At 41.1% G+C, this 144,179-nt stretch overlaps 1 protein-coding gene, 1 long non-coding RNA gene, 1 other non-coding gene and 3 pseudogenes across 8 annotated transcripts; 1 reads left to right on the forward strand and 5 right to left on the reverse strand.

Annotated features, from left to right (window-relative positions):
• Positions 1 to 18,638: 18,638 nt before the first annotated feature.
• Positions 18,639 to 18,742, reverse strand: LOC147363480 (U6 spliceosomal RNA). The gene has a single exon (XR_015137541.1). It is a non-coding gene; the product is annotated as a U6 spliceosomal RNA (small nuclear RNA).
• An 8,493-nt stretch (positions 18,743 to 27,235) lies between these two features.
• Positions 27,236 to 28,331, reverse strand: LOC147363481 (uncharacterized; annotated as a pseudogene). The gene has a single exon (XR_015137205.1). The product of XR_015137205.1 is annotated as an uncharacterized LOC147363481 (transcript).
• Positions 28,062 to 66,282, forward strand: HNRNPLL (heterogeneous nuclear ribonucleoprotein L like). Of its 4 annotated transcripts, XM_086327396.1 has the most exons (14): positions 28,062 to 28,515; positions 40,526 to 40,644; positions 44,549 to 44,786; positions 46,192 to 46,277; positions 48,278 to 48,374; positions 48,464 to 48,536; positions 52,327 to 52,408; positions 52,796 to 52,863; positions 57,441 to 57,658; positions 60,379 to 60,500; positions 60,978 to 61,179; positions 61,863 to 61,920; positions 62,011 to 62,109; positions 64,598 to 66,282. In XM_086327396.1, the coding sequence occupies exons 1-14, from the start codon at positions 28,330 to 28,332 to the stop codon at positions 64,651 to 64,653; spliced, it is 1,704 nt and encodes a 567-aa protein (XP_086183522.1). In that variant the 5' UTR covers positions 28,062 to 28,329; the 3' UTR covers positions 64,654 to 66,282. The 4 variants fall into 4 exon arrangements, with proteins under 4 accessions (XP_086183522.1, XP_086183518.1, XP_086183519.1 ...); XM_086327392.1 differs by lacking the exon at positions 52,327 to 52,408 and having other exon boundaries at positions 52,792 to 52,863; XM_086327393.1 differs by lacking the exons at positions 52,327 to 52,408; positions 64,598 to 66,282 and adding an exon at positions 62,465 to 63,145 and having other exon boundaries at positions 28,062 to 29,053; positions 52,792 to 52,863.
• A 31,107-nt stretch (positions 66,283 to 97,389) lies between these two features.
• Positions 97,390 to 99,461, reverse strand: LOC147363483 (tyrosine--tRNA ligase, mitochondrial pseudogene; annotated as a pseudogene).
• A 21,394-nt stretch (positions 99,462 to 120,855) lies between these two features.
• LOC147363484 (uncharacterized) lies at positions 120,856 to 129,804 on the reverse strand. 2 transcript variants are annotated; one of them, XR_015137208.1, is made up of 4 exons: positions 129,636 to 129,804; positions 129,249 to 129,364; positions 126,159 to 126,353; positions 120,856 to 124,024 (listed from the first exon to the last, which is right to left on the reverse strand). It is a non-coding gene; the product is annotated as an uncharacterized LOC147363484 (long non-coding RNA). The 2 variants fall into 2 exon arrangements; XR_015137206.1 differs by having other exon boundaries at positions 129,623 to 129,804.
• A 13,047-nt stretch (positions 129,805 to 142,851) lies between these two features.
• Positions 142,852 to 143,569, reverse strand: LOC147363485 (large ribosomal subunit protein uL6 pseudogene; annotated as a pseudogene).
• Positions 143,570 to 144,179: the final 610 nt, after the last annotated feature.

Genomic DNA, 144,179 nt, shown 5'->3' on the forward strand with positions numbered 1-144,179 from the left:
AATTCAGAGATGAACTGGGCTACTTGGGAATCAGTCTCTGGAGTTAGGTTGTTGACAACAATTTTTAGCCTTTTTCCTTTAAACCTGGGATTCTCAACCTCCAGGCCATGGACAGATACCTCCTATCAGATAAGCAGTGGCATTAGATTAGAAATAAGTATGCAATAAATATAATGCACTTGAATCATCCCCAAACCATCTCTTCCACCCTCCTTTTGTGGAAGAATTTTCTTCTATGAAACCAGTCCCTGGTGCCAAAAAGGTTGGGGACCACTGCTTTAAACATAAAAAATTCATAAACCTCATGGTAATGCAAGTCAAAACGGTTGGGGAAAAGTCACTCATAATTTCATCACCCTAACAAATGAACTGGCAACCCACTCCAGTACTCTTGCCTGGACAACCCCATGGATGGAGGAGCATGATAGGCTACTGTCCATGGGGTCGCAAAGAGTCAGACACAACGGAGCGCCTTCACTCACTCACTCACTCAACAAATGAACCATATTCATTTTTACATGTTTAGTCCATATGTCTTTTAATGGTTTGATGCATACCCTTGAAATTACAAATTGGCAACACAAATATAGATTGCTTTTGAGCTGTGAGAGATGCTTGCATAGCATTTGAAGGGTAACACCACACAAGCGGTTTCATTGTCTTTAAAAACTCTTCTGACACTTATAAAAACATTAAAAAAAAACCATAATCTGGAGCTTCCCTGGTGGCTCAGTAGTAAAGACTCCACCTGCCAATGCAGAAAATGCAGGTTCCATCCCTGGTCCGGGAAGATTCCACACGCTGTGGGGCAAATAACCCCGTGTGCCACAATTATTGAGCCTGTGCTCTAGAGCTTGGGAGCTGCAGCTACTGAGCCTATATGCCTCAACTCCTGAGGCCACACACCCTAGCGTCATTCTCTGCAACATGAAAAGCCACTCCAATGAGAAGTCTGTGCACTCATTGCACTTCAACTAGAGTATAGGTCCTGTTGCCCGCAACTAGAGAAAAGCCTGAACAGCAATGAAGACCCACCACAGCTAAAATGAATAAATAATTTTTAAAATGTGCTTATTAAAAGAAACATAATCTGTATACACATCTCCTGTTGGAGATTACAGTCTCAGAGAACAAATGAAGATCATGGTTTGTTCACTACTGTATACCTTGTACGTAAAGGACAATCTCTGTTGGAAAAGTGAATGAGATTGATAAAGATGGGCGTCTGACTACTGGACACTGAGACCAAGAGGGAAAGGAAAGTAAACTATTCTCCAAGCTTCTCTCTGACTTGACTAGTGACAGTCTTGCATGAGAAGGTGTATAAAGGGGTAGATAGAGGACACCACCAGGAATTTACTCAGTGTAACTCTCTGGAGTCCTTGTCCACTTTTGGCCACCTAAGGCTCTCATCTCCACTTATCTAGAGACCAGAGGGGAAAAGCACTGTGAGAGTTTTGAGAAGCCCTATTCTTTCACAGTAGCCAGAGATTCAAGAAGGTCTATAGCAGACCACAGTAACAGGCAGGTCCACAAGAGGTGCCCTACGGAGCACCCCGTGCAGTTAGGAGTCTGAGGACATGAGGTAATTTGGAGACAGCCAGCTGTTAAATATTAGCAGCACACCACTGAATAGAGGCCTGCGCTGGGACAAAGAGCCCTGTGGAGACATCATGACTGAAAGCAAATGGACAAAACCATCAACTCCACCGGTGGTGACAGCGCAATACCTTAAATTGCCAGAGAGGAAGGAAACATGAGCTGAAGCTCATCACCAAGCAATAAGACCAAACTAGTCCTTCCAGAACAGTGACTAAGAAGGATCCTGGACACCCCCTAGACTTCAGGCTCTTCCCCTTACTGCCCCAGCATTCTACAGTTCCTATCACTGAGCCACTATCCTCCCGAAGTCACTGAGCATCTGCCTACCCTCATTACTGAGTCATTCAAGAGACTTTAAAAGCCAGGACTGAGAGACTTTTGATCATTTAATTCATTTTTCATACTATAATTAAAGAACATAGAGCTTGACAAAATCTCCTTGGAAAGTAGGAACATGAATTTACTTATTTAGGCTTAGCTGCAGGGCATGTGGGGAAGAAAGGGGAGGGGTATCTTAATTCCTCTACCAGGGATTGAACCCATGTCCCCCTGTAGCGAAAGCGCTGAGTCTCAACCATCAGATGGCTAGGGAAATTCCAGGAAAATAAGTTTGTTAGAGCTGGCATTTTTGTATCAATATTTACCAAAAAAGGAGAAACGTTTTTTAAAAATGGTGAGAAACACTGTTTTACACTAGAGTATAGATACTTCTATTTTCTGTCCACCTCATAATTATGCTATTCTTGATCTTGATCTGGTATATATTAGACTCTGATTGAGGTGGGATTATATAAATAAACAAATTAACAAAAAATAAATAAGCAGGATGTTATTCTCAGTTCCAAAAAAGTCATCATTAAATTTGGAAATGGTATCTTAGTAATAGTTCTGATAGGGGTGGGCCAAAGTTAAGTGTGTCTATTGCATCCATACTTGGAGTTTTTTAAAATAGTGATTTCACATTTATATAGGGCAATTCTGACCTGGTTACATCAAAGTGACTTTAAAATGTAGCGCTTCAGACCTGTGTCCTAAATGATCTTCTATCTTCACCATTCTACTCCCTCCTCCTTAAAACTTCAGCATAAAGAAGACAGGAGCTTTGCCAATGACAGTGGTCACTAATGTCATTCATAAACAACCATGACCACATGCTTTATACAGGTAGTAGGAGGTAAATAAAGTCTATGCAAATTCTTTTTCTTCATCATATTTTTGGGGGTATGGTAAAAAAAATTCTACCTCTTTATGGTTGAAAATACCCTTTTGCCGGCTGCACAATGTGAAAATACTATAGCATAGAATAGGAACCAGGCAGCAGTTCTACCGTTTGCAGTCAAGTTCCTCATATGCCTGACATGTGGTGGTTTTCTTCTGCAAAAGTAGTAGGTGGTAGAGTAGAAAAACAAGAAGAAAAGAGGGAAGTCAAGAGAGTCATTCATTCAGTTAATATTTATTGAGCCGTACTATATTCCAATTGTTGTTCTAGGCGCTGTTGATAGAAACAAAGCCGGGATCCTTGCAAAGATCCTGCTTTGAGCTTGAGTTCTAACGAGATAGAAATGAATTAAGTTTTATCACAGAGTATGTTGCACATGAGTATGGGGGCTATTGATGCACGATGACAGGCTCACATTGAAGCCTACTGTATGCTTTTTATAGGCATGTTTGGAATTTATTGTAGATATTAATTACATATACCCACCAATGAGAATTCTAATAGCAATTGTGATGTTATGTTAAAATTATTTATTTATTTTTGGGTGTGCTGGGTCTTTGTTGCTGTTCAGGCTTTTCTCTAGCTGTGGAGAATTGAGGTGTGCACTCTCTAGTCGAGGTGTGCGGGCTTCTCGCTGTGGTGGCTTCTCTTGTTGCAGAGTACCAGCCACGTAGCTGTGGCTCCCAGGTCACAGGCTCAGTAGTTGTAGTGCATGGGCTTAGTTGCTCTGCTGCATGTGGGATCTTTCTGGACCAGGGATGGAACCCATGTCTCCTGCATTGGTAGGCAGATTCTTTAGGTATATGTTTGGTTGCTGGCATTCTGGGAGCAGGAAAGGGACATGGCTAGGGCTTCTGTAGTTCAGCATATAGCTTGTTATACAATATACCAGTTTTCAACTCAATGACTTGTCCTTGCCCTGTGTGTGGCTTGGTCTCCCAAGTTCAGAGCCTTTTGGGTTAATTTCTCCAGAGTACGAACTTCCATTCTCCTGTGCAGTAGTGAGTAGAGAGGGGAATATCTATCTGGCTGCTTAGAGTTGGAAGGGGACCTGGGACTAGGGATCCAACCATTTCCCACACTTGTCCACCAATCCCACTAATTTTAAAGTCACATCTTCACTTCTCCTTTTGTGGTACTTGCTACCTCCAAACACTGAGACTTTCAATTTTTAGCTCATTCATCGGAATTCCCCTCTGAAATGCTTAGATTTCAACTCCCTCTGCTCTATTAAGTTAGTTATTACTACATTCACTTTCCATCTTCTGTAAGTTTGTTGAATATTTTTGGTTTCTGTTTCCCCTCCAACTTGTTGTATTTCTTTACTGTTATATTATTGGTGCTTGAGAGGAGGAATAGACGTGTGGTCACTCTGCCATGTCTTTCTTCCTTTATCTAGTTAACTTGATCTTTAATCCCAGGCTTTATGACAGTTAGCATCCCAATAATTGGATGTAGGAATAAAAACTCCCAAGAAAGGTTTAACAGTTGAGCAGGTTGTTGAAGGAGCTTGAGTCATTTTTCAACTGTTTTAATTATTCATTTATTTGGCCGTGCCAAGTCTTAGTTGTGGCACGTAGGATCTCTGACCTTCACTGCTGCTTGTGAGATCCTTAGTTGCGGCATGTGAACTTCTTAGTCGAAGGATGTGGGATCTATTTCCCTGACCAGGGATTGAACCCAGAACTCCTGCACCGGGAGCACGGAGTATAGACCCTGACCACCAGGGAAGTCCTTGAGTCACTTTTTTTCTTCAGTCACTTTTTAGTGAAAGAAACCCTGTGCACACAGGCTCAAGCAAAAGAAGAACTGATTGGCTCATGCCAGTTGGGAGATTCAGGGGGCTGAAAGAACAATTTTGGTCTAAAATAGAAATTCAGAGAAATAATGTATTATATAGAAGGAACATAAGCTCTCTATATCAATTAGTATAAATAAAATAAGTTAATAAATTCAAGAAAAGCAAACATGTCAGCTAGAAGTTTTGGAAGGAGACAAACAAGAAGAGAAACAAGTAGGAACTGCAGAATGTCTATATTTTTGTGAACACAAAGCAAGGGCAGTGAAGAACACAGTGGAAATAAGTCTGGTGTATTTCAAGCTTCACTCAAATTGTGATATGTACGCTCTTTCCCCACAGTAGTTCTAGCAATAGAACGTCCTCTTTATCATAATGACAAAGACCACTTGCACATTAAATAACTAACTGTAGGGCAAAGTCATAGGCAGTCTTGCTAGCTGAACCTTGGGCAACTATCTAGAGAGGAGTTTGGGGAATGATTTGGAGAGAAGTTTCAGAAGTGTTTGACCACAGATACAAGAGTAGTATCATGAAGAAAATAATTTGCTTGTGAAAAGGATTATCTAGACTTGAGAGAGCTTTTGGTACTTCCAACCTGTTATCTTTCTCCCTGACTTTGGTCAAAGTTAATGAAGACAATACATCATGTGCTTGCATGTTCTAATTGTCTCAACAGTTGTTTCATTCACACAAATGAGCTTGAAGGAAATTCAAGGAATCCAGGATTGGGAAATAGTGAGACTTTTTACTCCTGGTGAGCTGGGCAAGGGTGTCCCTGGTGGCTCCGACAGTAAAGAATCTGCCTGCAATGCAGGTGACCCAGGTAAATAAGTCTGGGACTGGAGCAATTGAGCCTACTGCTTCAGAGCAGATGGTAGGACAAAAAAGGAGTTAACATGGAGTGGGCTTTAGATATTACTGGATCCAGGGGCTCAAATGATGTCATCAGGGCTGTTTCCCTACCTCCTAGTTCTGCTTATCTCTTGCAGTTTCATTCTGGGTTTCTCAAGTTCCAGATGTTTATGCTTCCAGCTTAGCAAATCCAGAAAAGAGAGAAGCCTTTCCCAATAGCTCTGATGAAAAATTCCTGAAGGTGATTCTGATGTTCTGCTGGGTTACCTGTACATCTCTGAAACAAGAAATGACACTCAGGAAATGGGGAACTCTGGTTGGCCTCATCTGGCCACTTGTGCTCTCTTGTGATGATGATCATGTGGCCCTGAAAGTTCAGCCCCAACTAAGATACCTGGATTGAGTTCCTAACAGGAAAGAAGAGCTCTAGTCTAAAGGGAAGGAATCAGACTATTAAAATAAATGACGTCCATTACAGATTCATTCAGTATTTATGGAGTAGAATCTTATCCTGTGTGCTAGCAAGCATGGTCCCCAACAGAGATTATATCATTTGATATAAAACATTCCAAGCTTTTAGAATAAACATGGAATTGACTTGTAAAGCAATGCTTAAAATTCTCCAAGCCAGGCTTCAGCAGTATGTGAACTGTGAACTTCCAGATGTTCAAGCTGGTTTTAGAAAAGGCAGAGGAACCAGAGATCAAATTGCCAACAACTGCTGGATCATGGAAAAAGCAAGAGAGTTTCAGAAAAACATCTATTTCTGCTTTAGTGACTATGCCAAAGCCTCTGACTGTGTGGATCACAATAAACTGTGGAAAATTCTGAAAGAGATGGGAATACCAGACCACCTGACCTGCCTCTTGAGAAACGTGTATGCAGGTCAGGAAGCAACAGTTAGAACTGGACATGGAACAGCAGACTGGTTCCAAATCGGGAAAGGAGTACATTAAGGCTGTATATTGTCACCCTGCTTATTTAACTTATATGCAGAGTACATCATGAGAAACGATGGGCTGGAGGAAGCACAAGCTGGAATCAAGATTGCTGGGAGAAATATCAATAACCTCAGATATGCAGATGACACCACCCTTATGGCAGAAAGTGAAGAGGAACTTAAAAGCCTCTTGATGAAAGTGAAAGTGGAGAGTGAAAAAGTTGGCTTAAAGCTCAACATTCAGAAAATGAAGATCATGGCATCTGGTCCCATCACTTCATGGGAAATAGATGGGGAAACAGTGGAAACAGTGGCTGACTTTATTTTTTTGGGCTCCAAAATCACTGCAGATGGTGATTGCAGCCATGAAATTAAAAGACGCTTACTCCTTGGAAGGAAAGTTATGACCAACCTACATAGCATATTCAAAAGCAGAGACATTACTTTGCCAACAAAGGTCCATCTAGTCAAGGCTATGGTTTTTCCAGTGGTCATGTATGGATGTGAGAGTTGGATTATAAAGAAAGCTGGGCACCGAAGAATTGATGTTTTGAACTGTGGTGTTGGAGAAGACTCTTGAGAGTCCCTTGGACTGCAAGGACATCCAACCACTCCATCCTAAAGATCAGTCCTGGGTGTTCATTGGAAGGACTGATGTTGAAGCTGAAACTCCAGTACTTTGGCCACCTGATGTGAAGAGTTGAGTCATTTGAAAAGACCCTGATGCTGGGAAAGACTGAGGACAGGAGAGGAAGGGGACGACAGAGGATGAGATGTTGGATGGCATCATCAACTCGATGGACATGGATTTGGGTGGACTCTGGAAGTTGGTGATGGACAGGGAGGCCTGGCATGCTGTGGTTCATGGCGTTGCAAAGAGTTGGACATGACTGAGCAACTGAACTGAACTGAAGAAATAATTAAGTAAAATTTAATTTAGTGTACATAGTGTACATAGTACCTGTAGAAAGGTTGCTATTACAGCCTCATTTATTAGGCTTCATAAATATGAGCTTAAAAAATTGGTAGCTGTGAACATGGAGCCATGGCAGTGGTTAACAGAGGAGGAATAATTTTAGAGTAGATGATATGCCCCTATTGACTTCTTAACACCCAGCCTTCTCCAACCTAGTCTTCATCTCAATGCTCTTCTTATCAAGTTTTTAATCCAATTTTTTCCTGCCTGAAAAAGAATATAATGGTTCCATGTATGTAAATTATACCTAAAAATGCTTACTTACAAGAAAAAAAGAATTTTACCTATGAGAAAATAGTCAACTTTTTGAAATATCTATTTTATAAAGTGAGGAATACCTAACAAATATAAAACTGGAACTGCAAGATATTTTTTGTTAATCAGATATAGTCTGAATGTTCTCACACCTATTAGCCTATGGGAACCAAAAGAGTCACATCAATAATAAACACATACCCAAAAGACTTCAATAACTTCCTCTCTCAAAATCTTCACCAGTTAATCTGGGAGTTTTGACTGGGTATTTTGCACGCACTTAGGAACAAACTTGCTCATGTTCCTGTCTTGGTCTAATCTCCTGGTGGAAGTCCCTTGTTCAAAATCTGTTTGAAGGAGTCACCAACCCTGTTACTGGAACTCACCAGATAAATTCTGCTTTTTGTCTGCTGAATTCCACACAGCACTTACTGTACTTGCTTTGCTCCACTCATTCAGAAATGAAGACGATATCCCCAGCCCACTCTGTTCTTTGTTACTTGGGTCTGACAGATTCTTGTTCACAATCTGCTCTCTTTTCCTTTCTTCCTCAGTTTTCAAATCACTCAAACCGCCAGTCAACACCTATGTTTGTTTACAGATTCAAATATATGCCCCAGAACCATCATTCTCTTTGCCAAAGCGGAGGTCCACTGGATCACCTGCTTTTCAGATAGAGTGATTTTCAGAATAATGTCATTGAGACTTCCAAAATTAGCTTTTAATCATCCCGTACTAATGGAGCAGGGAACAGAATGGCTATGTACATGATGACAATGGTTTTATTCTTTCCTAATCCTACAGTGGCTGAATAGCCTACACTCTTTGTTCTGTCTTCTATACTGGCCGTGCTGCTCAGCACATATTCATAAACAGAAGTTCTATTTCTTATGCTCATTTCCATTAAATGACAGAATGAACGCTGTAAGTTCGGTTCATTTCAGGTGCTCAGTCATGTCCAACTCTTTGCAATCTCATGGACTGCATCATGCCAGGCTTCTCTGTCCATCACCAACTACCGGAGCTTGCTCAAACTCATGTCCATCAAACTCATGACCATCAAGTCGGTGATGCCATCTATCATTGATGGTGAGTCGGTGATGCCACCCATCTCATCCTCTTCTCCTCCTGCCTTCAATCTTTCCCAGCATCAGGGTTTTTTCAAATGAGTCAGCTCTTCACATCAGGTGGCCAAAGTATTGGAGTTTCAGCTTTAGCATCAGTCCTTCCAATGAATATTCAGGACTGATTTCCTTTAGGATTGAATGGTTGCATCTCCTTGCAGTCCAAGGGACTCTCAAGAGTCTTCTCCAACACCACAGTTCAAAAGCATCAATTCTTGGGCACTCAGCCTTCTTTATGGTCCAACTCTCACATCCATATGTGACTACTTGAAAAACCATAGCTTTGACTATATAGATCTTTGGCAGCAGGGTGACGTCTCTGCTTTTTAATATGTTGTCTATGTTTGTCATAGCTTTTCTTCCAAGGAGCAAGCATCTTTTATTTTCATGACTGCAGTCACCATCTGCAATAATTTCAGAGCCCAAGAAAATAAAGTCTGTTATTGTTTCCATTGTTTCCCCATTTATTCTGCAACTGTTAAATGCTATAACTCCTAATACTTTTTTTTTTTTAACAAAATTGGGCATTGTCAAAATGTTTTCAGTAACTTTCTCATTGAAGTCAAACATACATTAAGTTCTTACTCAAATCCAGTGATGGAGATTGGTGATGGAATAATTCTGAATTCACTTTTTTATTGTATGAAGTTCCTTTCCTTTGAAATTGTGGCAACTCTGAATGCCGACTAAGTCAAGAAGCATTCTGCAGAGTAAGAATCACATCCAGTATTAATGAGTCATTCTGTCCTTCTTCCTCATCTGAATCACATATCAATTTGGTTTTATGAGTTTTTAAAAAATGATTTTGTAACCATCTAAATAAAGTTTCTTTTGATGATATGCTTATAGGGGGGAGATAAACATTATTTCTAATAGTGAAATGTATCAATATAATAATCTTTAAAGATTTAAATTCCTTAGAAGATTTTATAAATCATAACAGTCCTTAATTTTAACACTCAATATTTTCATTTCAAAAATATTAAAGAGAATGTTTAAAAGCTTCAAAAACTTCATCATCCTATTAAAAATGTCTTTAAAAATCTTCCAAATTTCCTTCCAGCTTTGTCTCTATGTGCATATATTTTACATAACTGTGATCACAGAAATATGTACTATATATGTTGTTCATCTAATAAGGATTCTCAACAAGAGGTGATTCCCACTCCCCCTGGGAGACAGTTGGGAATGTCTGGAGACAGTTTTGATTGTCTTTACTAGGGGCAGGAGTGCACTACTGGCATCTCATGGGTAGAAGCCAGGGATGCTGCTAAACATACTACAAAGTATAGGCCCCTCTCAAAAGAATGAACAAGCCAGGCCAAAATGTCAATAGTCCCAAGATTAAGAAACCCTTGTACATACATGCACATTTGTATTATGCATTTCAAAACTGTTAAATAATACACCCTTTTTTGTAACAAGATTCTTAGTTATTCCTCATTTTATCTATTTGACAATCATAATTTATGTAAATGATTCCCCACTCTCAGATATAGATAATGTGAGCACCTTCATGTACATAGCTTTTAAATTTGTTTGGATTAAACTTAAATTATTATGAGTAAAATTACTTTGATAAATGGTATTATTTTATGGCTCAAACTTGGTATAGGGACCTTATAAACATTAACTTAGCAAAACACATTCATTATTAATAGCTTATTAAAGAGAATTAAAGTTTGCCTTTAATTACAATTTCTAATGCTCTGATTTTGTAAGTGGGATGTAATGGTGCTGGGTGAGGATTTTATCTGACAGTTTTAGCTTTTGAATAGGCAATGTGATTTCAGAAGCAGAGGATTTCTCTTTCCCCATATTATCTTCCTCACTGTTTTATGAAATATCACTTAAGTCCATGGGAGTAAAAGATAACCATGTGCCTTAGCCTTCTCTAAAATATAAGTACTAGGACTTCTCTCATGGTTCAGTGGTTAATACTCCACGCTTCCAATGCAGGGTTTCAATCCTTGGTCAGGGATCTAAGATCCCACATGCCACATGTTGGTCAAAAAAAAAAGAAACACACACCTATATATATACATGGATCCAGAGAGAGCTGTGATGGGGTCTTATTCATCTTCGTATCTTTAGTGCCCACCACAACATCAGGTTGAAAATGTACATTATTATAAACATTCGTTGAATGGACAGAGAGGGGTAACAGTAGTAACACACGAAGTGATTAACTGAATATGTCTGACTTTATTGGGGCTGATGATAGCATAGAAAGGTTGGTGTTCCCATAAAACCATTAGCATTCATGTTATGATTAGTTCTTATAGTTATCATTATACTTAATGATTTAAGAATTGTTGCCCTTGCTATCAGACTCTGCTAGAAATATCTGCTAAGGTTGGTGGTAGAAGCCAACATATTAAAGATCTGGGAACAAATACATTCCTCCTCCTCTTGGCCAGGATGAAAAAGCACTCTCTAGCAAGATAACATTGGTTTTTGTTTAGCAGGGACACAAAGGCATTAAAAATTAATTAACTGATTGATGAATTTTTAATAACTAGGGAATACATATACACAGCACAGAAGCTGAAAAGTATAAAAGAATGTATAAAATATTTTTTCAAACTGGGATTTCCAGCAATCCAGTTTCCCTCCCTGGAGGGTTTAACATGGATATGCTAGGTTTAGTCTAGAAACTGCCATAAACAACAGGTCACCAAATAAAGCACACAAGCAAAATAGGAGTTTGCCTCTGTAATGTAACAGTCTGTAAGTACACGGGGGTGGCGCTGCTCTACAAAAACCATTCCAGGACAAGGTGCCTTTAATTTGCTATTCTGCTTTTTTAGTGTTGTGCATGGCTAAAGCTAACTTGGCAGCACATCTGTACTCCAGCCATATAGGAAAAAGAAAGAAAGGTCATGAAAGTCAAACAATTTCTTTTTAAACCAATGGTGCAGAAGTTGCACCATCATTTCTACTTATATTCCACTGTAAGAATTTTCTCATGTGGCCATGTTTAGCTACAAGGGAGGCTGGGAAATGAAGTCTTTAGCTGGGTGGCTGTATGCCTAGCTGAAAATGCAGAAGAGAACTGAATTTGTAGTTATGAGTGTCTATAAATAAGCATTCTTTCCAAATGTGGCAATGATATCAACTGGATTATGAATCACTGAATCTGTCCCACTAGTGAACTATGAAGTCTGGCATGTCAGAACTTGATCCCTCTAAAATACTAGGAGATAAACAGCAATCAATAAATACTTGATGATTCAATCCATTTCATTTGTAGATTGTTTTCTTTAACCCATTCTTCTCTTTCTTGTTTGAATCTCTAAGACTGTTGTTCAGTTGCCCAGTCAGGTCCGACTCTTTGCAACCCCATGCACTGCAGCACGCCAGGCTTCCCTGTCCTTCACTATTTCCCAGAGTTTGCTCAAACTCACGTCCATTGAGTCAGTGATGCCATCCAATCATCTCATCCTCTGTTGTCCCTTCTCCTCCTACTTTCAGTCTTTCCCAGCATCAGGGGCTTTTCCAGTGAGTCAGCTCTTTACATAAGGTGGCTGAAGTATTAGACCTTCAAGGGCATGATAATCTAGAGGTCACTGGCAAGCCAACATTCCTTCTCCACTACAACACCTGGCAGAGTTAGTCTTTTCAAGTTGTGAAGTAGGGGAAATTTGTCTTTGGCAATCTTAGCTTTCTTTGCCCTTCTTCCCTGGGCATACAACACCCAAGGTGCCCTGACCATTCAGAACCCCACACCATGGTACATACAAGACAGCTTTCCATGTAAGGTCATGATTATAAAATTCCCTCCTTTGCTCACCCAGAAATTACCCCTTTATTACTCCATCTCTAGCTGGTTGATAGGTTTGAGAAATGGGGTATAAAAGGGTTGTTTAAGGAGTAGTTGAAATGTTACCACTTTTGAAAAGAACTCAATCTGATTAGGTAGAATGGTTGCCTTACCTAGTTTAAAATGACTAGAGTTTGTCTTACTGTTTGCAGGACAAAACCAAAAAAAAAAAAAAAATAAAAACCTCAAACAACCTCCCCCCAAAACCACAAAGACAAAATCCCCAAACATATAAAATGTTTTAGTTATAGATTACACATTGGAATTTGTGGAGAAACCATTTTTGAAAATTTTCACTTCTTTTCTGCAAAAAGCATTGTACTATGGAAATAGTCAAGCAGATTGATTTTCTTCTCCCTTCCTATGGTCATTTTGGTGTCATTGGCAGAACAGCTGAGACCATCTTAAAACTGGTTTTGGACAAAGATAACTTGCTATATTAATATATTCTTTTCTCACTGTAAACATTACAAAATGTAAATCAACTATACTTCAATAAAAAAGAAAAATCTTTATTATAAGAGTTGATCTGGTGATACATAAGTTGATTATTGTTATTTTTAGTTTTATTAATTTGTTGAAAGAATATTTAATATTTAAAAAATTACCTGTGACTCAGGTTCCAAAATGAGCATACATATTGGTCAATAATTGACCAAGATTCAATAATGGAAATGTTTATTCAAGCATTTATCCAAATGCTTCCCACATCACAGTATCAGTTCAGTTGCTCAGTCGTGTCTGACTCTGAGACCCCATGAATCGCAGCACACCAGGCCTCCCTGTCCATCACCAACTCCCGGAGTTCACTCAAACTCATGTCCATCGAGTCGGTGATGCCATCCAGCCATCTCATCCTCTGTCGTCCCCTTCTCCTCCTGCCCCCAATCCCTCCCAGCATCAGGGTCTTTTCAAATGAGTCAACTCTTCGCATGAGGTGGCCAAAGTATTGGAGTTTCAGCTTCAGCATCAGTCCTTCCAATGAACACCCAGGACTGATCTCCTTTAGAATGGACTGGTTGGATCTCCTTGCAGTCCAAGGGACTCTCAAGAGTCTTCTCCAACACCACAGTTCAAAAGCATCAATTCTTCAGCACTCAGCTTTCTTCCCAGTCCAACTCTCACATCCATACATGACCACTGGAAAAACCATAGCCTTGACTAGATGGACCTTTGCTGGCATACTAATGTCTCTGCTTTTGAATATGCTATCTAGGTTGGTCATAACTTTCCTTCCAAGGAGTAAGCATCTTTAATTTCATGGCTGCAGTCACCATCTTCAGTGATTTTGGAGCCCAAAAAATAAAGTCTGACACTGTTTCCACTGTTTCCCCATCTATTTCCCATGAAGTGATGGGACCAGATGCCATGATCTTCGTTTTCTGAATGTTGAGCTTTAAGCCAACTTTTTCACTCTTCACTTTCACTTTCATCAAGAGGCTTTTTAGTTCCTCTTCACTTTCTGCCATAAGGGTGGTATCATCTGCATATCTGAGGTTATTGATATTTCTCCCAGCAATCTTGATTCCAGCTTGTGCTTCTTCCAGCCCATCGTTTCTCATGATGTACTCTGCATATAAGTTAAATAAGCAGGGTGACAATATACAGCCTTGACGTACTCCTTTTCCTATTTGGAACCAGTCTGTTGTTCCATGTCCAGTTCTAACTGTTGCTTCCTGACCTGCACACAAATTTCTCAAGAGGCAGGTCAGGTGGTCTGGTATTCCCATCTCTTTCAGAATTTCCCACAGTTGATTGTGATCCACACAGTCAAAGGCTTTGGCATAGTCACTAAAGCAGACATAGATGTTTTTCTGGAACTCTCTTGCTTTTTCGATGATCCAGCAGATGTTGGCAATTTGAATTCTGGTTCCTCTGCCTTTTCTAAAACCAGCTTGAACATCTGGAAGTTCACGGTTCACATACTGCTGAAGCCTGGCTTGGAGAATTTTGAACATTATAGGTAGAAAGTATTAATATGTGTATTGCACAGTGATGTAAAGTAGAGCCATCTAACCTGGAGGCTCTGCCTGCACATAGCCTAACCTAACTGCCCCAGGGATTGAAGGGAATCATCTCAGCATACTCCATTCAATGGGCAACCTGGTTGGAGAGGGCTGATAAAATGCTATTCAAAATGCAGTCTTCACATCAGCAACAGCAGCATCACCTGGGAGCTTGTTAGAAATGCAGAATCACAGCGCTATCGAAATTTACTGAATCAGAATCTGCATTATTATAAGATTCCCAGGTGATTTACGTGTACATTAAACTTTGAGAGCACTGATCTAGAAAACAGTGGATAATATTACTAGACAGCTGGGAGGCAAAATAGATAATCATTAACATGCTTTTTACCTTTCAAGAAGTTGTGCTAAAATGGCCTGCCTGGGATCTGAGATTTGATCTTGTAACTTTTCTGGCAGCATGGAGCTCTCTCTGTGCTACTGCTACTGCTAAGTCACGTCAGTCGTGTCCGACTCTGTGCGACCCCATAGATGGCAGCCCACCAGGCTCCTCCGTCCCTGGGATTCTCCAGGCAAGAACACTGGAGTGGGTTGCCATTTCCTTCTCCAATGCATGAAAGTGGAAAGTGAAAGAGAAGTCACTCAGTCGTGTCCAACTCCTAGTGACCCCATGGACTGCAGCCTATCAGGCTCCTCCATCCATGGGGTTTTCCAGGCAAGAGTACTGGAGTGGGGTGCCATTGCCTTCTCTGAGCTCTCTCTCTATATACAAAGTATATATAGAGAGAGAGTATTATTTATATATATATATATATATATATATATATATATTCCGTATTCTGTGAAATGTGCAGCACAAAATGTATGGTCTACTTAAACCAAATATTCATTTGAGTATGGAAGATAAACAGGCTTGCACCTAACAGTCATCTCCTTCAAGCTTCAAGTATGCTTCCTGTATGGCAGAGGACTGTTAGGCCAGGATCACATTCTCTAGACTCTGTTGCAGCGCTTATATTATGGAAGTATGTAGGTTTCAACAAACGCTTCTATGTAAGATTTGGAAAGCTGTTTCTCTGATAGGTACAGATGTGGAGGCAACTTTTTCTTCTGTAGCAGAGTTACAGAGGTGTCATTGTTCAGTCATTAGTTTTGTGAACGTCAGGAAGCATGGGTGGTGCGTCCATTTTGCTGGTTCAGATTGCAGGTGGTATAGTGTGATTCTGGAGCTCACTGAGGAAGTGGCAGCTTCTTGATTCTGGTAGCTTCCAGACAGTGGCCGCAGTCCCGTAGTTCTGAAGATGTCAAGCTTCTCAAAAAGGAGGAGCATAGCTCTTTTGGTGTTAGCTCTGAGGTGTAGTTTTGAGAATTGGTCCCTAATATGAAGTCTCTGGGGTTGCAGAGAGTCGGAGACGACTGAAGTGACTTAGCAGCATGACCAATTATTCTTTTCAAGTGTATTACTAACTGGAGTGTATTCTGTTCTCTGCAGCCTAACTTTGACTGATATAATCTGCTCAATTTGTTTTTAGGACCAAGCATTTTTCATTGATTTAGCAAATATTTATTGAACGCCTTCTCTGAAACAAGTGTTGAGACATATTTTTCAGATGTGTCAAACAATAGTTTTAGATCACACAAATTATATGTTGTTTTATTTTTTTATATGTTTTTATATGTTGTTTTAAAAATTATATTTCCAGCAAAGTAGGTCCATCTAAATAGAACAGAAAAATTAAAAGTTCCACTTCCAATCTAATCACCACAGATAGTTCATTTGTCCTCATTGGTATAATGAAAAGATTATGGGAATTTACAGACAAAAGATTAGTCTTTCTGAACTTCATCTGACAAATGGAGGCAGTAAGGACCTGTCCTACCTCATAAGGTTTCCGTGAGAATCAAATGATGCCAAGTATGTGAAACTGCTTTATACACAGTAAAGTGCTACACAGTGCTGGTTATTTATAATTAGTTATAATAATTTTATCCTACAAAGTTTTCAACATTGGATGCTTATGATAGCACCTTTAAAGAAAACTTTTTTTGTTTGCCTAATTCTCAATTCAGTACAAATCCTGATTTTCATATAAAGGTATTCTGAAAGATAAATCATAGAGTGACTACTCATTTTGGGAGAGGAATTTTCTACTTTTGAAAAATATCCACAAGAGGAAACCTTTTACTAAATATGCCTCTCTCACATTTAATAAAATTGTTGCTTTACATATTTAAATAATACACATCTTGGTACATTCAATGCACACAATAAGCTAATTATTTAGTTGTTTGAAAAACAATTATATCTTACAAATGATCTCATTTCAAATATGGGTGAGGAGCACACCAAATTATAAATCAGTCTTTAAGACACCTGCATAGTCAAGTTCACATGCTTTATGTTTTTTTTTTCATGAGTTATGTGAAAGAGAAGCTTGATTTAGATCAAGAAATGTCTAGTTAGTGCCTCCTACATACCAGGTAACGTTTTAGGTTTTAAAGACACAAAGATGAAAAAGACACAGTCATCTTCTATGTTATACTTCAGTCCAGTATTATCCAAAGCTGCAGCCAATTGTACTTGTGGCCATTGATCATTTAAGTATGGCTGGTATGACTCAGAAACTGAACTTTACATTTTATCTATTTAAATTAAATAGCCGTTTGTCACTAGTGACCACTGTATTGGACAGCACAGGTCTAGGCCAAACCCAACAGCTGACCTGTGGTTCTTGAGGATGTGGTGCTGGGAGGATGAAGTATGGGCAAGATCCCTTTCTTTTGTCTTAAAATAAAGGTGGTTTATTAATTTTCTGGTCTTATAGGTGGCGGTGGGGAAAGTGATGCAACGGTTTGGAAGAATAAACAGCAACAAGAGAAGTAGTTATACAATTCTGTTTAAAATCTGTTCTTTTGATTAAAATGTCCCCTAACATGTGACTGCAGCCATGAAATTAAAAGACGCTTACTCCTTGGAAAAAAAGCTATGACAAACCTAGATGGCATATTATAAAGCAGAAACATCACTTTGGTGACAAAGGTCTGTATAGTCAAAGCTATGGTTTTTCCAGTAGTCATGTTTGGATGTAAGAGCTGGACATTAAAGAAGGCTTAGCGCCAAAGAACTGATGCTTTTGAATTGTGGTGCTGGAGAAGACTCCTGAGAGTCCCTTGGCCAGCAAGGAGATCAAACCAGTCGATTCTAAAAGAAATCAACCCTGAATATTCACTGGAAGTGCTGATGCTGAAGCTCCAATACTTTGGCCACCTGATATAAAGAGCTGATACACTGGAAAAGATTCTGATGCTGGGCAAGATTGACGGCAGGAGGAGAAGAGGGCAACAGAGGATGAGATGGTTGGGTGGCATCACTGACTCAATGGACATGACTTTGAGCAAATTCCAGGAGATAGTGAAGGACAGGAAAGCCTGGCGTGCTGCAGTCTATCACGGTCACATAAGAGTCAGACACTACTTAGCGACTGAACAATGTTTAGAATGAAAGACGTTGCCAGGCCAAGAAAGCTAGACAGCAAAGGTCAAAACACTGAGGTCTAAAAAGTCTAGGGACATCCCTGGTGGTCACATGCTTAAGACTTCGAGCTACCATTGCAGGGTGCATGGATTCAATCCCTGGTTGGGGAACTAAAGTCCCACGTGCCACACGGGGAGGTCAAAAACAATTAAACAAACAAACAAACCCTAGTTTATGTGTTATTGTTAGCATTCCTTGTCATTTTACATTGGCCATCAAAGATCAGAAAAGGATGAGGTTAATAGCAAATTCCTTATGAAAAACTTCCTTGATGGGGTGGGGTGGGCCATATCCAAGATAATTTTTCACTCAAATTTAAAAAGAACCGAGAGCTCATATTTAACAAAAAGGTATTGCATGCTACGGATCACTAATTATTGGGGTGATCTGTAGCACTTAATACCATTTTGTTAAATGTTAACAGCTACTGGTTAAATTTTTAAAAATTCATTTAAATTGAAGAATAATTGCTTTACCATATTGTGTGGTTTTCTGCCATACATCAACATGAATCAGTCATAGGTATACATATGTCCACTCTCTCAAAAATATGGAATGCTTCATGAATTTGCATGTTGTCCTTGCATAGGGCTCTTAATCTTCTCTGTATGGTTCCAATTTTAGTGTATGTGCTGCCGAAGTGAGCACCTGGTTAATTTTGCTTTACCTCTATTTTCATATGCAAGATGAATTTATTTTGATAAATTCTATTTATTCTAAACAGTGAACAGATGTTATGATTTTACTCTATTTATTACAGTTATTTTAAAAGATATCTAAACACTATCAATTCACATGAGTCAGACAGGAAGGTAAAAATAATGTCAATATTGTTGCTAAGACTAGGGGTAAGTGGCTATAACTGATAACAAGAATATGACCTGTCACTGGTCGTATACCACATATCCTTCTAGGGTCAATGTATTCATTTTGCAGATTTGTCCCAAATTACTGGATTTTTTTTTTTTTTTTAAGAGACCAAACACAGTGGCAGCTCCAGCCCAAAGCAGATGTGCCAGGTGAGAGCATCTGAAATAGAATACCATTGTGGTTACACTTGACTGCACAGTTAGGTAATAGTGCTTTGATGCACTTCCTGCAGGGTGCATACTCTTGGAACGGTGGCTTCTTTTTCACCAAAACTAACCAAATGTGGACTGAATTAAAGGGGTTGCTGCTGCTGCTGCTGCTGCTGCTAAGTCGCTTCAGTCGTGTCCAACTCTGTGCGACCCCATAGATGGCAGCCCACCAGGCTCCCCCGTCCCTGGGATTCTCCAGGCAAGAACAATGGAGTGGGTTGCTATTTCCTTCTCCAGAATTAAAGGGGTTAGTTTTGGTAATAGCACCATAGTGCTCATTCTTGGTGATCTTTTACAAGGAAAATAGTATCACAAACAGTATACTCTGGATTTGACAAACTTTCATAGGAACTATTAATAATTGAAATATCTCTGAATGGACTTTGTTTGAAGCTGGATTTCATGTTAACGTGAAAGTGAAAGTCGCTCAGTTGTGTCTGACTCTTTGCGACCCCATGGACTATACAGTCCACGGAATTCTCCACGCCAGAATACTGGAGTGGGTAGCTCTTCCCTTCTCCAGGGGATCTTCCTGACCCAGGAATTGAACTGGGGTCCCCTGCATTGCAGGCAGATTCTTTACTAGCTGAGCTAGTAAATCCCTTCATGTTAAATATGTCTTATTTAAAACACATCCCTAGGGTTCCAATCCTTTGGAAATATTGTTCACAGGTAAGATGAAGGCTTTGATTTTTGCAGAAGCTAAGGCAGGAAACAAAATTTTGTGTATTCAGCAAAACAGCAATATTGGAAATTGAGTTTGGGCATAAAATCTTATCATTTGCATCTCTAGCTGTTCAAAATGATGCATCCATCAGAAAATGGTGAGACTTTATGATTTCTGGGCCTTGTCTATAGAAATTACATTTTAAAATGAACACTAAAACAGTATATTTGTAATTTCCTACAGACGCTAATTGAATTTCCTTATACCAGTGAAAAAAGTGATAATCTATTTATGCCTTCCCAGAATTAGAGGTATAAGCCCTGTTAGAAATTAGTGACTGAATATCATGATAAGTGACTCTAAATTTGATCTGTATGTCTTTGGCAGTAAATAACACTTAAATAATCATTCTTCTTGATGAAAAGTACTGGCTCTGGAATCAGATTCTTGGGTTCCAGTCCTGGCTTTCCAGTTTACTAACTGTGGCTCTAGGGCAGGTCTCTTAACTTCTCCTAGACTTTCTTTAAATGTACCATGGCCACAGTAATAATAATGCCTGTGTTAGGGGGTTTCTGTCAGAATTTACTGACATGACCCTTGTAGTGGTTAGCACAGTATACAGCACGTTATTTAAGTGGCTGCTGTTATTACATGTATGTTAGATGTGCTTTGTGGGGCTTCCCTGGTGACTCAGATGGTAAAGAATCTGCCCGCAATGCTGGAGACCCAGGTTTGATCCTTGGGTCAGGAAAATCCCCTGGAGAAACGAATGGCAACCCACTCCAGTGGGTTTTTGCCCAGAGAATTTCATGGACAGAGGAGCCTGGAGGGCTACAGGCCATGAGGCCACAAAGAGTTAGATACGACTGAGTAATGCTTTAGATGTGCCTTGTAGTCTCTCCTGGGTATGTGCCTTGTTTCCTCAACTTAACTGCAAGCTTTGAGAAGACAAAAACCAGCTCATATAGTTTTCTAGTCTCTTCATCATCCAGCAAAATATCTTATAAATTATATTATACAGGTCAGCAATGAGATTTAAAACTAAAAGGCAATTTGGGGCTAAAGGACCTTGACTATCAGTTTCCTGAGACTGTCCGTGAATCTGTCTCCCACTCTAGGATAACCCTGTAGTTCCCTGTGAGTTGTGTCAATGGGAATTCATGACTGCTGCCTACACCAATCACCAACAGTCAATCCAATCAAGCAATTTGTCAAAGGCCTGAGGCTGTATGCACAAAGTAGTGCAAAAGAAATTGCAGTTGAGTTAAATAACTGATTATTTGCATGAATTACAAACTGTTTCTGAGTTTTAAAGGCATTTCTGGCTAACCGGGAAGTGTGTAATTTCTTTATCTCACCTAAGTTAAATTATGCAGAATATAATTTATGCCTTCCTTCTTTAGCTCTTCTCATGTTTTAGTGACAGGCTAATTAGCATTTTCTGTATCTAAGAACTTACTGTCGCTGAACAACTTATCTGCAATAAGCTCAAAGGTCACTCACAGTGACCTTAAAAACCTACTTCTTTTAAACATGCCTCCTGAATTTTACTTCTCAATCTTTTTAAAAATATTTATTTGGCTGCACCAGATCTTAGTTGTAGCACATGGGATCTTCAATCTTCGTTGTTCATATGTGGGATCTTACAGTTGTGGCATGTGGAATCTAGTTCCCTGACTAGATAGCGAACCCAGGACCCCTACATTGGGAGCGCTGAACCTCAGTCATTGGACCATCAGGGAAATCCCTACCTCTTAAGTCATTTAAATTAACAGTTTGATTTGAGCTGTCCAAAGAAAGAATTAAGTTTAATTCTAGTACATATTGACTCTAACCTACTATAAGTTAAGTAAACCCTGAGTATAATAGCAATGTTCAGCAAGCCTGGGTTTCCTTACCAACTGAGGGGTGTGAGAACTGCATTTTAACCTGGTATAATCCATAGGTGGATTTCCCGGTGGCTCAGACGGTAAAACGTCTACCTACAATGCAGAAGACGCGGGTTCAATCCCTGAGTCAGGAAGATCTCCTGGAGAAGGAAATGGCAACCCACTCCAGTATTCTTGCCTGGAAAATCCCCTGGATGGAGGAACCTGGTAGGCTACAGTCCATGGGGTCCCATCACAGAAAACTAACCAATCTAATCACATGGACTGCAGCCTTGTCTACCTCAATGAAACTATGAGCCATGTCATGTAGGGCCACCCAAGATGGATGGGTTATGGTGGAGAGTTCTGACAAAATGTGGTCCACTGGAGAAGGGAATGGCAAACCACTTCAGTATTCCTGCCTTGAGAACCCCATGAACAGTATGAAAAGGCACAAAGATAGGACACTGAAAGATGAACTCTCCAGGTCAGTAGGTGCCCAATATGCTACTGGAGATCAGTGGAGAAATAACTTCAGAAAGAACGAAGACACGGACCCAAAGCAAAAACAACACCCAGTTGTGGATGTGACTGGTGATAGAGGCAAGGTCCGATGCTGTAAAGAGCAATATTGCATAGGAACCTGGAATGTTAGGTCCATGAATCAAGGCAAATTGAAAGTGATCAAACAGGAGATGGCAAGAGTGAATGTCGACATTTTAGGAATAAGCAAACTAAAATGGACTGAAACGGGTGAATGTAACTCAGATGACCATTATATCTACTAATGTGGGCAAGAATCCCTTAGAAGAAATGGAGTAGCCATCACAGTCAACAAAAGAGTCCAAAACGCAGTACTTGGATGCAGTCTCAAAAACGACAGAATGATCTCTGTTTGTCTCCAAGGCAAACCATTCAATATCACAGTAATCCAAGTCTATGCTCTGACCAGTAATGCTGAAGAAGCTGAAGTTGAACGGTTCTATGAAGACCTACAAGACCTTCTAGAATTAACACCCCAAAAGATGTCCTTTTCATTATAGGGGACTGGAATGCAAAAGTAGGAAGTCAAGAAACATTTGGAGTAACAGGCAAATTTGGCCTTGGAGTACAAAATTAAGCAGGGCAAAGGCTCATAGAAATCTGCCAAGAGAACGCACTGGTCATAGCAAACACCCTCAATACAAGAGAAGACTCTACACATAGACATCACCAGATGGTCAACACCGAAATCAGATTGATTATATTCTTTGCATCCAAAGATGGAGAAGCTCAATACAGTCAGCAAAAACAAGACTGGGAGCTGACTGTGGCTCAGATCACGAACTCCTTATTGCCAAATTCAAACTTAAATTGAAGAAAAGTAGTGAAAGCCACTAGACCATTCAGGTATGACCTAAATCAAATCCCTTACGATAATACAGTGGAAGTGAGAAATAGATTTAAGGGACTAGATCTGATAGAGTGCCTGATGAACTATGGATGGAGATTCGTGACATTGTACAGGAGACAGGAAGCAAGACCATCCCCAAGAAAAAGACATGCAAAAAAGCAAAATGGCTGTCTGAGGAGGCCTTACAAATAGCTGTAAAAAGAAGAGAAGCCCAAACCAAAGGAGAAAAGGAAAGATATATTCATTTGAATGCAGAGTTCCCAAGAATAACAAGAAGAGATAAGAAAGCCTTCCTCAGCGATCAATGCAAAGAAATAGAGGAAAACAATAGAACAGGAAAGACTAGAGATCTCGTCAAGAAAATTAGAGCTACCAAGGGAACATTTCATGCAAAGATGGGCTCGATAACGGACAGAAATGGTATGGACCTAACAGAAGCAGAAGATATTAAGAAGAGGTGGCAAGAATACACAGAAGAACTGTACAAAAAAGATCTTCATGACCCAGATAATCACAGTGGTGTGATCACTCACCCAGAGCCAGACATCCTGGAATGTGAAGTCAAAGGGGCCTTAGGAAGCATCACTACAAACAAAGCTAGAGGAGGTGATGGAATTTGAGCTGAGCTATTTCAAATCTTAAAAGATGATGCTGTGAAAGTGCTGCACTCAATATGCCAGAAAATTTGGAAAACTCAGCAGTGGCCGCAGGACTGGAAAAAGTCAGTTTTCATTCCAATCCCAAAGAAAGGCAATGCCAAAGAATGCTCAAACTACTACACAATTGCACTCATCTCACACACTAGCAAAGTAATGCTCAAAATTCTCCAAGCTGATTAAAAGACGCTTACTCCTTGGAAGGAAAGTTATGACCAACCTAGACAGCATATTCAAAAACAGAGACATTACTTTGCCAACAAATGTCCGTCTAGTCAAGGCTATGGTTTTTTCAGTAGTCATGTATGGATATGAGAGTTGGACTGTGAAGAAAGCTGAGCGCCGAAGAATTGATGCTTTTGAACTGTGGTGTTGGAGAAGACACTTGAGAGTTCCTTGGACTGCAAGGAGATCCAACCAGTCCATTCTAAAGGAGATCGGTCCTGGGTGTTCTTTGGAAGTAATGATGCTAAAGCTGAAACTCCAGTACTTTGGCCACATCATGTGAAGAGTTGACTCATTGGAAAAGACCCTGATGCTGGGAGGGATTGGGGGCAGGAGGAAAAGGGGACGACAGAGGATGAGATGGCTGGATGGCATCACCGACTCAATGGACATGAGTTTGAGTGAACTCCCGGAGATGGCGATCGACAGGGAGGCCTGGCGTGCTGCAATTCATGGGGTTGCAAAGAGTCAGACACGACTGAGTGACTGAAGTGAACTAACTGAACTGAGGCTTCAACAATACGTGAACCGTGAACTTCCAGATGTTCAAGCTGGTTTTAGAAAAGGCAAACAAACCAGAGATCAAATTGCCAACATCTGCTGGATCATTAAAAAAGCAAGAGAGTTCCAGAAAAACATCTATTTCTGCTTTAGTGACTATGCCAAAGCCTTTGACTGTGTGGATCACAATCAACTGTGGGAAATTCTGAAAGAGATGGGAATACCAGACCACCTGACCTGCCTCCTGAGAAATCTGTATGCAGGCCACGAAGCAACAGTTAGAACTGGACATGGAACAACAGACTGGTTCCAAATAGGAAAAGGAGTATGTCAAGGCTGTATATTGTCACCCTGCTTATTTAACTTACATGCAGAGTACATCATGAGAAACACTGGGCTGGATGAAGCACAAGCTGGAATCAAGATTGCTGGGAGAAATATCAATAACCTCAGATATGCAACGGAGAAGGCAATGGCACCCCACTCCAGTACTCTTGCCTGGAAAATCCCATGGACAGCAGAGCCTGGTAGGCTGCAGTCCATGGGGTTGCTAAGAGTCAGACACGGCTGATCGACTTCACTTTCACTTTCATGCACTGGAGAAGGAAAAGGCAACCCGCTCCAGTGTTCTTGCTTGGAGAATCCCAGAGATGGGGGAGCCTGGTTGGCTTCCATCCATGGGGTCGCACAGAGTCAGACAGAACTGAAGCAACTTAGCAGCAGCAGCAGATATGCAGATGACACCACCCTTACGGCAGAAAGTGAAGAGCTAAAGAGCCTCTTGATGAAAGTGAAAGAGGAGAGTGAAGAAGCTGGCTTAAAACTCAACATTCAGAAAACAAAGATCATGGCATCCAGTCCTATCATTTCATGGCAAATAGATGGAGAAACAGTAGGCTCCAAAATCACTAGAGATGGTGACTGCAGCCATGAAATAAAAAGACGCTTACTCCTTGCAAGTAAAGTTATGACCAATCTAGACAGCATATTAAAAAGCAGAGACATTACTTTGCCAACAAAGGTCTGTCTAGTTAAGGCTATGGTTTTTCCAGTGGTCATGTATGGATGCGAGGGTTGGACTGTAAAGAAAGCTGACCGCCGAAGAATTGACGCTTTTGGAGAAGACTCTTGAGAGTCCCTTGGACTGCAAGGAGATCCAACCAGTCCATCCTAAAGGAAATCAGTCCTGCGTACTCATTGGAAGGACTGATGTTGAAGCTGAAACTCCAATACTTTGGCCACCTCATGCGAAGAGCTGACTACTTTGAAAAGACCCTGATGCTGGAAAAGATTGAAGGCAGGAGAAGGGGACGACAGAAGATAAAATGGTTGGATGGCATCACTGACCTAATGGACATGAATTTGAGTAAACTCCAGGAGTTGGTGATGGACAGGGAGGCTTGGCGTGCTGCAGTCCATGGGGTCGCAGAGTCAGACACAACTGAGCGACTGAAGTGAACTGAATCCATAGGTTGGATGTAGGCTTTGAGAACTTAAATATGTTCACTATCACACAAGATATTTGGAAAGTTTGTACAAGGCCACTGGGCTCTGCTCATTGTTCTCAGTGTTTTATCAACGTTTCTTCATCTGAGATTCCTCTTTGATACGTCTACTTTCATTTTATTGTAGTAATTAAAAAAATAAATTCTAATTGTTTTTTGGTTTATCAGTGTATACCTGCAGGCGCACACGAATTTTGAGTCTAGCTGTACTGTGTTGTGAAAAAACTTGCAATTGGATCCTAAAATGACAGCAGTGTAAATTATAAAGTACCAAACACTGTAGGTGAAAGCACTGTCAGCAATAAATAAAAATGGCTTTCTTTGGGAGGAAATAACTGGAAAGAGAGAGAATAGGCTGGGGGAGGAAATGATCCACACCATTAGGAAAGGAAGAGCCATATTTAGGAAAGCATCTGAGGGACAAGGATATCTGAAACAAGTGAATTTTGGTCTTAGGCACTCCTCTAAGGGTTCAAGTCACAGAGGCAGTTAGGTTGCCTGAGCTTTGCCATTTCCTGTCCTGAAAAGACACTGGACTTTTATTTCCCAAAGACCGCTCATTCCGTTTTGCTGAGAGCATAACTTGTGTGCAGGGGCCTGTTCAGGAACTGGCTTTGCAAAGATGAAAAGAGCCCAGTTCCTGTCTCCAAGCGCTTCTCGGCCTTAAAACAGAACATCCTAATAGGTAGGTATGTGTGCAGGGGCCTGTTCAGGAACTGGCTTTGCAAAGATGAAAAGAGCCCAGTTCCTGTCTCCAAGCGCTTCTCGGCCTTAAAACAGAACATCCTAATAGGTAGGTATGCTGCTGCTGCTAAGTCGCTTCAGTCGTATCCGACTCTGTGCGACCCCATAGACAGCAGCCCACCAGGCTCCTCTGTCCATGGGATTCTCCAGGCAAGAACACTGGAGTGGGTTGCCATTTCCTACTCCAGTGCATGAAAGTGAAAAGTCAAAGTGAAGTCGCTCAGTCGTGTTCGACTCCTAGCGACCCCATGGACTGCAGCCCACCAGGCTCCTCCGTCCATGGGGTTTTCCAGGCAAGAGTACTGGAGTGGGGTGCCATTGCCTTCTCCAGGTAGGTAGGTATAAAGGGCCCTATTATAAGATGAGAAAAAGCTTGCGGAGGCCTGTTGCCAGAGGAAATGAGCTCTGTGTGGTCCAAAAGGCAGGCACTTTTGATAGGCTTTCTTATCTTCCAAAAAGAATGATCATGTGAAATATGAAACAAATAGATCGCCCAGAAAGGAAAGGATTGGGATGAAACTTTATATGGAAGTTTGAAATAAGTCCTCAGTATCTTCAGGAAAGAAGGCTCTAGAAGACCCAGGAGTGCTAACTGATCAAACGGACAGTACCCCCAGTGGAGCGTCTTCCTCAGACTTGCACCTCAGGAAATGTTGACTGTTCTGGAATATCTACTTAGGGGAGGGGAGAGAGTCCACCCACTTGTATCAGATTTGAACATAACATGGGGAGAAGGCTACTTTCACGATTCTAAGCTCTTTTCTCTCTTCACCCCCTGTAGTTTCAGGGCTGTGTGAGGTGTATCGACAGGAATGTTCTCTTTTGAAGAGAATAAAAGCATTTAAATTAGCGGGAGGGTGGTTAACACCCGCAGCTCTGGCCCCACAGCACGCCACCTCGTCCGCTGGGGTTCACTCCGCACCTCCCCTAGGGTTGGCGCAATAGCGCTAACGGCCGCGGGGTAGCAACGGTTCCCGCGCAGCGCGCGGCAGGCGTTACGCGGCCAGGACTTGCAGGCCAGCCGCAAGTTCAAGAAGGGGCTGGGAGGGGGTGGGGGGACGAGGCCGGTCCGGGGGCAGCTTTTGACGAACAGTCCTTACAGCCAATTGGAAGCCTGGTCGACTTTTCCCTCTGCCAATAGGGAGCGAGGCCCGGACTGGGGAGGGGGGCGCTTCCCGAGGGCTGCGGCTGGATTCGATCCCGGGCGGCTGCCTTGAAGGCGGGGGCGGAGGCTCGGCCTGGGCGGCGAGGAGCGGATTAGGGGAGGAGGGAAGACCGGAAGCCACGGTCGCGTCCCCATCCTTAGATTCGCTCCTCCGGGCTGGGAGCGGAGACGCAGGAGGAGGGAGAGGCTGGATGTCGGCCCCGTGATAAAGAGGAGCGGCTGCTCCGGAGCCTCTTCCCGGGGCGCCTCCTCATCCCGCCAGTCCTCCACAGCCACCCGGCTCCTGGGCGCGGGGCCCCCGCGGACGCTTCGTCCGCCCAGATCTTTGCTGGAGAGGCGGTTGCCGGTGACGGGGACTGGCCGGCGGCGTCCGAGGCCCGCGCCCCGCCGCCACCCCCACCGGCCTGCCGGCCGGTCCCTCTGGCCGCCGCCATGTCCTCCTCCTCATCCTCCCCCAGGGAGACGTACGAGGAGGACCGGGATTACGAGAGCCAGGCCAAGCGCCTCAAGACCGAGGAAGGGGAGATCGATTACTCGGCCGAGGAAGGCGAGAACCGCCGGGAAGCGACGCCCCGGGGCGGGGGCGATGGCGGCGGCGGCCGGAGCTTCTCACAGCCGGTAACAAAGCGTGGCGCCCCGTCAGCTGAGTCTGGCGGCTCCCTGGGAAGCAGGGCTCCGCGGCTGGGACTCGGCCTCGGGGCCTCTCGCCCTCCTCGTTTTCCCTTTTTGCGGCGCTGACCAGGTCGGGAAGCGCCGACTCTTCTCTTTCGGGCTTTTATTCTTCGTCCTACCTGTTTCCAGCATCCCGAACGCGAGTCCGCCCCGGCCTGGCCGCAGGCCCCGCTGCGAGTCCACTGCCGGCCCTGAACTTAGGGAGGGTCGCGAGCAGGGGGGTGGCGCGAGGCGTTGCTTCCGCTCCGGGGGGCTCTGGTGCGTGATTAGCCCTTTGTTAGTTTAACTCCTCAGGCGGTTGACGGGCGTTGGACAACCGGTTCCCTTCAGCCCCTAGCCCCCAGCCTGCAGCATCCGCGCGCTGGTCTAGATCGCAGGATGGTGGCGTCGGTTCCGCCCAGGGATCTCTAAGCCTAGATGCTGAGAAGAGCCTCGGCTCACTGACAGATTACGCTGAGGAGCTCACAACCCAGTTCCCCTCAAGGTTTAATTAAATTTTTTTTATTCCTGCTAGGTCTGGTGCGCATGCTTTGCTCCCCAGTTTCATGGTTATTGCTCAGTACAGTTTTCGGCTCTTCGATTAAAAATAAAATGTGTTGGCAGGTGTTCGCATACCGCTACTTTAAAGTAAAGGAATCTTAAATCTCAGTTTTTCCTGGGCAGTTTGTTCCCAATTTGTTCCATAAACCTGAACTCAGAACTGCATCAGACACACGTTCCGAGATTCTTGTTTTTCGCATCAAAAAGCTTAGATAGAGGCAGAAGGAATGTGAAAATTGTTTCATCCGGAGCAAGTGGTAACTCAACTTCAGTTGAATGGAAACTTTAAGGACGCGAAGCAAAGCAAAAGTTTTTTTTTGCCATTTTTGGTGCACTTAAGCTGTCTTTATGACTTAGGTGTTCCTTAAACATGTAACACATTCTAACTGATTTAAAAAAAACTATACCTGAAATTTTCGGAATTGTGCACATATGTTCTAATATCAGATTAAAATGTTTTTCACCTTTTATAAGAGGCAAATTAGAAGTCAGAAGTCTTTCAGCTCTTGTTTGCATTTTAACGTAAAAAATTCTGGTCAGTAGAATTTAGAGTTTACAAAGAGGATTATGTTGCAAGACATTTAAAAAAGGAACTTTTTCTTCCTCTAAATAGTTTTCTTATGGCTAGATACAGCTTTCAACGTCTGTACCTAGCTATTTGGAATATTCAGAGTGTAACTTGGAAGTGTGAATAAAAGAAGTGCATTTCCTCTTAGGAAGTTTTAGTTCAAAATCAACTCCATCGTGGAAACTGAAAACAGGAATGTTGGAATATTATAGCTGATATTTAGATGCATTGAATCAGCATATTTCTTTTGCCAGAAGTCTTGGTTGAGTTTTTGTGCGGTGGCGTGAAATGTCTTCCATTGAGTGTCTTGGAAAGATACTTTAACCAGTTTTACGAAAAATTGTTTTTGAAAACAGATTAAATATTAAGCCAATACTATTATTTTAGCTGTTGGGAAGAAAATAAAGTATAATTAATACATTCAAAGTGAATTGTATTTAGTAGTGGAAGTAGCTCTGGGCAGGGCTTGGGGAGTCAAAGCTAGTATACAATGTGTGACCTTGGTAAAGTCAGTTAACTACTTTTCTGAGTTCTCTTTGTAAAATGTGAAAGTTGAACTTCGTGCTTTCCTACACTGAATTACAACCTGAAATTGTAATTCAAGTGGTTGATCTAATGCAGCTTTTAAATTACCCAGGCAGGAAAAATTCAGATTTTAACTGCTTTTTTTTTTCTTAGGAGAGTGTGAATTGCTTTTATTTAATAGTAGAGCCAATATTGCACTGTTGAATCTAATGTCGGATTATTTTTCCTGTTTTTAAACATTTTTCTTCATGTAATGTTGGATACTATTTTGAAATCATTGTGGTTGTGGAAACCTGTACATAATAAAATTTTACTAGGACAGGAATGCCCTGAATAGAAATTTATTGTCTAGTGCATCATCATTCAGAAATACGGTAATTCATCTAACTGAGAAGGGTTTGACTCCACCTCAGCCTAGCCCCAGAAGACTTCGTGATCAAACTGTTTAGGTAAATGTATGTTAGGTACAATGATGGGTAACCTCTTCAACACTAGCTGGAAGATTGTAAAAGTGTGCAGTAAGACTTCAGAGATTTACATTATTTGGCTTTTCATGGGTTTTCTTGATTCTTTTATAATAACTAGGTTTAAAGAGGATGTATTTAAGAAAAAGTTTATACAAATGCTCCTGATTTAAAGATGAATTAGTCATCGTAAATGATGTTTTTAAGGTGTAAAGAGAAATAAGTTTGTAGTTTGGGTATGAGAAATTAAGACACTTCAAATTTGTGTCTTGTTGCTTTGAAGAGCGAAAACTCCCAGAGTGTTTTGCATTCTTTGGGCTACATTTTGAATAAAGCTTATGGAGGTTCATGCTGTGTATTATACAATTACTTTATTCTTGTGGAGTAAATTGTGTTCTTAAATTTAGCAGGTATGGCCTTCAAGATCATATTAATAGTAAATATCTTTATCTGCTTCAGTTCACTTCAGTTGCTCAGTCGTGTCCAACTCTTTGCGACCCCATGAACTGCAGCACGCCAGGCCTCCCTGTCCATCACCAACTCCCGGAGTTTACTCAGGCTCATGTCCATTGAGCCGGTGATGCCATCCAACCATCTAATCCTCTGTTGTCCCCTTTTCTTCCCGCCCTCAGTCTTTCCCAGCATCAGGGTCTTTTCAAATGAGTCAGTTCTTTGCATCTGGTGGCCAAAGTATTGGAGTTCCAGCTTTAGCATCAGTCCCTCCAATGAATATTCAGGACTGATTTCCTTTAGGATGGACTGGTTGGATTCCTTTGCAGTCCAAGGAACTCTAAGAGTCTCTCCAATACCACAGTTCAAAAGCATCAATTCTTCAGTGCTCAGCTTTCTTTATAGTCCAACTCTCACATCCATACATGACCACTGGAAAAACCATAGCTTTGACTAGACGGACTTTTGTTGGCAAAGTAATGTCTCTGCTTTTTAATATGCTGTCTAGGGTGGTCATGACTTTTCTTCCAAGAAGAAGAGTTAATTTCATGGCTGTAGTCACCATCTCTAGTGATTTTGGAGCCCCCAAAAAACTTTGCAGAAAGCAGCTTGATTTCAGAATGTTAGCTCTTCACTTGGCAAAACCAGTTGAAGAATTGAATTGGGAGGTTACTTAGAAAAAATTCTGTCTTTATAAAGATTGATATCAATAAAAATTTATGGAGTACTAATTCACTTTAGAGACTTCTAAGTTCTTCTTTTACTCTATTTTGCTAGTGACTAAAAAGACAAATCAAAAATTGTTAAAGTGATTAGTGATAGGTGAAAGTTAAAAGTTTCTCAACTTTTAATAAATAGACCTGTAAGATGGCAAAATGCCAAGATCAAAATAAGAATCCAGGATTTCCAAACAGAATATTCTGTCTGCCATACATAAAGAATCTCATTTGAATTTAAGACACACTATTACCTTAAGCTTTAATGATCTGAATTACAGTGATGATAGGACTACTGTGATGGCTTATTGGGATGAATATAGAATGGGAGATGGGTTGAAGTCACTTCGTTAGCTCCCAAAGGAAGAGTTTAGACTGTGACAGTAAGCATAGTAATTACACTCTGGAGAATAAAAAAGTTCAAGGATGTGTACCTCAGAGGAAAGTGCCAGAGCCTTGAGGCTTCTGTAACAGTAATGTCCTGTGTCTTATTTAGCTAAGCTGCTGCAGTAGAGTGAGAATTTTAGGTTTAGTTTTGGGAAGTAAATGAAAAGTAGTAGGTTCTGGGACTTCCCTGGCGGTCCAGTGGCTTGTACTTCCACTGTAGGGAGCTGGGGTTCAGTCCTTGGTCAGGGAACTAAAATCCTGTGTGTCAGGCAGCAGAGCCAAAAAAAAAAAGGTAGGTTTTACTGCCCTTTGGTTTTAACAAGTGACTTTTTTTTCGTGTTAGTACATAAAAGTGAAAAGTGTTGTTAAGAGAGCCGTAAGCCCAACCAAAGCAGGTGTCTTGGCTCTGCTACCAGCATGCTTTGTGACTTAATCTCTTTGGAACTCAACTTGCTACCTGTCACATGAGATGGTTGGATTAGATGATCACTGTGATCTCTTAGCTCATTAAAAAAATAATACTTGAGCCCTATCATGTGCTAGGTGCTGTTCTTGGTGATGGGGATATAATAGTTAAAAAAATTCCATACTTAAAAATGTGTGATTCTGCATGATTCAGCACTTTATTTTCCCTCTGTGAAATTGAATACAACTTTAAAGCTTGCAGTTGCAGCCACATCACCAACTCAGGTGAGCTTGAAACAAAAAGGGGTATAGGGAGTTTATCGGTTCATATAACTATGAATGCCAAGTTGTGCCATAGTTTTAGGCATTTCGTGATCTAGGGATTTAGATGAAGTCATAGGGACTAGATTCTGTCTCTTTCCATGTTTCACCTTTGTGACTCTGCGATCCCATAGACTGTAGCCTACCAGGCTCCTCTGTCCGTGGCATTTTCCAGGCAAGAGTACTGGAGTGGGTTGCCATTTCCTTCTCTAGGGGATCTTCCTGACCTGGGAATCAAACCCAGGTCTCCCGCATTGCGGGCAGACACTTTACCCTCTGAGCCACCAGGGAAGCCCCTATTTCCTCTATGTAATGATAAAGTTAGGCCTACATTGTTTTTGCTAGCAAATAAAGAGAACACAGTCTGTCCCTCAATGTCTGTAACTATCCCCTCGGATAAGCCATTTAAAAAAAATATCTACCTACTCCTGACGAGTCACTGGACTACTTCTAAAGTTGGGAAGTTACAACTGTGTGAGTGAGAATACCAGTGGAATAATTTGGGACTGGGGTGTTTTTGTTTGCTTGTTTTTGTGTTTAACCAAAAGGAGGAGGAGAGAGTTTTGGGTAGACAAAACCATAGGATTTCTACCACATGAGCAAAAAGATAGATTATTTTTTAAAAAGTTGTTTGAATCATATGACTCTTCATTTTTAATCTTAGTTATATGATCAAATGTACCTTAAAACTTTGAATAGGAAAATTAAAAGACTTCCTGTATTTGGGATCTGCTCTATTGTAAGGAAAGAAAAGACCAAGCTATGTGATTGTTTGACTTGAAGACCATGTACTAGTTAACTCTAAGCATAACGTAAGTTAAAAAAAAATACTTGCATCTGTCCCTTGAAACTAGTTGGTCCTTCACCTATGTGAAGTATCCAGAGTAAAAGGGGGGGAATAATCTTAAATATCTAGACATCTGCACTCATTTCTTGGTACTACTTTGATAAATTCTAATGTATCCAGAAAACAATTACCAGAATAGAGAAGGTACACAAGATCATAATCATAAGAGGAATGACAAGAATCTGGGGGATATTTGGCCTGAAAGGTAAACTTCAGTGTGATTTCAGAAATCATTACAAATAGAAAGGTTATGTAAAAGAGGGAAATGAAGATAAGGATGGGGGTGGCAATGATTAATATTTATTGAGCTTTTGTTCAGTAACTACATCTGGCACCGTGCTCAACATTTTGTACTTGTCCTTTTTATTTGTTGTAATTTTAAGTGATGAGGATTTCGTTTTCTTATTTTTTTACAAGTGAAACTGAGCTTCAGAAGGGTTAAGTAAGTAGTGTAAGATCACAAAGCCTATAAATGTCCAAAGATTCAAACACTGATCTGACTTCACAGGCCATTTTGTATAGGAAGCTACAGGGAGACAAATTTAGATGCATATTATGAAGAACTTTCTAAAAATGTAATAGTCTCTCAAGGTTTTTCCCTGTCATTGAGGGTGTTTAAGGAGAGGCTTATAATCATCAGTTGCAGTGGTTCTGTGCACATTGGGTTTTGGAGGATGAGTTACTCAATTTGAGGTTGTTCACTTTTAATCCTATATAGGAGGACAGAGAATGTTGTTTGGTGTTGCACATGTGTTATGCATGGAAATGTTGGGAAAAGCAAAAAAAGCCTGAAGACATTGTACATTGCCTTTATGAGTTTAGTTTCACTGTGTCGAGAAATGTTAGTGGACCCTTCTCATTTCTCTCATTGTGGAAGCTTCATTTGTACTCTATACAGCTTCCCTTCTCTTTAGTTGAGCCTGGTTTTCAATCAGCAGTAGTCAAAATTAGCACTCAACGTTGATATTATTGGAGTTTGTCTTTGAGGTAGCCTTTGAAGAGGGGCTGGGTGTTTGTAACTGGTCTGTAGCTTGCCGAGAGGATCAAAAAATGCCTCCATTACAGTTCACACAGTTTACCTAAAGAAGGGATTGAGTGATTAAAAAAGAAAACAAGCACATGTAAATTGAAGGCATGCCTCCATTTGCTTGGTTCTTATTTAGAATCTCGTTTCTAGTCTGATAAATAGTAGATATAAATAGACTAGGAGAGAGCCTAGATAACTAAACATTTGAAGTGGACAGAATAAACTTCTATATGAGAAACTCTTTAAGCCTTAGAAGACATAGTCAAAATTTTAATACGTGGATGGGGTAAACAGTGCTGACTTACCAATTTAAGATTGAGATGCATAGTATGATGCTTAAAGGAAGTATTTTTAGGGTAGCAAAAGAAGGTCTGAAGATGATTTCAGATTTCTTATCACCAGTATATAGTATAAAGAGTTGATTTAAGAAAATGTTAGTATTTGGGGGGAAAATGAGGGGTATAGTGAAAATATAGTTTGAAAAGATATCTTTAATACATCAGTTTTATTTTTGGAAACAACCGTAGGGTTTGTTTTTTTTCTTTTCTTTTTTAAATAAACTACAGAAAGGATGAGAAAATTTTAAGTTCAAGAAAAGGTACTAATTTAGAGAAATGTCAAGGTAGGTAAACTCATGAAAGGCAGAGTCATTGAGTGGGAATAAGGGACATATATAGGGGTTATGGGATATGTTCTCAGCCTTGACGTGAGATATCTCAGATATGATCATATCTGAGATCATATGATACAATATCATATGATCATATCAGATATCTTAGAGATGATTATCATATCTGCCTCTAAGTACCATACTGATTGCATTTAACATCTTTCATAAAGAATGACTTAAATTTTGATGTTTCACTTAGGAAATATAAAATCAGATCTTCAGAGAGATTTAAAAAGTGGTCCTATAGTCCATTTCTTTGTAAGACCAGTTTGAAAAATACTCTTTTTTTATGAGTTTATTTTCCAGATACTCGTTATCTATGTTGGGAAGGGAGGTAGGAAGAAAGAAGTGTCAACTGATTTGGCAGTATTATTAAAGTAGGTGTTGAGTTCATGAACATTTTTTATATTGTTCTTCATACTTTTTTGTAGGTCTTAAATGTTGTTCAGTCACTCAGTCATGTCTGACTCTTGCAACCCCTTGGACTGGAGCCTAGCAGGCTCCTCTGTCCATGGGATTTCCTAGGTAATAACATTGGAGTGGGCTGCCATTTTTTTGTCCAGGGGATCTTTCCCACCTAGGGATCGAACCCATGTCTCCTGCAATAGCAGGTGGATTCTTTACCACTGAGCCACCTGGGAATACAAGAATTTCCCAACTTTTAAAAATGTGTAAAATGTTTAATTACGTATGTCCTTCCTCTAGATTCAGCAGTTTTTAACATTTTACCCTTTGAGATTTTATCTCTATATACATACTTTTTCCCCCTATACTATTTGAAAGTAAATTGCAGATATCATGATCAGTTCAGTCGCTCAGTTGTGTCCTACTCTGCGACCCCATGAACTGTAGCATGCCAGGCCTCCCTGTCCATCACCAACTCCCAGAGTCCACCCAAACCCATGTCCATTGAGTCGGTGATGCCATCCAACCATCTTATCCTCTGTTGTCTTTCCCAGCATCAGGGTCTTTTCCAATGAGTCAACTCTTTGCATCAGGTGGCCAAAGTATTGGAGTTTCAGCTTCAACATCAGCCCTTCCAATGAATACCCAGGACTGATCTCCTTTAGGATGGACTGGTTGGATCTCCTTGCAGTCCAAGGGACTCTCAAGAGTCTTCTCCAACACCACAGTTCAAAAGCATCAATTCTTCAGTGCTCAGCTTTCTTTATAGTCCAACTCGCACATCCATACATGACCACTGGAAAAACCATAGCCTTGACTAGACGGACCTTTGTTGAGAAAGTAATGTCTCTGCTTTTTAATATGCTGTCTAGGTTGGTCATAGCTTTGTTTCCAAGGAGTAAGCGTTTTTTAATTTCATGGCTGCAATCACCATCTGCAGTGATTTTGGAGCCCAGAAAAATAAATTCAGCCACTGTTTCCACTGTTTCCCCATCTATTTCCCATGAAGTGATGGGACCAGATGCCATGATCTTCATTTTCTGAATGTTGAGCTTTAAGCCAACTTTTTCACTCCTCTTTCACTTTCATCAAGAGACTCTTCAGTTCTTCACTTTCTGCCATAAGGGTGGTGTCATCTGCATATCTGAGGTTACTGATATTTCTCCCAGCAGTCTTGATTCCAGCTTGTGCTTCCTCCAGCCCAGCGTTTCTCATGATGTACTCTGCATATGTTAAATAAGCAGGGTGACAAAATACAGCCTTGACATGCTGCTTTTCCTATTTGGAACCAGTCTATTGTTTCATGTCCACTTCTAACTGTTGCTTCCTGACCTGCATATAGGTTTCTCAAGAGGCAGGTCAGGTGGTCTGGTATGCCCATCTCTTTCAGAATTTTCCACAGTTTATTGTGATCCACACAGTCAAAGGCTTTGGCATAGTCAATAAAGCAGAAATAGATGTTTTTCTGGAACTCTCTAGCTTTTTCGATGATCCAGCAGATATTGGCAATTTGATCTCTGGTTCCTCTGCCTTTTCTAAAATCAGCTTGAACATCTGGAAGTTCACAGTTCACATATTGCTGAAGCCTGGGTTGGAGAATTTTATGATAGTTCATCCTTAAATACCACAGCTTTCCTAAGAATAAGGATATGCTTTTCATATAGCCATTACCATCATAATGGTACCTTAGACAATCAGTGGCTTCCCTGATAGCTCGGTTGGTAAAGAATCCTTCTGCAATGCAGGAGACCCCTGTTTGATTCTTGGGTTGGGAAGATCCACTGGAGAAGGGATAGGCTACACACTCCAGTGTTCTTGGGCTTCCCTTGTGGGTCAGCTGGTAAAGAATCCTCCTGCATTGCAGGAGACCTGGGTTCGATCCCTGGGTTGGGATGATCCCGTGGAGAAGGGAAAGGCTACCCACTCCAGTATTCTGGCCTGGAGAATTCCATGGACTGTATAGTCCGTGGGGTCAGAGAGTTGGACACGACTGAGCAACTTTCGCTTTTACTTTTCAGACAGTCAGTACTTCTATTATTTAATATCCTGTCTATAATTCAGTTTCTCCAGTTTTTCCTAAGATGACTTTTATAGCAATTTTTATCTATTATAAAATGAAACTTCACATATTGCATTTGGTTGTCTGTCTTCAATCTGAAGTCTTCCTTCCACTAATTTTTGATACTTTTTGAAGAGCCCAGACCAGTAGAGTTTTATTTTACACTTTCACCTTGGCCAGCTCATTCTAAGGATCAAAGGAGATAGCTATCTTATTTCTTGTAGTTTATTATTGTCTAATTATTTTTAGAATAAAACTTGTTATTTGTATTTTGTGTTGTCTTTAAATTAGGTTTTTAGGTATTATTTAGAGCTTTCTTCCTGAATTATTGTCATCCAGTAGTATTTAAGAGCTTGATGATGATAGTGTCCATTTGGTTGTTGAGTTTCACCAAGACAGTCTCATTTGTTTAGGCTGCTAATAGAATATTGGTATACATAGGGTACAATTAAAATGATTCATTTCAGACTTGGTGGCATGTAATGAATATCGGGTTTACCTTAGAAAAGACTCAGCATAAGCAATTCAAATGAAATTCCCTGGACTGAATTAATATTTTCAAAGGACTCAATTTTGACAAGAGTGTCAGAGTAGTCTCATGGTTACTTATATACTTAAATTAGATCTTTAGATTCTGACATTTTTAATTAGCTGGGCACAAGACTGTTACAGTATTTTCTAACAGCGTTTATAATAAAGCAAAGTTGGTAGGTCTTTAAAAATAGCCATAAAGGGATTTAATTTTCTTAAAATGATTCTTAAGTTTTAATGGTAAAACGTGCTCTTTTAGATTAGAAGGAAAAACCTTTCTTGTCGTTTGTAGGAGAAAACCTTTTCCTTTAATAGATTTTTTGGTTATATATACGAATTGTACATGGGTTTCATTCCTTTCATTTTAAAAACTTTTTAATTGGAATATAGTTTATGTATAATATTATGTTAGCTTCAGGTGTACTACATAGTGAATTGACTTTGCATACATTGTGAAATGATCACCATAATAAATCTAGTAACCATCAGTCCCTTACAAAGTTATTATAATATTACTGACCATATTTTTTTATGCTGTGTATTACGTCCCATGGCTTATTTACTTTATACCTGAAGGTTTGTACCCTTTAATCCCCTTCACCTATTTCACACTCCTCCCCTCCCAACGTCCATTTGTTCTCTGTAACTGTGAGTCTATTTTTGTTTTGTTTTGCTTGTAGGTTTGTATTGTTTTTTTAAATTCCACGTAATACCCTTGAGCTCCATTCATGTTGTCTCAAACAGCAAGATACTTTTTTTTTGCTGAGCCTTGGGGCACGTGGAATCTTAGTTCCCCGACCATGGATCCAACCTGTACCCCTTACAGTGGAATTACTGAGTCTTAACCACTGAATTGGCAGGGAAGTCCCCAGATTTCATTTTTATGGCTGAATAATATTCTTTATCCATTCATCTGTTGATGGACAATTACATTGCTTCATTTCCGGAGTGAGGTCATTTCTGAAGCGATGTAAGAGTGGTGCCCAGTGGCTATTTGTATATATAAATCTTTGACTTACTAGAGATTCAGTAAGTAAATGAGAGCTATTTTCATTTTCAAGCTAATTCTCCTACATGGTCCCTTTTAAAATAAAGTATAAGACTGTATATTTTAAAGCTTCTTGCTGGGCATACTCAAAGATACGCAGTATTTCACAGAAGCCCAGGGAGGCTTGTGTTTTTTGTTTATTTGTTTTTGGCTGTGCCTGTGCTGCTTGTAGGATCTTAATTCCCTGACCAGGCCCTGGCAGCGAAAGCACCCAGTTCTAACTACTGGACCAACAGGGAATTTCCAAGGCTTGTATTTTTGAGTACTCCTTGTTCAGCAGGAGATGGTTGTTGTTGTTATTCAGTTGCTGAGTCGTATCCGATTCTTTGTGACCCCATGGACTGCAGCCCACCAGGCTTCCCTGTCCTTTACCATCTTCCAGAGCTTGGTCAAACTCATGTCCATTGAGTCGGTGATACCATCCAACCATCTCATCCATTGTCGTCTCCTTCTCCTGCCTTCAGTCTTTCCCAGCATCAGGGTCTTTTGTTACGTGTAGGCTCTTCGCATCAGGTAGCCCAAGTATTGAAGCTTCAACTTCAGCATCAGTCCTTCCAATGAATATTCAGGGTCAATTTCCTTAGGATTGACTGGTTTGATCTTGCACTCGAAGGAACTCTCAAGAGTCTTCTCCAACACTACAGTTCAAAAGCATCAATTCCTGGGTGATCAGCCTTTTTTATGGTCCAGTTCTCACATCCATACTGGTACTTCAGCAAAGATGGTACCTTGTATAAATTTGTCAAGTGTACTGAGTAACATCAAATTATGGTGGAACTAGATAATCAGTTAAACAAGGTCAAAAGATGATACTCATCTATATCGAAGAAAAATAGAGTGTATACCCTTATATTAATTGGGACTTTTTGTTCACTTTTTGTGATTTCAGTTTGATTTGGGATTTTTATATAAGTGTTTGCTTTTTAATGCAGAATCAGATTTACTAAAAGATGCAATTTAGACTTTTAAGTAGAAATTATTTTATCTTGCTAGGAGGCTGGTGGAAGTCATCATAAAGTTTCTGTTTCACCCGTTGTCCATGTTCGAGGACTCTGTGAATCTGTGGTGGAAGCAGACCTTGTGGAGGCCCTGGAAAAATTTGGGACAATATGGTAAGGCCAACAGGGACTCGATATAGATTGTGGAAACAGTGCAGAGAGCAGACTTCGTTTTCTTGCTACAAGCCTTTATGCTTAGCCATACAATATATTGTTTGCCTATAACTGTATTTCTTTGAAACCTGAGTCTTTCTGAGATTAATTTTTAATTTTAATTTTTCTGAGGTGAATTTTTGTGGATCATGATCCCATCTCCCTCCTCAACCAGATTGTGTGTAACACCGATTATTGCATCTTTCATCTGATTTTCAAATGAATCCATGATTCCTTCTTAAATACTGTTTTAAGCCATTGAGTTAATTAATTATGCCCTTTATCTTCAGAGTTTCAAGTAGTGGTACTTAAATACTGGGGGTTTTTGGTTTGTTTTAGTTTGTTTTGAACTATTTATTAATTGGCAATGAAAAGGGGGTAGACTAAAGGGTAGGCATTATTTGCTTAGTGTGAGTTGCTGTGATATCATGAGTGGTCAGTGTTTTATCCTAGCTTATTTTCCTTTTGTGTTTTGTATTCACTCATGCTCTTCCTTTACAGCTGGTGTATACTAAGAATACTGACTTACATGAAAAACGTGATTTGAAAAATGAATCTGCTGCCCAAAATAGACACTTAAAAAAATTCTTTCTAAATTGAAATATGCTTGGCTGTTCTTTTCTTACTATGGATAATATAGAATTTATTACCTTTTTTTCCATTGATGAATACATTTGGGGTTTTTGTTATAGGCAACAGAGACTATACAGACTAAGTCATAATATATAACAGGAGAGAAATTTCAATATATTTGCTGAGATCATTTGACTGCTTCAATTTTATAAAAATTTATGTGGAGTTTTGAGTATTGAAAGAAGATGGTGAGGGAGGGATCAGAGATTCCAGAAGAGAGGAATCATTTCTTCAAAGGAGCATCAGTAGTGTTAGGTGATACCTTCCATCATGGCATCTTGTTAATTTCTTGGTGACCTCAATGAGAGGTGGATGACTTAGCAAACTTATTACCCTTAACTTATGGACCTCAGAAACCGCTGTTAACATTTTGTTTATGGTTGGAGGTACAAATTGGAAAACCACATGGACATAAATAAAAGTCCATTTCTTGAAATATCACTAATGACTGTATCACTTCTTAGTCATTTGGAATGGATATTGAAAGTTAAGTTTGTCTGGAGAGTTACACTGTATTGGAGCAGACTCCTTAGACGATACTTAGACTTGCATGTTGACATTGATTCACCCAGTCACCACTTCCAGGTGGTGTGTTGTCTCATGGAGTTAATAAAGAGACTCCATGAGACAATGAGGTTATCTCTGGATTTTTATTTTCTTCTGTTCTTATGTATTTAGGGCTTTTTAAGTTATTTTTTTACAGCCAAGAAATACTGAATATTGTCAGGAAACAAGTTGGTGAACAAATGAAGTTGGAAACTTTAGGGAAATAATAACTATATTGATATTTTGATGTCAATTATTACCATGAACTGGATGTTGGGGATTAAAGAAATAGAACTGTTTGTTTAAGGTTGTGATTAATTTGAATTACTTTTGAGTGGCTCGTCAATTTTTGGACTCTATACTGTTTGATATTTAGTCTTATGGTAATGTGTTCCATATGAATTTTATTTAGTTAATTTGCATAGTACATCATTCTGCCCTCAAGATTTGTAGTTATGTGGATAGAAAAATCGTGAAATAATTTGAACAAATTAGTGTGTAATTAAAAGTTTAATTGGCATAAATATGTACAATAGGAGTTTCAGTTGTGTGAAATGATCTTGAATAAGATATTTGCTACCAAAGCTGAAAGAAGTTTGAATAGCCTCCTATGAGGGGTAGGTGTTTGCTTCAAAATGTTACATTTATAGAAACTTTCCATATTTTTTTGTTTGTTGATTTATTTGGTGGTATATGTGAGGGCAAATATAAAGATTATACAGAAACTGCTTGTATTAAAAAGATGAGTCACCAAGTTCAATATATAGTAAGTTTATACTTAAAAACTAGATGTATAGGAAAGAAGTTCAGAAGAAACCGTAAGATGTTAAAAATAAGTCAGGATAATTGCTATTTTTTGTCTTTATTTAATCAAAAGAATATTTAAAAATATATCCTTATAAGTCTCTTCTCCTCCCTTCTTTCTTTCATTAAAGGAAAAAATACTAGGTAGTGATTAGCTATTCCAGTTTGAATTTTAAAACAAAACTTTTGAGACCTGATTTATGTAGTAAATCTCTTGCTTCCTTTTGTTATTATTTAAAAATCAGTAAGCATGTTTAAGCTATAAGTTGAACATACCTACTCTACCATATTTCTTGTACTTTTTATTTTTTCTCTCTTTGGTCTTCCAGTGTTTCTCATATTGTACTTTGAACTTTTTTTTTTAAATTATGTACCCCAGAATTTAAGTGAATTATAAAATGCCTGTGACATTCTAATTTTCCATTCCCTGTCTTTGTATGATGCTACTTTTCCTGGGTAACCTGTGTAACATTTAACTCTGTGCTTCTAACTTACTGCTTATTGTAGCTATAGAAAGCATTTTTTTTTCAACTACAAACAGATAAGTCTATTATAATAGGCCAATAAAGAATTTATTTTTTTGAACCTTTTTGATTTTTCTGTGTTTCCAAAGACCCAAAGGACATTATTAACATATTTACTTGGTGATACCACTTAGCTTTAAACCAACTTAGATTTATGAGAGGGAGAATATTTATTATTCTTAAATTTCTTTAGCATAGACCGAATTCTGGTGTTTTCTATTTTTTTGTATACAAAACTTTAGAACCTCAACTAGGAGTTTGAGTTTCTAAAAGGAATGTTTCTCTCCTGAAATTTATATCTTGCATTTATAGTTGGTAAAACTAATCCCAGGTGTTACTGTTTCTGTTTTATTCTTCAGTTTTGAATGATGTGGGCTGAAAGCTAATAAACCTCCTAGACTAACAAGTATTGATTGAATACCTGTCATGTGCCAGGCTCTTTGTTTCTAGATGCTGAGGATGTAAAGATGAATGAGGCAAGGCAAACAATTTGTATGCAGGAACTGTAATCTTGACAGCCGTGTTCCCAGTTGTATAAACAAGGAAGCTGAAATTCTTAAGAAATTACATAATTTGCTAGGCTACAGAGTGGTCTGTTTCTTACTAAGAAATGGCTTGCCAGTTTTTGAAGTGTGGTTAGTTCTGGATGCCTGATTGAGAAGCAGTGCTGTCACTGAGTACCTGACCTCATGTTATTTCTCTGGCCTTCTGCTCTTATAAAAAGCACATTGACTGTATTTAAAAATATTTTTAACACCCTTGTTTCTGTGAATAGAGGACATGGTTCCCTGTTCTTATCCACGTGTTCTGATTTCTTGCTAACCTCCCTTCATCTCTAGTTTTTTTTTGACACGTACACACTGCTTTATTTGTTTTCGACTGCATTGGATCTTCATTGCTGCACAGGCTGTCTCTAGTTGCAGTGAGTGGGGACTGTTCTCTAGTTGCAGTACACGGGCTTCTCATTGCAGTGGCTTCTCTTGTTATGGAGCACAGGCTCCAGGTCCCCAGGCTTCAATAGTTGTGACTGCTAGATATTTTCTAATGCTGCTTATAAGTGGCAGCCTGAGGAATAAAGTGCATGGGATTATCAGTAACTGATAACAGAATTGTGCTTGAGGAGGGCATGAGGTACATAAAAGCTTTTAATCACAAGAGGACCTTTCAAACATATACCATCTACCCGGTATACCACAATTTATTTGGATAATTTAAGAGTTTACTAACATTGGGTGTAGGTAGTGAAGACTACTAGCCTGTATGATTTGAGACATTTTAAATTAAAGTCTGCTTTTACTTGAGAAAAATGTTAATTAAACTTGCTATATTAAGGTATTCGTTCCCTATCTTCCTTTCAGCTATGTGATGATGATGCCATTTAAACGGCAGGCTCTGGTAGAATTTGAGAACATAGATAGTGCCAAAGAATGTGTGACGTTTGCTGCAGATGAACCTGTGTACATAGCTGGTCAGCAGGCTTTTTTCAACTATTCTACAAGCAAAAGGATCACTCGGCCAGGAAATACTGATGATCCATCAGGAGGCAACAAAGTTCTTCTGCTGTCGATTCAGAATCCTCTTTATCCAATTACAGTGGTATGTATTTTAGTAAGACAGACTAAATTAAAAGTGATTTTGGAATTTGCCTTGGGTGACTAACCTGTAGTTTTCTTCACTGCCATATAAATATTTGAAAATAGTGGGTTTAAAAAAAAAAGAATTATTAAAAGTAACCTTAGTTTTGACTATCACGTTTAATGAACAAAGACATGGTGAGCACTGAAGTTGTAGAAAGGTCAGAAGCACAGTTGTCATAATTAAATAGGCACATTACTTTTATTTACTACTCTCACTGTTAACTCTCTTTCTGATGATAAAGTATAGACAGACTTGTTGGAAATGATTCAAGAAATCTGTCACTCACACGCCAGCACATACACTAAGAGCATCTACTAGGTAGTGACAGAATCCCGTGGTCTAGTAAGATGTACTTATCATTATAAACTGTTTAGAGATAGCTTGTTAAAAACTTCTTTTCTTCACTCTTAAAAAAAATAATGTTAGAATTTTAAAAGGATTCATGTCCTGAACCAGTTGAGTTTTCTACTTTATAATAATAACATGCTGTTTAATAATAAACTAGTGATAAGGACACTTGATTTTTGTAATGAATAAAATGTCATAATAAGAGGAGCTTCATTTAGTATGATTTCTAGTAATAGTATATGATATTTGAACATAAACTTAAAACATTAGGTACTATTTAAATTTAAATAGATATTATGTATCTATTTTTGTGATCTGTATAGACTTATTAATAAACACCATTAATATATTTACAGTATTTGGTGTTTTGGGAAAAAGAATATAACTAGTACAAGTACTCTGATTTGTTTATTATATCCTTAGTTACCTAATGGTGTTGCTCTGTAATGTAGGTACTCAAAAAATTTGAATGTTGAAGATTTGTTTCTAAGTGGGTATTTAGGGTTCTCTCTTAGATTCATGCATCTTGTTTGGTGAAATTTAACTCTTCATAAATGATCTTCCCTGGGTCTTTTATCTATAGCCATTGTCCTTGAAAAATAAATACTGAGTTGTACTACTCCTACTCTTTAATAAATATTTTTTATTGTAATTTAAGTGATTATAATATTAAACATTTCAGAGTCACATTTGGGAAAAAATGTAATTGGTTACAGCTTTGGTTTATTAATTGTATTATCAGAGATTCTTTTAGGTACTTGAAAATTTAAGGATTCATTTAGGAGATTATAAGTAATAATGCTTTTCAAATTTTACATTGGAAGTTCTCTAATGTGAGTATATTGTGTAAGTGAAGAAATAGCTTTAGATTTATCAAAGTTTAACAGTTTTTAAAAGTTTAATGCTTAATAGAAATGACATCATGACAGGTTTTTTTTTGTTGTTAAACAGAGTTTAGCTTTATTATATTTCTGAATATAAGATGTGATGAAGTCTTGTTTTCTTTCCTTCCTAGGATGTTTTATATACTGTATGTAATCCTGTTGGAAAAGTGCAGCGTATTGTTATATTCAAGAGAAATGGGATACAAGCAATGGTTGAATATCCTTTATTTGTAAATTTTTTATTGATGTGTATGAATGCTGTGTAATATAGATCTTACTTTTTCCTGCTTAATAATTTTGAGAACAAGTAGTATTTATTATCCCCCACCATCTAATTGTCTTAGGTTTAAAAACAAAACTGCAGTACCCACAGAGAATTTTACTATTTTTGATAACTTCTACTATAAAGTAATCCAGTGCTTCATCTTACAGTTTGCTTGCTTTTTTAATGGGGAAAAAAAAATAACACTGTTTGATTATATGTATACTTGTACCTTTTTGGAATTTATCTCAAATGGACTTTTTTGAATCTCTTTAAAATAGTTTGGAAGTATCAAAACGTTGGAATCAGTAGAATGTTTCTTTCCTTTTTTCATTGAATCTTTTAAATGATCATGGTTTATGTAAGACCTACTCTTCTATATTAAATTTGTTATACAGTGAGTAAAATAAGCAAGCTGTACATATAGTACAATCCCATTAAAAAATAATTAAAAAAAAACCCAAAAAACCCTAACCTATGTGTACATGTATATGCATAGAAAAAAGTAGGGATATATAATGGTAATATATATTATATATATTACTCTGGCAAGATATTTTTGCTTTTTTTTATTACCACTTTTGTGGTTTGATTTTTTTTTTTTTTAAAAGAAACTTAAAGTAAATTTTTAAAGGCCAGTAAAATGAGGATAAAGGTTATAAACTCAGCCTTCTCAGAAATATATAAAAATCAAGTATTTCTTTTGTTATTATATTGATTCTTTGTAATATTCTTCCTACTTAATTTTTTTGGCCTTGCCGTGTGGCTTGCAGGATCTTAGTTCTTGAACCAGGAATTGAACTTTCGCCCTTGGCAGTAAAAGTGTGGATTCCTAATCACTGGACTGCCTAACAGAAAATTATCTGTTCTTCCTACTTTGAGAGTACAATATTTCCTATTTCAAGATAGCAAGCTGTAAAAAGAGAGAAAGAAGTGTTCTTGGCTCTTGCCCAGTCGGCTCAGACCAGCATGGAGAAGGAAATGGCACCCCACTCCAGTATTCTTGCCTGGAGAATCCTGTGGACAGAGGAGCCTAGAGGGCTGCTGTCCATGGGGTCGCAGAGTCGGTCACGACTGAAGTGACTTAGCATGCATGCATGCATGCATGCTTTGGAGAAGGAAGTGGCAACCCACTCCAGTATTCTTGTCTGGAGAATCCTGTAGACAGAGGAGCCTGGAGGGCTGCTGTCCATAGGGTCACACAGACTTAGCAGCAGCAGCAGCAGCAGCAACAGCACGGTCTGATCTGGAAATACGGCCTCTATATGTGCTGTCAGTGTTTCCACCAGTATGCAAAAGATGTTGGCTTCATTAAGTTGACTAAGTGAACTTCCTTGAATGGATCATCCAGCACATCTAACTTCAGTTCAGTCGTTCAGTTGTGTCTGATTCTTTGCGACCCCATGGACTGCAGCATGCAAGGCTTCCCTGTCCATCACCAGTTCCTGGAGCTTGCTCAAACTCACGTGCATCGAGTCAGTGATGCCATCCAACCAACCATCTCATCCTCTGTTGTCCCCTTCTCCTCCTGCCTTCAGTCTTTCCCAGCATCAGGGTCTTTTCCAATGAGTCAGACATCTAACTTAGGCAGAAATAATACTAGCTCTTTGTATATAAAATAAAAGTTTAAAAGCTTCAAAAATCGAAACAAAAAGATAGCAAGCTGGCCTTTGATAGGGAATGAGACCATGCTCCATTTTCCCCCTCCCACTCCCCAATTTATAAAGTATTTCTGATGACCTAGAAGGATTAATGTAGATACTTTGGTTGCATTATGTTTTCTTTGGTACCCTTGATCTTAAAAATAAATTCTCATACTAAAAATTGTTAGAAATTTTATTTCATAAAGCATTTTCAGAAGTAAGTTATTTCTGACTTTTTTCAGTCCACTTCTTAGGGAGTGAATAATGATAAATTTTGGACACTTTAAACCAAATTTCCTTAATAGAGCTTATGTTTGAATCAGTCCTATGTGCCCAGAAAGCTAAAGCAGCTCTCAATGGAGCAGATATATATGCTGGATGTTGCACACTAAAAATTGAATATGCAAGGGTAAATATTTTTTTTCCAACACTTTGCCAAAGAAGTTATTTATGCTTCGGATACACAGTTTGAACTTCCTTTCTTTTTAATCTTAACAGCCAACTCGTCTAAATGTTATCAGGAATGACAATGACAGTTGGGACTACACTAAACCATATTTGGGAAGACGAGGTAAGTATTTTATGCATTTTAGATGTACTTGACATCTGCTGTCAAATTTTTACATGCAGTTAGATTCCTTTTTCCTGACATGAGCTAGTTCATTCAAATGAAAACCTTGTTGGTGAAGCTTTTGTTGCAAAAGGCCTTGTAATGCTGGAAAAGAACCTTGAACATTAGTGCCCCCTTCTGGTATGTACTGAGTTAACGTATATTTAGTTCAACAAGGAGCCCACACATACAGGCACGCCCGCAGTTCAAGGACTTGCATTTCTCCAAGCAGCTCTCTCTCTTTGGAGGAGAGGAAACTGATTCAGAATATTCCTTACAAACTTCAAACTTGCACACTGCTTCTCTATGGAAAGGACTTTCCCCCCAAGCTGGACGAGGCATTAAGAAGGATAGAGGACTCCAGCAGGCTGACTCTACACTTCATCATGCACAACATCGGCATCAGCAAAAAGCCCTCTGAAAAACTCAGACTTGCAATTCACCTTGACTGCATACTGCATGCACCATCACCCCAAGTTTTTAAAGGAGGACACTTAACAGTACTTCAGACTTGCATGGGATGAATACCATGATAGACTGTGCCCATTTATTCAAGTTGTATGTATATATTGGTTTGATTTCCCTTAAGGTTTCAGTTGTAGAATTTAAAACTTTTCACTGACGGATACTACATTTTATCTACAATGTTGTAAATCTTAATGCCCATTGCTGTAACTGTTAGCAGCTTAGATTCAAATTGTTAATTGAATCCTTAATAGAGGATATAATCCTTAATAGAGCTATCTACAGGTCTTGGGAATTATAATGCTCAACCAATCCACACAGATATTAAAGATAAAAGAAATAGATACATACTTGCTGCACCTAAGATTACTTTTTTGTTTTTGTTTTCCTCAATTGTGGACATTGAATAACATAATAATGAAAAGATGCATTATATGTAAAAGATTTTCTGTGTGGTTTGATTTTTGTAAAGTGGCTGTTTATAAGTTGTCACTTTTTGTAACAATTTAAGGTTATCATTCATGTTAATTTGTGTAACTAGAAACTTTGACCTTTCAAATGTAGGTGAAAGTACCATGTCTGTTCAAGGTAGAATATATTTAAACTTTATAAATCTGAAAATAGGAGCATTTCATTTGAGATACATTTTCACCTATAACTTATAAATGCTAGATCTCATGAGCATAGATTTGAATGATAAAATTGTTCAACTGACTGTGTGGCAATTCTGGAATATACAAATCAAAATGTGGATCTTGTAAAAACAAGGGGGCTGCAGTATTGGCTACATCTCAACTACAATATCAGTGTTTGAACCATGTGTTGGGAAACGTCACCAAGATGAGTGTATCCGTAGAAGTCAGTAAACTAGGAAAAATTTTTATGCATCCAAAATATCTTGGTTAGTAGGAACTCCATAGTGCATGTACTGTTGCCAAAAAAAAAAAAAAGAGACAGTGTGGTGATCCTTTGCATGTTCAAATATTTAGGACTTTTGGGTGATTGACCCCTTTAATTCTTAGTTCTCAGGAAATCATCTTGCCTTATGCATGGGGTTGCAAACAAGTTTGTTTGATAATGCAGCTTAGGCTGGACCCCACATTTTTTACTACTCACAGAAATCTGCTTGGCCTGGGCTTGGTACAGTTGAATACAGTATTGAAAAACAAAGCCTTGGTCCTCAAACAAAAGGACAAGTGGTTGATGAGAAATCTCTCACTTCTGTCAAGTTACAGTTACTGAACATTCAGTTTTGGTTTTTTCTAAACTCATTTGAAGTAGTAAGTTTGGTTATTTTTCTCTTAATATTTCTTAAAATATTTATGGACATCCTTCTTATTTTAATAGTGTTTATTTCTGTTCTTTTAAAAGAACTGAGTTTTGCAAAAGCCAGCTTGGATTAGATTTTTATACAAGAAATTATAGTCAGGAAAGTTTAGAAATGTAAGATAGAAATTTAAATAGGGAAATATAATTAAAGGAGGTAAAACAGTTAGCTGTTTATACTTTCAAAGGGAAAACATTCTTGTTTTCTGATTCCTTACAGATAGATATTTGTCTGTGCAGCAAATATCATATAGCAGTTTATTTTTGGTTTTGTAGTGACTTCAGCTTCCATTCAAGTTGATATTGAATTGTAATTTTTTCTACCAAAAACAAGAGTGACTTTATAAATATAACCACATTTCAAAAAGTTCTTTTCAGGTCAATTTACATTTTAGTGCGAAGAATTCTTAGCCTAGACTCCAGAGAATCCCTCCAGAAATGTTAAGCAAAACTTGTGTGTGTGTACATCTTTTGGGGGAGAAAAGGTCCACAGCTTCCATCAGATTTCAGACTGAATCCATGAAAGTTTACAAACCACTGTTTATACATTGATAAATTCAGTGTTTGACTCTTCCTCATACTTCTTTATATGACCTTATGTTAGTGCATTCTTCCAGTTATTGAAGAGAAATCATTAAAGAGAAGTAATGACAATGTTTGGCTGAAAGATACCTTAGAGATCATCTATTCTAACTCCTTCATTTTATACATAAAGATTGTTTCTGTGATTATATAGCAAATTAGTGGTTAAGTTGAAATCTTAATTGATTCCCAATTCAGTGCTCTTTCTTGTATAGCACACAGTTAACTGTCAGTAAAACTAAGCCATGAAGACTTTATGACGGTTTTCGTTTAAGATTCTTAGATCAGATAAGCACTTATATTTAGCATTTGGTTGCATTCTTGAGCAGAGGAATGTTAGCAGAGTAGAATAGCAGACTGCATTGATAGAGTGAGACTTAAATGATAATACTGGGAAGAAGGAACTGTGAGTGTTTAGACTGGAGGAGAAATAAATGACTTTGGGAATATGGGGAGGATCATAATAACTTCTAAGCATTTGAAAGAGTTTTTGGAAAAAGACTTAAGTATTGAGTAAGGCTTGTGAGGCCCTAAATGGAGTAGAATATATTTAGAGGACAAATTTCTATACAATATAGAAATTAATTTTTTCATGATTTAAGACTAACTGAAAATGTAAGGGAAAATAATGAGTACCTTGTTACCAGAGTTGGGTCAGCAGAGGCTAGGTGGTCCCAGTTGATAGTCTCAGGGATGATATAAAGAGAATTTATACACTGAATAAAAGTTGAACTAGATGACCTCCTAGGTCCTTTTCAATGCTGTGATAACTTGAAATAGGTAATTAAAACAATACTTCTGTAGCGTGAAGTGAAAATTAAAGTATTTCTCATCTCCCATTAACCTCATTTGTTTAGGTGACTAAGGATATGTAGAAAGCCTTTCTCTTTGAATTTTCAAAGAATGACCAGACTCTTAATATTCATTAAAAATAAAAGAAAGAAAATCTTACTGAACACCATAATTTGATCAGCAAACTTTCTCAAAATATTACACAATGATTTTTAAAGTTTACTAACATAGGAAGTACTATTTTAGAAACTTAGAATAATTTTTTTATTGTTACCTTAGATTTGAGGAAATTGGCATGCCTCCCCTAAAGATGTAGTTAGCATAAAAATTATCCTTTAGGAGTATTGTAGTACTCTCGTCCAATAATGTAGCCCCCTTGGTTAGCTTTAACTTGGCATATTTAAGCTTTGGGGGTGTTCCTAGTTCTGCCTGGTGTTAAGGTCTATAGACAATGGCCAATCCATGATACACAGTATGGGCCAGTGATGTGAAAATTTCCAGCTCTCAAGTCAGTAGGTGTTTGTAAATATGTGTATATACATACAAAATACTCTGTGTTTACTGATTGTGAAACCATGTAATACAGGTTGTTGTTGGCTTATGCTGAACTTCTTGAAAGAAGCCCACTTTGAAAATGTGTTGCTGTTGAAGCTAATAGTATGCATCAGGTACTGTCTTTCAAAAGTACTGCACTTAAAGCTTGTTTTAAAGACATGTATTGGTAAAAAACTTCTGTACAGTGTCAAGCTTTAGCATTGTGTACCTCACTTTCTGAAAAGTATCCATTCTTTCCTTAAATTTGAAAGTGTGATTGTATTTGGCGTTTGCCAAAAAGATATTTTCAAGTTAAGTGGAATTTGTTAGATAGAATTACTTTCTTAAACTTCTGGTGTTTGTATTTAAATTGGATATGAATGGATGTTTAACATTAACCAGGAATCACATTTCTCATGAATTGTAATGGATGTTTTGAATGGGTGTTTCCCATGTGAGAACTCTGTTAAGTACTTGAGTCAAAATTGTTAAAACCATGTTTCTACTTTTGTGTCAGATAGAGGAAAGGGTCGCCAGAGACAAGCCATTTTGGGAGAACACCCTTCTTCGTTTAGACATGATGGCTATGGTAAGTTTGTCAAGGCAGAAGGAAGGTAGTATAGACAAACTCTTAGAATTTTTGCATTTCTGATGAAGAATGGCACAATTCTTGTCTCTCTTTTTTTTCCTGCTCCCTTGATTTGGTTTATGGGATCAGTCCCTTATTAATATACTCCAAAGGAGTTGTCCAGAGTTCTTTGTTTTCTTAGGCTGTTGTACATCACATAATCTTTGGGATAAATGAGAGCTCTTATTTGGGATTGAAAGCTTTTTCACTGTTACATTTTGTTTTGTTTTGGTTTTGATTAGTTATGAGCTCCAGACTGTTAGAAGACCAAAAAGAAGTATAGCTCAGTAAGTGTATTTTCTTCCATTCCAGCAGTTTATGAGCAAAGAGGAATTTAGAGTAATAAAAGGCAGAGCGAATGGGGTATTTGTTGAAAAGGAAACATGATTTTGGTTAGATCTCGTAATTCTTTTAGTTCTACACTTGGCTACACTTCGTACTTCACCTTTGGTTAAATTTGTATTTAGTTCTCTTTTTTTTAAACTTCTTAGTTTTAATGTTTGCTATGTTGATAAATTAAGATTATGAAACCTAGATTGACAATCTTCAAGTTAGGAATCTTCAAAGTTAGGTATCTGGCTGTTGTCTTTATAAGCAGATGTTGAGAATTGTTGATAAAAGTTTAAACTGGTTCCAAGTTCTGTGTTTTTAAGTATTTTTTTAGTTTTTAGCAGTAGTTATTGACCCCACCTATTCTGTGGTTTAAAGTTGAAGTACAATTAGCGTTACTATTAGAAGTGGTAGAAAAATTGCTATGTTGTGTTCTTGGGATTTATTATTGAAAAGCCACCAGTGTTTCCTGTTGTTTGAAATGTTTTTAAATAGTGTACATATTTGATGACCATTCTTTGCTGTGAGTTTTAGCTTAATCCCTAGTATCTTTTTTTGAACTCCAGGAATTAATTACGTGTATGTATGTGTGTCTAATTGTCCAAGTAGTCTGTATTGCAGAAGAGATTTTGAAACAATATGTTATATCAAAACAGTAAGTGTAGTATAAAGTGAAAATCTTACTACAGTCATTATACTGTGTTCCTTGATCATTTTTCTTAGTTTCTTTAACAGTAAATATTAATGTGGTCATACAAGTAGTTCTGATCCTTCAGTAAAGAAACCCTTATTAGGAATTTACTGTGCATTGTATAGTGGAGGGTTTCAAAAGAATGGCTCATCAAAGTTTGTAGTATAGTTGTAGATTATATAAATGTGTCATGGCAGTCAGCTTAAGGCCAAAAATTGGTTAAATATTCTGCCAAAGGGAGTTAGAAAAAAATCTGTGAGCATATAAATGGACAGAGTACTACAGTAATGGTGACACAAACCATTTTCTTAGTGTGGCTTTTCAGGTTTGTCTTCACTTAATAAAATACATGAAAATTACATTAATAAGAATATGTTATATGCCCTAGAAGAACTTTGTATTTTCTGAAAGCCTGTTGTGAAATTCTCTGTTGGTTTCCTGCCCTAAGAGTGTGTGTGTATAAATTTTAAGATGTAAGCTTAAAGAGAGATGCAGAACTCTTTGGAATGATTGTTAAATAGGGGTCATTCCGGTTCTGGAGAGTCCTGCTGAAGAAGGATGGTTGTGGTGGGTTTGTGTAGGGGCACCTGCTCTGAGCTATGTTTATTGAAACATTTGTCTCAGAGGAGAGTTCGCTCTATTTTCCTAGGGAAGTAAGCAGGAGAGGGGATAGGAGATAATGACGAATCAAGATTGAAGAGAGAAGTAGCATAAAGAAACTGGGGTAAAAGCAAAGATGGGAGTCAGTGCTCGTGATATTGAGCCTTTTTTACAAATGCTTCAAATCATAACTGTTCCTTCAGATCAGCAGTTCAGCAAAGCAGGTTCATTTGCATTTTGGTGTCATATCATAGATGACTTTTCCTTTATAATAGTATGTGAAAAAATAAAGGAAAGGTTTATTTAACAGATGAAACTTGTTCACTAGTGTATTATAGCAGTATAAATCTGTGCTTTAAGAATTCTTTATCTTTATTTGAAAGTCTAGCCATGTGAGATGAACTGATAGAAGCCCTCGTACTTGAAAAGTGGCAAAAAATAATGTACAGATTTTAAAGTGTTGAAGATGGGGAAGGCCTTCAAAGTGTTCAAAATGCCATTTATGTAGCATTTTCCCATATAAATGAATTTTTTAAAAACAGAAGCAGCAATACTTTTTGCATGAGTTATTTAGAAAGCTTTTAAGAGACTTGTTTTTAATCTTCTTGATATAGGTAATGATTTAAATAGTGTATATAGCATAATTTAATCCTGATGGCTTAGTGTCATTACAAACATCAGATAATCTTTTGCACTGAAATTGTTACCTGTGACATTAGATCTAGAGTTTTTGGACCTTGGTCAACTTCAGCAGAGTGGAAATTTCCATTAGCCATCTAATGTACATTTTCCCACTGTCTGTGAAAAAATTTAGTTATAATAGTGTAGTGTCATTACTGTACAAGCAAATGGTAGTATTAGGGGAAGGGCTGGGTGGAGTATAATATATATGTGCATTTTTGCAGTAGGGGTAAGAATAATTGATATTTAATGCCACTGTATATATAATAGTCTAAATTAGAGGCTGAAATACAGATAATTACTTAACAAGTAACACACCATGAGCTATATTGATTGTTTTGATAAACTAGATTATCGACAATAAGAGCAGTTGAAAACCTTGACCAATTTAAGGCAACACTGATGATGATATATTGATAAAGTATGCCTCCATAACGGAGAAGGCAATGGCACCCACTCCAGTGCTTTTGCCTGGAAAATCCCATGGATGGAGGAGCCTGGTAGGCTGCAGTCCATGAGGTTGCTAGAGTCGGACACGACTGAGCGGCTTCACTTTCACTTTTCACTTTCATGCATTGGAGAAGGAAATGGCAACCCACTCCAGTGTTCTTGCCTGGAGAATCTCAGGGACGGGGTAGTCTGGTGGGCTGCCATCTCTGCGGTCGCACAGAGTTGGACACGACTGAAGTGACTTAGCAGTAGCAGCATGCCTCCATAAAATTGTAGGAATTCACAGTATATTTACATGTGCTCAGTGATAGTATTTCTGTGTTGTTATGAATGGCAGCTATATTTAGAATATTGAATATTGAATCCACATAAGCTGTAATAATGTGCTATGATACCAAAATATAGTAGTTCTTAGTAACTCGCTCTACATGACTAGTGTTCCTTAGTCTTACATAAAAGTGAAAGCCAGTAGCATTACATATTCTTTATTTCTTGAAAAATGAGGGAAGGACTTGGGTTTTTGGATTGGTTTCTTGCACAGTAGGAAAATCTTTATATGCACCCCAGAGTATGCTTCTGTAATCACTGACTCAGCCCAGTTGGTAGAGAATCTGCCTGCAGTGCAGGAGACCCAGGTTCAATCCCTGGATCGGGAAGATCCCCTGGAGAAGGAAATGGCTACCCACTCCAATATCTTGCCTGGAAAATCCCATGGACAGGGGTGGGCTGCAGTCCATGGGGTTGCAAAGAGTCGGGCACGACTGAGTGACTAACACTTGACTTCACTTCAGGAGCACTAAGATGTGTGGGTTTACATTTTTGAGTTACATCTCTCCGTCTTAGTTGCTTGTTCTCAGTTCTTATGCCTCTCTTCTTCCTGCTGTAAATGTGCCCTCTGCCAACTTTTAGTATCAGTTTCTCTGAACTCCTTCATTCCCATCTATTCCATTCACTCTTTGTTTTTCCTGTTGCTTCTAATCTTTTATGGATGGGAAAACTGAGTAAATTGAAGTTACTTAGAGCTAGAGTACTCTAGAGTTAGCTAGTCACTCTAGAGTTAGCTAGTTGATTCTTAGTAAAGATTCTCAGAATGAGAGACATGGTTTTGTGTGTTTCTGTGACAGCAGATTCAGATATTCAAGCATTATCTTTTTTTTTTTCCAAGCATTATCTTCTTTTGGATTCTTGATGTTTCAAAAAATGGAAGTTGCTGAATAATGATTACCTCTGAGTGTGTTTATGGGTGGTTATTAACTAAATCTAGGCTTTTTATTTCCTAAATTATAATCAGGAGAATACAATTCTAGCCTGAAAGTACATTAATAGTAAAATATATTCAAGGGGACAACTTCTTAGTGGAACTAAAGGTGTTATCTGTATATAGATTTCACTGAAGATTTTATTGTATTATTCCATCCTCCAAAAGATGTTGGCAGGTTTTTTTGAGTTTGATGTATGATTTATATATAGTGGCCCAAAGTTTTACACTGATTCCTTTTCGTCCATCCATAGCCTGATCTTTTTCATCCATCCATAGCCTGATTTTTGTTAAAATCACTTTTTAAAAATAAGAACTTAAATCCTGGTGTATGCAGGTGTGTGCAGGTCAGTGTATATTGGATCTGGTGCAAATAAATACAGATTTTTGTTAATTCCCACAGGTTATATTTGAATATTCATACATTTGAGTTTTCCTTGGATATGCATCAACCTAGCTAATAAGAGTTTGTTTTTGTGTATGGTGAAGTGTGTCTGCTAAAGTTTTATTTTGTTTTGTTTTTAATAGGATCCCATGGTCCATTATTACCTTTACCGAGTCGTTACAGAATGGGCTCTCGAGATACACCTGAGCTTGTTGCCTATCCATTACCACAGGCCTCTTCCTCTTACATGCATGGGGGAAATCCCTCTGGTTCAGTTGTAATGGTTAGTGGATTACATCAACTAAAAATGAATTGTTCAAGAGTCTTCAACCTATTCTGCTTATATGGAAATATTGAAAAGGTAAGTTTCATTTTTTTAAGAAATTATTTTTTAAAGGTTCATTTTATATTAACTTCTTTTGCTAGGACATATAATAGGAAAATCTGAAAAGGCTGCCAGATATATGTGTTTTCTCGTATTTAAGAACATGCAGGTTCTTTCAGTAGTGATCCACATAAGTTAAAAATTCATTAGGTAGAAATTTAGAAATTGTTTTCTGTTGGTTAGTGATCAGAGTAGATTGTTGGTAGTAAAAATATTTTTCTATTTTTATTGAAGTATAGTTGCTTTACAATGTTGTATTAGTTTCTGCTGAATAGCAGAGTAAATTAGTAATAGAAATAGAAGTCTAAAATGGTAAGTAGTTTAATCAATTACTATCATATTATAGGCTTTATGCCTATAAAATTACTTTAAATATATTCTCGTATTTAACATATTGAACTGTGGAATTTTGAAAGAGCAGTTACTTTCTTGGAGCTTGGTCTACGTAAACATGTCTCAGGACTTGGCTGTCTATGAATTTTAGGAGAGTTCTAAATTGATACATCTGCCTCCCAAATGCTAGAGTTCTAGTATATTCTGCAGGGACAACATGCTTTTACCTCACATCAGTATTTAAAACTGACCCACTTTGATAGACTGTGTCCAAAACTTTCTGTCTGGAGGCTTTACACTCAAAAAGTGGTGAAACATTTAAATTTCACATATTTTGAAGATCTTTAAAACTTCATTGAACTTTATTTTCACCAGATAACTCTATGCTTTCCCCAGATCTGTGATGTTTTATTGATATCTCACACTTAGAAAAGTCCCTGTCACAAACTATGTTCTAAACTTTTTTGAAAGAATCATGGAAAATTTAACTGGGGAAATGATTGGTAGTCTTCTTACCACTTGTTGGATACATTTGCTAATTTGAGTTTTAGTACTGTAGTATGTTGTTTTTTCCTGTTGTTTTAAGTGATTTTAGTATTGTTTTCACAGCAATAAAAGAAAGTACAGTGTGTGAGTCATAAGTGTGTGTGGCGGGGCGGGGGCATGGAATTGCTACTCTTGAGTTCTTAGTTCATTAATTCTAAAGCCTCCTTGATCTGAGACAGCAACTTGGAACATCTCTGAAAAAAAGTTTCCACTACCTATTTGACCATGTGAAAGAGAAAAAGAAAAAAGAAAGTCCGTATTTGGTTTAGGGGATAACATAAGGAATATTTCTCCTTGTATAACTAGCCAAGAATGCATGGAACAGATTCAGCAGCATTGAGAAAAGTAGTTCAGAGTTTTTCATATACACATTTATCTTACACATCATCTGTTAAGGTCCAGAAACTGCATAATTTATAACTGATATGCTTTAATGTGTATGTTAACCTTCTTTACATAGTGTTACTTTTCTGTTTGTGCTTTTCACATTTGTAGACAACTGGAATCAGGCAATTCAATCAACATTTTTAGAGCGTTGTTTTTTGTGTCGTGAACTGTTGTCTCATTTAGAAATCCAAATCACTTTCTAATAAAAACAAAATTTTTGTATGTTATTTGAACAATTCTGGTCTCTCCACATCTCAAAAAATAAAAAATTTTAAATGATACATTTTAAGTCATCATAGTCCTTTAAAGATCTATTTATGGTCAGTTTCTTTTTTTTTTTTGAGATTTATCAGTTGGACTACATACTTCACATACATATTTGGTCACTATTACATTTGTAAAAATGTTATTGGATTAAATCAAGGGAGAGAAATTTTGCCCGCAGGAAGGCAATTGATTTCAAATAAAACTGAAAAGTCCCACTACAACTGAGTTTTGTTCAAGTACAGGTGTAGTATAAAAATACTAGGATAACCTATTAAAATTGATAATTGCAGTGATAGATATAAATGCTACATTACAATTTGTTATGTAAGTACTCTCACTGTTCCTTGAGGTTAACAGGTTAGAACTGTGTTTAATACGTTATTAACATTAGTAATACTTAATAGATATTTAAGGACTTTCCAAGGCATAGGCACTATGCTGAAAGATAGTCATACTGTATCCCGTCTAACCCTTATAGCATTATATACTAAAACTGGAATAATTTAAGAGGACAAATATGGCTTCTCTCAACGATGTCATGAAAACGTGTATTTCCTATTTTTTAAACTGCTCCTACCTTGCCCGAGCCTTCCCACTGGAAATGCTATCTCAAGGTCATTTTGTATTATTTCTCATATAGTATCTTGTTTGTTGCTTGTTTGTTACTAAGGCAATAAACAGCACGCTGAATAGTTGGTAATTATTATTTACTTAAACATTTCAAAAAAGACCATGTCTGTTATGTTTGCCATTAAATCCCCAGTACATAGTACAGTGCATAATTATTAAAACATATTAGGTACTTAATAAATATTTATTGGATTAATAAATATTGATGAGTTCTGCCAAATGTTATCATTATCTCCATTTTAGAAGGAAATCTGTGGCTCAGAGAAGTGAATTGCCCTACATCACACGGTTAATAAATAACAGAGTCAGGGTAAGCTTGTGCTCTTCTTTAGGGTGTTATACAATAGAATTGCAGTCTTCTGTTTTAAACTATTGCATTTTGATAAGAGTTAAGAGTGTCTAATAGAAGAGCAGAATAAAGTTAAGATTCCAGGTATTCTTTACTTGACATCAACCACTTACAATGTCTTTAGAAATTCTGTTACTGTTAAAGGGAATTAAATGTTCACCTTTTGGGAATTTTGTACTTACAGGTAAAATTTATGAAGACCATTCCTGGTACAGCACTGGTAGAAATGGGCGATGAGTATGCTGTAGAAAGAGCTGTCACACATCTTAACAATGTCAAATTGTTTGGAAAAAGACTTAATGTTTGGTAATTATTTATCTTAAGTGGTAAATTTAAAAAACATTTATCCTTTTTATTGGAGACATTAATTTCCATTTCAGAATATTTTAATGTAACTGAGGGCACATTTGAAACCAGCAGCTATAATGGTGTCATTTTAAACACTTCAGATCATATAATTTATATTGTGTATATTACTTATACACAGTTTTATAATCAAAGCAAAATGTTAAAATGAGCAATTTTTTATTTGTTTTCTAGTATGAAATATTCAGTAGGTTTTTCTAAGTGTAAGAGCAATTGATTATAACTCAAACTAAATATAAATATTAAATAAATGTTTAAAATAGTGAATAGTAAATATTTAAATTGTATTTAAATAGCTGCATATGCCTTTTTTATTAGGATCAGTGCAGGCATATATGTTAACAGTTTGAGACTGCCAACTTGCTGCTTTTATCTAACAAAGGTATGTTCTATACCTCTTTGATTTCTAATTTTTAGTGTGTCTAAACAACATTCAGTTGTTCCAAGTCAAATATTTGAGCTGGAGGATGGTACAAGTAGCTACAAGGATTTTGCAATGAGCAAAAATAATCGTTTTACAAGTGCTGGCCAAGCATCCAAGAATATCATCCAACCACCCTCCTGTGTGCTGCACTACTATAATGTTCCATTGTGTGTCACGGAAGAGACCTTCACAAAGGTAGGCACTGAAATGTACATTGTGTAAAATGTTCCTGTTTCTTATTTTAAAATATGTGATGTTTTAACATCATTTTAAAGTCTCTCACTGTTCATCTTCTGCTTTTGATATTATTGGGTTTTTTTTTTTTTTTTTTTTTTTACTTATTTGGTACTTAATACAGTTCATTCTTTGACCATTATACTTTTCTGGCCTCCATCCTTCATTGGTCTTCTGTTGTTTTGTGGCTCAGTATTTTTGAGAATTGGAATTAGAATGAGGTATGCTTAGTCCTGCATTTATAAAGTTCTTTTACCATGTCCTTAAATCTCACCCATAACAGAACTGTATATATCCCTGCATTTTCCCCTAACTGCAGAAATGCTTCAGAAAAGAATTGATTTTTCCAGAACACCACTACCCACCTTAGGTACTCAATTAAACCTTGGTCAGCTGTGAGAATATATGTTTCGGTCTTGGCTTTATTGTATAGCACTAAAATTATGTACGTAGTTTATAGGATATCACCATTTTTATTGATTTTCTCATGTAGCTTATTAATCTAAAAACATTTGGTTTAATTCATTCATGCCATACTCAAAACTTTAAATGCTACCGTAAAGTTTACTTTCTGGGGGAGGGGGCAAAAAAGGTAGGAATATTATTTGGGCCTTTTTTAATGGAGTTTTACATTTCTTTGACAGTTGTGTAATGACCATGAAGTTCTTACATTCATCAAATATAAAGTGTTTGATGCAAAACGTAAGTGTACATTCCCTCTTTTTAAGTTTCCTGGTTAATTTGATGATAAGCAAATAACAAGTGGATTTGTGTTTCTTTGTTTTGTTTTAGCTTCTGCCAAAACACTTTCTGGGCTTTTAGAATGGGAATGCAAAACTGATGCAGTAGAAGCCCTCACAGCACTAAATCACTATCAGATAAGAGTTCCAAGTAAGTAAAATTGTGTCATAGTTATTCAGTGGGAGTTACTGTCCGAACATTGATGATCATTTAAAGATAGCATTTCTTATTTTTTTAATATAGTATAATATAGAAGTTCGAATTTTAGAAAGGCATATAAATTCCACAACCCCTCATAATTCTTATATTAGTGACCTTTTGCTATGTAACAGATTATCACAACATTTAGCAGCTTAAAACAGCAAATCTTTATTTATCTTACTGTTTCTGAAGATCAATAGCTGTGTGGGTCTGGCTCTGGTCTCGTAAGGCTGCAATCATTTTAAGTCTTATGACTGGGGACTGGATAATCCAGTTGCATGCTCACTCGTGTGTTTCTTTGTAGGGACAGTCAAACCACGTTGGCCATTTCATGGTAGCTCTTTTGCCTTTTTTGAAGGAGTGAAAGAGAGATGAAAGCAAAAGACCAACAAAACAGAAGGCACAGTGCCTTTCGTAACCTATTACTGGAAGTGCCATGATATCACTTATGCTGTAATCTGGTGGTCACACCGACCAACTGTGATACAGTGTAGGCGGAGGCTATATAGGGCTGTGAATGCAAGGAGGTACAGAGCGTTGGGGCCCGCTTGGAGACTGACTTGCATAAATCCTGTTGATCTTTTTAGAAGAAAGCAATAAATATATACAGTTAAAAAACTCAAATGGTACATACTGGTACAAAATGAAAGTTAAAGCTTTCTATAACTCCTAATCTTTCTGTCTTTTCCTTTTATTCCTCCTCCCCAGTATATACATCTACCTTTTTAAAACTTACACAAAATGGGTCTTCTATACATACTATTATGTGCCTTGCTATTTTCACTTAATATGTCTTGGAACTGTTCCTGTATCAGCACCTGTAAAACTACCTCCCCCCCCTTTATTTTCACCACAGAGTAACTGTTTTTAGTAGTGATGTACCACAATTTACTTGATTTACCCATTTCCCCTGTGATGAATACTGTTTGTTTCTAATTGTTTTTTTCTGTTACTATAATAAACATCCTAATAGTTGCATGTTTTATATTTGTAGGGCATTTTTCTTGTAGAGAGCATAAAGGTTTATATTTTGGTAAATGTTGCTAGATTGTCCTTGGAAAAGGTTACACGAGTTTACTACCTGTGGTGTATGAAAATGCCTGCTGCCCAACACTCTTACCAATGCTGAGTGTTGTCAGACTTTGGATTTTTACCAAAATGATAGATGAAAAATGGTATCCCACATTATTTTAATTTGTATCAAATGAAGTGTCGCTCTCTTTATGATGGTAAATGGCCTCTTTTTTATAGTGCAAAGAATATACAAGTATTTAACTTTTGAAGCTTTATGCTGTATAATTTGCTTAGCTCCTCGCTCTATAGGGTGTTAAAATGTTATCTTTCTAAATAAATAATAGAATAATTAATACCAGTTTTATTAGGAGTGATGATGAATGGTAGTGGGGGGAAGAAAATTACACACTGAAGTATTTATGGATGGAGTAACATATCTAGGATTTGCTTTAAAATATTCCAGCACCCCAAAAGCGTATGGAGAGTAGGTAGATGAAGTAAGCCTGCCACATGTTGACAGTTAATGAAGCTTTGTGGTTGTTCATTATACTGAGCCATATATTTTTTCATGATTGAAAATTTTCTCAGTAAAAAATTAATAAGTAGGAATACCTCCTCTCATTTTACCTTAGTCACAAAAATAAATAGTGAGTCAGGCTAAATTTTTGATGAAAGATTTTAAAAGACTTTATATGTATATTTGAGATATAATAAAAATATAGTATATTAATAGTAAACTCCTTGAAGACAGGTACAGTTCTGTTTTTTTTTAATCTTCTGCAGTGTCTTGCTAATACTTGCTGATGTATGTACTTTTATAGGAATTTTATATTTCTTTGCATAATCAGTTGACGAAGAACTATCTCTGCTTGTTCTGAAAAGTTAAAGAAGTATTTTTGTGTATTATACCCCCCCTTCTTTTCTTTAGCAGTTTAAAAATTTATATGCCTTGTTGATCAGATTTAATACTTAACTCCCTTAGAACTTTTCAGCTCATTTCTTTTACATTCCAATCTTATTCCATTTCTCAAACTATATTTGAATTAACTTTTTTAGAGTGATTACCATTGGTGATATTTTCTGCAAAGTGAGTTTTGCAAATGGACTTAGATAAGCCTAATCCTGATACTGTTTATCTATAATGATTAATTCACTAAAAAAAAAAAAAACAAAAACCATTTATGAGTGCATCCTGTGTGTCAAATGATGTTTAGAACTACAGGAATGTAAAATGGACAATATTCCAGCCTTCATTTAGCTCACCTGCTAGTAGGTATGAATGAAAGTAATCTTCTCCTTACCTTACATAGAAATTTTCCTTCTTCAAATACTATAAAAAAATGAAATAATTTACTCTGCTAATTCAATTTTATCATGAAAGTTTGATGAAGGAAACTGTTAACTGTGTTTTTTAATTTTACAGATGGTTCCAATCCCTATACATTGAAGCTTTGCTTTTCTACATCATCCCATTTATAAGAAGAGACAAGCATGTTAGAATTTATGATTTACCTTTATTACAATTTTAAAGCTACACTTCATTTAAAAAAGAAACTAAAATGGTTAATCTAATGTTGCCTTGCTTTGATTTAAGATTCTGTTCTGTAATAAATATTTTGCCTTGAGTAAATTTGTTGTAAACTTAAATATTGCTTTCATTTTAACATAGAATATCATAATGTAGACTATCTACAGCTTTCTTGTAGATTATACAAATACATGATTTCTAATCTTATTTTTCTTCCACAGTGAAAATATATTTGCATTCTTATGCTAATTATCTGCAAGTATTTTTCCATTGTGTATGAGATTAATGCAGGTGAAAGTATTGCATTTTAATATTATAGAATTCCTATTAGATGTTTAAGTATGTTGCAGTTATTCATATTAAACATGTATTTATTAAGTATTTTAATCAAGTTTGAGAATAACATTGCATATGTTAAATTTTAAGTACTACAGATTTAGCTGATTTTATATTTCTGAAAAGCTAACAGACATGGATACACTTGTACAGTATGCACTCAAACTTATTTAAATTGGTGTATTTTTTTCCTTAAGTCATTGTCCATTTGTATTGACATGCCTCTGTTTCTAGTTCCCGTTTGGCAGTTTTATAAAGTTACAGCAATGAGTTAACGTGTTCATCTTCATTTGTTGCATGTGACTTGATCCTGAAAACACATCTGGTATTTGGCATTGAAATTTTAATAGAAGGTATAATTAACTGTTCCTCTTATAGATAATCTGAGATCCATGGATGGGCTTTAGGGAGTCTGTGAACTCCCTAAATTTGTATGTAGAATTTTGGGTACTTGCATTTTTATTTTTTACTCTGAAATCCATCAGTAATATATGTATTTTTCTACATGGTACAAGGTATAAGGATCTAATTTTATTTTTATTCCAAACAAATAGCTATTTGTTTCAACGCCATTTATTAAACATTCTTTCTCCCACTGGATCTGGTTTTTTTTTTTTTTAAGGAACAAAACGTATCTTATACATAGGCAAGTAAAATGTAAGGACTAAGCATGGTATTGAGAGACTATACTATAACACATCTGTTACCAGGTTCATAGTTTTTTAATAATAGAAAACTGATGCGGGCATTTTATTTTCATCTTTAGTAGAAGGGAGAATATGTTTTATGTATCTTGGGTAACTATGAAATCTATAGTTGGCAATAGCCAATCTCTTAATTCTGAGAGTTTTAAACAAACTTGTGTATAGAAGTTCCATTTAGATCTTTTGAAAAAGCTTTATTTTGAATTTTAACAAAAAAGCAGTTTGCCTTAATCCTTTTAGGAATGATGCAGGGGTTTAAAAAAGTTTTAAGAGCTGTTGAATAGAAAGTTTTGATGGAATTAAGCATACATTAACAGTTCTCATTGCATTTTGACAGCAGTGGACTAATGTCCCTTTAGCCTTCTAGGTCTAGAAATTTTAAATTCAATCTAGAAGCATTTTAGACCCTTATGGAACCCAGTAAATTATGTTGAAGGTAACCTGTGAATGAACTTCTGTAAATGTATGGTACTGTGCTGTATACATAAGTTTACCTGACTTTACAATAAATGAAGCTTTTTTTTTCCCCTCTTCTATAAATACTTTTCTACATTTGTTGTAAAATTGAGATGTCTTAATTTTAAAAGGTAACTTGTGAGTTTGTGTAATAGTTGTCTCCTTCCCTTGCCCTCTGAAAATTAAGATGGATGTCAGTGTTACAGATTATTTTGTGCCTAAGATTTTAGGAGACAAACCTGTGGATGGTTGACAGGGCTTCTTTAATTTATATGTGCTTTAAGTAGTATTGACTTTACATATGAATTCTTTGTAATGCTTTCTCCCCACCAAAGTAACAAGTAGATTCTTCAGATGTAATTGGGGTGGTAGGCGGGACCTTGCTGATTTGTGCACTGGTATGTCGGTCCTCTTCTGTTGCTGTCAGTAATGTTTCTGACAGTTTACTTGGGTTTCACCACTGTGTACGCTTTGGTGACACACCCTCTTTCCTTAGCCTTAACAACAGTCTTGCCTTCGTGATCTTTCAGCTTTTAGGAGAACATGAAGGAGCAGGTTCTACAGCTGCCCTTTTAAGAAATAGTAGCTTGGGGACTGCCCTGGTAGTCCAGTGGCTAAGACTCAATGCTCCCAATGCCTGGGTTCAGTCCCTGGTCAGGATACTAGATCCCACATGCCGCAAGTAAGACCTGACACAGCCAAATAAATAAATATTTTAAAAAAAGAAATGGTAGCTTTGAGTTTATTTTTTTAATACTGAAATTCCATTCCATAGCCAAATCCCATGAAACATTTGATAATAAATCTGTAGAAGTGAGTTACAGAATATTAGCTGCCTTTTAAAATCCCTACCTTCCTGCTGAGGGATTACCCTATCAAATAAAAATTATTTGCAGTTGTAGCTGGCATGAGACTTAGCAGCATCTTAGTGAGTTGATTATCTAAACAGTATGTTTTCTAGGAGTGAACTGAGAGATGAGGGTAAGAATGACTAAATGGGGTCAATAATTATATTTAATGTTTTTACATTGTTCTCTGCAAGGATAGGTTGCTGGGTAACTGCTTCTTAGTAGTTATCAGTGATATTCTCTTTCTAGAAGAAAATTTTTAGTGTAGAACATTGTTCCATAGTAATCTAAAGCATAGATTTGCTTCATTTAAAAAGTTCAGTTGAACTAAAGTCACCCTAATTTAAACAGCATAAGGAAACTGCTGTGAGCATAGGCTGCTTTGATTATACAGTATTAGCTGTATTAGCCCAAACTATTAATTGCTCTGGTAAATGGTTAAAATAGGGGTTACCAGAGACTGGGAATGGGGAGAACAGAGATTAACTGCTAATGGGTATAGGATTTCCTTTGAGATAATGAAAATGTTCTGGAACTAGATAGTGGTACTAGTTAACTACATTGTAAATGTACCAAGTGCCACAGAATTGTACATTTTAAAATTGTTAAAATGGTAGTTTTAAGTTATATGTATTTTACTACAGTGAAAAAAAGTCTGGCCCAGCAGTCCTTCAGTTTAAACAAGGGCCGATGCAGTACTTCACTTTAATGTAGCTAGTTAGGTATGTTGAGAAAAGGGTATGGGGATAATGTGGGTTAGTTTCACCCCACCAGCAGATGTAATTCCAGATCTGGATTATGGTTTTATCGCTGTGGTGGCTGTCAGCTTCTTTGTCCAGTCACCCTGGGCTGTGGGTCAGGGTGGGTCACGGGCCAGAGAAGAGACGGATCTTGAGCACCATGAGCAGTTAGGGAAGGATTTGAGATGGGGAGAGGATGATTCCATGAACAGAAACTAGAATTTCTCTTGTGTTCCTAAACCAAAATGATGCACTGGCTGCACAGTTCAGGTTCTGCTGGGACTCTACTATGGTTTGAGCTGCGCTGACTTAATGAGTCTCAGCCTTCAGGAAGACATATTAGTGAATGTAGTCAAGTTTCCTTGAAGGTTAAGAGGTGATTTTACTCAATTGACTCAGTTTTATGTAGATTTTCACCTGTATACTAACTATAGCTGTTTCAAAGTCTTGAAGAGGAATTCAGTGAGATTGAAATTTATAGAAAATAATACGTAGAAACAAAAACATGTATATAGTATATAAATTCTTCAGAGGGCCTTTTATTTGTTACCAAATCAAATTTGGATCCACTCACACGCCCAATAAAACCAATCTACTGACACTGGTCTGTGGTGAAGGAAGGTACATTGTTTATTCCAGGGCACAAAGCAAAGAGTCCAGGCAGCTAATGCTCAAAAAGCCCAAACTCCCTAATGACTTTCAGGGAAAGATTTTAAAAGACAGGAAGAGGGTTGCAGGGTATATGTTCAGTTTATGGGCATTCTTCTGATTGGTTGCTGGTGAGGTAATCAGGAGTCAGCATCATCAACCTTGTGGTTCCAGCCCACATGGGGATTACATGCTTGTGGATAGCCTATAGTTTTTCCACCTAGTGAGGGTTTCATTATCTGCAGAACAGTTCAAAGGATATGGCTCAAAGCTCTTGAGGGGAAACTAAAGGTCCTTGACATCGTTTAATGGCTGAGCTATCATTATTTTGTTTTGCTTGACCGTTTTCCTTTGTTTCTGTGTTTTCTCACTTCTCCGATTAAATTTATTGTTTGAAACTTGGGGAAGGCCTAGGAGGCTCAAGTTATTCTGCAAATAAGAGGCATTCAGAAGACAGGCAGGGGGGTCTGTCCCAGAAAGGTCTAGTTTGTTGTTTAGTTGCTAAGTCGTATACAACTCTCTGTGACCCCATGGGCAGTAGCCCTCCAGGCTCCTCTGTCCATGGAATTCTTCAGGCAAGAATACTGGAGTAGGATGCCATTTCCTTCTCCAGAGGGTCTTCCCAACCCAGGGATTGAACCCATTGCAGGCAGATTGTTTACCACTGAAGCCACCAAAGAATCCCTGCTGGGTTACAAGATGAGAATGCAATTACATTTTGTTTTAGTCAGTTGTGTGATACAATTATAAAACCTAAACTATTTCTGCCTAATACAGTATAGTAGGACCAATGCCAGTGTCAATGACCTCAATCATGGTAGAGCTTTTCTTGCTAGACTCTTATAAGAATAAGTAATATCTATAGTACTGTTGCCAACACAAAATCAGACTTGTCCTACAAAAGCCTCTCATATGATTGTTTATTTAATGCTATGATATCTCTCAGTAAACTGCTTATATTTGTGCTGAAATTACCACTTGACCAGAAAGACTAAAATAGTTCTGTCGCCTGTTGTACTTATTCCTGCTGTGTAATAACCCTTTGCTTCCCACAGTTTCTGTTCAAAACATTTTAGTCTCAGAATCAGTAAAACTTGTTATTTTCCTTAGTTTGTGTTTCTGAGGAAGGCAGAACTGCTCTGGGGTGTTGTTTCCATTATGTGTGAATGAAGGACCACATGGTTTATAAATTCTAGAAAAAGTACAGAGATAGCATTTTGGCGCCCCAGCCTCAACATACTTGCCATCAGGTGTGACACATTAGAGGATTGATCTGTAACCTGGAACTGTGGTCATGGGCCATGATGCTCTTCCAGTGAGAAGCAGGTGAGCATATGATTGTGATAAAGGAAAGGGCAGAGACTGAGGTAGGAGAGACCTGATTGCACATTGATACAATGTAGAGTTCAGGCTAGATGACATGATTTGCTAAAGAATACTATTTTAGGACTTCCCTGGTGGTGCAGTGGATAGGAATCCACCTGCCAGCACAGGGGACACAGGTTCAATCCCTGGTCCGGGAAGATTTCACATGCCGTGGAGCAACTAAGCCTGTGTGCCCCAACTACTGAGCTCACATACCTAGAGCCTGTGCTCCACAACAAGAGAAGCCTCTGCAGTGAGAAGCCTGCACACTGCCACGAAGAGTAGCCACTGCTCGCCACAAGTAGAGAAAGCCTGCGTGCATCAACAGAGACACAGCACAGCCAAGAATAAAAACAAAAAGGCATTAAAAAAATAGTTTTTTAATTGTGGTATTTTTTCTGTTTCTTGTTTGACCCAGCAGTTACCACTTTTGGAAAGGGGCTGTTGTAATCAGTAAGGGGATAACATCAATTATACTTCAGTTTTGAAAAAATGAAAGATAACAAACAAAAGACCTGTACTAGCCTTAGAGCTGCTTCTCCCACTGCACAGGCAGAGAAACTAATAACCCTGGTGATTGCTTAGTATAGTCTTCAACGTACTTGACCTGGGAACCTCACCAGAGTACATAGGATGCTGTGTAGCCCATCCAGTAGCTCTGCCTGCAGTGGGACTTGAACTGAGAGCATAGCCCATGGCTTTCCCATCTGCAGAGCAAAACCGGTGGCTTCAGGGATCTCAGTGCACACTTGACTGATTCAGCTTCCCAAACAACCCATGTGGGTCCTGGCTGCTGTCCTGCTGCTCTGCAAGGGCAGGGAAGCTAACTCATAGCCCCATGTAGTACCAAATAAGGTATCCGGTCCCAACCACCTCTTGGGCCTGACCAGAAAATCCAGGCAACAGGTGAGGCCCAACCTACAGCCACACTTGGGAACCAAGTGAGCAGTTCTACCCAGCTGTTCTCAGGGTACTTCCATTCCTATCCTCAAAAGTAAAATTGTTGCTGAGTAACAGTTTTATTCTTGCCTGAGTTATCCAGATAGGTTTCTTAAATTGATCAGGTTATTCCCTAGTAATTTTGCTTCTGGAGCAGTCTTAAGTGAATAAAGGAGAGGATTAGGCCACCCAGCATTTTGCATTATGAATTCTCAGGTGATCCTTTTTTTAAAGAAAGTTTTTAATTATAATTGACATATAATATTGTGCAAGGTATACCGTGCGTTTATAAATTCCAGTATTATCACCACCATAGTGTTAGATTTGCCTTACATCATGAAGTGAATACCACAGTAAGTTGGTGAATATACATTATATCATAGAAAGCAAAATTAGGAAAAATGTTTTCCTAGTGATGGGAACTCTTATGTTTCACTCAACTACTATATAATGTACAGTGGTGTTGTTTTTATTGTGCTGTGCTTATTTATCTTATAGCTGGAAACTTGACTTCCTTTATGTTTTGACTGCCTTTATCCATTTCTTCTTCCCTCGTCCCCCTCCACATGTGACAAACCTTATTAGGTAAGTTGGATTAGGTGAAGAATTTTTCCAACCTAAAGCTAACTGAAGAGGCGGTTGTTATGCAGTAGGGGTTCCATTCCATGGGATTCCCAAATGTCACCAATCACCTGTTTAGGTTGGGAGGATGGACCCAGGATATGGGTTGGGTTGCTGTGGTGCAGGGGAGGGGATGATGGTGTTAGTACATCTCAGTATTAGGTTTGGATATCTTAAAAACTGCACTTCCAGGGATCAACCTTTCTTGAGTTTGAGGACATACCATACCAGATGAGACTTGCAAAAAAGCACAAGAGTTAGAACTTTGTTTTCATTTTCCTGAAGCTATGTGGCTTTGAGAAAAATCCAGACTTTTGTGGTCACACAAAAACTCTGTCTAGAGGTGAAAACGATTGAGCATAGGCATTTTGAAGAACAGCTCCATTAAATGGGAGAGACTTTACTAAGAAAACTGTGTCCCTAATGAGCTGTGTGACCATGAGCAGGTCATTTTAAGGAACTTAAGATTCCTTTTGTGTAAAATGAGAACAATCATCTGACCTACTTAGCAAATAAAATACATATGTACTTTCGGAGATGCTCATAAATCTTCAGGAAAGGTGGGGCACTTGCATTTGAGAAGGCCTCTGCATTGTCATGGCATTGACTCTTGGGAAGGATACATAGGCCACCACAACTCAATCATTGCTGTTTCAAATCCATATTTAGCTGCTCCTTGGAGAATCTTTCAGCAATACCAATGAATTTTATACAGATAAAAAGTTTTATAGCTCAGGTAAAAGAAGATCCAGCAAGTTGGTGATTCACATTATTTCAACCTGTCTGGACAGTTTTTTAAAGACTTGGCTCGCTATACATTGATAAAAGCCCTCCCAAGTTCTAGAAGCAGGCAAAGTTAAATTTAACTATTAGTTTAAAAGAAGTATATGATAGAACTTTAATACTGGATATATATAAATTATGTATATTTGTATACCTATCATAATAAATGCAGATCTCATAGGCAACCAGGATGTGGTACATATAGACCTTTTTTAGTGAAGAGAGTTTGGAAGCTGTAATATGGATTTTAATACTATATCTGGTTTATTTATATCTGATGCAAAAAGCTAACTCATTGGAAAAGACCCTGATGCTAGCAAAGATTGAGGATAGGAGGAGATGGGGACGACAGAGGATGAGGTGGTTGGATGGCATCACTGACTCAATGAACATGAGTTTGAGCAAGCTCTGGAAGATGGTGAAGGACAGGGAAACCTGGCGTGCTGCAGCCCCTGAGGTTGCCAAGAGTCAGACATGACCGTGAGGTTGCAAAGAGTCAGACATGACAGTGACTGAATAACAAATATTCTCTTGGTCAAGACCCCTCATCATTCTCCTGGGAAATGGCAAACGGTGGGAAAACAATTTAGTTCCTAATGACTATGTTTTCAAGAAACTCACTGGTATGAAGACTGCCTGCCTATTTGTGACTTCATGAAAGTATAGAGATTGATACATTTCTACTCTGTTAAGTACTTTTATAGGACTTTGAAAGATGCCAACTAGATTATAGAAAACAGTGCCTTGCAATCTTAGTTCTGTCTGGATTTGATAGCATTTTTTTTTTTTTTTTTTTTTGCAGATGGACTATTTCTAGGTTGAAGAGTTCCCTTTTTTTTTTTTTATTCTAATGAAGTAGTTCTTCTTTCACCAAAGTCCCCAGATTTCTTCCATCCTTTAGCTGTCCTTTTTCTTGGACATTTCACATTCTGAGATGTGGTTAGCAGAGCTGTATGCCAGTTGTGTAACTACTCCAGTTCATAGAAAGCTCTTTTCCATTTTGGTTTCCACACCTTTAGAAGGAAAAGTGCTGAGGGGGTAGGAGTGGAGGATTGGAGTCAGACATCTTAGGTTCATGGCCTCACTCTGTCCTTCATTAGCTATAGAAGCCTGAGTAGGTCCTATAACGAAGGCCTGAGGAACTTTACTGGTGGTCCAGGGGTTAAGACTCTGCACTTCCATTTCAGGGGGTGTGGGTTCTATCCTGGTTGGGAAACTAAGGTCCCACGAGTCACACAGTGTGGCCAAAAATATATATTTTTTAATGGCCTGGGCCTTGTTTATTAATCTATAAAATGGAGCCATTAACATCTCTTCTATGCTAAGTCACTTTAGTCGTTTCCGACTCTGTGCGACCCCATAGACAGCAGCCCACCAGGCTCCGCCGTCCCTGGGATTCTCCAGGCAAGAACACTGGAGTGGGCTGCCATTTCCTTCTCCAATGTATGAAAGTGAAAAGTGAAAGTGAAGTCCCTCAGTCGTGTCCAACTCTTAGCGACCCCATGGATTGCAGCCTAACAGGCTCCTCCATCCATGCGATTTTCCAAGCAAGAGTACTGGAGTGGGGTGCCATTGCCTTATCCAACATCTCTTCTATGTATCATTTATCCATTTAGAACTAAATTGTTACAGAGTGGGGGGGGAGTGCTTTGCAGTGATCCCGCTTTTTTTTTTTTTCATTTGTCAAGAGATTATTAGACTGAACTCCACAAGGACAGGAAACTGTTTTCTCTCCCCTTCCTGTCAGTACCTCATCCAGTAGAGTCAATCTCCCACATGCAGTTATCTTCACAGAGAGTTGTCTCCACTGGTGCCTAAGCCCCAGCTTGACCTTGCCTAACTTTGTGACTGGGAGGAAGGAGAAAACACGCTTATCAAGGGGGAGATAATGGAAGTCTAAAAGGAAGTTACAATACTAAAGACCACTGAATCAAAATGAAAAACTTTCCAACCCAGGCTGTGGCCCTGGGTTGGAAACAATAAGGTGAAGTTAAACAGATAAAGGTTCCTCATTTAAGTTTAAATGGCTAACATTTGGACTGCAAAGAGATCAAACCAGTCAATCTTAAGGGAAATCAACCCTGAATACTCGTTGGAAGGACTGATGCTGAAGTTCCAGCTTTTTGATCATCTGATGTGAACAGATGGCACATTGGAAAAGTCCCTGATGCTGGAAAAGACTGAGGGCAGAGGGAGAAGAGGCATCAGAGGATGAGATGGCTGGATGGCATCACCGATGAAATGGATATGAACTTAGGCAAACTTCAGGAGATGGTGAGGGACAGGGAGGCCTGGCATGCTGTAGTCCATGGAGTTGCAAAGAGTTGGAAATGACTGGGTGACTGAACAACAACAACAGCTAACTTTTAATTGAGCATTTATGTATGCTAGGACTCCTGTTTATTATGTATGTCCACTTCTGGAGTGGACTGCACCCCACTCCAGTACTCTTGCCTGGAAAATCCCATGGATGGAGGAGCCTGGAAGGCTGCAGTCCACGGGGTCGCTGAGGGTTGGACACAACAGTGACTTCACTTTCACTTTCCACTTCATGCATTGGAGAAGAAAATGGCAACCCACTCCAGTGTTCTTGCCTGGAGAATCCCAGGGACCGGGGAGCCTGGTAGGTTGCCGTCTATGGGGTCGCACAGAGTCGGACACGACTGAAGCGACTTAGCAGCAGCAGGACTCCTGTTCAGTACACATGTTATGTAATTCTTAGACAGTCGGGTAAGGTAGATATAACAAAGATGGAGAAATTCAGTGTAACTTATCCAAGGTTGCTCAATCATTAAGTGGTTGAACAAGGATTCCAACCTATGAGAGTTCCAAAGAACAAATACTTAACTGCTATTGTTGTTCAGTTTCTCAGTCGTGTCCAACTCTTTGTGACCCCATGGACTGCAGCATGCCAGGCTTCCCTGTCCATCAACTCCTGAAGCTTGCTCAAACCTATGTCCATAGAGTTGGTGATGCCATCCAACAATCTCATCCTCTGTTGTCCCCTTCTGCCTTCAATCTTTCCCAGCATCAGGGTCTTTTCTAATGAGTCAGCTCTTCACATCAAGTGGCCAAAATACTGGAGCTTCAGTTTCAGCATCAGGTTTCAATGAATACTCAGGATTGATTTCCTGTAGGATTGACTGGTTTGATCTTGCAGTCCAAAGGACTCTCAAGAGTCTTCAACAACACCACAGTTGGAAAGCATCAGTTCTTTGGGGCTCAGCTTTCTTTATGGTCCAGCACGCACATCCATACATGACTATTGGAAAAAAACAGTCACAACAAACTGGAAAATTCTTCAAGAGATGGGAATACCAGACCACCTGACCTGCCTCCTGATGAATCTGTATGCAGGTCAAGAAGCAACGGTTAGAACCGGATGTGGAACAACGGACTAGTTCCAAATTGGGAAACGAGTATGTCAAGGCTGTATATTGTCACTCTGCTTCCTTATATGCAGAGTACATCATGTGAAATGCCAGACTGGATAAAGCACAAGCTGGAGTCAAGATTGCCGGGAGAAATATCAATAACCTCAGATACGCAGATGATACCACCCTTATGGCAGAAAGTGAAGAGGAACTAAAAAGCCTCTTGATGAAAGTGAAAGAGGAGAGTGAAGAAGCTGGCTTAAAACTCAACATTCAAAAAATGAAGATCATGGCATCCAGTCCCATCACTTCATGGCAAATAGATGGGGAAACAATGGAAACAGACTTTTTTTTCTTGGGCTCCAAAACCACTGCAGATGGTGACTGCAGACATTAAATTAAAAGACGCTTGCTCCTGGAAGAAAAGCTATGAGCAACCTAAGCAGCATATTAAAAAGCAGAGACATTACTTTGCCAACAAACGTCCATCTAGTCAAAGCTATGGTTTTTCCAGTAGTTATGTATGGATGTGAGAGTTGGACTATAAAAAAAGCTGATCATTGAAGAATTGATGTTTTTGAACTGTGGCGTTGGAGAAGACTCTTGAGAGTCCCTTGGATTGCAAGATCAAACCAGTCCATCCTAAAGAAAATCAGTCTTGAATATTCATTGGAAGGATTGATGCTGAAACAAGCTCCAATACTTTGGCCATCTGATGCAAAGAACTGATTTATTGGAAAAGACCCTTATGTTGGGAAAGATTGAGGGCAGGAGGAGAAGGGGACAACAGAGGATGAGATGGTTGGATGGCGTCACGGACTCAATGGACATGAGTTTGAGCAAGCTCTGGGAGTTGATGATGGACAGGGAAGCCTGGCATGCTGCAGTCCATGGGGTCTCAAAGAGTCGGACACGACTGAGTGACTGAACTGAACTGAGCAGACTAGACAGACCTTTGTTGGCAAAGTAATGTCTCTGCTTTTTATTATGCTGCCAAATGGCAACCCACTCCAGTATTCTTGCCTGGAGAATCCCAGGGATAGGGGAGCCTGGTGGGCTGCTGTCTCTGGGGTCGCACAGAGTTGGACACGACTGAAGCGACTTTAGTAGTAGTAGTAGTAGGTTTGTCCTAGCTTTTCTTCCAAGGAGCAAGCGTCTTTTAATTTCACGGCTGCAGTCACCATCTGCAGTGGTTTTGGAGCCCAAGAAAATCAAGTCTGTTTCTGTTTCCATTGTTTCCCCATCTATTTGCCATGAAGTGATGGGACCGGACGCTATGATGTTAGTTATTTGAATGTTGAGTTTTAAGCCAGCTTTTTCACTCTCCTCTTTCACTTCATCAAAAGGCTCTTTTAGTTGCTCTTCACTTTCTGCCACAAAGATGGTGTCATCTGCATATCTGAGGTTATTGATATTTCTCTTGGTGATCTTGATTCCAGCTTGTGCTTCATCCAGCTTGTTCTTCATCCAACCCAGTATTTTGCATGATGCACTCTGCATACAAGTTGAATAAGCAGGGTGTACCCCTTTCCCAATTTTGAACCAATCTGTTATAAATGTTGCTTCTTAACCCGAATACAGGTTTTGTAGGAGGCAGTTACGGTGATCTGGTATTCTCATCTCTTGAAGAATTTTCCACAGTTTGTTGTGACCCACACAGTCAAAGGCTTAGTGCAGTCAATGAAGCCAAAGTAGATGTTTCTCTGATCCAGCGGATGTTGGCAATTTGACTCTGGTTCCTCTGTCTTTTCTAAATCCGTCTTGAACAGCTGGAAGTTCTCAGTTCACATACTGTTGAAGCCTAGCTAGGAGGATTTTGAGCATTACTTTGATAGCATGTGAAATGAATGCAATTAACTTCTATGGCCCTCAGAATCTCTTGGGCCCATCCCAAGATATCCATGTCATAATCCCCAGAACCTGTAAGTATAAAATTTTCATGGCAAGGGAACTTTGTAGATATGAGTAAACTTACTGACATTTAGAAGGGGAGATTACCCAGGTGGATCACATACGTGTTTGAAAGTGAGAAACTTTCCTGTCTGCAGTGAGAGGGGACAGGAGAAGCAAAGATTTGGAACATACGAACTCTATTTGCTATTGACATTGATAATGGAGGAAGGAGGCCACAAGCCAAGACTGAGTGGCTCCTAGAAGTTGGGAGCACCCATCAGCTGACAGCCAGCAGGAGGGGGACCTCAGGGCTAGAGTTGCAATGGGCTGAATTCTGCCAGTGACCTGAATGAGCAAGAACGTGTAGAAAGGAATGTAACCTTGCCAATGCTTTGATTTTACCCATGTGAGACCAAGGGCAGACATCTGATCTATTGAACTTTATGACAATAAATTTGTGTTTAAGCCATTACATTTGTGGTAATTTGTTATGACAGGAGTAGAAAACTAGTACTGTTGCATTTATTTTCTAACAGAAACCACAGTCTACATATGAAACCACACTGTAATGAAGCTAAAATAAAACTAATTAAAATAAGGATAGAGAAGCATTAGTTTTCAGATCATGTCTTATTATTTTCTATATTGGCCAGACTATTTCTGGAATATTGGGTCAATTCTGAAAGCTGTGTTTCGAAAGTCAAAAGCAAATTAAAAGTGCATCAGGCATAAGAGTGATGAGCCTAGGAGTCACAAAATTTTAACACTTTGGGACATGGATGCATTTTATACACATCTAGCTTTGTCCTATTCCAGTGTCTTCTTAGTGTATTGATATATCTCATCAGGGTATATAATATAGTTTTTTTGCTGTTTTTTTTTTCCCCTGACTTCAAAGATAATCAGACAAAATATAAAATACATGACTAAAGTCCATTGTAATCCCTGCTCCTCACCACTCTCATAACCTAGCAGGATCTTACTCTTTTTGTTTATATGTATATTAACCTATCTACTCTTATATTTTTGAGTGAACAATACCACAAGGTTTATAGATTATGAATCTTGAAAGACAAAATTTATTCCAAGATTCTACAGATATTATTTATAGTTTAATGGCTTTTTTTAAATTTAGATTTTTTGGTCTGAGAATTTATTTTTGTGTACTGTGTAATATAAAGATCTACTTCAGTTTTTTTTCTGTATGCATAACTAATTGTTTTAACACAAGTTTCTGAATAATCCAGGTGGTGACATTTACTATACCTGAAATCCCTATAGTGCTTGTGTCTGATTTTGTATTCTCTTAATTTGTTCCATTGGTCAGCTATTCCTAAGACAGTGCTGTGCTTTTGTTGTGATATCTGGCAGAGTACACCATCCTCATCCATCTTCTTTTTCATACTTTTCTTTCAGTCCTATTTCTTCTGTATTATTCTCAAGTATTCTTCCAGATTAATTTAAGGATTAACCTGTCAAGTTAAAAAAAAAAAAAAGTCCGTTCTGTAAAGCAATTATCCTTCAATTAAAAAAAAAAAAAAAGTCCTGTTGGGGGAATTCCCTGGAGGTCCAGTGGTTAGGACTTCAAGCTTTCATTGAGGAGGGCCCGGGTTCAGTCCCTTTTCAGCTAACTAAAATCCCACAAGCTGCTTGTTGTGGCCAAAAAAAAAGTTTCTGCTGGAATTTTCATTAGAATTGTATTAGATATATACATTAATTTGAGAGGAATCAACTTTTTAAACATTATTATATATTTACATTTATTATATAAATATAATATTAAAATGTATTATATATTTATATTATTTTTTACATTGTCTGTCCAGGATATTCAGGTCTCCTTTTCAGTCTTTCAGAGTATTTTAATGATATTCTTTATGTAGAGCTTATACATTTCTTGTGCAACTTACACCTAAATGTATTATTTTTGTTTTTATAAATTGAATCTATTTTCTTCTGTTTTCTAACTACTTATTGCTCCTATAGTGTTATGCTATTGAATTCAAAATATTTATTTTTTATTTTTGCATTCTACTGAACTCTCATTAATCCTGATTTTTTTTTTTTTTTTTTGGCTTTGCCGTGCAGCTTGTGGGATCTTAGTTCCCTCAACAGGGATTGAACACAGGCCCTTGGCAGTGTGAGTGCCAGGTCCCAACCACTGAACTACCAGGGAATTTCAGTCCTGATCATTTTTCAGTTGAGGCTCTTGGATTTTTTTTTTTAGGTAGGCAGTTACATCATCTGAAAATAATTACATTTTCTCTCTTGCCAACATTTAAACTTATAATTTTGTTCTTGAATTGTGCTACTGACTACTGACATTTTGAATCAGCTGTTTTGACATCCAAGACATTTTAACATAACCTGAACACAAATCACTAAATAATCTTTGTTTTTCCAAAATGAAATAGTAATAGCTGATGCTTACTGCATGCCAGGCAGGTTCTAAGCATTTTACTTATATTAATGTATTTAACTCTAACAACAACCTTACAGTGTGGATATTATTACATTTGGTTTGATGTTGGGCAAATTGAGGAACAGAGACATCAAGCAACTTTTGAAGGTTGAACAAGGGGGTGTGCTAGAATTTGATCCTACTGGTTCCCAAGGTCATACTCTTAAATTGCTTCTAAATGATTTTTAAAAAATGGATTCCTTAAAAATGGATTTCTTGACTCTTCTGATTATAAAAGTAAGACATGCTTATTATAGAAGGTTCAGTCAAAGTAAAAGGCACAGACAAAAGAAAAAATCATTTCGAGTTCACTGTCATTTTTGACCACTGCAGGGTATTCTATGGGATAGAATGGTAACATCTTATTACTTGGGTTTTCATATAGCTTTTCAGGCATCCATTTATTTGCTCATGATACTCTGAGCTGGCATTTCTTGGTCAAAAAGTATTAACATTTCAGTTTTACAGAGTTACCAAATTGTACCTGTCATCCCAAGAAAGGTTGACCTGTTAAACTTTGTTAATTTGGTAGGTGAAAATTAGGTTAATATAATTTAAATTTGATTGCAATGTATTTTCATGTATTTTAGCCACCTTTATTTCTTTTTCTATTGGCTGTTCATCTTTATTGATTTATAAGAGTTCTTTCATTCTTTCTATATTAGGGGAATTCTGGTTTACAAACATGTTGCAGTTTTTTTTTTTTTTTTTACCAGTTTGTCATTATAGAAGGATTATAGAAATAGTGATTTACATTTTCTTATGTATTTTCACAAACTACCAAATTTTGACTGAACTGGGTCTTCATTATTGTGCATGGTTGCAGCAAGCTGGCTCTACTCTCTAGTTTCATTTAGTGGGCTGGCTTCTTGTGATGGCTTCTCTTGTTGCAAAGCACAGGCTCTAGGTGCATGGGCTTCAATAGTTGCAGCATGCTGGTTCAGTAGATATGGCATGCGGGCTCTAGGGCATGCAGGCTTCAGTAATTGTGGCACATGGGCTTAATTGCCCTTGGCATGTAGGATCTTCCTAGACCAGGGATCAAACTGGTGTCCCCTGAATTGCAAGGTGGATTCTTAACCACTGGACCACCAGGGAAGCCCCCAAATATTCCTTTTAAATTACTAATTGAGTGATCCAGACCCCATCTTTCAGCATCACTCCTTCCCTTAGACTTAACCCCCCAGCCTTCTTGGGTGGGATGAAGGGTCAGGGCTGCCACTTAAGGAGTTTTTAGTTGGTAATTCAGAACTGTTTGATCATTTTTCTAAATGATGTGGATTGCATATTTGTACAAAGGGTAAGCATGCTTAAATCCACGTAGGATAGAAGAAGTCAGTGAATTAGAGACTCCAGCAAACATTAGGAAAGAGAAGCATACAGATAAATGGTAACTGACCTACCCTATAGAGGAAACTGCCAACAGTCATACCAGACTGCACAGCAGAACTCTGGAAGGTTCGGGAGTTGGAGGCTCCAAGTACCTCAGATAGCTGGAGGGGAGAGGAGCTCACCACGGGACGATTTGTTGAAATACTTTATAAGGGACAGGGCCCTTCCACACCTCACCCTGCAAGATGACTACCTGTCCTTTACCCCAGAGGAAGAAAGGAAGTTTATTTTTTTAAGAAGTTCAACCTCAGGTGGTCCCCAGCTTATGATGTTTTGACTTATGATTTTTCACCTTTATGGTAGTGCAAAAGGAAAACTCATTCAGTAGAAACTGTACTTCAAACTTTGATCTTTTCCCAGGCTATCAACATGCCCTATGATATTCTCTCACACATGAACTGGGAAGGACCCAGAAGAGTCAGAACAACTTGGAAGAAGAAGTACAAAGTTGGAGAACTACAACTACCTTGTTTCAAATTTTATGATACAGCTATAGTAAGCAACACATATAGTAGCTCCAAATTGGAAACAGCCCCAAATGTCCGTCAGCAAGTGAATGAATAAACAAATGGTGGTATGTCCATGCTTAGTGTCACTTCTGCCACACCACAAGCCTAAGCAAGGTCAAGGGAAGGGTACACAGACCCCACTTCTCATCGGCAGGAGGGTAAGTCAGTGTAAGAAGAGCATGTGGGACGAGAGCTACTGCTGAATATGTCACAGTGTCCTTAGAAATACTAACACTTTCTAAAGCCCTACATCATATGTCAAGCTCAGAACACAAAGAACCATTGTCCCATAGCATGATACAGGGCTTTTGTTTGTTGAAAGCCCATTAACTAGAACAGCTCTGTCTCTGCTTAATGAAAGCTCTTTTCTGAGAGGCAACAGAGTATGTGCTATCATAAACTAAGTGCTCTTCAAGAACTGTCTGAGCTCAAAGAAATGAAGTATAGGATTGTGGCTTGAGGGTCAGGTATGAAAACTGTGATTAGCTTGGGTCAACACTTACTGTGTTGGACTTCCCTGGTGGTTCAGATGGTAAAGAATCTGCCTGCAATGCAGGAGACCCGGGTTCAATCCCTGGATCGGGAAGATCCCTGGAGAAGGGAATGGCAACCCACTCCAGTATTCTTGCCTGGAAAATTCCCATGGACAGAGGAGCCTGGCAGGCTGCAGTGGGTTGTTTAAACCAGATGCCTCGGACATTTTAGGGATGACTGAAGAAATCTGAATATGGATTGGTATTAGAAAAGATAAAATTTTATATGAAACAGTAGTAATCATTAAAAATCCAGGTTATATAATAAAGTCTGATTTTGGTACAAAATAAACAGAAATACATAGTTGTCTCTCAGTATCCAAGAGGGATTGATTGCAGGATGCCCTCGTGCCTAACAAAATCCAAGGATGCTCAAGTGCTTTATATAAAATGATGTAGTATTTGCATATAACCTATGCATATCCTTCTGTATATTTTAAATCATCTCTAAATTATTTGTAATATCTAATACAATGTAAGTGCTATGTAAGTAGCTGTAAATGCTATGTATATTGTTATCAGCATAGCAAATTCAAGTCTTGCTTTTTGGAATTTTTCCCCATAATATTTTTAGTCTGTGGTTGGTTGAATCCATGAATGTGGAAAGTGAAAATCATTCAGTCATGTCCAAATCTTTGTGACCCCATGGACTATAGAGTCCGTGGCATTTTCCAGGCCAGAATACTGGAGTGGGTAGCCATTCCCTTCTCCAGGGGATCTTCCCAACCCAGGGATCAAACCTAGGTCTCCCGCATTGCAGGCAGATACTTTACCAGCTGAGCCACTAGGGAAGCCCATGAATGTGGAACCTATGGATGAAGAGGGCCAACTGTATATGCAAATTGATTGTCTAAACTGGAACCCTTAAGAAAATAAAGGAGAGCACTACTGATAGTTATCCTAGGACAATAGATACAGATTCGTTCTTCCAGGGGAGCCAGGAGACTGGCCATCCTAGAAGCAGCTGTTCTCAAATCTTACTGGGCTGCAGAATTGACTGGGGTGGGTAGGTGGTGGGGTGTGTAAAATTAAGTTTCCTAGCCCCATTCTCAGAGATTCTGACTCAGTAGCCCTAGGATGGGCATAAGAATTGGCCTTTTTCACTAGAGCCCAGGTAATTTTGATGCTGGGAATGGCACTTGTCCTAAAGCAATTTTTCTGATGACAGTAAACAGGGATTGGCTAACCTTTGTAGACATATTTAACTGAATTCTGCTGTTTTGTTTTCCCTTCTTGAATTAATGGCTCAGCAATGCATCTGTTGTCTATTAAAACAGACAGAAATCACAGTGGTTAAATGAATGGCCTCTACAGTCTGATAGAACAGGTTTGAGCACCAGCTTTAGTACGTATTAACTGTAGGAGATGGGTATGTTTCTTAACATCTCTAGGTTTGTTTTCTGTTAGGTAAAATAAGAATATTGATAAGGTGATGAGAATTAAATGAGATGAGACATTTTAAGCATATAGTAAGTCTCAGTGAACAATTCCTATGACTTTTTATGATCATCATTACTCTTACTGAACCAGCAGGGATTGCACTGGGCTGACCCTGGGAGTGTGCAGTGTGTGTCTCTCCCTCTCAAATACAGGGTGTCTCCTGGAAAGCAGAGTGGGCTCCTCTCTTCCTGACCCATGTAGGTGATTCATCAGTGCTTGGTGAACAGCTTTATCTGCTCCCTGACAGCCTCTGAGAAGTCTGTGGAACAGTTTTCAGCGTCTTTGGCATGGAAGCCTAGCATGGGAGTCCTACACGGCACAGTGGCTTCACTGCTGTGCTTTGAAATCTTGGTTCTGGTTGCTGCAGAGTAAAAAGCTGAGCACAGGAACCAGAGGGAAGTTTGCCAGCTTTCTGAACTCAACTTGTCCTTTCTGGGTGTGTTTTATTTCTTATCCAATGTAAGTCTAAGAAGGTGAGATTTTTGTGGCAACATAATGATGGCTAGCCAGTAAGAGAAGATGATTTCCTAAAAGATTCCTACTGTTTTCTTAGCAGGTGGAAACGTGTTTGCTGCAGAGGCTGTGTGCGGTCATTGTCCTTTCTGGGTTTATTTCTGTTCTTGAGACAGGAAACAAAACATCCAGAGGAAACAATTGGTAGTCTGTCCCTATTTGTACCTATTGGGGGTGGGGGTTGGTTTTTGTTTTTGTTTTTTTGCTTTGTTTGTCTTGTATTTCCATTCTGTAACATTATCACCTATATTTTTTGAAAAGTCAAGATGTATCATTTGACACATGGCCTGATAAAATATTTGAAAAAGGAACTGTCTTGAAAACTCTGGAGCTTCTGGCTGCTGTGAGCCCTTCCTCCTAGAGGACAGCTCTGTGCAAATACTTGTGAGGAATTCGCAAGGGTGCCCCTGGTGTGTCCTACTTCATTTCATATAAGGCCCAGGGGCAATTTTATCCTTAAGTTTTAGGAAATTAAGCTTCTGTACCCATCATTTTCCAGGGTCTGGTTCTTTCTAAGGCACTTCAAGGGGACCTAGTGATATGTTGATATGTTTTTGTATAAATAGTAAAAATAAGACATTTTGTATTGTTTTCCATTAAAGATGATCTCAAACGTTTTTTAAGCTTTAGGCTGGACAAATCTGCATCCACTCCTGACCGGGCTTTCCTTTCTGGTCACACCTGTTGTATTTCACCTTTTCATAACGAGATGGCAAGCAACCTCAATTTCAGGCCAAGACACATTGGAATGCCAAAGTTCAAGTGCGAGTGCAAGAACAGAGCAATATTCATCATTCCATTAGCTACTGGAGGACCACCTTGACAGTCCAGTGTTAAGAATCCACTTTGCCATGCAGAGGATGCGAGTCTGATCCCTGGTTGGGCACATAAGATCCTACATGCCACGGGGCAGCCAAGATCCCCGGTACCACAACTGAGACCCAATGCAGCCAAATAAATAAGTAAATTATTTAAAAGGTATTAGCTGCTGGATGTTGGAAAAGGAAATGGCAACCCACTCCAGTGTTCTTACCTGGAGAACCCCAGGGACGGCAGAGCATGGTGGGCTGCTGTCGTGGGGTCGCACAGATTCGGACACAACTGAAGTGACTTAGCAGCAGCAGCAGCAGCAGCTGCTGGATGCGGGTAAAACCACAAGCTGAAGCAAGAGCACACCTCTAGGGGGAGGAGAAGTTACAGACTCTGGTCTGGGGCCAAGGGTTCTTCAGAGGAATGGGTGGCTAATCATTTACTTGTGTAAAAGTCTTTGAGAATGTGCTTGCTTCGGCAGCACATATACTAAAAAAAAGTCTTTGAGAAAAATTAATGATCTACATTTAAATCCTTTTCATATTAAAGTGTCTGGCGTGCTGCAGTCCACGGGGTCACAAAGAGTGGGACTTGACTTAGTGACTGAATAACAACAACTTTAAAATGCCATTGCCTGCGTGCTGTGTAGCAGCCTTGAGAGTTTCTGTAGTGGAGAGAACCCGTAGTGGCTACTCCTAACCCCAGCTACTTTGCTAAGCCTGTGATTTTGGTCAAATTATTAATCTCCTCCAAGCCTTACTTTGTTCATCTTTATTTATTTTTGGTCACCACTGCAGAGCTTGTGGTGATCTTAGTTCCTTGACTGGGGATTGAACCTGGGCCCTCAGCAGTGAAAGCTTGGAATCCTAATCGCTGGATGACCAGGGAGTTCCCATTTTGTTTATCTTTAATATGAGGAGTAGGATTAGGGAGCCTTATTCTGAAACTTGAATAATTTTATGATATGCAAGTAGAATTTAGAGGATTTCGATAGTGATATGAGGATATTTCCACTGGGAAATATGATGCACATGTTGGGAGGGAGATGGACATATGGAGAAAAACTGGACCATATGGGATTAGGAAATTAAAAAATTATCTCCTCCTGCTAAGTAAATGTGCCAAATATGAGCCTCTCATCCTAAGAACTGTCTTTCTTTTAGCAAGTGAGAAGACATTTTGAGCATTTCCAAAATTAAAAAATTCATGTCATGTCAAATGTGAGATGAGTGTAGGCAGTGATGTGTTAGGTTCTAGGAAGGAAATTTGTATTTAAGATGTGTTCTGGGTTATTTGGGAGACTACAGCTAAAATAAGACTATCCCAGATGAAACAATCAGCAAACAAAGCTGATCAGATATAACCATGAGCCAAAATTGATGATGAGCTGATTTAGTAAATCTTGGTGCAACCATTCTGTGGAAAACTATCTAATTATCAAACAGAATGAATCACGTTTATATGTATTGACTTGGAAAGGTGTAGAAGACATATTGTCAAGTGAAAATAAGCAAGTGTTGAACAATATGAAGGAGATGATCATGTTTTTATAAGAAGCAAAACCGAGACTCCAAATAGATAATTCTCTGTTTGTATAAGTGTAAAAGAAGCATGGAGGAATACACTCCAGCATCCTACCACCAGTTACTTTAAGAGGATGGGGTTGGACAGAACAGGAAGAGAGAATTGTTGTTTAGTCTCTAATTCATATCTGAGTCTTTTGCCGCCCCATGGACTGAAGCCTGCTGGCTTCTCCTTCCATGGGATTTCCCAGGCAAGAATACTGTAGTGGGTTGCTATTTCTTTCTCTAAGGGATCTTCCTGACCCAGGGATCAAACCCATGTCTCTTGCATTAGCAGATAGGTTCTTTACTACTGAGCCACCTTATGTTTTTTTTTTCCTAATCTTTCTGTAATCTGAAATGTTTAAATTGTTACAATAAGTGTGTATTATACTTTTTACAAGTGTTCTTGTAAAACAAACAAACAAAAAGCATAACCTTTGTTTCCTCAGGCCTCACCAGTGTGTGGGTGTATGTTGGTTCATATGGTTCAATCTTTTACTCTGCAGTACCCCCAGGTCTGTACTAAAACCCACCCGGTGGTCTCAGAGTCAGACTCTTCTCTTTAGCACAGGAGAGACTTTAGCACAACCCTGGAGAAGGAAATGGCAACCACTCTAATATTCTTGCCTGGGAAATCCCATTGACAGAGGAGCCTGGTGAACTACAGTTCATGGGTTCCCAAAAAAGTCCGCCATTAACTGAGCGACCAAGCAACAGCAAAAGAATTTAACACACCAGGTGGCTCAGATGGTAAAGAATCTGTCTGCAAAGCAGGAAATCTGGGTTCAATTCCTGGGTCAGGAAGATCCTGTGGAGAAGGGAATGGCAACCCACTCCAGTGTTCTTGCCTGGAGTATTCCATGGACAGAACTACTATCCATGGGGTCAGAAAGAGTCAGATAAAACTGAGCGACTACACTTTTACTTTCAAGGCAGATGCCTGCCGCGAGGGGGCGCTGGCGGTGCTCGGCGCTCTGCCAGAGCTCTTTCACCTTGGGATTCCCAAAGTATCTTTGTTAGGGAAGGAGAAATGAGGAGAAATGCCTTTCCTCTCGCTTCCCCATCACCCTTTGCTGGGTGGTCACCGGTGGAGGGCCCACTTGGGCTCCTCGAGCAATCAGCCCTCCCAGTCTGGTCCCACTCTTCAGAAATGCCTGGGCCCGCAACGTGGGTTCAGCCTCCATGGGCATGTCCACACACAGGGAGGGCTCAGTTGTGAGGGGGAAGCAGAAACTCGGTAAAGGGCAAGATCTAAGGTCCAGATGGGGCTCGAAGGAGGGACGGAGACAGGGGACATCAAATTGTGTACAGTAATGCCAGCAGCATAAACAGAGTGGAAAGAGAGTAAGAAAGGGAAGAGAAGCCCGCCCAGCACTGTTGGTCAGTGTGGGGCACATTCTCCTTAAACACCATCTCATTGAAGGGTCCATGTCAGACAAGACCACTTTGTGATCCTGATGGATGGAGCCAAAAACAAGACTCTGGAATCATGTCTGACTATAAAATCAAGAAATTGTCTAGACCACAAAAATGGCCACCAAACTATGAGTGACTTTGGCTTCCTACCAATTACAGCTGTGGGCTTGCTTTGCTCCTTCTGCCTTTTAGATAAAGAATAAGGTACCAAGTGCTTTGGGACAACCTAGAGGGATGGAGTAGGGAGGGAGTTGGGAGGAAGATTCAGGATGGGGAGACACATGTGCACCGTGGGTGATTCATGTCGATGTATGGCAAAAACCACAATATTGTAAAGAAATTATCCTCCAATTAAATTAATAAATTAAAAAAATAGTAATAAGGTACCAATCCTAGAATCATCCCTGCTTCCTGACAACATCCAACCCAGAGCAGAGCCCCACTTCCTTGAACCCTCCCCAGAATCACCAAACACAAGCCCCCCAACCCTATCCTCAGCCCCTTTTAACACTGTCTTAGTCAAAAGAAATGCCATTGTCCCAGCTGGACATGGGAGAGAATGAATGATGGGGGTGGTGATGTCCAATATAGCAAGGCTTTGTGGGATAGGGTGGAAGGAAGAAATGCTATACAGAGGGGTGCTTTGTGAAAGGCAGCCACACCTTGGGCTGATGGAGACAGCAAGAGAAAAGGTCCCCCCAGAGTGTGGTCATCAGCAGAGGGATTCCACTTCTAACCCTGAAGTCCATGGACCATAACCCCTTCCACTTGTGTGCTGTTGCCAGGGCTTTGCCATCAATCACACAGAGAAAGGCTCCTTCCAACGGGAAGGACAACGCTGAGCTCTGAAAGTTGGTTCTGGCTTCTTCCACATCTTAACTGTAGGTGAGTGGCCAAGGTGGGCCATTTCACTTTAACCCAAGGGCAACTGACCCCAAGGAAGAGAAAATAGATGATAGGTGTCCAGACCTACATTTTGCAACCACCCTTTCCTCACCAGCTGTACCTCTAGTGGTTGCTGAATTTTACAGTTAATGGTACCCCGGCAGACCTTCAAGCTAGTGCATCTCTCACCTAGCAAGGAGATTTTGGATCTGGAGGATCTTCCCTGGTGGCTCATATGGTAAAGAAACTGCCTGCAATGCAGGGTACCCGGTTTGATTTCTGGGTCAGGAAGATCCCCTGGAGAAGGGAATGGATATCACTCCAGTATTCTTGCCTGGAGAATTCCATGGACAGTGGAACCTGGTGGGCCGCAGTCCATGCGGTCACAAAGGATGGGACATAACTGAGTGACTCACACTTAACTTTTATATCTGGAGCATTTATATTTCAAACAAACAAAATTCATGGTGAGTTGTGAAAGACACACAAAAAATTCCAACATGTACCATATTGCAGATGGTGTACAAGAGAGCAAAGTCAAGTCAACAGCAAGTTGCCTCCATGATTAGAATAATAAAATCAACCAACGTTTATTGGCGACCTACTTTCTATCAGGCTGGGCATTGAGGAATTAAAAGATAAATAGCTGATCTTCGTTATCTAGTGGGGAAGCTGAAAGTATATCAACAAATCTAATGCAAAATCATAGGAAATGTACCCAGATCACCATGGTGATGGGAAGAAGGGAATGATTACATCTATCAGAATGATCAAGCAAGTAAAGTTTGGATTTTAAAAGAAGAAAAGGATCTTGAGGAGTTCTTAATCTAGGCTTCAGTACATTGGCCAACAGCCAGGGACATAAAAGTCACCTCCATGTCCCTCCCCTGGAAGTGTGTGAGGGTCCTGGTCCCTAAAAGACATCTTTTCTGGCCCTTTATGTCTCTGCTTTTACTCTTGGTAGCCTGATAGAAGGATGGACTCAAAAAAGAGTCAACCACTGCTCAGCTCTCTTGATCCCAAAGGAATCTCATCCCAAAGGTACAGAGGCCATAGGAATTGGAGATATATCATTATCACACTCTCAGCATCCTAATCCAGACAGCAGAGAATGATGATCAGAAAAGGTGTTGCAAGTGTTGAAAGTGTAGTTGTGATAACTCATGCAGCTTGCTGAAAGAGACTGGAGGGATTGGGAATTATGTCCCTTGGTCTAAGCAGTCTCTCTGCTAGATTTAATGTGGTCACATTTTTTTCCTGTTTTGAGAATGAGAGGAAGACAGATGCCTACTTTATAAATATAAGAAAAACAGCACTAAGGTTTGTAGAGCACTGTTGATTCAGTGAGGGAATCCACTTAGCTTATTCAAGCCATAAATTAAAGTGTGTGTGTGTGTGTGTGTGGACTCCCTTGCATTTTTTGTTCAGTGTCCTCCTCTGCAAAATGGGCATAATACCAACTTCACAGGGCTGTGAGGACTAAATATAGTCTTTTTTGTAGAAAGTGTCTTGTAATATAAATATCAGAAGGTCTCAGACACCTTGATGCTGGCTACTGGTATTATTACACAGAAAATAAGCTAACCCTTTCCAAAGAAGCTCAAAAACATCCCTAAGTGCTGCCCGATCCTGCCTCCCATCATGTCAGCATCGTCGGTCAGGCAGTATGTAGTGACACGGCCAGCAGTAGTGTGAATTTCAAACAGTTGAATGAGAACCCTATTATTTGTCTAGTTCCCATCTTCTTGTCTCAAAGGGGTCTTAATGTAAGGAATATTAGGCAGTTCTTGATCTGTAATGTAAGGAATATTAAGCAGGGGTGTGTGTGTATGTTTATGTCTTAAGTCAATAATTTAAAATGTTAACACAGTTCCAAGATGCCTTGAGGGGGAAAATTTGGCTACAATTTCAGTCACTACAAAGTAACACTGACATTGTAAAAAGAACACTCTAGGAGACAGTGGTTCCAGCGGTGCGACCCTGTTCCACCCGGAAGTATTGGGTGTATATCCTAAAATCTTCAAGTGTCTGGAAAAGTGGTTTCCTTCTTGAAATGGATCATATCCTGCTCTGTGTGCAGGAATATAACTACTTAGGAGGCCTCTCTTTCCCCGATGGTGAGAATTCAGCCTGGGGTGGTCACCATGGATCTCAGAGCTGCCTTTGGATTCTCCCTGGGAGGGAGTCAGGGGCTGAACACACGGTTCCTTCAGTAGAGAGAAAATGTCTCTTGAGAAATGGGAGTACTTTTCCAGCAAAGAAACTGCTACTGATTCAACATTCAGTTCCAGCTTCTATGTCAAATGCTGATGTAGAAAAGATTCTTGTGTTGTGGGAAATCTCGGGACTGATGACTATAACAGACTGCTCAGAGACAATATTAAGTAACGCTGAACTTTAAAAATACTGTGTAATAGTAAAGTATTTACAGACGAAATGATATGAGAGGAGATTTGGGATTTGCAACTGACTGGGGGTAGAGGATGTGGGGTACAGATGAAACAGAACTAGCCATGTGTTGATAATTACTGAAAGTAGGTGATAGATCCTTGGGGGTTCATTATACTATTTTCTCTACTGCTGTAAACGTTTGAAAATTTTCATATAAAAAGTTAACAAAAACCCCCAAAGGTATGACTTATTTGAATGAAAGAACTTTTTTTAAAATAATTCATAGAAGTTGCATACTAAAATATAAAATATAACTAACATTATTGGTGCTTATTCTGTGCTTGGCATATGACTTTATATTATGTACATATATTAATAATGTTTTATGTAATGTATAGATATTCATACATATTTAATATCATAATTTAATCTATATATATACTAAATACACACGTCTAGGCAGTGTATCAATTCATTTAATTCTTGTCAACAATCCTATGAGGTAAGCTCAATGTAAATTAGTGGCATTTACAGAGGAGGCAGTGAGGTGATATGCAGGTTAAATGCCATACACAAGGTTGTTCACCAGATTTGAATGCTAACTCCATCACCCACGCCCCCTTTTTCTCTTCAGTTCAGTTCAGTTCAGTCGCTCAGTCGTGTCCGACTCTTTGCGACCCCATGAATCGCAGCGCTCCAGGCCTCCCGGTCTATCATCAGCTCCCAGAGTTCACTCAGACTCACGTCTATCGAGTCAGTGATGCCATCCAGCCATCTCGTCCCCTTCTCCTCCTGCCTCCAATCCCTCCCAGCATCAGAGTCTTTTCCAATGAGTCCAACTCTTCGCATGAGGTGGCCAAAGTACTCGAGTTTCAGCTTTAGCATCATTCCTTCCAAAGACACTTATTTATTTTAATTGGAGAATAATTACAATATTGTAACGGCTTTTGCCATTCATCAATGTGAATTGGCCATAGGCATACACGTGTCCCCTCTTTCTTAAACAGCACCTCTGCTGTTGCCTGTGTTCAGGCTGTTCTGTACGTTGACGCCAGCTTCCCTTATCAGTTTCTTTTTTATTTTTAAATTGATTTGGGAGGAGTGGGCGGTTGGAAAATTTTTTTACAAGACTGCTTCAGCAACTGTCCTCCTTGGCCCCAGGCGCGGGGTTGGTGGGACCGAGACAGGGTGCATTCAGGGATTGGGAGAAGGTTGGCTCTGAAGGCCGGTTACCCCGGATCCCCGCCCCGTCCCGGGACTCGCACCTGGAGCGGCGCGCTGGCTGCCTAGTGGCGCCATCTGGTGGCCAGAAGCCCCACAGCGGCGCCTCCACAGGGCGGGGACGAAGCAGAGGTTCAAGACCTCTAAATCCGCGCGCATGGGCCGCTCTTTAACTCTTGTCTGAACCGAGCGGGCCTAGGGAGGGCGATCTGGTCTCCGGCCACGGACACTGAGGGAACGCTCTGTTCCTTCCAGGCCGCCTTCCCAGCTCGAGGCAGGCTTCCCTTAAGAATTTGCTCCACCTTCGAAAAGGGAATTCATTTAAGAGGGGGTGGTTTTGCCTAAGGACTCTTGAAATGAGCCCTTAAACATTTCCTAGTACTTAAAATTCATGTATTTATCCATGTAGGCACATGCATATTTCTTTATAACCTCACCTCTTTACAGAAAGGGCTATTAAACCTGGAATTATGACATGTAATTTTCCCCCCTCACGACAGTCATATTAGTCTGTGAAGAGCAAGTATGATGATCCCTCAGAGCCCTGACCTATGGAGTCAGCATCTGGCAGCAGTCTTGAGGACCTCCTGCAGGGGTTCTGAGACCCCTTGACTGGCAGATCGGCCCTTCCCCCCGGCGCTGCAGGAAAATGACACAACTGGAGAGGCAGAGCAGTGCTTTGGGGCCCTGGCAGAGGGCACAGTGCTCCAGAAGGTGCAGCCCCCATCAGAGCAGGGGTCTGGGTACCAACTCTCCCTCGCCCATTAGCCTGCCTGTACAAGGTGAATTCACAGGAGTTCACTGGCTTCCTGAACCCAAAGGCAACCCTCTATGGCACATGCTACCGTTCCTATGGTTGGCACTGCCCTGGGGCTAGGCACATCCTGAAGGAAGCTCCTTCCTGGGCCCTCTTCAGCTCACAGGTCACAGGCCATGTGCTGTTCCACACCTCCTACTACATGAAGCAGGTCCTGGCTGCCACAGAGGTAGGGGGCACCCCCCCCCCCCCCCCCCCCCCCCGCCAAAGGTGGCCCCTCACCCAGACCTGCTAGAGATACTTCAGTGACTGCCCAAGTCTATGGCGCCTTTCCTGGCCCAGGACTGTACTGGCCATCTACTTTACCTCATGAACACTGTGTTATCGTGCTTAAGGGCACCACTTTCCATGAAAAGGCAGGTTCCTAATTGAAGGGTGAGGTCATTTATTATGTCACTCCATTAAAGAGGAGGAATATTTCTCAAATCTGATCCTGCTGTCTGAGCAGAGAATATTCCGGTGGGCTGCAGAGCCAGTGAGCCCACTTTGCATGTAGAGAGAGGATGTCAAGATTGCCAATGAGGGGCCTCTTGGGGGCAGGGCTGGAGGATGGTGTAGAAATGAGAGACCCAAGGGAGATTCGTGAAGACTTGTTTCAGACCCGCTGGGCAAGTGTATAGGTCTCTCAGATTCTGAGTGAATTGGGTTAGAACCTGTGAACTCTGGGGACAAATTAGCTATGTTGGAGACAACTTCCATACTGGCAGTGCCACTTGTTCTTAGCAGAGTTGAGAGAAAACCACCAGACTAGGGAAGGTGTGGTTCTACTCTTAGCCCAGAGCTGGGACAGAAGGCTGTAGCCGGGTTCCAGTGCAGGGTTGACCTGGTACCTGAAGTGAGAGCACCCAGAGCTTAGTGATGGAGTTGGGGATCCTTAGATAACGAGCCTTTCCTCTTTGCCTTCTTCTGATGCTAAACCTTGCAAGACCTAGGCTTAGTTTTTATTTAGGAAAACATGTTTCCCTGTAACCAGTGGTTTTTATATGAGCCAATAGAGAAGCTGGTTAAAAAGGTAAATGCAGGGTTTGTTTGCATTAATAACAGCACAGCATCTGGGCCAAGGGATATAATTATCTCACTGTAGTGTACTTATTTTTTCTTGGTTGTCAGCTGTTACTCTGTTGGAGGGAGATGGAGAGCCCTTGGGACTGGGTGAGCTTCAAACACTCTTTTTTCCCTCAAACTAAGTGAAAAACCTCTTTGGCCCCCTTTATCTGAACTTTTTTACTTGGTTGATGAGTAGGCCTGGCAGAGGAACCGCAGCATTGCTCTTGGTCTAGAGTAGAGCTCTAGGTCAGTCACTCCCTATCTCTTCTACCTGGCTTCACCTTGGTCCTGCTGGCCAGGGCAGGTTCCATCCCCACACAGGGGGCAAGTCCTGGTCCTTTTGACTAGAGGCATGTGCTTCTGTGGGATGGAGATCCTAAAGAGGAGAGTGGAAGAGGTCAGGAGAATGCCCAACTCTGTACCCTCGACCAGGTTCCAGATGCTTCCTTTCCAGACTAAGGAGGCCTTGATCATCCCCTTGTGGCTAACGTGTGGCACAACTCTGGTCAAAGCATCTCTCTAAAAAGATGCGTAGTCCATTAGTATACAGCTAGCTAAAAGGTTATCCTGGATGACAGGCCTGGGAACCAAGAAACAGTTGCTGTAACTAAGGATGTTTAGGTTTAGGATAAAGAAGATATGCAAAGACCAGTCTCTCTTTTAAATATTTAGAATGTTCTTGGAAGAGAAGATTTTTTTTTTTTTCCTGTGTAGGATTTGAGGGCAAAATTGGGACCAAGAAGTAAATTACTAGGAAATGGAATTTTTTGTTTGTTTGTTTCAATAGTAAAACTATCTCCCATGGAGGTATTCAAGGAGATACTTCTGACCATGTGGTGTCACTCTGGGAAGGAATATTGTTCTGGAAAGTCATCCAATCCTCCCATCCCTTGTCTCAGGTTTTTGGAACAGTCCTGATTCATGGAGTTGCAAAGAGTCGGACACGACTGAGCGACTGAACTGAACTGAACTGTTTTCAATATTCTCCCTGTGATGGTAACCATAAGCCATCACATGTCCTGGAAACTCCATAACCCTTTGAAAGCCTCTTGATTTTGGAAAGAGAATAAAGATGTTTGGTCAAGTATATTCTGACTTATGGTTCTTAAAATATGGGCAAGATTTTAGGGTCTTATCCAACTCTGAAGGTCTGTAACTCCACATTTACCAGACAAGATTAAGTAATCATTTTTGATTATCTAATGACATAGCGGCAGAAGAGGAGCTAGAACCAAGGATCTGACTTCTCTCTGGATGTTATTTGAGACTTTTACAAACATGGCTCAAGAGGAGTCAGCTTTCCTAAATGAGATGCAAGAACCATCTCTTGGTTTGGAGCAAGCTCTGCCTGCTCCATCCTGCAGGTCTTTACTCATCCCCCTTCTTCCTGCTTAACACATTTCCATAATGATGGCTTTCACCTGTTAGCTCGCATGTGCCTGGCACAGTATGAGACGAGACAGAGTTCGCTTCTGGACTGAACTGTGTTTTTCTGCAGGTGAGCTCTCATCTGTATTATATCCATCTACCCTTGGCAAGGACAAGCCCTTGTATAACCCAGTGTCCCTACACTAGCAGTATATTTGGAGAGTCTGCTATTGCCTTAGAGGCTATAAGTCCTCAAGGGCAAGGAACACTGAATCATTACTCTGAATCTCCAGGCAGCTAATAAAGTATTACAGCCTGTGGGCATTTGATAGCTATTTGTTTCTCTTCTACCACATGAAATCTTAAGATTCTACCATTTGGGGACTTAGTTCTACCAGGCCACTCCTCTTTCAAGCTCAGCTTTGGGAAATAAGGAGTGTGTCTTCCCACATACGGTTCTTTTCAACTTAATGTGTTCATTTGAGCACCTAGAAACCATGGTGACAGGTGCCATAGAAATAGGAAGAGCAGGGAGGTGGAACACAGAAAGGGAGGGCCCAAAACACCAGGGGGCTGGGAGCAGTGCTTTTGGGACACCAGTGTTTATTCTGAGCCAGCGGGATTATTTATCATGTCTTCATGCACAGCCTCTCCTTTGGGAACGTAGATGCTGTCGCTTCCTTACACACTTACATTCTCTGGGTCTCCAGAGGAGGAGAGACGCTGCATTCAGTGTTTAAAGACACACGTCACCATCACTACATCCTACTTTTGTGTCGCTTGTCACTTTTCAGTGCACATTCATGCACATTACTTCCCTCATTTGATGCTAACTGCGGGCAGATATTAATAGTATTCTCTCCTATTTTTCTGATGAATTTGAGGCTCAGACTAACTCGTCTCACATCACATGGCAGGTGAGGGGTCAGAGCTAACCTCCAGCTCTGTTTCCTTGAGCAGGCCTGCCTCTGCTAAGATTGGGCTGTACAGTGATGGGAATTCAAAGCAGGCAGTACAGATGGCCGGTGCATTTTGGCCTGTGGCATTCAGGTTAGAATGAGCTGAGTACAGTGAATCATGGAGAGACAGCTGGCACTTCTGCATGAAGCCCATAGAAAGCTGTGCTTGGCTACAGGAGAAATTTTGCTAATTTTATGCCCTGAGACAAAGAAAAAGGTAAACCATAAGTGGATCCTGTTTTCAAGGCCGATGCGTCTTCACTGGCATGAGCAAACTTAAGTGCTTTCAACTTGATCTACCTGTGCTAACCCTCTGGTCCTGAGAAAGGCCACACAGCTGTCTCTGTCCCTCCTCAAAGCAGACTGAGCCAAAGGCAACAGGAAATAGAGTCCTGGGCATAGTGGCTAGGCATGTTCCAATCTCATATCCAGGACCCTGCTTTGTGCATGTCTGATGTAGTTGAACAGTGCTGCCTACAAATCCTGCCCCTTCTTGTCCTCATGTTACTGAGCAGCACCCTCTGGGGCTTTCCTGGGACAGATTTCCCTGTCCTTCTGCCTCTTCTATGATTTGCAAAAGCAAGAGAATAAGTTCATGTGTCTTGAGAATGAGTGGTGCATAAGTTTGTTTGAACCACCATATGGAGTTCTCATCATGGCTGAAGGTATTTTTTAATGTAGAAATTCCTTTTTCTATTTTAAGTAACCAAAGTTCATTCTCAAGAATACATTGTCCAACAACTAAAACACTCCCAGGATTTGTCTCTTATTTATACTGATTCTGCCTTCTATTATTATCCAAGAGCCTCTGGAATGGCATTTGCTTTTCAGCAGGTATCTAGAATCTAGGGTCAAGAACTAACCCAGAAAATGAAATTTCTTTTAAAAATTATAAAAGAGTTTAATCAGACATGACCTCTAGTGTATCTGTGCTACTATGGCACAGGGCTTGTGTACATCTTTTAGCAGAGTCCAGCCCTTCTTGTTGGTGGACAAGCTTTATTACTTCTGCAGCAAGTTATTTCTGAAGACCCCACTTTACTGGCTCTTTGACATGCAGCTGCATTATTTATGCATGTGGTCAATCTCTGGAAGGGGCAGAAAAATGAAGAGTTTCAGGAACTTTTCTATCAAATCATCTTGCTATCTGCGAACAATTGATACAACTCAAATGGTGATGTCTTATCTCTGTTTAGCTAAACAGCATTGCCAGTGGCCTTTCCCAGTTTTGCTCCAGTTGTAAGTAGAGGAATAGATTCCAAATATGTCTTCTCCAGTCAACTTATGGATGAACTCATATCCGGGTATGATATTGCCCAGCTGATCAGATCCACCTAGTTAGACCCAGTGTCCATAAGGCTGGAGCAGGTAGTAGAAATCACAAGCCTAGATACAATAGTCAGGACAGGGAAGCAACAGAATAATGGATAAAGAAGATGTGATACATATATACAATGGAATATTACTCAGCCATCAAAAGGAACAAAAATGAGCCATATATAGAGATATGGATGGACCTAGAGTCTGTCATACAGAGTGAAGTAAGTCAGAGAGAAACAAATATCATATATTAACATCTATGTGGAATCTAGAAAAATGGTACTGATGAACCTATTCACAGGGCAGGAATAGAGATGCAGACATAGAGAAGGGACAGGTGGACAGAGGTGGAAGGAGAGGGTTGGGGGCATTGGGGGAGTGGCATTGATACATATACACCGCCGTGTGTGAAACAGATAGCGAATGGGAGCCTGCTGTACAGCACAGGGAGCTCAGCTCGGTGCTCTGTGATGACCTGGAAGGTGTGATATGGGGGTGGTGTGAGGGAGGTCCAAGAGCAGGGGATGTATGTATAAGTTTGAGTCATTCTGTTGTGTCCAACTCTTTGTGACCCTCATGAACTGTAGCCCACCAGTCTCCTCTGTCCATGGAATTCTCCAGGCAAGAATACTGGAGTGGGTAGCCATTCCCTTCTCCAGGGGGTCTTCCCAACCCAGGGATCAAACCCGGCTCCCTGCATTGCAGGCAGGTTCTTTATGGTCTGAGCCTGATATATGTATACATATAGTTAATTTACTTCCTTGTACAGTAGAAACTAACATAATATTGTAAAGAAATTATTCTCCAAAAAAAGAAAAAGGAAAAGAAATCATAGGCCTGGAGTACCTGGTATAAAAGCTTTGCCAGACTATTGCCTTTTAGGCTCTTGAGCCCAGTCCAAATGCCCAGCCAACTCAGCAGCGTGCCCCCTGCCACCCCTCCCCTCTACCCATGTAAGGGGCCGCCCACTGCCTCTAGGAAGTCCACCAGGAGATACTGCTGCTACCATGCGAGGTGTCCAGCACCACGAAGTTGCCCCAGGTCCTCCTATTAGTGAAGAGCTGCAGGTGATGAACCGCCAGGGCCTCGAGCCCTGGGCAAAGGCATGCACTCTGCGACCGTCGCCTGGTGTTCCTGGGAACCACCACTCTGATCTCCCAGGGACGCGAGGCGCCGCCCACTAGTGACGTCACGCTGTGGCCAGCTCGCTGGAAGAGAAGAGGTCCAACAGTGCCAGGAGGTGTTCACCGTGAAACGAGTTGGCCTGGGCTCCAGGCTGCCATAGATGGTCCTGGGGAAGGTTTTCCACCGGCTGGCGATGAAAGAGCGCTGGGAGCTCTGTCTTTGTACGTGTCTCGGGGAAGAACTCCTTGAACAGACTTCGAGCCTTCTGCACCACCATCCACCCCTGAGTGTCCATGCAGGCCTCACGACGTCCCGGGGGCAAAACTCCTAACCCGCCTGCGGTACCAAATCACCGTGAAATGCACTGCAAAAAGGGTGCCGCCATCTTGGTGAAGCTCTGGACTAAGAGAAAGAGGATGATGACGGTGGGGATGAAGATGATGAAGACGAAGCTGGTCTGCCTGAAGGATGTGAGGAAGAGGATGAGGACCAAGATGAACCAGCACTCTGGTGTCTGTCTAGCTTGGTCTGATCTGTGAGATACCTCTGGTAAGTGGCAGAACCCGAGTGTGAGGACACCGGAGTGTATTTCTGTACTGGGGTGCATTGATTGGAGATTTTCCTTTTGAGGGGGAAAGAGGTATGATTTGGTCACCTGGTTTTGAGTGGAGTGCCTGCTGTATTTGGATTTTCCCTTCTGGGATGAGGAGTCCTTTGGCCACCTGGCACTGCCTGAGTTGTGTTTGGAAAAATCCCCTTAGGGCTGAGACCCGTCTGTACCCCTGTCTGAAACAATAGGAAATCTTCCGTTCTTGTGCTAGGGAACTGTAGCCCTGGGAAGCCATTGAGCTCTGGTTTATCTGGTTCTGCTTTGTCCGTTTCTGGTAATATCTACTGTGTGAAAGAACAGTGGGGAAACTGAGGGCCTGAATGACACTTTTTAAAAAACTAGAGTTTCTAAGTATGACTAATGTGGAACTAAGTTCCCTGGCCTGGCTGCCCAACTTAAATAAACTTTGAAAGTTGAAACTTAGTGACTATAATTTCTGGAGGCTTGGAAGTCCCGGCAGAGAAATGTCTAAATGTTCCTTACAATTTGAGTGGAAACAAAATCAAAGATCTTTCTCCCATGTCTTGGCTGTTGTAAATAGTGCTGTTATGAGATTGGGCTGCATTTATCTTTTCAAATTAGGAAATTTTGTTTTGCTTTTCCCAGGAGTGGGTTTGCTGGGTCACATTTGTTGTTGTTGCTCAGTCACTAAGTTGTGCCTGGCCCTTTGCAACCCCATGAACTGCAGCAAGCCAGGCTTCCCTGTCCTTCACTATCTCCCTGAGTTTGCACAAACTCATGTCCATTGAGTTGGTGTTGCTGTCCAACCATCTCATCCTCTGCCACCCCCTCCTCCTCCCCTCAATCTTTCCCAGCATCATTGTCTTTTCCAATGAGTAATCTCTTTGCATCAGTGGCCAAAGTATTAGAGCTTCAGCATCAATCCTTTCAATGAATATTCAGGGTTGATTTCCTTTAGGATTGATTGGTTTGATCTCCTTGCTATCCAAGGGACTCTCAAGAGTCTTCTCCAAGACCACAGTTGGAAAGCATCTATTCTTCAGTGCTTAGCCTTCTTTATGGTCCAACTCTTACATCCATATGTGACTATTGGGAAAAACCATAGCTTTGACTAGACGGACCTTTGTTGGCAAAGTGATGTCTTTGTTTTTTAATATGCTGTCTATGTTGGTAGCTCTATTTTAAGATTTTTGAGGAACCTCCATATTGTTCTCCATAGTGGCTGTACCAACTTGTATTCCCACCAACAGTGTAGGAGGGTTTCCTTTTCTCCACATTTATTGTTTGTAGAATTTTTGATGATAGCCATTCTAACCTGTGTGAGGTGATAACTCATTGTAGTTTTGATTTGCATTTCTCTGATAGTGATGTTGAACATCTTTTCACATTTGTTGGCCATCTGTATGTCTTCTTTGAAGAAATGTCTATTTAGAAAGGTCTTCTGCCCATTTTTTAAAAATTGGGTTGTGTGTTTTTTGGTTATTGAGCTGCATGAGCTATTTGTATATTGGAAATTAATTCCTTGTCTGTTGCTTCATTTGCAAATATTTTCTCTCATTCTGAGGGTTGTCCACGTTTTGTCTTGTTTATAGTTTCCTTTGCTGTACAAAAGCTTTTAAGTTTAATTAGGCCCCATTTGTTTGTTTTTATTTTCATCATTAGGCAGTGGATTGAAAAAGATCTTGCTGTGATTTATGTCCGAGAGTGTTCTACCTATATTTTCCTCTATGAGTTTTATAGTATCTGCCCTTACATTTGGGTCTTTAATCCATTTTGGATTTATTGTTGTGTATGGTGTTAGGGAATGTTCTACTTTCATTCTTCTACATGTAGTTGTCCAGTTTCCCCGGCACCACTTATTGAAGAGACTGTACTTTCTTCATTGTGTATTCTCGCCTCCTTTGTCATAGATCAGGTGGCCATAGGTGCATAGGTTTATCTCTGAGCTTTCTCTCCTGTTCCATTGGTCTATGTTTTGTTTTTGTGCCCGTACCATATTGTTTTGATTACTGCAGTAATCAAGCTTTGTAGTATAGCCTGAAGTCAGGGAGCCTGATTCCTCCTGCTCTGTTCCTCAGAAAAAGTATTTTTGAACTGCTGCAGCGAATCACATACTTAGATGCATTTAACCAGGAGAACAGGCCCCATAAGGTCCTGATAGTTACAGACTCAGTCTTAAATCTGAAGTGATCAAAGGTGACTGGAAAGTTATAGAATATGGCAAAAAAGTGAAAGAGGGATGGACCAATTTGGACTAGTTAGAGAGTAATTACAGGACCAAAAGTCATGTTTTTATTTTCCAACTAGTTGACATTATTCAGTAAACTCTTTAGAATTATTTTGCACCTGGTTTGTCTCTCTTTAAAAATTGTGGAAAAAGACACAAGATTTATTATCTTAACATTTCTAAGTGTACAGCACTAAGTATATTCACACTGTTGTGCAACCACTCTCCAGAACTTTTTAATCTTGCAAAACTCAAACTCTGTGCCCATCAAACAACTTCCCCAGCCCCCTCGGCGCTATCACTGTACTTTCTGTTTCTATGAATTTGACTTCTCTAGATGTCTCACATTGGAGAGGGAAATGGCAACCCACTCCAGTGTTCTTGCCTCGAGTATCCCAGGGACGGGGGAGCCTGGTAGGCTGCCGTCTCTGGGGTCACACAGAGTCGGACACGACTGAAGCGACTTAGCAGCAGCAGCAGATGTCTCACATAAGTGCATTTGCCTTTTTGTGACTGGTTTATGTCACTTAGCATAGCGTCCTTTATGTTGCAGCATGTGCCAGTGTTTGCTTCTTTCTGAGGCTAAGTAATACTCCCCTGTACGTATATATACACTTTAATTATCCAGTCACCTGTTGATGGATACTTGGGTAGCTTCCACTTCTTGGCTCTGATGAATAGTGCTATTATGAACATGAGGATGCAAATATCTCTTCAAGATCCCGCTTGGATTCTTTTGGCTATATTCCCAGACATGGGATTGCTGGCTTGTCTTAGTTTGTTTGGGCTGTTATAATGGCCACCTTATACTGGGTGGCTTAAAAACAAGGGGAATTTCTTTCTCAGGGTTCTGGAGGCTGGAAAGTGCAAGATCAGGACAAATTAGGTGTCTGCTGCGATCTGTTTTTGGTTCATAGATGGCAGTCTTTTTGCTGTGTTTTCACATGGTGAAATGGGTGAGGGAGCTCTGTGGGCTTCTTTATAAGGAGCCCTTCTTTATAAGGGCAGTAACTGATCATAAGGGCTCTGCCTTCATGACCTAACCACCTCACTTTTCAGGGACCTTGGCTCCAAATGCCATCACAGCAGGGGTTAGGATTTCAGCATATGAAAATTAGAGGGAAACAAACATTCAGTCCCTTACCTGGATCATATAGTAATTCAATTTTTAATTTTTTGTGTAGCCACCATACTGTTTTACACGTGCCTACACTATTTTACTTCCCCACCAGCAGTGCACAAGAGTTCTTATTTTTCCATATCCTGGCCAACAATTGTTATTTTCTAGGGTTTTTTTTTTTTTGGCAGTAGCCATCCTCGTGAGTGTAAGGTATTATCTTACTGTGATTCTGACTTACATTTCCCTGGTAAATAATGATGGTGAGCATTTTTTCATATGCTCGTTGGTCATTTGTATATCTTCTTTGGAGAAATGTCTAGTCAAATCCACTGTCCACTTTGAAATTAGGTGGTTGTTGTTGCTATGGTTATTGAGTTGTAGAAGTTCTTTATATGTTCTGGATAGTGACCCCTTCTGAAGTATGATGGGCATGCATGCTCAGTCGAGTCCAACTCTTTGTGACCCCATGGACTGTAGCCCACCAAGCTCCTCTTCCCATGGAATTTTCCAGGCAAGAATACTGGAGTAGGTTGCCATTTCCTTCTTCAGAGGATCTTCCAGACCCAGGGATTGAACCCGCGTCTCTTGTGTCTTCTGCATTGGCAGGCGAGTTCTTTACCAGCTGAGCCACCAGGGAAGCCCCAAGTATATGATATATACCAAGTATGATTCGCAAATACGTACTTCCATTCCATCAGTTGCCTTTTCACTGCTTTTTCACTGTCTGTTTCAACTCCTCAGACCCCAGGGGTCGCCATCCCTGAATCAGCCAGAAGAGGGCGTATCATTGCAAGAGCAGAGCTGGGGGAGGATGTCAGGATCCTGGGTTATATATATATAACTGGGTTATATATCCCCACTAATAAGCTCTCTATTTAAAGGTGCAGCAAAAATTATAGACAGTTTATTGAGGAATTTCAATAAACTTTATTTCCTTTGAAAACTAAAAGGAGAAATATATATGACTGATAAATATATTTAAAACATTAAATGCTTAAGGAAATTCTCTCACTGCTGAGGGCCTTGGTTTAATTCTTGGTTGAGGAACTAAGGTCCCACAAGCTGGTGTAGCCACGAGGTGTAGCCAAAATAATAATAATAATAAATAATAAAGCTAAACAAATAAAAATAATAATTTTATTTCAAATAAACAAATAAAAATAATTTACTGACATATTGTGCTTCATAGGTGCCAGTCACTGCTCTTAGTACTTTACCTATATTTAACTTACATGCATTTAGTCACAAAAGCCCTGGGAAATAGTATTATTATCACTCTCCTTTGATGATAAGAAAACTGAGGCACGGGAGGCTGAGAAACTGGTCCAAGACCCCACAGTTAGGAAGTGGCAGAGCTGAAATTTGAACTGGAAGTCTGGCTCTGGAGCCTGTGCTTATGGCCTTGGATGGTTTGATTTTTAAAATTTTAAAAGAAATATAGTTAATTTACAGTATTATATTAGTTTCAGATATTCAGCATACCGATTCAGTATTTTCACAGATCATATGCCATTAAAAGTTTTTAGAAGATAATGGCTATAACTCCCTGTGCTATATAATATATATCCTTGTCACTTATCTGTTTTATATATAGTAGTTCATCCCTCTTAATCCCATAGCCCTAATTTGTTCCTCCTCCCCGCTTCCTTCTCCTCCTTGGTAACCATTAGTTGTTTTCTGTGAGTCTGTTGCCGTTTTGCACATACATTCATGTGTATTATTGTTTAGATTCCACATATAAGTGATATCATATAGTATTTGTCTTTGACTTATTTCACTAAGCATAATATTCTCTAGGCTCATGTTGCTATTAATATTCTGGGGTGTGTGTGTGCGTGTGTGTGTGTGTACCACACTTTCTCTATCCATTGCCTGTTGATGGGCACTTGGGTTGCATCCGTATCTTGGCTATTGTAAATTGAGCTGCTAGGAACATGGGGGTGCTTGTATCTTTTTGATGGATGGTTTGGTTTTTACCTGTGGAGAAAGTTTTTCCACTTCAACCAACTTGATTCAATAGGATATGTGTTACAAAGTCATTCCTTTTAAGATTCCATTTTCTCACTTGTACCCTCTGAAAAATTCACCATTGACTTAGGTGTTTGATGTAGGACTTGGTGTCACAGAGCCCTGGAGGGGCTCCCAAAATCACCTCTTAGCTCTGTTGTTCAGATGCCTGGGAACCTCACTTATAGCCAAACTTGAAAAAAAAATTCAGAATAAATTAAAACACACAAACACGCAAGCAAAAAGACATAGACATAAGGGGAAAAAACTCCTAATTAGAAAGTATTTTTAAAAGTTAACATAATACCATTATCACATTCAATAAAGTTAAAAATAATCCCTTAATATCACCTAATATTAGAGTCCAATTTTCTCCGACTATTTCTGTTTTCTTTGATTATTTCAAAACTCTCCTTTCACAGATGTGTTTAGTTTTAGGTCTCTTAAGTCTTTTCTAACCTATAAAATAATGCCTTCCTTTTAGTTTTTGAACATATTATTTGTTGGTGAAATTGGGTCATTTATCCTGTGTTATCAAGGAAGGCTGAGAAAATCAGTTTAAGATGTTTTTGTGGCTCCCTGTGTCCCTAGGCACTGTTCCACTAGGGGTGTTCAGTCAAAATACTGTGTTTTAAAGTCACTTGAGATAATTCTTCCCTATGTGATTATGAAATCAGTTTGATACACTGTTAGTTTCATTTGTTCCAGTTTGGTTTTGATTGATGGGGGTTGCCTTTTCTAAATATGATTTCATTTTACAATGCTGCAAGATATCTACATGGTTGAAAGTCAAAATTATAAAAAGATATGAACAGAGAAGTATAGCTTCCATGACTGCCATCTTCTCCATCCAAGAGTCAATCTCTTCCTTGCCTTGGAGATGTTTTTGGTTTTTTAAAATTAGTTTTGGCTTTATCCTCCCATTGTTGTTTATATGTGTGCATGTTTGTATTCCTCCTTGCTTCTTCTAACCTTGTATTTCTGGAGGCCATCCTTATTCCTTTTTTTATAGCAGCATAACATTCCACTGTGTGTGGGTTCTGGAATTTTCCAACCAGTCCCATACTGACGGACATTTGAGTTGTTCCCAGGCTTGGCTACTGCAGATAATGCTGCAGAGTGTATGTCATTTTGCAGTTTTGGTCGTTATGTTTGGGGTAGAGCTCTGGAACTGCGATTGTTGGGTCAAACAGAAAAGGCACGTGCAGTGTTGCTAGACATGACAAATTCTTCTCTGTAAAGATTGTTCTATTTTCAGTTCCCATCAGCAATGTAGCAGAGTGTTTCCTTGGAACCTTACCAATAGAGTGTATTGTCACACTTTTGGATTTTTGTTTATCTGAAGTATAAGAAGTGATATCTCAGGGTAGCTTAAATTTGCAGTTCTCTTGTGATGAGCAACAGTTCATTGGTTTCGTTTGCTTTTCTTTTTCTGTGCAATGCTTGTTTATATCTCATTAGAAAAAATCAAGTTATTGGGCTTTTTCTTCTTCAGAGTCTTTAATTGTTAAGAATATTGCCTTTTGTCTATGACAGAATTTGTAGTTATCGTTCCCGGATTTTCATTTGCCTTTTGATTTTACTTAGGACTTTAAAAAGATTGCCATGCAGCCAAATTTATTATTGTTTTCTCTTATTAGTTTTGGATTTTGCCTCTCCTAGGATATAAAATATTTCACCCATTTTCTCTGTTATTTGTATGGTTTCATTTTTACATTTAGCCCTTTGACCCATTTAGAATTATTCTGGTGTTTAGTATAAGAAGTGGGTCCAATTTTATCTTTTTCCTTATGGGTGTCCACTTGTATGTTAATTATATCTTAATAGGGCTATTATATATATATATATATATATTTGGAACAATACATCCTATGCTTTAATAGTGGTTGATTCTGGATGGTAAGATTCAAAATATTCTCTATTTTTTTCTCTATATGAATAGATATGCCCTATTCTATTCTCCTATATTTGCAGGAACTTCTTTCTATGTTATATACCTCATAAGGCTAGGATATTTATTTCTGAATGGATATAATGCAAGCCCAATAATTTTGGAAGAAGTTTGTCCATGGTTAATGTATATTAATACTTAGGAACCAAACAAGTATTTGAATGTTTACTGTGCACTCTGAACTATGCTATGTGCTGGGGGAAATTTTAGAAGCCAAGTCATCTAGACAGACATATTTAAAGTCGAGTCAGTGAACCTCAATGTGAGTAGGAGCCGTGGAAAAAGTTGAATGCGTGCTTTAGACAGACAGTGAAAACAGAGGGAGAGGGCTCCATAGGCAGGGCTGGCCCTGGAGGCTTCAAAGAGGGCGTGTCTTTTAGTTAGTTCTTGAAGGATGAATACAGCTCAGACAGGGATGAAAACAGGCACGTGCAGGCAAAGATTACTTGTGAGTAGAGGGGAATGGGAGCCCTTCAGGACGTCTGGGGCACCAGGTAGGCAGGGCTGGTCAGAGGGTCTGCCCTGAACATCTGACACTGTGCGCTGTGACTGGGCGCACAGCTCTCTGCTCCTGACAGGGGGTGAGCTGTCTTCAGCCTCCAGGGACTGGGAGCCTTTCAGAGGATCCAGTTACACACAGAACCCCTCCCCAAGGAGCTCGTTTCTGGTGGTGAACCTGCTTGCAGCTGCTGAAGCCTGCAGGAAAAGGGGCTTTCACGGTTTGCATTTGATTTTCCTCCTTGTCATTCCAGTCTTTGCTGGCACCCCTGGTGTGGGGCCCAGGGTCTACCCCAGGACCCAGCTGGCCCGCCACGGTTGGGTACACAGCAGCTGCTTGGCAGGGCAACTGCCCAGGCTCAGCTTGACTTCTGCTTCGAATGACTCTGAGCACAAACTTGCCTCCTCCTCTTCCAAGTGTCAGAATAAGCAATGGCATATGTTGGGGTTGGGGGTCAGGGAGGTGGGGTGGACAAGTCTAACAGCCTAAAACAGCCACCTTACCACTTGTCGGACATCCCAGCCTCAGTCCTTTGAGACTTAGTGTGAAAAAAGGCCCTCAAATTTTCAGTTAATCTTTTTGATTGTGTGTGTGTGTCTCTTGGGTAGGGGTGGGAGGTTTCTGCGGTTCACCATCCTTTATGACTCTCCAGAACCACTTTCAGACCACACATACATTCCTTTTCCTCTGCACTCCCTCTCAATTGCGATCGGTGCCCTTCAGCATGTGTTTTCCTAATTCAGGACAGGGCAATAATTCCAAAGGGATTTCTTTAACTTCCTGAGATAATCCATTTCCGTTGTAACCAATCCTATTTATGTGTAACCTAACACTCTCATGCTGAAGAAACAGAGAATCCCTGAGCGCCACCTTTATTCCCTTAATTGCAGACCCTAATGCGTTCTTCCTAGAGAGCCACATGATGGGATGGACAGAGCGTGGGTCTCAAGTCAGATGGACCCCTGGCTCTGTCACTACCAGCTGAGTGACCTCCGGCAAGTGATCAAGCTCTGAGCCTCTTTTTGAACCTCTTGGTTCTATGTGTGTGTTAGTCGCTCGTGTCTGACTCTTTGCGACCCCATGACCTGTAGCTTGCCAGGCTCTTCTGTTTATGGGATTTCTCAGGCAAGAATACTGGAGTGGGTTGCCATTCTCTTCTCCAGGGGATCTTCCCCACCCAAGGATTGAACGCGGGTCTCCTGCATTCAAGGCAGATTCTCAACCGTCTGAGCCACCGGGGAAGCCCTCGCCTGGTTGTGATGGTGACTAAATAACCAGGCAAAACTCATGGGCAGGTGCTACAAAAAATTTTTCTTTGCTATGTTCAGAAGCCCCCAGCCTTCTGTGTTTTAAATTCCCTAATCTAATCCATCCTGTTTTCTGAACTTTAATCAGCCCCCTGCCCTTTGAGTGCATTGCTGTCCCTGAGGCACTGGCTCACCCAGCAGCCTCCTTTGAGCCTGCAAACAATAGAAATATTTGTTTCCTGGCAAGGTTTCTATACCAAGAATGGTTTCTAGGCCTGAGGAGGCTGCCCCTGGGAGAGAGCATGCTGGACATGGTTCCCAGAACAGGAGTGGACACAAGCGCCTGTGTACAGTCTTGTCCTCAGTTACCTGACACCAGTCTCCAGGGGAATTAGCCAAAGACATCTCAAATGTCAGGGCACATTTCTGTCTGAGGTTGACCTGTCTTCTCCCTCCATGGGCCTGTACCACATCCTTCCAGAATTAAGTGACCCGGCCTCCTTGTGGAATGGCCTAAACAGAAAGCATGCCTTCCTGGGCACCGGACAAGAACTGGGACAGTGCCGAGGGGGAGGTGAGGCTGTTGCGAATTAAAGAGGGCACACATAGCTGGTCAGGAGCCAAGTCATTAGTGTTTCTTTGATTTCCCTCTGGAGTAGTCAGGGACTTTTTCCTCTCACCTTTCTTCCTCTCCTTTGCGTCTTGCAACTGTTTGATAATCAAGATGGAGGTACGTACAGACAGGTACCCAGTAGCTCCCTGTAACCTTATTTCGGTGTCTCCTTTCCTCCTTTGCTCTTGAGAAGCCACCCTTATACCCACATCTTCAGGCTGCCCCCTCCTCCCATCTCATTGTTCCCTGGGGCTGGTTTTAGCTGTGGTCCTACACATAGAACTTCATTTCATCTCACTATCTCAGCACCAGAGTGTTAACAAACTAGTTTAATGAATGTTGCCAAGCTGAATGAGAGAAGACCAGAACATACTCCAGTTTCCCTGTTGAGTTTCTTGTTTAGATCCAGACACACCATCCCTGACTTGGTGATTCTGATGTTGGAACTTTCTCATGAAGTGGGAGATACTTTTGGGCCAATGGGTCATTCAGGCGATTTCATTAGATGCTGAATACCAAAGTTCTTCATAAATTGAAAACAAAATTGTGAGATGATCATGATGCTCATAAGCAATCAGTTTTTGAATACTGTGTTTGGTGATTGGAACCAGTCCTATAATTAAGTATGCCATACAAAGACCATCTGATAATCTGATGCATATTTAGTGATATTATTTTTTGCTTCCTTCCAGCCCTCAATTAGCCCTTGAGGAAGAATATCTTTTAATTTGGCTTCTTAATGACAGTGTATATTTTCTGATAAGTTTTTAAAATTTTTGTCTGCTAAGCTTGTGGGACCTCAGTTCTCCGACCAGGGAATGAACCCACTGGACCACCAGGGAATTCTTAGATAAACTGTAGTTATCTAAAATTCTCAATCTTAGATTCAAGTTTGAGATCCGATGGTGGAGAGTAACCCATTAACCAATCAATAACGTATTAACCTGCTCTAGTCTGGAGCACCGGCCTGCCCCTTTGTAGGAAATCTTCCAGAGAAAATACAATTCTTGTCAACTCTGTCTCTTTTCTAATCAAGTTGCCTCGTTTTGTCTGGAGCAGTGAATTGAGGTGAGGAGGAGGGACCTAGTCTTTGGAACAGCAGAAGTACCTGCTTAGTCTGACTGAGCCACAAGCAGGCGGTACACCTGGGATTAAATTAAGCAAAATGGGAGGCTCAGACACTCCCTTTGCCCAGACACCCCCTCCCCAGTGGTAGGTTCCTTGTCTGATCGTTCTTCAGTGGGATAAACATCTGTTATTGCTGTGTGGTCAGGTTTTAAAGTAAGTCAGGAACAGAATTTATCACAGGGATGGTCTACAAGGGTCCAGCCTTTTTTTTGACGCAGACATGATAAATTAGATTTTAGATTGGAAATGATTTATCCAAAGTGTTGCAGTAAAAGGAAAAAAGAGGAATGAATTTTTCTCTTTCCCTTTCCTGAGAACAAAGACGATAAAGAGAATGAATAGTAAGCAGGCCTGAGTATTCCTAGTTTTCTTACTTTAACTGCTCCTAGCTCTGCATGTCTGTAACCAAGTTTGCTTTTCTGCCTCATAACTCTGTAGGAGCTACAATTCACATTTTTCCTTTGACTCTATGCTAAATCCATCCCCTGTCTGGTGTTTACCCTTACAACATCCTTCCTTATAGTTACATATCAGAAAGGCAGCAGAGCTACCCAATTGCCAGACTCAATTACTGGGTTTCTGATGCCAGTCTATGACTGTCTTTGAAACAACACAAGAGGAAGAAATCAAGATCCTATCACCTTTATTCCGCATCTCCGACTCCTGACTTTGAGCCCTTGCCTTATATAAGCCCCTAGACTCTTCATGGAGGGGGGCACAGTTCCTAAGGCATGAGCCCACTGAGGTCCCCTCTCCGCCAACTGAGAATAAAAGCCACCTTTCTGTTTTCTCCAAACTCTGTCTCCACATTTTTTATTCGGCTTCGGTGGGCAGAGAAGGCCAAGATTTTGGCCAGCAACAATTGGAGGTGTTAGAATTGTAATAGTTCACATTGGCTGAGTGCTTCTTACTACAGTGTGGCCACACCAGTTGATTAAGCTTGATAAATACCAACCACCTCATTGCATTTGCTACTCAGAACAAGTGTCTTCAAGGGAGACACTCTTATTAGTCTATTTATCAACGAGGAAACTGAGGCTCAAAAAGATTGTCAACTGCTTGTTGTAAAGAGACAGAACTGGTACTTAAACTAAACAGCCTCAAAAGCCCAGGTGTTTAAGCACCAAGCTGGGCTCCCTACCGTGAATCTAAAGCAGTGGTCCCCATCCTTTTTAGCACTAGGGACTGGTTTCAAGGAAGACAGATTTTCCACGGACCAAGGTGGGACAAATGGGGATGGTTTCGGGGTGATTCAAGCACGTTGCATTTTTTATGCACTTTATTTCTATTATTATTACATCAGCTCCACTTCACGCCGTCAGGCATTAGATCCTGGCAGTTGGGGTTTGAAAGGGAAAGTGAAGTCACTCAGTCGTGTCCGACTCTTTTCGACCCCACGGACTGTAGCATACCAGGCTTCTCTGTCTATGGGATTTTCCAGGCAAGAGTACCGGAGTGGGTTGCCATTTCCTTCTCCAGGGGATCTTCCTGACCTAGGGATCGAACCCAGGTCTCCCACATTGCAGACAGATGCTTTACCTCTGAGCCACCAGGGGTTTAAAGAACCAGAATCATCTTTTATTCGTTTTCCATGAAGTCTCAGCTTCTCTGCCCCTCTCCCTTTGCCTTCCTGCCCCTCTCTCCCATTTAATCTCCCTCTTTTTTTTTCTCGTTTGTTGAGTCTTTTTTCTATCCTGGCTGAATGCTTTGTCTTCAGGGGTCTCTATGTGCTGCTTTTTGCCTGATCCATTGATAAATAACCCAGAAATTTATATTTAATTTTTTTTTGGTACTTTCTCAGGCTAAAAAAAATCAATAGGTTTTGTATAGTATTTATTTTCTGAATGGAGGACTGGCATCAGACCCCTCTTTAGATGTTGATGGTATTGGGCTAAGGTGGATACAATGACTAAACCTGTAAGGTATAGTTCGGGCCGAGGCAGAAAAAGGAAAGACGACCTCAACAGAAGTAGGTTACCAATATTCAGGCAAGGAGGGGCGACAGTCGGCCTAACGACCAGGCTGAGCTCGAGGAGGGATCAGGGAGGTTCCATATTTATAGGGAGGTTTGTGGAAGCGATAAGGGAAATGTTAATCAGGCGGGATGTTTTGGGTACTCTTTAGTTGAGATGGAATTTGTAGTTGGGCAGGGGATAATAAGTCTTCTGGGCAGGTGTAGGGGGTGGAAGGTTTCCGGACAGGGGGTGATAAGTCCCAGATAGATGCAACAGGCCTGGAGCATCAGGGCGGGACCTAAAATTCTGTTTTGTTTTTTCCGAAGTTAGATGATTCAGCAAGGGCCTTTGAAACTGTTGTTTTCTTTTCTAGGCCCAAAAGACTCCTTCAAAACCAATGGTTTCTGGAGCCCAGAGCAATAATCCTCTTGAGGTTAGATAAGTGAGCCACACTTATCCAAGGGATGTCCGAATCTGAGCCTGGCTATTTCAACTCTTCTCTCCCATTCTGATTCTGAATTCCCTGGATAGGGGTCAGGACATTGGCTGTTATTTAGAGGTCCCCAGTAATACTTAAGATCAGGCTCTTTGGGAAATGCTGGACTGAAGGAGTAAACCTTGTTTCTCTCATTTTCTTGCACCTCCAGATCACCTATTCCAGAATTTCCTTTTGCAGATCCTGAGGCCAAGGGTCCCAGGACCAAATTTGGGAACACTGCTCTAGAGCACATGTCCCTAAATTTGAGCGTGCATCAGAATCCTCCCCAAAGCCTGTTGAAACACAGATTGTGGGCTCCTTTCCCAGAGTGTCTGACCCAGGTGGTTTTGGGTGAGGCTGGGGGATTTGCACTTCTAATAAATCCCCAGGTCACCCTGATGCTGGTGGTCCTGGGACCACACTTTGAGAACTACTGTGCTAGATCATTCCACCACATTAAAAAGTAGATTGACCCTCAGCCCAGACCAGAGACCTTTCTTCACTTCAAGCTAAAATGTATAACAGTAGTAACTCTTGACCAGCCAGAGCTTTCTCATAAATTACCAGGCTCCTTAAGTACCTCTGTTCTCAAAAGGTACAGCAAGTGCTCTCTTTGCTGTCAAAACCAGGTGCTGGGAAACCTGGTCCTAGGATTTCATTTACATCCCAGACAGCAACGTTGTGAAGGACCAGAGGGAAGTCAGCTACCTTTCTTTGGCTTGTTCTCTCCCCATCTGCAGACTATGACATCTTTAGGAGATAAAATGAGAGAACCAAGTAAAACACATTCAGGAAATATTTAAAGCTCAAGGTACAAATACTGGCCATGACCCTGAACCATTGATTGGGAAGGTGAAGACTGGCTGCCGTGTTGTGGTTTTTCACTTACTGTGGCAGTCGGTGATCCAGCTGCTGTTTCTTCATCTGAGCTAAATAGAACTAGACCCTGAGTGGAGCCTCTGCAAATTTAGCTGCTTTAGTGCTTACTTGTAGCTTGCAAGTTGGATTAAAACTGTCTTTAACATTCATTCTCATTGCTATTTTTGTTTGTAAGTTCTTCCGTTTATAAGGGGAGAACTCTGTGCCAATGGCTCCTGCCTGGGTGTGACCGGTAGGCTGTTAGGCAGCAAAGGCTAAAAGTGGGAGATGGGGTCAGAGTTTGGTTCAGTTCAGTCGCTGTGTCGTATCTGACTCTTTGCAACCCCATGGACTGCAGCACGCCAGGCTTCCCTGTCCATCACCAACTCCCAACTCATGTCAAACTCATGTCCATTGAGTCAGTGATGCCATCCTCTGTCAGCCCCTTCTCCTCCCGCCTTCAATCTTTCCCAGCTTCAGGGTCTTTTCAAATAAGTCAGTTCTTCTCATCAGGTGTCATTAGAGTACATAAAATATAAACAGCTGTTGTTCTTGTTTAGTTGCTCAGTTGTGTCTGACTTTTATGACCCCATGAACTACAGCCCTCCAGGTTCCTCTGTCCATGGGATTTCCCAGGCAATAATACTGGAGTGGGTCGTCGTTTCCTTCTGCAGGGGATCTTCCTGGCCCATAGATCTCTCCTGCCTTGGAAGGCAGATTCTTTACCACTGAGCTGCCAGAGAAGTCCATAAACAGCTATGAACGTTAATTTTTGTAATAGTTAAGGATTGACTGATAGCAAGAGAGACTATTTAGCCATGATCACTAGAATTACAAAAGAGTTGACCCACAGTTGTAATTTTCTGTTTACGAGTCCACAGTTGCACTTAGACTACAAGGTCCATTTGGATGGGCCCATCTTTATATTTTCACTGATGTTGTCTCGCTACTATTAGAGTTGGCATTTAATAATTACTTGTTGAGTTAAATTATAGAATGCCATGGATGATAGATGTGAATTAGCTTAAAAATGTCACCTTTTGTATAAATCAGTTTTACCTTCACTCTCTTTTGTAACAAGGCAGGGATAAATATTTTAATGTTGAGTGACTGAATAAAACAATGATCAGGTGGTAAATAAACAGCTGTTGCTATTTAGTCACTCAGTTCTGTCTCTTTTGTGACCCCATGGACTGTGGCCTTCTAGGCTCCTCTGTCCGTGGCATTTTCCAGGAAAGAAAGAGACATATGGGCAAAAAAAAATACACCAGTATCCTCTTGGCTGGTCTGTTTTGGGCTCCACATAGGTCCCTAGTAGTTTAGCCCAATTTCGATGGAGACTAGAGGAATGAGACCAGGGTCATCAGCTTGACTCATGAAGGAGCCCCTTAGTTTTGCTCTGCCCGGTGGCCTAAGCTGCATTGTGAAACCAGACCAAGGTCAAACCGGTCTTGATAGATGATGGTGTGAGCAACATACTTGCCTTCTCAGAGATCCTCCTTTGGGGTGATTCTTTATCTTCTTACAGGGGCGAGTCAGGGTTTACATCCCAGGAACAAGTTCCCATCACACAAATAACTGCATTCCATGGGTCAGCTCCCCACCCCCCACCCCCATTTAATTCGTCAAAGGGCCCTTCCCATGGTATTCCAGTCTGCTGTACTCTTTAGACAGTGAGAAGGACCTGTTAATGGTTAACCTGGTAAAAGGAACAGGTCTCCAAGAAGTAGAGACTCTTATGATGAGACTGTCAGACCTAATAAGAGCCTGAGGAGAAGGCATTTCTGGGAAAATGGGTCACACATTCCCTCCTTCTATAAGTTAGTTGTTTATGTGTTTGATTCCAGGCCCAGTGCTGCAGAGGATTAAATACAGACACAGACAGATCGAGAGGCATGCATATACTCATGTATACACACACACACACACACACACACACACACACACACACACAGACTTTCCGCTTTAGAACCTTATAAATGGAGGAAGCCTTACAAATGCATAGGTTATTATAATAAAGGCAATAGGTAATAAGAACAATCATTTTCTGTTTAAATAATGATTTGCTGATTCCTATCAATAGCCTCTCTTGCCCCTCTTTTGTTCCCTCTTTCCTCTCTACCTTTATCTGATTGTGCTTTCCAGCTCCTGGGCCTTACACAGAATGGCAGTTCCTAGGAAAAGCAAAAGCAAGAAGAACAATAGCCTTTCAGTGGATTCTTGTTTGCAGGAAAATACTAGAGACTGGAAGGGTCATGTGAGTCAGGGAACTCTTGCTCCTGGCAATTGAAATCCTTGTCATCTGATAAAGAGAGGTCAGGTCTGCATTGGAGCTCAGCTAAAAGCCATGGGGTTACCTGAGGTCTGGGACCTGGTGGCCAGGAGCTGGGAAGGGAAATAACTGGGTGGGGCCTGGGCAGCAAAGGCTCCAGGAAGGACTCGGCTTCTTATCTCTGCTCTGCCATGTCCTGCCTCTGATTTCGGGAGTCACACTGCTCCTCTGAACTTCGGTTTCTTCATTTACAGTGTGGCTATAACATGCACTCTACCTAATGCAATTGTTGTGAGGCTGAAAATGCTCATTTCAGTAGAACTCATGTTTCTTGGTTCCCTGGAGAATTGGCACATACCTTACACCCCCTTAAACTTGAGAAGTGATTCAGCAATTTCCTAAAGGACCTTGCAAGGAAGCATACAGCTTTATACGGCATCTGCTCGGTAGCGATGTATGTGATTCAGTCTAATGATCTCAGCCATCCTACAAAGAAGATACTTTCTTCTTCCCTAAACAGAGGGAAAAATCAGAGCTTAGGGGAGTTGACTGCACCATACCTGGGATCCCTCGGAGACTAGAACTCAGGTCTGTCTGACTCAGCCTTTATCCATTTCTCACTGTGCCCCACTGGCTCACACTTTGGATACAGATGGATATAGAAATAAAACCTAGGCTTCTCACGAAGTCATCAGGAGCCTGTACACTTAAGTAGCCCATGGAGAAATGGGAGAAGAGACAGTGGGACCTCTAGAAGACACCCACCTCAGGACTGTTTTGTGGAGACAGCTGAGACGGGTGAGAGGCCTGTGTCCACCCAGTGGGTGTCACTTCTTTCTCTCTCTCTTTCCTTCTCCAGTATCTATTTGGACAAGATCGGGCATGTTCAGGGTAGTATGGCCATGGACTCCAGTATCTATTTAGGATGACCCCAAAGCCAAGGGTCCACAGAATACATTTCCTGTCCCACACTGGGCTCTCAAAGCTGCCTAACTGCCCTCCAGCAGTCGGGCCGGGTGGAATGGAACCTGATTGGGGAACAGCTTGGAAGCTGAGTGGGGGTGAAGGGTCGGCAGTGGCAGGCTTTGCTCTAACTCCCTTTCATGGTACAGGCTGCTGCCTCCTCCTGGCCTGCTTTCTGATATCCCTAAGGCCTCTCCAAGTAGGGAGAGTGGAAGGACAGAACAGAGCAAATGTGGCCAATCAAGAGATGCCATCCTCTAATCAGGTCACCCCAGCAGCCCCCTGTCTAACCCAGTTGGCGCTGAGCTTTTTGCTTGGGGATCATTTTGTTCTGTAACAGTAACGCTGACCTCAAGCTAGGCCACTCTGTCCAGAACCTTGCTTGATCTAAAGCAACTCTCCCTGGGAGTTCTGTCTTGCTGGCAAGGTCTCCAGAAGGAGGCGGTGCCGTTTAGCCAGGGGAGTCAGCAAATGGCCTTTCCCCCAGCTTGGCCTGCTTAGATAATCTGCTGATGGGTTTTCTTTGAGTACAGAAGGATCCTGATTTCCTAGAGATGTGTGAAAAAGAGCCTCAGTTTATCAGAGAAGACATCAAAGTTGCTATATAGAAGCTCGTGATATAAAAATCAATTTGGATTTTTATCCAAAATTTTTATCAAAATCGAAATTGATTTTTATAACCAGTCAGTTAGGAAACAAAAACTTTTAAAGTGAACATTTATAAGAAACAAAGCCATGAGGGGCCAGGAATAAATCCAATGAGATATATGTATGATCTCTATGAAGAAAATTACAGAACTTCACTTACTTAGGTATTCTTTGCTAGAGAGATGAGGCATGTTCATGATATGAAGATTCACTGTTAAAAGATTTTAATTCTCCCTAAATTAATCTAGAAATTATAAAAATCCAGACAGGATATTTTGTGTAACTTGGTAAGATGATTCTAACATTGCTTCAAAAAAGCAAAGGGCCAAAATACCTATGAAATTTTGAAAAAAACCAAGATGAGTCACTTGCCTTATCAGACTTATTAAAGTGGTGTGGTATTAGCCCAGAAGGAGACAAATAGGCCTGTGGAACAGAATAGAGGGCCCCCAGGCAGATTCCTGTGCGTATGAAGGCTTGATGTATGACAGAGACAACATGCAAATCTGTAGAGAAAGGATGAATTATTCAAAAAATGACGCTGGGAATTCAGTAACCCATGTAGAGAAACAAAACCAAACACAACCCATTTAATTAGAGGTGAAAAATTTGAAAAGCAGGATTTTAGGACATCTAGGAGAAAATATAGAAAACTCTCAGGATCAGAGAGTAAACAGTAATACCTGAAAACACAGCAGGACAAACTATAAAGAATAGTGATAAATTTATCAGCATTCAAGTGTAAAGCTCCTTCTCATCAAAAGACGCCATAAGGCAAAAATAAAAAATAGTCAAGTATGACCTGGGAGAAGATGTTGGCAAGGGGATAGCTATAAGGGGTGCTTGGTCTCCCTTCAGGAGAGAGGCGCCTGCCAGGTGTGTGATTGGCTGACAGCCTGTGGCTGCCGCACCTTCTAGATCCACCAGTGTTCAGACCGAGACCATGCTCTCCCTGGCCCAACTGCGCATGGTGGGGGGACTCAAGCTGAGCCATTCTTGCCCAGCATTGGTTTCCTTTAAAAGGCAAACTTTCAAAAAATAAATAAATAAATAAATAAAAGGCAGACTTTCTTCTGAGGCTCTCCGTTAGCTGGACGGAGACCTCAGAACTCCCTGCAGACGAAGTCTCTTCCTACCCAATCCTCCTTTCTTCTCTCTGCCATCACAGGTAGCAAGATCTGCATTGGGATCTGAAGGGTCTTCCCAGCCACTCCTGCTCTTTGTCCCATTACCTTTCAGAGCATTGAAAGTAAAAAAAGTTAACATGTTAGTCGCTAAGTCATGTCCAACTCTTTGTGATCCCAGTAATTGTCTTCACTTCTAATTCCTTCTTGGTGTCTGCTTCTCGGAGGGCCTGAGCAGACATAACCTATAAAGTCATAGAGGAGTGCGGCTTTCCTGGTGGTCCAGTGGTTAAGACGTTACTTTCCAAGGCAGTGGTGGAGGTTCAGTCCTTGGTTGGGGAGCTAGGATCCAACATGTCTCGCAGCCAAAAAACCAAAACATGAAACAAGCAAGATTGTAATAAATTCAATAAAGACTTTAAAAATGGTCCACATAAAAAAAAATCTAAAAAAACAAGATTGGTATTCAGAATGTATATGTAAAAACAAGTAAACTACAGATTGATGAGGTAAAAAGAAACAACTCCATAGATATGTAGGCAAAAGATGAAAACAGGCAATCCATCGAAGAAATCTAAAAAGTCAATACTTACATGAAAAGATGCCCAACCTCACTACTAGTCAGGAAAATGTAAGTTACAGGAAACCAGTACTATTTAATACTAAGATAGCCTGCCAGGCTCCTCTGTCTATGGGATTTTCCAGGCAAGGAAATGGGTTGCCATTTCCTTCTCCAGAGGCTCTTCCAGGGATTGAACCTGCCTCTCCAGTTTGGCAGATGGATTCTTCAGCACTGAGCCACAGAAGAAACTTTTGATACTTAAAAGATTGGTAAAAACCAAAAACATTTGCTGAAGTATTGGGGAAGATGTGAAGCAACAAGAACTGTTGTTGTTGTGTGTGCTGTTGGTGGGAGTGTAAATTCAGGCGACCATTTTGGACAGTATAGTGATTACTCATTTAGAAATGATGAGGAAGTGCTTACCCATCTTTAGACTTCCCCACATGTGCATAAAGGAGACACACAGAAGAATACTTTGCAGAATTATTTGAAAGAGGAAAAAACCCAGAACAACCTAAATGTCCAGCGAAAGAAATACGGATGAAAACATTGTGAAATGGACATTGCCAAGAAATGTCATACAGCCATAAAAATAAATAAACCACAGCAAAAATTTCTGCATGGAATGGAAGTGGCAAACTGACTTTTGGCTGTGAAAAGTCCTGACAATGTATACTTTATTTTAAAAAGCTTAAAGAAGAAACAGAGAAGGAGGTGGAGAAAAAGGGACTTGTTTATCCTCTAGTCTACAGGAACTAAGTTGGCAAATAATTTGATGTGGTTTATCTTGGCCACACCAACTGCTGAAGGAGACTAATTATGATTTTGTAAATCTTTCGTCTATTAAAAGCAGACACAGAAAAGGGTCATTTGTTAGCAATATTTTTTCTCATCAATCCCAGCAGGTGTTGAAGTTGCTCGAAGTTGGCAGTAGTCTCTCAAATGTCTGCCTTGAGTGGGCTGGCATTCATGAGTACAAAGGGAAGGAAGAGGGTGGGGAGGGGGCTTTGGCGGGGGAAGCAGGGGAGGAGTGGGAGGGCTGGGGAGTTGCCCCTCCCTCCCCCCACCCCCCCAACCCCGACCCAGGCCCTACTTTGCTCTAGCCCGAGGCTGACAGCCCAGCTGCTGCCTCGTGTGTGCTGTCCTGGAATTCTTACTATGTATCAGGAATCTGGTTCTGGCCTGTGATGAAATTACAGACTGCGGTGTCCAGCCTCACCGATGTGACCTGGGAGGGGAAACCTCTCTTCTGGATGCCTGCTTTGGTAAACCTCCCAGGCCTTTCTGCCAGGGCCTTGTCCCCAGTTGCCTTCCTGATCTGGGACTGACTGACAAGCCCTGGGCTGTTTACTGGCCCCTCCCTTCCCCTAGGAAAGTGTCCCTGCACAGCCTGTGTCCATAATAGCTAGTAAGCACTAAGAAAGCAAAGCAGAGCAGGTCTGAGGCCCAGAGAGTTTCCAATCAAAGGAGTTTTATTTTTAAAAATCCAATTCAGAAAATGTTCTTTGAACCTTATAAGGTACTTGGGGGACAACACAAAAGAAGATCCTTTTAAATAAAGGATTAAAAAAATCCTTTTAAAATAAATATTAAAAAATAATTGAATTATAGTTGATTTATAATATGTTAATTTTTGCCGAACAGCAAATTGATTCTTTTTTAAATATTCTTTTCTATTACGGTTTATCATCATTCAGTTCCGTTACTCAGTTGTGTCCGACTCTCTGCGACCCCACGGACTGCAGCATGCCGGGCCTCCCTGTCCATCACCAACTCCAGGAGTTTACCCAGACTCATGTTCATTGAATCGGTGATGCCATCCAACCATCTCATCCTCTGTCAGCTCCTTCTCCTGCCTTCAATCTTTCCCAGCATCAGAGTCTTTTCCAGTGAGTCAGTTCTTCGCATCAGGTGGTTGAAGTATTGGAGTTTCAGCTTCAACATCAGTCCTTCCAATGGATATTCAAGACTGGTTTCCTTTAGGATGGACTGGTTGGATCTCCTTGCAGTCCGAGGGACTCTCAAGAATCTTCTCCAACACCACAGCTCAAAAGCATCAATTCTTCGGCACTCAGCTTTCTTTATAGTCCAACTCTCACATCCATACGTGACTAATGGAAAAACCATAGCTTTGACTAGACGGACCTTTGCTGGCAAAGTAATGTCTCTGCTTTTTAATTTGCTGTCTAGGTTGGTCATAGCTTTTCTCCCAAGAGTAAGTGCCTTTTAATTTCATGGCTGCAGTCACCATCTGCAGTGATTTTGGAATCCAAAAAAATAAAGTCGGTCCTGTTTCCACTGTTTTCCCATCTATTTCCCATGAAGTGATGGGACCAGATGCCATGATCTCAGTTTTTTGAATGTTGAGTTTTAAGTCAGCTTTTTCACTCTCCTCTTTCACTTTCATCAAGAGGCTCTTTAGTTCTTCTTCACTTTCTGCCATAAGGGTGGTGTCAGCTGTATATCTGAGGTTATTGATATTTCTCCCAGCAATCTGGATTCCAGCTTGTGCTTCATCCAGCCCAGCATTTCTCTTGATGTACTCTGCATGTAAGTTAAATAAGCAAGGTGACAATATATAGCCTTGACGTACTCTTTTTCCTATTTGGAACCAGTCTGTTGTTCCATGTCCAGTTCTAACTGTTGCTTCCTGACCTGCATACAGATTTCTCAAGAGGCAGGTCAGGTGGTCTGGTATTCCCATCTCTTTCAGAATTTTCCACAGTTTATTGTGTCAAAGGCTTTGCCGTAGTCAATAAAGCAGAAGTAGATGTTTTTCTGTAACTCTTGCTTTTTTGATGATCCAACAGATGTTGGCAACTTGATCTCTGGTTCCTCTGCCTTTTCTAAATCCAGCTTGAACTTCCAGAAGTTCGCAGTTCATGTACTGTTGAAGCCTGGCTTGGAGAATTTTGAGCAATACTTTACTAGCGTGTGAGATGAGTGCAATTGTGTGGTAGTTTGAGCATTCTTTGACATTGCCTTTCTTTGGGATTGTAATGAAAACTGACCTTTTCCAGTCCTGTGGCCACTGCTGAGTTTTCCAAATTTGCTGACATATTGAGTGCAGCATTTTCACAACATCATTTTTTAGGATTTGAAATATTCAACTGAAATTCCATCACTTCCACCAGCCTTATTCATAGTGATGCTTCCTAAGGCCCACTTGACTTCTCATTCCAGGATGTCTGGCTCTAGGTGAGTGGTCATACCATTGTGATTATCTGGGTTGTGACGATCTTTTTTGTATAGTTCTTCTGTGTATCCTTGCCACCTCTTCTTAATATCTTCTGCTTCTGTTGAATATAGTTCCCTGTGCTATATAGTAGGACCTTATTGTTTATCCGGAGAAGGCAATGGCACCCCACTCCAGTACTCTTGCCTGGAAAATCCCATGGACGGAGGAGCCTGGAAGGCTGCAGTCCATGGGGTCGCTGAGGGTCAGACACGACTGAGCGACTTCACTTTCACTTTTCACTTTTCACTTTCATGCATTGGAGAAGGAAATGGCAACCTACTCCAGTGTTCTTGCCTGGAGAATCCCAGGGACAGGGGAGCCTGGTGGGCTGCCATCTATGGGGTCGCACAGAGTCGGACACGACTGAAGTGACTTAGTAGTAGTAGTATTGTTTATCCATTCTATATGTAATAGTTTGCATCTGCTAGTCCTAAGCCCCCAGTCCATCCCTCCTCTATCCCTCCTCCCCCTTGGCAGCCACAAGTCTGTTCCCTGTGTCTGTGAGTCTGTTTCTGTTTTGTAGGTAAGCTCATTTGTTTCGTGTGTTAGATTGCACATATAAGTGATATTGTATGTACTTTTCTTTCTCTTTCTGACTTACTTCACTTAGTATGATAGTCTCTAGTTCCATCCATGTTGCTGCAAATGGCATTATTTCATTCTTTTTTAATGACTGGGTAACCTTCCACTGTATGTATGTACCACATCTTCTTTGTCCACTCATCTGTCGGTGGACATTTAGGTTGTTTCCATGTCCTGGCTAGTGTGAGCTGTGCTGCTGTGAACACGCAGGAGTGCATGTATCTTTTTGAATTACAGTTTTATCTGGATATTTGACCAGGAGTGGGATTGCTGGATCATTTGGAAATTGTATTTTTAGTTTTATGAGAAACCTCCATACTTTTCCCATAGTGGGTGTACCAACATACATGTTGCAAGATTCCAACCTTGTCCTCACAGCACGTAAAGCTCAAAGGAGACAGGCCTGTGATCAGGCAGCTATAAAAGGATAACATAGGAGTGGCTCGAATAAGAGCAGTGTGCTGGTACCCACTGGAGCTGGGTGAGAGATGCTGGTGCCATGGTACTGGGATAGGAGGAAGCGTGTGGTAGGCAGAGTAATGGCCCGCAGAAGTCCGTTTCCTAATCTTCAGAACCTGTGATACCTTATAAGGCAAAAGGGACTTTCCAGGTGTGATTAAATTCAGGATTTTGAAATGGGAAGATTATTCTGGATTATCTGGATGGGATCAGGAAGGATAATCACAAGAATTCTTGAAAGATGGAGGAAGGCATTTCATCAAAATCAAAAAGAGTTGAAGATGCTGTGCTCCTGTCTTTCAGGATGGAGGAAGGGGCCAGGAGCCAAGGAATTCAGGCAGCTGGAAAATATCAAGGGAATTGATTCCCCCCTAAAACCTCTGGAAGGAACCACAGCCCTGCTGACACACTGATTTTAGCTCATTTCCCACTTCTCACCTCCAGAACTGCAAGGTAATTAATTCATGTTGTTTTAAGGCACTGACTTTGTAGTGATTTGTTACAGTGGCCATAGGAAGGGCTTTCCAGGTGCCGCTAGTGGTTAAAACCTGCCTGCCAATGCAGGAGACGTAAGAGATGTGGGTTCGATCCTTGGGTTGGGACGATCCCCTGGAGGAGGGCATAGCAACCCACTACAGTATTCTTGCATGGAGAATTCCATGAACAGAGGAGCCTGGTGGGCTACAGTCCATAGGGTCACGGAGAGTTGGACACGATTGAAGGGACTTGCACGCACAAACACAGCCATAGGAAACTAATCTAAGGTGAATAGGTTCAAGAATGATTTAGTAGGGACTTCCCTGGTGGTCCAGTAGTTTTAAGACTCTGTACTTCTAAGGCTTAGGGCAAGGGTTTGATCTTTGGGTACGGAACTAGGTTCCCACATGCAGAGCCAAAAAAAAAAAGATTTAGTAAATAATTTGATTAGAGAAAGGAGGGGAGAGCAAGACCTGCTGGGGATTGCTGGGTGAGGCATTAAGGTGAATTGAAGTCCTGTCCCTTGAGCTAGAGTCCACTGGGGAGGGCTGGAGGGAGGAATCTAGGATAGTGAGGAGATACTCAGTTTGGGACACGTAATGGCGTTAAGTTGGAGTGTACGTGAGTGTCAAGGTGAAGATGTCCAGTGAGCAATTGTCTGCCAGGAGAGAGACTGGCGGGGAGATGGGGGTTGTCCATGGCAGCTGAAGTCCTGGGCCCCATGAGATAACCCACAGAGAGTGACACTGTGGGGGGAGCTGAGGACCTGATCTTGGATGGAAAATCTCTTTTTGGTAGAGACACAGAACACACCTCCAGCAAGCGAATTCTTTTTTGTTCTGTAAACGTTCCAGTTCTCATGTCTCCTGTGCTCCCCACCCGCAGGGCTCTTATTAAACCTCCTGTCACATTCAGATGGGCAGATTTCAGTTCTGCACACCTAGATTCTCCCTTTTATCCTGGTTCATAACCTCCCAGATACATAAGGGGTTTAAGATGTCCCCGGGCTCCAGCTCCCACACTTTCTTCTTGCAGAGCGGCCCTGCTCTTCCTTCTTGGGGCCATCAGGGTCTGCACAGAGTCTGCCTGGCAGCAGCGGGCCTGCCTCCTCTCTGGTTGTCCGGCTTGGATTTTGGCCCTGTGAGAAGGAGGCCACATTCCTAACGCTGCTCCTGGCATTTGAACCTGAGCTTTAATGTGACTGTTTCAGAGTTAGGGCACGTTGCTTTTGTACATACTGTTCTCTCTGCCTGGAACACCCATCTGGAAAATACCACATCTGCCTGACTCAACTCTCAGAGCATTTCTGCAGGGGTTTTGTCCAGTGGAGATAGTGTCCTTGTCTTCTCATGGGGACTGTAAATGACTGTTTACTGGCCCGTGTTCCTCTCCTTGACCATGAGCTCCTTGGGAGCATGGACTCTGGTTTACTTAGTTCAGGTTTCCCAGCACCTAACAGAGTCCAGGGTTCAACAAAAGCTTTTGCTAAACAGAACCGACCCTTCTCGATTGCGTCTGTCTGCATCTGACAGCTCAGTGAGCCTGCATGGCTGATAGGCAGCGCACTAATCAGCAACAGGTGAACAGCTGTGCTCAAACCCACATGCTTCCTTATGTAACAACCTTCCTGGTTAGCTAGCTCTAGGGGTAACACAGAAACCCCTGTGCCCTCCTCTTCTCCTTGTGCCAGGTTGCCAGCATCATACATCTGGCTTCCCTGACAGATACCTGTCTCTGGCCTCACATATCTTGCTTGACAACGTGAGCCAGGCAGGAAGCAATTGCTTCTGTCTTGGAATGTTCTGGCAGGCCCAGAACACACACACACAGAGCCAGATGGAATGTGTGCCGGGGGTAGAGAGGGGAGCCAAAGGGTGAGGGTAGAACCGAGTGTCCAGGGTGATAAAATTCCATTTTCCCTGGGGATTGATTGGTGGGGGAGGGGAGGTCGATGCTGAGAAATGCTAGGATAAATGAACCTGGTAAATGAAAAGGAACCTGGGCAGCCTGCGAGCCGTCTGAACTGTTGCAGCCTGTCTCGTGCCGTCCTCTGAGTTCTGGTTTCCAAAGGGAAGGAACCAACTGCAGCAGGTCTTAAGGACACATCTCAGTTGCCTGGCCAATCCAGACAGCTCAGAGGGAGCCAAATGCAGCCACAGCTCTTTTTTTTTTACTTTGCTGCACTTCCCCAGCCTAAAAAAGAAAGATACGGGGATCCAATTACAAATTTGACCTAGGTACCTCCTCCTCACCCCTGAAGTTAGAATAGTCGACTCAACAACATGCATAATAACACCAGAAACCTTGAGCTATGTGTCACTGAAAGTTTAAATACAAAAGCCAAACAGCGATCGATAAGTAGTGAAAAGGTAAAATAAGTCTCTTATAGCTCAGTGGGCCTGCATTCTGCTCAGGAGCAGTTCTCAAACGAGCTGGTATCAGCATCAACCGAACAGGTTGCTGGCCCCGCCCCTAAAGTTTCTGATGCTCTCCATCTGGGTCAGGTCCAGTGTCTGTGGTTAAAACAAGTTCCCCAGGGAGATGTTGGTGCTGCTAGTCCAGGGACCCCTGCTTTCAGAACTGCTATTTTCCTAACAGCTTAAGAAATGGGGTCGCAAAGAGTCGGACATGACTGAGCAACTGAACTGAACTTAAGAAACTTGTTTAGAGAGAAATTGAAACAAACGGACAAAAGCAGTAATCAGTTTCCTTAGAAAGGTGTGTGTGTGTTCTTAGAAAAACAAGAGGGAGTAACATTGGCTTTTAAGGTCCGCTGTAGAAGATACTGGGCTTTGCTCGGGGCTCAGTATCACATCCAGGGAGATCCAGACCGCCGTGCGCTTGCTGTTACCTGGCGAGCTGGCCAAGCACGCCGTGTCCGAGGGCACTAAGGCTGTCACCAAGTATACCAGCTCCAAGTAAATATAATATGCCTAGCCGCTGTTAACGGAGAAGGCAATGGCACCCCACTCCAGTACTCTTGCCTGGAAAATCCCATGGACGGAGGAGCCTGGTGGGCTGTATAGTCCATGGGATCGCTAAGAGTCAGACATGACTGAGCTACTTCACTTTCACTTTCACTTTCAGTGGTAAAGAATCTGCCTGCCAATGCAGGAGATGTGGGTTCAATCAGAAAAAAGTATTGGGTGAAAACCTCAAGGAAGTTGCAAATTGAATGTCTTTGGACACCTCTCTGCCCCTTGTATGGTAGGTCACGCTCTTCTAGAACTATCCAAGGTCGAGGAGAAATGGCTTTTGTAAAGCGGTACCCTAGGATTCACCTGTCCCCCTTTGGGCTCCCGTGGTGTCCCTCCCACACAGCGTCGATGTATCCAGCATCCTGGTGCAGAACCAAGTGAGGATGAATCTCAGGGGATGGTACATTGAAGACTGCAGGATTTGGAGGTCAGAAGGCTCAACTTGTATTAACCGAAAATATTACTGTTATTTCCAAAGCTTTCTAATCTCCGCTTCTCTCTGCTCACCTAGCCCTGACTTGTGAATCTAGTGTCTTCTAAGTGCATATGCACATGCTCAGTGGCTAAGTTATATCCAGCTCTTTGCGACCCCGTAGACTGTAGCCTGTCAGGCTCCTCTGTCCATGAGATTCTCCAGGAAAGAATACTGGAGTGGATTGCCATTTCCTTCTCCAAGGGGTCTTCCCGACCCAGGGATGGAACCCATGTCTCCTGCATCTCTTGCTTTGGCAGGTGGATTCTTTACTACTGAGCTACTAGGGAACCCCAGTATCTTCTAAAGCTGACCTTTAAAAGCCAGTGTTTCTCCTCCTGTTTTTCCAAGAATGCACACATACTTCTCTGTGGAAACTGAGTTATTGCTTTTGTCCTTCATTTCCTGGATGAATCAAGACAATTTTCTTCTTGGGCTCCATGTCTTCCCTTTGATCATTCTGCCAGAGGCTGGAACAGCCTTAGTTCCTTCCAGAGACTTCCGTGTTGGATTCTGCTCTCTTCCCTACCCCAAGATTACAGCATCAGGCTCAGCTCCTCCAGAGAATTCTCGTCCCTCCCCCAGTGAGCAGCCTTACAATGGTCATGGCCTACTTTAGACCACTCTTCAGTGTAAGGAAGTCTCTCTCTCTTCCCTCTCTGAGAAGGATCTCTCACTTTCTAAGCAATAACTTCCTTAAATGCAACCCCTCTCTACCCCCACCCTTTAGGCCAGATTAGAAATTTGGTGGAGAGGGGAGGGTTAGAGGGGTGGAGATCTTTTGCTAGCGAAATATTCCTCACAGGAAAAATCAGATCCTTGTTTTCATCCCTTCGTACTTAAAAAAATGTGATTTAGTATTTTTTTTTTAATATTTAGGATGAGATTTCTTAATCGGTTTTGTATTTATGGTCTCCAAAGGTCTTACTTGGACTCTGACCACTCCTGCTGAACTGGCAAATCTTGTGACTACAGGCTGTGTTTCAGTGAGAGGAACTTGACACATTGCTTTGAGGGCTGTTTTAATCTTGTGCTGTGTGTGTCGCTCAGCTGTGTCTGACTATTTGTGATCCCATGGACTATAGCCTGTTAGGCTCCTCAGTCCATGGGATTTTCCAGGCAAGAATACTGGAGCATGTTGCTATTTCCTCCTCCAGGGCATCTTCCCAATCTAGGGATCGAACCCACGTCTCCTGCAAGGCAGGCAGAATCTTGAGCACTAGCCAACTGGGACGCCCTGTTTTAGTCTTATGCTGGTCAGATATTTGTTGAAGGAGAGAATGAATTATGCTCCTCTGATTCCCTGGGCCTTTGGTTAGTTGTATAGTGGGATTTGTAATAACAATATCATACCTCACATAGATTTTGCCTCAGAAAATACTGAAATTAAAAAAATGTTTTTTGACATTGGAAAAGGCAAAATCTGCAGAATGTATTTTGACCTCCACAGAGAAAACCTCAGTGCCGATACCCTCTTATTGATGTAAAGAGAGAGAGTGGTCCTCCTTGGAGGAATATGACGTCCGTCAAAGGTCAGGGCCTGTGCCGCAGGCCGACAAGGCAGGAGCTCTCCGCCCTTCGTTTCTAACCCAGAGCTTTGCGGGGGTTGTGTGTTGATGGAGCTCTAATGCTCCTTACCTCAGATCACACGTGTCAGTCATTAGGACTCACTCAGGAGGTGACTGTGCAAGCCGGGCTGGCAGAATCCACAGTTTGGTTCAGGTCTGATTCAAGGATAAAGGTCTTCATGCCACCTGAGCAAATACCAAGAACTGGTCACTGCTGCAGTACCATGCGCAGCTTGCATCTGGGGGTTAGGAAATCCAGACTCGGGGCCAGAGATGCCATTCTGGCTGCACAAGGAGGCAGTCACTGATCACTACATTGTACACCTGTAACTTACATAATATGGTACATGAACCAGATTTTAATAAAAAGAAATTAAAGAGAAGGAGGTCACTGACAGACGCTGCAGCCAGTGTGGCAATTCAGCTGGCGGCCGAGATACTCACAAGAGACACTCACAGTGCGGTGGGGCTCCCCTTGCCTGCCCTTCAGCTCCAGAGGCGACCCTTCTCAGGGTCACCGAGCAGTTTTGCTGAGAACTGCTGCAGGAACAGAGTGGTGCGTGGCGGAGACTCCCACCCTGGGCCGCTCAGAGTGCTCAGCCTGGGCCAGGCCCCCAGGGTTTGAGGCTCCTTTGTTCACGTCACATGGTTGGCAACAGCAGAGCAAAGGTCACTGAGGCTGGGTGCCCACCCTTCCCACTTCCTGCCTACTCAGGGGGTCAAGGACCGCTGTTTCCAGTAAAGGGCTTGGCAGAGAGGAACAGGCTGAATTCTGGAAATTAAAATCCTTTTAAAAGGTCCACCTCATTTCAAACTCAAGGTGGGGGATTTCTATGTCCCCCACCAGGAATACAAAGGCCCGAGGAAAGGCTGGGCAATCCTTTTTTTTTTTTTTTTTAGTTAAAAGTGGACCAACCTTATTTTATTTTTTAATTGAAACATAATTGCTTTACAGAATTTTGTTGGTTTCTGCCAAATATCAACATGAATCAGCCATATGTCCCCTCCTTCTTGAACTGGGCAATCCTTTTCTTTAAAGGTGTTTAAGGCAAAAACAGTTCTCTGTACTTTTTCCAAGGAGTTGCTCCTCAGCCCTGGACTTGTCTTTTGCCCTGATTCTGTGAGGTGTATATTTTCATGCTCCCCCTGCCCCCACACTCAGGGCACACCCCGGAAGTCTAGGGGGAAGGGGTCCCTCTGAGACGCCACTAATAAACCACCCAGATGATTGTGCCACTGGCCATTATGATGGTCATTCTCTGCTGGGGGCAGACTGAGGCTTTCAGGTGGGAGGCAGCTGCTGAGGCCCCACAGCACAGGTGCAGCAGAATGGGGGCCCGGCCCGCCTCTGTGGGAGGAGGATCCGCCCAGTCAGGGCTTCATTCCCAAGCGCACAGGAAGGCTGTGGGAGCCTACACAATGTGCTTCTGGCCAGAGGAACGTGTTCCTCTTAATATAATGAACATGTATCGAGCGTTCACTCTGGTAAGCTCTGTTCTAAGCCCTTGACATGCATCAACTTCATTATCAACTCTCTGAAGCAGAGGCTGTTATTATCACTCCCTTGTACAGATGAGAAAACTGAGGCGCAGAGAGGCTAAAGTCATTTGTTTGAGGTCACCTGTGCAGGAAGTGCTAGAGCCATGATCTGACCCCAATCAGGTCTGACTTCAGAGCCAATGCGCTTGATGTCCACATCCTGCTGTCTCACGCCCTTCACTGGGTATCAAGACAACTATTTATCTCACACGTTATTTATGCCTAACAAGGGTCACATACATGATCACGTTTGATTTCTTTCTACAACAGCCCTAAGGAGGTGAGTGGATTGAATGATATTGTCCCCATTAGATGCTGAGGAGACAAGACAGAGGTCAAGCACATTTGGCAACATCGCCTTGCTAGTTAATAATAAACTACGCAGGGCTCCTGATTTAAAAAAAAGAAAAATTATTTGGTAGCCCTGGGTTTAGTTGCAGCACTTGGGATCTTTGATCTTCCTTTCGACATGTGAGATGTTTTTAGTTGCAGCATGTAGGATCTAGTTCCCTGACGAGGAATCAAACCCAGGCCCCCTGCATTGGGAGTGTAGAATCTTAGCTACCAGACCACCAGAGAAGTCCCCAGGGCTCCTGACTAAAGGAATATTTGGTCTGGTTGACCCACAAGGAATTAATCCACATGTTGGATTAGGAGCAAGTCCTGCCCCACATGGGACTCAAGGTGTTGCGTGATTTGTGACCCAGGCCTTACCTGTCATGACCCACTTACTGAATAGAATAGATCAATTGCTCAAGGTGCTTAGGATTGCAAAGACAAAACAAGGAGGCCTGGCTCTCCTCAGGTGGTGAGTATTGGCTGCCAGGCCACAGGAGGAAGAGCCCTGGAAGGTGTCTCAACAGTGGCACAGCTGTGCCTTGTCCAAGTGCTGCCAGCGCTGTCTGTGGGAGTGCCTTGGAGAAGTGGACAGCGTCCAGTCCTTGTCTAGAGCGTCCTGTCTCCTGTGGTCACTCTGACATGCTCTCCGAGACCCTGGTATTCATCCCTTGACAAAGGAGCACCTAATGATCTGGCCTCCATCAATAAGGAGGGTCCCTTTGGGGCAGACAAGCTCCCTGGTGGCAGCCTCACTTGGCCCAGTGTGTGAATTGCTTTTGTTCTGGGCATCTTCTCTCTTTCAGCTGGCCCGGGGCAGGACATTATCCAAGTAACTTCTCCAAAAGAGCCTCCTGGATGCCTTTTCTTAGAGCAGGGCTCGCCAGGCAGTAACCATTGGTGACCTTCTAAACATGAAGGTAGAGCTAGAAGAGCCCTTAGAAACTGCCTTGTTATTGAAAGCCCAGTTGAGTGAGTCGAGCCATTTGCTCGGGACCACTGGGAGGGTTTGCAGCAGAGCTGGAAGCAGAGCCGGGCTCCTGACTCCAGGTTCGGCACACCTCCTGCTGCCCCTGGGAGAGACCAGGGAGGAGACTTCGATTGGCTTTGCCTGATGCTTGCTGAAGGCTGCTCAACAGTTAAAAAGAAGAGTAAGACTGTCTTTGTACTAACATTTCCATATCTGCTCTTCCCCTGCAAATCCCTGCTGTCTGATTTAAAAAAATTTTTTTTACCTATTTATTTTTTTTAAAGATATTTGTTTGTTTGTTTGTTTTTGGCTGTGCTGGGTCTATATTGCAGTGCCTGGCTTCTCATTGTGACGGCTTCTCTAGTTGCAGAGCATGGGCTCTAGGGTGCGCAGGCTTCAGGAATTGCAGTTCCAGGGCTCCAGAGCACAAGCTCAATTGTTTCGGCACTTGGGTTTAGCTGCCTCTTGTCGTGTAAGATCTTCCTGGACCAGGGATCGAACCTATGTCTCCTGCTTTGGCAGGCAGATTCTTAACCACTGGACCACCATGGAAGTCCCCTGCTGTCTGATTTGATGGAGACTTGGTAAAGAATGGGTGAGAAGGCATGAGGAAACCCCGCACGACAGAGCCAGGAATCTGTCTGCAAGAGGGAGAGATGTGGGAAGGATCAAGCAGGTGGGCAGAGTCAGACGCCTCATCTCCTCAGGCCAGCGGCACTGCCACCCAATGCTGCCCAGGCTTCTGGCACTGTCGGCCAACGCCGCCCTGCTCTCTCCCCGCACCCCCAGGGATGATGCAGCCAGAGGCCACGGGAGAACCTGTCAGCATGGAACACCAAGTAAACAGCCCCGAGGAATTTCTCTTACTTGAATTTCAGCTCATTTACTTGGGAGCATCTGTCCTCCCCTCTGGTTGGGGGAAGGGAGAGCAGGCTAGGATTACAGTGTCCTTCTGCCCAAAGGAGGCTGCTGGTCCCGGGAGCAGTGGTTCCTAACACTTCCCATTGCATTTGCTGGAGGCATGGCAAGGACCCCCTGCCCCCAGGCGGCCCTTCTTTTCAAAATTATAGTTGATATAAAATATTATATTGTAACAATAATATGTATACAATACTGTAATATATTACAATAATATTTACACAGTATTACTTTCAGACATACAGCATATGGATTCAGTATTTTTGACGGATTATACTCCCTGGTAACTCAGCTGGTAAAGAATCCGCCTGCAATGCAGGAGACCCTGGTTTGATCCCTGGGTCAGGAAAATTCCCTGAAGAAGGGATAGGCTACCCGCTCCAATATTCTTGGGCTTCCCTGGTGGCTCAAACAGTAAAGAATCCGTCTGCAATGCGGGAGACCTGGGTTCGATCCTGGGTTGGGAAGATTCCCTGGAGAAGTGAGTGGCTACCCACTCCAGTATTCTGTCCTGGAGAATTCCATGGACAGAGGAGCCTGGCAGAGCCAGACACAACTGAGAGACTTTCACACACACAGAACAACATACTCCATTATAGGTTATTAAAAGATAATGGCATATGGCTCAGGAAACTCAAACAGGGGCTCTGTATCAACCTAGAGGGGTGGGATGGGGAGGGAGATGGGAGGGAGGTTCAAAAGGGAGGGGATATATGTATACCTATGGCTGATTCACATTGAGGTTTGACAGAAAACAGCAAAATTCTGTAAAGCAATTGTCCTTCAATAAAAAATAGATAAATAAAAGATAATGGCTATAATTCCCTGTGCCATACAGCATATCTTTGTTGCTTATCTGTTTTATGCATAGTAGTTTGTATCTGTTAATCCCATACCCCAAATTTGCTCGTCTCCCCTTCCCTCTTCCCTTCAGTAACCACAAATTTGTTTTTTGTATCTGTGAGCCTGTTTCTGTTTTTCATATACATTCATTTGTACACTTTTTAGATTTGTCTTTGACAAATCTTATTTGTCAAATTTGTCTTAGATTTGTCTTTGTCTTATTTCATTAAGCATAATATTTTCTAGGTTCATCCATATTGCTGCAAATGGCAGAATTTTATTCATATCATGGTTGAGTACTTGATATATAGATTAAGAAGATGTGGTGTATATATGTGCTGCATCTTCTTCATTCATTCACATATTGAAGGGCTCGTGGATGGCTTCCATGTCTTGGCTATTGTAAATATTGCTGCTATGAACACTGGGCTACGTGTATCTTTTCAAATTAGTATTTTTGGTTTTCCTGGACATATACCCAGGAATGGAATTGCTGGGTCATATAGTAGTTCCGTTTTTACCTTTTTGAGGAACCTCTATACTGTTCCCGAAAGTGGCTACTCTAATTTACATTCCCACCAACAGTGCATGAGAGTTTCCTTTTCTCCACATCCTTGTCAGCAGTTTTTATTTGTGGACTTTTTGATGATAGTGTTGCAGTGAGAAGGAAAAAAGAGGAATGAGTTTTTCTCTTTCCCTGTCCTGAGAACAAAGATGGTAAAGAGAACAGTGAGCAGGCCTGCACATTCCTAGTGTTTGTACTTTAACCGCTCCTAACTCAGCATGTCTGTAACTAACTTTGCTTTTCTGCTCCCTAACTCTGCAGGAGCTACAATTCACAATTTTCCTTTGACTCTATGCTAAATACATCCTTTTCTGATGTTTACCTTACAACGTCCTTCCCCTTGTAGTTCCATATCAGAAAGAAGGTGAGAGCCACCAAACTGCCAGATTCAATTACTGGGTTTCTGGCTGCAGCTTCTGACTGTCTTTAAAACAATGCAAGAGGAAGAAATCAGGATCCTATCACCTTTGTTCCTTATCACCAGCTCCTGACTTTGAGCCCTTGCCTTATATAAGCCCCAGACCCCTCATAGAGTTGGGGTACAGTTCCCTACTGTGTTCCCTTTCTGCATCTGAGAATAAAACCCACCTTTCTATTTCCTCCAGACTCTGTCTCTGTATTTTTTATTTGGCTTTGGTGGGCAGAGAAAGCCAAGATTTTGGTCAGCAACAGTAGCCATGCTGTTGGATGGCATCCCTGACTCAATGGACATCATGAGTATGAGCAAACTCTGGGAGATGGTGAAGGACAGGGAGGCCTGGTGTGCTGCAGTCCATGGAGCTGCAAAGAGTCGGGCACGATTTAACAACTGAACAACAACATTCTGAACTTCTGTCTGCTTTGAACAGTCGATTCTGCCCAAATTTTGTTTTAGGTGAAGATCCTGTTGCTAAAATATTTTGAGACGCACTAATCTATGAAGTGGTCCCATCACTTCATAGGAAATAGATGGGGAAACAGTGGAAACAGTGTCAGACTTTATTTTTTTGGGCTTCAAAATCACTGCAGATGGTGAATGCAGCCATGAAATTAAAAGACGCTTACTCCTTGGAAGAAAAAGTTATGACCAACCTAGAGAGCATATTGAAAAGCAGAGACATTACTTTGCCAACAAAGGTCCATCTAGTCAAGGCTGTGGTTTTTCCAGTGGTCATGTATGGATGTGAGAGTTGGACTGTGAAGAAAGCTGAGCTCTGAAGAATTGATGCTTTTGAACCGTGGTGTTGGAGAAGACTCTTGAGAGTCCCTTGGACTACAAGGAGATCCAACCAGTCCATTCTGAAGGAGATCAGCCCTGGGATTTCTTTGGAAGGAATGATGCTAAAGCTGAAACTCCAATACTTTGGCCACCTCATGCGAAGAGTTGACTCATTGGAAAAGACTCTGATGCTGGGAGGGATTGGGGGCAGGAGGAGAAGGGGACGACAGAGGATGAGCTGGCTGGATGGCATCACTGACTCGATGGACATGAGTCTGAGTGAACTCTGGGAGTTGGTGATGGACAGGGAGGCCTGGCGTGCTGCGATTCATGGGATTGCAAAGAGTCGGACACGACTGAGGAACTGAACTGAACTGAACTGAATCTAGTGAGAAGATGTAGGAAAGGAGAGAGCACGATTTTAGACAAATACCTGCCATTGGCTTTGGAGTGACCTTCATCAAGGCTGCTCATCCCTTGGTCAGACCTTGGTCATTTTTCCACTTGGAAGAAGTCTCACCTGGGCTGTGTCCTCTCTTCCTCCATGAGCACGGGGTCAAGGTCACGGTCTGGGCAGGCTGTCTTTCTTGAAACCTTTCTTAGCCTTCCACCTGTGCTCTCAGGTCAGCCCCAAGGCTCCCCCACCCACCTGCCATCCCATCCCTAAAGTCTTTCTTCAGTTCAGTTCAATCGCTAAGTCATGTCCAACTCTTTGTGACCCCATGGACTGCAGCATGCCAGGCTTCCCTGTCCATCATGAACTCTCAGAGCTTGCTCAAACTCATGTCCATCAAGGCAGGGATGCCATCCAACCATCTCATTCTCTCTCGTCCCCTTCTCCTCCTGCCTTCAATCTTTCCCAGCATCAGAGTCTTTTCCAAGGAGTCAGTTCTTCACATCAGGTAGTCAAAGTATTGGAGTTTCAGCTTCAACATCAGTCCTTCCAATGAATATTCAACATTGATTTCCTTTAGGATGGACTGGTTGGATCTCCTTGAAGTTTAAGGGACTCTCAAGAGTCTTCTCCAACATCACAGTTCAAAAGCATCAGTTCTTCAGCACTCAGCTTTCTTTATAGTCCAACTCTCAAATCCATACATGACTACTGGGAAAACCATAGGTTTGACTAGACGGACCTTTGTTGACAAAGTAATGTCTCTGCTTTTAATATGCTGTCTAGGTTTGTCATAGCTTTTCTTCCAAGGAGCAAGCGTCTTTTAATTTCATGACTGTAGTTACCATCTGCAGTGATTTTGGAGCCCCCTCCCCAAAATAAAGTCTCTTACTGTTTCCATCATTTCCCCATCTATTTGCCATGAAGTGATGGGACTGGATGGTGTGATCAAAGTCTTTCTTAGATGGGATCAAAGGTGTGACACTAACTGAAAAGTTTTTTTTTTTTTTTTTAATGACTCAAGATCGAGGTGTTATTATGACATAAATTGACAAGGAAGAGGAAAGACTGGAGGGGATGGCAGAGAGGGCAGGAAGGGAGTGGGAGGAGAGATCTTGAGCCCATAAACACTCCCAGGGCTACTTTTAGCAATTAGCATGCACTGTCTAGTCACACAAGCTTCATAGATTCAGTAGAAAGGGATGCAGAGAGTGTGCGGCAGCCCCTGCTGGTGCTGGTTAGGTAAAGTACACTAATTAGAATGGGGTGGGAAGCCAGAAAACACATTAATTACTCATCCGAATCCGAATGAGGCTCATTGAACCAATGGGAAGCTTGCTGTGGTAACACACCCTGTTGGAAAGGTCAAAATCAGCAAATGGAAGCTTCAGGCAGATCAGGAGTGTACTCTTATATTCAACCCAAGACTGACTGGTCTCCAGAAAAAGGACTGGCACCTTTGCTGACTGTCGAATTCCCAAATGCAAGCTTGCTCTCCAAATTCCATGACGAGCTCGATAACTCCACCTCCCCTGAGGGCCTCCTTGCTGTTCTGTGCAGTTATCTATTAAAGGAAAGATGACTTTTCAAAAGAGCATTCCCTGTGTGGTAGGTGTTCAGGTGGGGGGAACTTAAGTGATCTGGGGAGTCATGACAATGAGGAAGAAGATAAAGATAAAATAGGGGGAAAAAAACACACCGAGATTATAAACAGATCAGAAAATCTGGATTTTTAGAAAATGGTTTTTGAAGAATGTCTATTCTCCCCAAAGTAGAGGATATGGAAGAAAAAAAACCAAGCCTAACCTTTCCATTAAGATTCTTAGGAACAGATGGGTTTCATTCCCAGGGGACGATAGCATAGTAATTCAACTCCCTTGTCCCCACGACTAAAAATAAGGATGATTAGAGAATGGAATCTTAGCTCTCTGTCATCTCAGACAGCCAAGCCTTGTCGCTGGACTTAGGAATTCAGCAAGCAAACACACATTTATAAAGGCAAAACGTTGGCCCTTTGTAAATATTTTGACTGTCATCCACCCATTATTAAGGCAGTAAGGTTGAGGACCGCAGGGTTGAGGACACCCATGGAGTCCTTTGGCCGACTGGTGTCTGGGTGGGTCAGAGAGTACATGCCTGAAACGACTCCAAAATCATCTGCCCTCCCTCAGACCATCTGTCCATGGGTCCCTGTATCTTCAGCAGCTGGTGGCCAATTGCACGTCCTCCAGAATTTCTCAGGCTGGATCTCCAGATGCCTTCCACACTGTTTGGAATGTCATCCTCATCTCACAGCCTGTTCTCTGGATCCAGGGATCTCTCCCGTGGCTTTGACTGCATCTACATCATGTGCTCATGTTGCCAGAGCGGTGAGAAGAGAGCCAGCCATGGACAGGTGAAGCTGTCACTTCAGCAGTTTCTCAGATGTGGCAAAATTATTCCAGCAACAACAGAACCCAAAGAATGTCTCCTTTATGGGGGCTGGTCAGGGGAACACATGAATCCTTAGAGGCAGGGCTCAAAGATTTCTGCAGGGTCAAGGCCAGTACTGTGGTCATGGGGCAGTAAAAGACTGTGCCTAGGCCTGAATCCGCCTGCAATGTGAGAGACCTGGGTTCAGTTCCTGGGTTGGGAAGATCCCTTGGAGGAGGGCATGTCAACCCACTCCAGTGTTCTTGCCTGGAGAATCTGCATGGACAGAGGAGCCTGGTGGGCTACAGTCCATAGGGTCTCAAAGAGTCAGATATGACTGAGCGACTAAGCACAACATAACAACAGGCCTGGGAGAAGGAAAAGTGGGGGATACAGATAAATCCTGAAATGCCTTGAACTGGGCCAGAGAAAGACAGATTAAACACCAGCTTGTGATTTTGTGTGTGGGTATATGTGCATGTCTGCTTCTTTATTTTTTTAACTGGAGGATAATAGCTTTACATCTATTTCTGCTTTATTGACTATGCCAAAGCCTTTGACTGTGTGGATCACAATAAACTGTAGAAAGTTCTGAAAGAGATGGGAATACCAGACCACCTGACCTGCCTCTTGAGAAACCTATATGCAGGTCAGGAAGCAACAGTTAGAACTGGACATGGAACAACAGACTGGTTCCAAATAGGAAAGGGAGTACATCAAGGCTGTATATTGTCACCCTGCTTATTTAACTTCTATGCAGAGACATCATGAGAAATGCTGGGCTGGAAGAAGCACAAGCTGGAATCAAGATTGCCGGGAAAAATATCAACGTCAGATATGCAGATGACACCACCCTTATGGCAGAAAGTGAAGAGGAACTCAAAAGCCTCTTGATGAAAGTGAAAGAGGACAGTGAAAAAGTTGGCTTAAAGCTCAACATTCAGAAAACGAAGATCATGGCATCCGGTCCCATCACTTCATGGGAAATAGATGGGGAAACAGTGGAAACAGTGTCAGACTTTATTTTTGGGGGCTCCAAAATCACTGCAGATGGTGACTGCAGCCATGAAATTAAAAGACGCTTACTCCTTGGAAGAAAAAGTTATGACCAACCTAGAGAGCATATTGAAAAGCAGAGACATTACTTTGCCAACAAAGGTCCGTCTAGTCAAGGCTATGGTTTTTCCAATGGTCATGTATGGATGTGAGAGTTGGACTGTGAAGAAAGCTGAGCTCTGAAGAATTGATGCTTTTGAACTGTGGTGTTGGAGAAGACTCTTGAGAGTCCCTTGGACTGCAAGGAGATCCAACCAGTCCATTCTGAAGGAGATCAGCCCTGGGATTTCTTTGGAAGGAATGATGCTAAAGCTGAAACTCCAGTACTTTGGCCACCTCATGCGAAGAGTTGACTCATTGGAAAAGACTCTGATGCTGGGAGGGATTGGGGGCAGGAGGAGAAGGGGACGACAGAGGATGAGCTGGCTGGATGGCATCACTGACTCGATGGACATGAGTCTGAGTGAACTCTGGGAGTTGGTGATGGACAGGGAGGCCTGGCGTGCTGCGATTCATGGGATTGCAAAGAGTCGGACACGACTGAGGAACTGAACTGAACTGAATAGCTTTACCATGTTGTGTTAGTCTCTGCTGTAAAACAAAGTGAGTCAGATATATATATATATACACACATGTATCCCCTCCCTCTTGAGCCTCCCTACAATGTCCCATCTTACCCCTCTAGGTCATCACAGAGAACAGAGCTGAGCTGCCTGTGCTAGGCAGCAGCTTCCCCCTAGCTATCTTGTTTGTGTGTGTGCATCTTTAAGTTACTTTTGGTATTCCCCAAATACTAAATTCTCTGAGACTTTGAAATGATAGCAAGTGTAGGGTCTAAGTTGCTCTGGTTCTGTTTCCCTTCAACTAGAGTTGTACAATTTTTGATAGTCTTTGGCCCCTGTAAGTTGGCTACCAGATGACGCAGAATCCGTAAGAGGTAAAGACATATTTATTTAACTCTTCCAGAATCCCACAGAAGGATCTACACACATATACATGGAAACTCGCATGCATGCACATATACTCACACACAGCAGGACTTCATTATTATCTGTGTTGAGCTGATGTTTCTGCTCTCCTAGGAAAAGGAAGGAGGGAAGTTGTTAATGGTGTCTGTATTTACCTGAGTTGGTATAGGGCTTTTTTTTTTTTTTTCAGGGTTTGCCTCTGGCACTAGAAAGTGGAAAATCAACTTGAAAGAGAAAACCAAATTACCCTGCCATCTAGAAATCTCAGGAGATAGGCAACACAAAGTGAACTTGGTTTATTGTTATCTTCAAGGCCTCCTTTGGCTCCAGTCATCCTGCAGATCTCAGGGGAGCAGATTCTCCCTCCCATAGAGGTGCTTATGGGTGGGCTGGCCCCATGGGCTGCTCCAGGAGAGAATGGGGTCTTCACGCAGCCACAGAGGACCACGGGTTGGATAACAAGGATGTTCCTGAGATACAGTATCATAGACAAGACCTGGTTTAGAATCTGGGCTCCACCATCTACCAGCTGTGCGATCTTGCCCATGTGCTTTGAGTTCTGGGCTTCAGTTTCCTCGTGTGATGCAATGATCAGAATTGTCTAAAGTGACATTCTGGGAATGGAATTGTCTAAAGTGGGTGTTTACTCTGGGTTGCAGGGATACTGAGCCATCCGGGACTGGATGGGCTTTCCTGCCTTCTCCCTTGGGAGCTGCTGCATCTCAGGTAAGCCTGGGGGGCCCAGGGGTTCTTTCCCTGACAGGAGGGTCTCTAGTGTCCACCTTGGTGTCTCATATCCTAAGATCTGGGCAGTTGGCATTTTCAAACAACTCCTGTAGACAGCAGGCAAATACAGACTGCCTGGCACCACTGTAAAGTTTGTCCTGGCACTTGGACTATGTGAAGAAAGAGTGGTGGTTGGGGTAGGGGCCTCCATTGCCACACAGACCCGCACTGTGGGCCCCAAAGCTTCCTGGCCCATGTGTGAATCTCTGTGGGAGGATGGAAGGATCCAAGGGACGTTAGCTTCCACTTCTGTTGTCGGTCCTTACTTGACTCGCTTGCCTTCCCCCATAAAGCATATTGCTTAGTCCATGCCTGTGATGTTGTGGAATTTGTCTTGGATAGTAGCAAGAGGGTCCCATCTTGCATGCCACCTTGTTTGCAGAGATGGGGTTAATGACATTTGCCTTAAGAGATTGGGGTAAAAATCCACTTGAAAAGCCAGGCCCAGCGGCAATAGCCTGAATAAAGGCATGAAGTGGTGCCTGGGGTTGGCCTACACAGGAAATGATAAGTGCAGTGTGGCTTTAGTGTGGAATGCCTGGTGGGGTGGGGATAAGACATGAGAGATGAAGCTCCAGAGGGATATGGGGCTAAGGAAATGGTTCTTTTCCTTGAGAGGAATTGAATATCTATCTGTAAAGCTGTCAAAGCTTGGGAATGACAGGATTAGCTTCTCCTTCCCCCAACCTCTGGTCCCTAGGAAAATACTTAGGGCAGGCAGTGTGAGAGTCGCCTGGAGGAGTGGGGAATGGTTGTTAGGGAGCGAAGGCAATCTCTGATGAGGCCCAAATGGAGCTGTGAAAGTGGGAATGGAGAGAAGAGGTCTTTCAAAAGAATAATGAACAGGATTCACTGGCCATTACATGTTGGGGTGGGATGTATTTGAGGAAGGAGTTGAAAGGAAGACGAAAAGCAAATGATGCTCAACAGATATCATTTTTCTTCCCTTCTTTCCCTCTAGTGGATAGAGGTACCTGAGAGCCAGGAGATCCTCCCTGGGGAAAGGGCTGACTGGCTGGTTTTGAGAGACCAAGATGGAAGCCTTGGTTCTCAAGCATTAGAATGTCCCCAGAGCCTTTTCATCTAGCTTGGTGGCTCTGTTTGCCCACTTGCGCACACCTGTCCATGTCAGGCTCCAAAATACATCCCCTCTCTCCCTGTTTAAAGACAAAGAATACCAATAACCATGACTATGTTGAGACCTTATACAGTTTGTCTAAAAAAGGAATCTGCTGTCAAGTTATGAGGGTCGGGACTTGCCTGGCGGCCCAGCGGTTAAGACTCTGCGCTTCTACTGCTGTGGGCACAGGTTCAGTCCCTGGCTGGGGAATCCCACACGCTGTGTGGCGTGATGGAAAGAAAGAGGATCGACCATTGCATATGGAGCTCAGGTTTGGTAGGCGTCACACATCTGTCTATCCAGTATTTTTCAATACAGGGTTTTTCTTTCATCTTTAAAATATTCAATTACACAGATAGGTCTGAGGAATCATCTTGCATTTTGTTGTGCCTGTAGTTGGACAGCTTTGTTGTTGTTCAGTCACTAAGTCTTGTCTGAATGTTTCTACAGTTTTTGCAGCATGCCAGGTTTCCCTGTCCTTCACTATCTCCCAGAGTTTTTTCAAACTTATGTCCACTGAGTCAGTGATGCCATCCAACCGTCTCATCCTCTGCTGCCCACTTCTCCTCCTGCCCTCAATCTTTCCCAGCTTCAGTGTCTTTTCCAAGGAGTCAGCTCTTTATCTCAGGTGGCCCAGGGTATTGGAGCTTCAGCTTCAGCATCAGTCCTTTCAATGAATATTCAGGGTTGATTTCCTGAATTGACTGGTTTGATCTCAACTACAAAGATCTTATTAATCACCCTGTGAAACAGCTCCTTTCTCAGACACATAGAAGCCATCCAGAATTTTTCTAGTGTCTTTGCTTTTAAGCAGCCATGGCTTGCTGAGTCAAAACAGTTGAATTTGATGTAAGTTCAATGTTTCCTTCCAGAATTAACTCATGTTTATGGTCTTGAGATACTTAACAAGAAACACCTGGCCTCATCTAAACCCTGTGTATGTATTTTGTGTCCAAGAGATTTTGGAAATAATATGGATGGAGAAGTGAGTATACACAGACGTCAGCTGGTAACAAAAGCCCAGTGTAGCACCCTTGATTGTGTTCTGTCCATGGCTACAGAGAGTGCAAACAGCAGCCAGTCCCTTTCTGTTGAATAGTGCCCCACCATTTGTCAGGCTGGAGCTGCTGCTTTTTCTTCACAGAGATACTGAGTTCTACACTGATGTCATTGAACTCCCTCTGCAGGGTCCTTCCAGGGTCCTTCACAGTAGTTGTGCTTCTCTTCAGAGTGATCTTGATGTTTTCTGGAATGTTGATAGTCTAATTGTTGGGAATGGTCTCCATTCTCTCAGTAGATGCTGCAAAGAGAGCTGTGTATTTAGGTTAAACTTGGTAAGCAAGTAGGAAGCATGGTGAAGCCGTGTAGGGAGGGGTGGGACAGCTTTAGTCTTTGCTGGAAGTGTAAGTTGCTCAGTCGTGTCTGACTCTTTGCGACCCAGTGGACTATACAGTCCATGGAATTCTCCAGGCCAGAAGACTGGAGTGGGTAGCCTTTCCCTTCTCCAGGGGATCTTCCCAACCCAGGAATCAAACCCAGGTCTCCTGCATTGCAGGCACATTCTTTACCAACTGAGCTATCAGGGAAGAGGCCAAATACTTTACATATCTGTAAACATCTCATTTAATCCTCCCAAGACTCTGTGGGCATTCGTGTTCCCCTTTCATAGTCTGGGGAACTGTGGCTCTGACAAGTGACCATATCTACCTGAAGCTCTTGACCTGCCCCCAAAATGCATTCCTGGGATAGGCAAGGCTGTCAGTGGTCTAGGGTGTGATTTCCAAGGGCTGCACGTTCTGCTCAGTGCTTAGGGAATGCTGCTTTCCTGAGAATCCTCATGCGGTCTTGAACCCAAATCAGTGGTTCCTTTGACCATCCTCTTTATAACCATTGTTA

This window comes from Bos grunniens, chromosome 11 (assembly GCF_055505025.1).
Source record: "Bos grunniens cultivar Pamir isolate PY7600 chromosome 11, Bosgru_T2T1.0, whole genome shotgun sequence".
Classification (NCBI taxonomy): domain Eukaryota; kingdom Metazoa; phylum Chordata; class Mammalia; order Artiodactyla; family Bovidae; genus Bos; species Bos grunniens.

Bases quoted from the DNA above. Each gene is read 5' to 3' on its own strand.
- HNRNPLL (XM_086327396.1), top strand. From the start codon at position 28,330: ATGTCCTCCTCCTCATCCTCCCCCAGGGAGACGTACGAGGAGGACCGG. The intron at 28,516-40,525 runs GTAACAAAGCGT...TTATCTTGCTAG, and splicing joins GCCGGAGCTTCTCACAGCCG to GAGGCTGGTGGAAGTCATCA. The intron at 48,375-48,463 runs GTAAATATTTTT...TAATCTTAACAG, and splicing joins TAAAAATTGAATATGCAAGG to CCAACTCGTCTAAATGTTAT.